The sequence below is a fragment of the Ranitomeya imitator genome, chromosome 2 (genome assembly GCF_032444005.1).
Source record: "Ranitomeya imitator isolate aRanImi1 chromosome 2, aRanImi1.pri, whole genome shotgun sequence".
NCBI classification, from domain to species: domain Eukaryota; kingdom Metazoa; phylum Chordata; class Amphibia; order Anura; family Dendrobatidae; genus Ranitomeya; species Ranitomeya imitator.
This window is the reverse complement of record NC_091283.1, coordinates 627293336-627437514: the sequence shown is the minus strand read 5'-3', so window position 1 is coordinate 627437514 and position 144179 is coordinate 627293336. Positions and strand designations below refer to the sequence as shown.

Below are 144179 nucleotides of genomic sequence, written 5' to 3'. Positions count from 1 at the left end.
TTGCTTCAGTTCCTGTAAAGCACCAAAGGGTTAATAAACTTCTTGAATGTAGTGTTGAACACCTTGAGGGGTGCAGTTTTTAGAATGGTGTCTCTTTTGGGTAATTTCTGTCATATAGGCCACTCAAAGACATTTCAAATGTGAGGTGGTCCCTAAAAAAAATGTTTTTGTACAAAATTGTTGTACTATAACTTCCTAACAAAAAAAAAATTGTTTTAAAAATTGTGATGGAAAGTAGACGTGTGGGAGATGTTACTTATTTAACCCCTTCATGCCATTGTGATTCTCCAGGTCATTATGAGTTCATAGACACCAAACATGTCTAGGTTAATTTTTATCTAAGTGGTAAAAAAAAAATATTTGTGCCATATTCCAATACCTGTAGCATCTCCATTTTTCGTGATCTGGGGTAGGGCGAGGGATATTTTTTTTTTTTTTTTTTTTTTTGCATGCCGAGCTGGTGTTTTTAATTACCGTATAAGCTGAGACCCCTAATTTTGCCACAAAAAAAACTGGGAAAACTTAATGACTTGAGTATAAGCCTAGGGTGGAAAATGCAGCAGCTACTGGTAAATGTCAAAAATAAAAATAGATACCAATAAAAGTAAAATTAATTGAGACATCAGTAGGTTAAGTGTTTTTGAATATTAATATTGAATCAGGAGCCCCATATAATGCTCCATGCAGTTCATCATGGCTCCATAAGATGCTCCATATTAAAATATGCCCCATATAATGCTGCGCAAATGCTGATTATGGCCCCATAAGATGCTCCATAGACACATTTACCTCATATAGTGCTCCACAAATGCTGATTATGGCCCCATAAGATGCTCCATAGGGTAATATGACTCATATGCTATTGCTGAGATTAAAAAAAAAAAAAAAATCACATACTCGCCTCTCGTCGCTTAGGCCCTCGGCACTTCCTATAGTCCACCGCTGGGCACCGCTCCATTTTCCTCTGCACTGACTTTCAGGCAGAGGGCGACGCGCACACTAATCGCTTCATCGTGCCCTCTGGCCTGAGCGTCACTGCAGAGGAAGACGGAGTGGCGCCCAGCGGTGGAACGCGGACAGGTGAATAGCGTACTGCCCCCGTCATACCGCTAAACACAGGAAGAAGCTGCTGGCGCTCGGTGAACCAGGGACCGCGCCAGGAGCACGTGAGTATGATTAGACAGCTGCCGCTACCCCTCCCCTGCTGACCCCTGGGAATGACTCGAGTATAAGCCGAGAGGGGCAATTTCAGCCTAAAAAAATGGGCTGAAATTCTCGGCTTATACTCAAGTATATACGGTATACCATTTTGGTGCAGATATGATCTTTTGATTGCCCATTATTGCATTTTAATGCAATGTCGCAGCGACCAAAAAAACCTAATTCTGGTGTTTAAAATTTTTTTCTTGCTACGCCTTTTAGCGATCAGGTTAATCCTTTTTTATTGACTAGATCGGACGATTCTGAACCCGGCGATAGCAAACGTATGATTTTTTTTTTTTTTTTTTTATTTTATTTTGAATGGGGCGAAGGTGATTTAAACTTTTTTTTTTTTTTTTTTCTTCATATTTTTTAAAACATTTTATTTATTTTTTTTCGCTATGCTTTAATAGCCTCCATGGGAGGCTAGAAGCTGGCACAACTCAATCGGCTTTGCTACATAGGAGCAATGCATAGATCGCTCCTATTTAGCTGAATTACTGCATTGCTATGAGCGCCGACCACAGGGTGGCGCTCATAGCACACCCCTAACTCCAACACACCCCTAACCCTAATCCCAACCATAACCCTAACCACACCCCTAACCCTGACACACCCCTAATCCCAACCGTAAATCTAGCCCTAACCCTAATGGGAAAATGGAAATAAATACATTTTTTTGTAATTTTTTTTCCCCCTAACTAAGGGGGTGATGAAGGGGGGTTTGATTTACTTTTATAGCGGGTTTTTTAGCGGATTTTTATAACTGGCAGCTGTCGCACACTAAACGACGCTTTTTATTGCAAAAAAAATTTTTTGCATTACCACATTTTGAGAGCTATAATTTTTCCATATTTGGGTCCACAGAGTCATGTGAGGTCTTGTGTTTTGCGGGACGAGTTGACATTTTTATTAGTAACATTTTCGGGCACGTAACATTTTTTTGATCGCTTTTTATTCCAATTTTTGTGAGGCAGTATGACCAAAAACCAGCTATTGATGAATTTCTTTTGGGGGAGGCGTTTATACCGTTCCGCGTTTGGTAAAATTGATAAATCATTTTTATTCTTCGGGTCAGTACGATTACAGCGATACCTCATTTATATCTTTTTTTTTTTATGTTTTCGTGCTTTTATACAATAAAAACTATTTTATATAAAAAATTATTATTGCATCGCTTTATTCTGAGGACTATAACTTTTTAATTTTTTCGCTGATGATGCTGTATGGCGGCTCGTTTTTTGCTGGACAAGATGAAGTTTTCAGCGGTACCATGGTTATTTATATCCGTCTTTTTGATCGCGTGCTATTCCACTTTTTGTTCGGCAGTATGATAATAAAGCGTTTATTGCCTGTTTTTTTTTTTTTTTTTTATTACGGTGTTCACTGAAGGGGTTAACTAGTGGGACAGTTTTATAGGTTGGGTCGTTACGGACGCGGCGATACTAAATATGTGCACTTTTATTGTTTTTTTTTTTTAAATTTAGATAAAGAAATGTATTTATGGGAATATATATATATATATATTTTTACTTTATAACATTGCCCCGGGGATGGGGAGAGGGGGGCGGGGCATCATGTTATAAGGTCAGATCTCTGATCTGACACTTTGCAGAGCACTGTGTCAGATCAGCGATCTGACATGCAGGGCTCATGGCTTACCAGCACCTGCTCTGAGCAGGTGCTTGGTAAGCCACCTCCCTGCAGGACCCGGATGCAGCCCCACGACCATTTTGGATCCGGGACCTGCAGGGAGAAGAAGGTAGGAGACCCTCGGATCAACGCGATCACATTGCGTTGCTCCGAGGGTCTCAGGGAAGCACGCAGGGAGCCCCCTCCCCGCACGATGCTTCCATATACCGCCGGAACACTGCGATCATGTTTGATCGCAGTGTGCTGGGGGTTAATATGCCGGGGGGTTAATAGTGCCGGATGTCAGCTGCAATAGACAGCTGACACCCGGCCGCGATCCCCCCGTGAGCGCGGCCGATCGCTATGACGTACTATCCCGTCCCTGGGAATTAAGTCCCAGGTCACCTTGAGGGGATAGTACGTCAAATGGGATTAAGGGGTTAATAAATGATTTAAAAGTCAATGTGTAAAATTTGTTTTGTTCAGTTATGTCTCTCTACTGTATACTGCCAAGATGAAGGTCAAAAGTTGGTATTTCTGCATACACTAAAGGGGTTTATTATGATTTCTCTACAGCGCATTGAACATGTTGAAAATAACGGAGCTGGTAGTCGCCCTCCTTTGGGTTAGGCGCTGCCTCTCAGACGCTGCCCTGGTGTTTGTTTCTGGCAGCAGTGGTAGCATCACGACTACAATGCACATCATTATTGCAGCTAATCACCGAGCCCAGTGGCTCATGCCGTCCATATTGACAGAAAGCCAAGGCACTCCAGAGTTCAAACAAAATTAAAGATGTATTGTGTGATGTATTCAGCCTGCTTCTGTCTGTGTTTCCTGTGTGACAGTGGTATGTGACTAGCCTGCCGATATTTTGCTGATGACATTACAATATTAACCCCTTTACCCCCAAGGGTGGTTTGCACGTTAACGACCGGGCCAATTTTTACAATTCTGACCAATGTCCCTTTATGAGGTTATAACTCTGGAACGCTTCAACGAATCCAGGTGATTCTAACATTTTCTCGTGACATATTGTACTTCATGATAGCGGTAACATTTCTTTGATATTACCTGCGTTTATTTGTGAAAAAAACGGAAATTTGGCGAAAATTTTGCAATTTTCAAAATACTTAATAAGTAACATTTCCCACATATCTACTTTACATCAGCACAATTTTGGAAACACATTTTTTTTTGTTAGGCAGTTATAAGGGTTAAAAGTTGACCAGCAATTTCTAATTTTTACAACACCAAATGAGATGTGGTCCTTAAAAAAAATGAAGTCATTTTGAGGGGTCTATATGATAGAAAATAACCAAGTGTGATACCATTCTAAAAACTGCATCCCTCAAGGTGCTCAAAACCACATTCAATAAGTTTATTAACCCTTCAGGTGTTTCACAGGAATTTTTGGAAAGTGTAAATAAAAGTAAACATTTACCGTAACTTTTTTCACAAAATATTTACTTCAGCTCCAATTTGTTTTATTTTACCAAGGGTAACAGGAGAAAATGGACCCCAAAAGTTGTTGTACAATTTGTCCTGAGTACGCGGATACCCCATATGTGGGGATAAACCACTGTTTAGGCGCATGGCAGAGCTCGGAAGCGAAGGAGCACCATTTGACTTTTCAATGCAAAATTGACTGGAATTGAGATGGGACGCCATGTTGCGTTTGGAGAGCCCCTGATGTGCCTAAACATTGAAACCCCCCACAAGTGACACCATTTTGGAAAGTAGACCCCTTAAAGAACTTATCTAGATGTGTGGTGAGCACTTTGACCCATTAAGTGATTCAAAGAAGATTATAATGCAGAGCTGTAAAAACAAAAAATCATATTTTTTCACAAAAAAAGCATTAAGCTACTTACTGGTAGTGGCATTTCTCGGAGGCCCATGACAGCACGACGAGAGAGGGGATCCGCCCATTAGGAACAGGAAACCTACAGATACAAAAGGGCGGTAACTCTCCCTTGCCTCAGTTGTATTTCAGAGTCTTGAGAGGACTACCGCGGTTAGTGGTACACAAAAATATACACTATATACAGATTATATACAAAATATCAGACATCTATTGGGACTGGTATCGTATTGTGAAATATATACATTTATAGGAAGTGCAACCCCCAGTGAATAGGGAGGGAACTAAGGGTGCTGTCATGGGCCGCCGAGAAATGCCGCTACCAGTAAGTAGCTTAATGCTTTACTCGGACTCCCATGACAGCACGACGAGAGAATTACAGAGATGTAAGCTTCCTTAGGGAGGGACTATGGCCTGTAGCACCCTTAACCCGAATGTGAGATCAGAGGAAGCCCCCAAATCCAACCTATAGTGCTTAAAGAAGGTGGACGGGGATGACCATGTGGCCGCCTTACATATCTGGTCGATTGATACTCCAGACTTTTCCGCCCAGGATGTAGCCATGGCCCTGGTGGAATGCGCCCTCAGATTCTGCGGAGCCGGACCTCCACCTGCAGTGTAAGCCAAAGAGATAGCATCCCTAATCCATTTTGCTAGTGTGTACTTTGATACCCTTAAGGCCCCTTCACATTAAGCGACGCTGCAGCGATACCGACAACGATTCGGATCGCTGCAGCGTCGCTGGAGAGCTGTCACACAGACCGCTCTCCAGCGACCAACGATGCCGGTAACCAGGGTAAACATCGGGTAACTAAGCGCAGGGCCGCGCTTAGTAACCCGATGTTTACCCTGGATACCATCCTAAAAGTAAAAAAAAAAAAACACTAGATACTTACCTACAGCCGTCTGTCCTCCAGCGCTGCGCTCTGCTTCTCTGCTCTCCTCCTGTACTGGCTGTGAGCCGGAAAGCAGAGCGGTGACGTCACCGCTCTGCTTTCCGGCTCACAGTGCAGGAGGAGAGCAGAGCACAGCGCTGGAGGACAGACGGCTGTAGGTAAGTATCTAGTGTTTGTTTTTTTTACTTTTAGCATGGTAACCAGGGTAAACATCGGGTTACTAAGCGCGCCCCTGCGCTTAGTTACCCGATGTTTACCCTGGTTACCAGTGAAGACATCGCTAGATCGGTGTCACACACGCCGATCCAGCGATGTCTCCAGGGAGTCCAGCGACGAAATAAAGTTCTGGACTTTGTTCAGCGACCAACGATCTCCCAGCAGGGGCCTGATCGTTGGTCGCTGTCACACAGAACGATTTCATTAACGATATCGTTGCTACGTCACAAATAGCAACGATATCGTTAACAATATCGTTATGTGTGAAGGTACCTTAAGTCCCTTTCTAGGGTTTTGGAAAGATAAGAACAACGCATCATCTTTCTTCCATGTGTCAGTAATAGAGATGTATTCTAGCAGGCATCTCCTAACATCTAATGTATGGAGTAGTTCTTCTTTAGGGTTGGAGGGATTGGGAAGGAAGGATGGTATAACTATCTCCTGTGTCCTGTGAAACCGTGATGACACTTTTGGTAAATAGGCTGGGTCCGGTCTGAGGATTACTCTGTCTGGTAGAAACTCTGTATAAGGGGATACCCTGGAGAGTGCTTGTATGTCCCCAACTCTACGGGCAGATGTAATTGCCACAAGAAAAGCTGTCTTAAGAGATAGGGCCTTAATTGAAGCTGATTGTAAAGGTTCAAACGGCTCTCTAGTCAATGCTGACAGTACTAGGTTGAGATCCCAAGGCATAGATCTATCTTTATGTATGGGTCTAGATCTAATAGATGCTTTAATGAACCTCGAGATCCAATAATTATTGGCGATGTTACATGAAAATAGAGCCCCTAGGGCCGAGACCTGTACCCTTAGAGTACTAGTAGATAGACCTAGCTCTAAGCCTTTTTGCAGAAATTCTAAGATTTGTTTTATAGGTAATCCCTCTTCTAAATTAAAATCAGAAGAGGCCAGAAATTTCCGCCAGGTTCTAGCGTAAATTGTTGTGGTTATCTGCTTTCTACTTTTCATAAGGGTCTCAATTAGACTCGGGGAGAACCCTTTGCTTTTTAGCAACGCCCTTTCAAAATCCATGCCGTTAAATGGAGATTCTTTACTTGAGGATGACTGATCGGACCCTGGTAGAGCAGATCTGGAATGTCCGGAAGTACCCAGGGGTCCTCCACTGACATGATCCTGAGCCTCAGTGAACCAGGCCCTTCTGGGCCAGAATGGGGCAATCAATATAACTCTGGCCCGATCTTCTCTTATCTTCCTGACTACTAGGGGTAACAGGCCTAGTGGAGGAAATGCATACGCCAGTTGAAAATCCCATTTGATCAGAAAAGCGTCTACCGTCAGAGGATTTTCCCTGGGATTTAGGGAACAAAATTTTGTTGTCTTCCGGTCTTCCGGTTGTCCCTGGTAGCAAATAAATCTACTTCTGGATGTCCCCATTTGTGGACGATCTGATCGAACACACAATTGTTTAGGGACCACTCCCCTTGTCTCAAGGTGTTGCGGCTTAGAAAGTCCGCTTTGATGTTTTCTTTTCCTCTTATGTGTAGAGCGGTTAGAGATAAGAAGTGATTTTCTGCTGTCTGGAACAGACGATCCGCCACTCTCATCAGTGACTCGGAATGAGTTCCACCCTGATGATTTATGTATGCGACTGCCACCTGGTTGTCCGATAGGATCTTGACATGATGACCCTGCAGATATATGAGGAATTTTTTCACTGAAAGCTCTACTGCCATTTACTCTTTCTGGTTGGAGGAGGCTGATGTTAGGGGAGGGGACCATAGACCCTGAACCATCATGTCATCCATGTGTGCTCCCCAACCCGAAGGGCTAGCATCCGTTGTTACAACACGTGTTACCTGTGACACCCAGGGAACTCCCGCTGATAAGTTTTCACTGTCTAGCCACCACCTAAGAGATGTGAGTGCTTTTGAACCTAAGGTAATCTGATTCTGCAGGGACCCCTGTAAGATTCATTAACCAGCACCTCGGATTGTAACGGTCTGGTGTGGAACTGGGCCCAACGGACGGCGGGAATGCAAGAGGTTAAAGAACCCAATAGTGACATAGCCTGTCTAAGGGTCATGGATGGCTTATCAATTGCCCTAGACACCTGTTGCTGGATATGTAACAACTTGTCGGGTGGAAGACAACACTGTTGGGATTCTGAGTTTAACAATAGTCCCAAAAATCTTTGTATTTTCTGGGGCTGTAAACGAGATTTTTCGTAATTTACGATCCACCCCAGATGCTCAAGTTTGGATGTGGCTGTCTCTAGCTGAGAACGGCAATGGTCTGCAGAGCTCCCTACTATAAGAAAGTCATCCAAGTAGGGAATAATTAGGATGTCAGACTCTCGTAAGTGTGCCATGACTTCGGCCACTAACTTTGTAAACACCCTAGGAGCTGCCGATAAGCCGAAGGGAAGAGCTCTGAACTGGAAATGGCGAATCTGGCCCCCCATTGACACAGCTACTCTCAGGAATCTCTGGAAGTGTTCATGTATTGGAACATGATAGTATGCATCTTTTAGATCTACAACTACCATGAAACAGTGATTAAACAACATTTTTATTGCTGAATTGATTGTTTCCATTTTAAATGATTAATTGACCAGGAACTCATTAAGGCATTTGAGATTAATGATCGTTCTAAAAGATCCGTCTGGTTTCTTAATCAGAAAAAGAGGAGAATAAAATCCCCTTCCTCTTTCTGATTCCGGAATTTCAATCAGCACGTTCTTGGAACATAAGTTGATAACCTCTGCTTCCAGGGCTGCTTGCTCAAGGGGGAGGAACGTAAAGGGGTTAATTTAAATTTTTCACGAGGCCAGTGATTGAAGTCCAGTTTTAGACCTTCAGTAATGATGCCTCTGACCCATTTACTGTTTGTAATGTCAAGCCAAGCTGAAGAGAATGCTGACAGTCTACCCCCCACAGGGATCGCTAGTCATTGGTCCGTTTTTTTCTGATCCTTTAAGGAACGGCGAAACATATATCCCGTACCTCTACCGCGTCTGTCTTCCCATCTGAAACTTTCTCTAGTGGGAGAGGACCCGCGTTTCTTCCCGCGACCAAATCTCCTTCGATTGAACGGCCGGCGGTAAGATGAATATAGATTGGGGAAGTTCTTTTTGTCATCCCCTGCTTTTTCCAACAACTCGTCCAGAGTTGGACCGAAGAGGTATTGTCCTTCACACGGAATGGCGCAGAGCTTGGTTCTAGACTGAATGTCACCTGACCAGCATTTCAGCCACAAGGCCTTCTGTAGGCATCCGTCCCCTTCAGGAACAGGAAACCAACTGAGGCAAGGGAGAGGTACCGCCCTTTTGTATCTGTAGGTTTCCTGTTCCTAATGGGCGGATCCCCTCTCTCGTCGTGCTGTCATGGGAGTCCGAGTAAATGATCTTTTCGCCCCCAATTTTTTAATTTTCCCAAGGGTAACAGAAGGAATTGGACCCCAAAAGTTGTACAATTTGTCTTGAGTACGCTGATACCCCATATGTGGGGGGGGGGGAACTACCGTTTGGGCACATGGGAGAGCTCGGAAGGGAAGGAGCGCCATTTGGAATGCAGACTTAGATGGAATGTTCTGCAGGCCTCACATTGCGTTTGCAGAGCCCCTAATGTACCTAAGCAGTAGAAACCCCCCACAAGTGACCCTATTTTGGAAATGACCCCCCAAGGAACTTATCTAGATGTGTTGTGAGAACTTTGAACCCCCAAGTGTTACACTACAGTTTATAATGCAGAGCCGTGAAAATAAAAAATCCTTCTTTTACCACAAAAATTATTTTTTAGTCCCCAATTTTGTATTTTTCCAAGGGTAACAGTTGAAATTGAACCCCAAAGGTTGTTGTCCAATTTGTCTTGAGTATGCTGTTACCCAATATGTGGGGGTAAACCACCGTTTGGGCGCATGGCAGAGCTCGGAAGGGAAGGAGCGCCATTTGGAACGCAGACTTAGATGTATTGGTCTGCAGGCGTCACGTTGCATTTGCAGAGCCCCTGATGTAACTAAACAGTAGGACCCCCCACAAGTGACCCCATATTGGAAACTAGACCCCCCAAGGAACTTATCTAGATGTGTTGTGAGAACTTTGAACCCCCAAGTGTTTCACTAGTTTAACGCAGAGCCGTGAAAATAAAAAATCATTTTTTCCACAAAAATTATTTTTTAGCCCCAGTTTTGTATTTTCCCAAGGGTAACAGGAAAAATTGGACCCCAAAAGTTGTTGTCCAATGTGTCCTGAGTATGCTGATACCCCATATGTTGGGGTAAACCCCTGTTTGGGCGCACGGGAGAGCTCGGAAAGGGAAGGAGCACTGTTTTACTTTTTCAACGCAGAAATGGCTGGAATTGAGATCGGACTCCATGTCGCGTTTGGAGAGCCCCTGATGTGCCTAAACAGTGGAAACCCCCCAATTATAACTGAAACCCTAATCCAAACACATCCCTAATCCCAATGGTAACCCTAACCACACCCCTAACCCTGACACACCCCTAATCCCAACCCTATTCCCAACCGTAAATGTAATCCTAACCCTAACTTTAGCCCCAACCCTAACCCTAACTTTAGCCTCAACCCTAACTTTAGCTCCAACCTTAACTGTAGCCCTAACCCTAGCCCCAACCCTAATGGGAAAATGGAAATAAATACATTTTTTAATGTTTCCCTAGCTAAGGGGGTGATGAAGGGCGGTTTAATTTACTATTTATAGCGGGTTTTCTAGCGGATTTTTATGATTGGTTGCCGTCAGACACTAAAAGACGCTTTTTATTGCAAAAAATATTTTTTCCGTTACCACATTTTGAGAGCTATAATTTTTCCATATTTTGGTCCACAGAGATATCTGAGGTCTTGTTTTTTGTGGGACGAGTTGGCGTTTTTATTGGTAACATTTTCGGGCACGTGACATTTTTTGATCGCTTTTTATTCCGATTTTTGTGAGGCAGAATGACCAATAACCAGCTATTCATGAATTTCTTTTGGGGGAGGCGTTTATACCGTTCCATGTTTGGTAAAATGGATAAAGCAGTTTTATTCTTCGGGTCAGTACGATTACAGCGATACCTCATTTATATCTTTTTTTATGTTTTGGCGCTTTTATACGATAAAAACTATTTTAGAGAAAAAATAATTATTTTTGCATCGCTTTATTCTGAGGACTATAACTTTTTTATATTTTTGCTGATGATGCTGGGTGGCGGCTCGTTTTTGCGGGCCAAGATGATGTTTTCAGCGGTACCATGGTTATTTATATCCGTCTTTTTGATCGCGTGTTATTCCACTTTTTGTTCGGCGGTATGATAATAAAGCGTTGTTTTTTGTTTGTTTGTTTGTTTTGTACCGTGTTCACTGAATTGGTTAACTAGTGGGATAGTTTTATAGGTCAGGTCGTTACGGACGTGGCGATACTAAATATGTGTACTTTTATTGTTTGTTTTTTTTATTTAAAGAAATGTATTTATGGGAGCAATATATTATTTATTTTTTTTAGGAATTTTTTTTTACACATCTGAATATTTTTTTTTTACACTATAACATTGCCCTGGGGGAAGCATCATGTTATAGTGTAAGATCGCTGATCTGACACTTTGCTGTGCACTGTGTCAGATCAGCGATCTGACGTGCACTCCTGGAGGCTTCCCGGCACCTGCTCTGAGCAGGAGCTGGTAAGCCACCTCCCTGCAGGACCCGGATGCAGCCCCGCGGCCATTTTGGATCCGGGGCCTGCAGGGAGAGGAAGGTAGGAGACCCTCGGAGCAACGCGATCACATCTTCCCTATACCGCCAGAACACTGCGATCATCTGTGATCGCAGTGTGCCGGGGGCGGTCCGTGACCGCTCCTGGCACATAGTGCTGGATGTCAGCTGCGATAGTCAGCTGACACCTGGCCGCGATGTGCCGCGCTCCCCCCGTGAGCGCGGCTGATCGCGCTGGACGTACTATTCCATCCTTGGGATGTAGGGCCTAACCCACATGGACGGAATAGTACGTCCAATGGTAGAAAGGGGTTAATTTTAGTTTGGAACCTGGAGTGCCTTGGTTTTCTATTTATGCACTACTGCTTTTTTACCTTTGAGCACCCAACTAATTTACCACAGTTTGGCTATCATATTATTATTCTACTATCCATATTGGTATAGCCGTTGAGCACAGTGATTGGCTGCAGAAATTTGTTATGACTGCTAAGGCACCTTCACATGGGTAGCGTATGAACCAAGGAGACAAATACCTGAACCTGACAGAACCCTGTTCAGACTAGGAAAAGCGCTTCTCTAACCCTGGTCTGTCTCTGCCTGATAGCAGAGGTTGGCAACCTAAGATAACGCAGTGGTCTCTCCACTCGACGGTGGCTTAGGCTACTTTCACACTGGCGTTTTTTTTAATACGTCGCAATGCGTCGTTTAGGGGAAAAAACGCATCCTGCAAGGTTGTTTGCAGGATGCGTTTTTGCCCCATAGAGTAACATTACAGACGCATTGCGACGTATTAACACACGTTGCAACTGTCATGCGACGGTTGTGCCGTGTTGTGGCGGACCGCCGGGAGCAAAAAACGTTAAATGTAACGTTTTTTGCTGTTGACGGACCGCTTTTTCCGACCGCGCATGTGCGGCCGGAACTCCGCCCGCACCTCACAATGGGGCAGCGGATGCGCCGGAGAAATGCATCCGCTGCACCCGTTGTGTGGCGCATCAAACGCTAGCGTCGGAATGTCGGCCCGACGCAATGCGACGGGCCGAATCCGACGCTAGTGTGAAAGTAGCCTTACCCTGAATGTCCTTAGCAGCTCCTAGTATCGCTAGTGTAGCAATTCCCTAAAGAATAAAGGAATCACACACAAATCAACTGCTACCAATGTAAATTACAGCAAAGTGAATGAGTCAGACAAAGACTATCACCAGCAAGGGAAAGTATATAAAGCTGCACCTGAAAGATGATCGGGCAGACAATCAGAGTAAATAAAAAAACACCTGTTACCCAAAACCAACTGCAAAAAGGATAACAGAACTAAAACACCCAAAGAAAAGGTGTATCTGCTGTGGCTCAATGGAAAGAGATGCCAACCACAGAACGCAGGATGAATCGCTTGACAAATGACACGGTTATGTGCACTGTAGTCATGATATCCCTCCTGCTGCCACTAAATAAACACCAGGGTAGCGGAGAAGAAGCATCGATGGAACTGAGGACTATGATTGCTGGCTCAGTTTATTATTTTTAATAAGTTCAATGCTATGGAGAGAAACAATACTATCATGAAAAGCACCTTTATAGTTTTCTACTTACAGGTAGATTTTCAAGGAACGCAGCAAAACAAGTAAATAGTATACATGTACAGTACTTGTTTTATTTTTATTACAACCTATCAGATTTATGGGTTCGAAAACCTCTGCTGGTCCTACTGGAAATAATCTTTGCATTAAAAAAAGCATCTTGAGTGCTCTTAAAGCGAACCGGTCAGCAGGATTTTGCTAAGTAAACTACAAGCATTGTCAGGTTGGCAGTGTTAAACTGAATAAAATGATACCTGGGGTGAAGAAATCCATGTTCTGGTTCTTGTGTAATCAGTGTTAGTTTTCAGTTGACAGGTTCACTTTAAATAACATCTTGACATACCAGCTGTAAAATTGAACTCAAATCACCAGTAAAATGTGAGAAGTGTTAAACGGAACTATCATACAAATGGTGCATTACAATTTATTTTATGGTTTTATGATGTTGTAAGACAAGATTCTATATTGCACAAACAACATCAGGTGGAATATTACAACTGAAATGTATATATCTTATTTGCTTCTAGACCCATTTTAGTCTCTATAATTACACAGTGACCCATAGCAGCGGCGGACACTGACAGCCTGGGACCCCTGTGCAAGAAATGAGCCTGGGCCCCCATCCTTTTATAAAGATATATAGTCTCCTTTATTCTGTATATTGCTGTCTCTTATTACACAGTGTAGCAAAAAACTCAGCACTCAAACTTCTTCTATATACATAATTGTCTAAGGGGTACTTCCGTCTGTCCTTCTGTCACGGTTATTCGTTCCCTGATTGGTCTCGGCAGCTGCCTGTCATGGCTGCCGCGACCAATCAGCGACGGGCACAGTCCGATTAGTCCCTCCCCTGCTCCCCTGCACTCATTGCCCGGCGCCCGCTCCGTAATCCCCTCCACTCACCGCTCACACGGGGTTAATGGCAGCGGTAACGGCCCACGGTGTAACGCACTCCGTTACTGCTGCTATTAACCCTGTGTGTCCCCAACTATTTACTATTGATGCTGCTTATGCAGCATCAATAGTAAAAATAGGTCATGTTAAAAATAATTAAAAAAAACAAAAAACCTGCTATACTCACCCTCCGCTGCCTTTCTCGCTCCTCGCCACGCTCCCGGGACCGCTCCATTGCAAGCCGCAGCTTCCGGTCCCGTCCCAGGGCTGGTGTTCGACAAGGACCTGCCGTGACATCACGGTCATGTGACCGCGACGTCATCATAAGTCCTGCTCACACCAGCCCTGGGACTGCAAGCTGCCGCTTGCAATGGAGCGATCCCAGGAGTGTGGTGACGAGCGGGAAAGGCGGCGGATGGTAAGTATGGCAGGACTTCAACGGGCTATAGGTGAGTATATGTTTAATTTTTTTTTTTAAGTCTCTATACTACGTGGCTCTATGCTGGGCAATATACTATGTGGCTGGGCAATATACTACGTGACTGGGCAATATACTCCGTCGCTGGGCAATATACTACGTGGCTGGGCAATATACTACGTGGCTGGGCAATATACCGTACTACGTGGCTCTGTTATATACTATGTGGCTGGGCAATATACTACGTGGCTGGGCAATATACTACGTGGCTGGGCAATATACTACGTGGCTGGGCAATATACTATGTGACTGGGCAATATACTACGTGGCTGGGCAATATACTACGTGGCTGGGCAATATACTACGTGACTGAGCAATATACTACGTGACTGGGCAATATACTACGTGACTGGGCAATATACTACGTGGCTGGACAATATACTCCGTGACTGGGCAATATACTACATGGGCTGTGCAATATACTACATCACTGGGCAATATACTACGTGACTGGGCAATATAATATGTCACTAGGCAATATACTACGTGGCCGGGCAATATACGTGGCTGGCCAATATACTACGTGGCTGGGTAATATACTACGTGGCTGGGTAATATACTACGTGGCTGGGCAATATACTACGTGGACATGCATATTCTAGAATACCCGATGCGTTAGAATCAGGCCACCATCTAATAGCTTTATAAGTGGTTTGATTGTATCCACACTTAGTAGCAAAAAAACATTTCGGTCCTATTAGCCAGACCTTCATCAGTCACTATGGTACAAAAAATAAATAATAAAGAATAAATAGTCAAGGCAGTGGATATCATGTCAAAATAAACAATAACAAAACCAAAGTATATACAATGCGAGACCGAGGTCAGATATGATGGCCTAAAGTCATTTAGATAGCTGAATATAATAAACACTAGATGGTGGCCCGATTCTAACGCATCGGGTATTCTAGAATGTGCATTTAGTTTATGAAGATTTTAGAATAATACATTGAATACACAGGGTTCGGCAAATTAGCGAAGCATGGTTCAAATGCCGCGCCAATTCGCGGCCGGACTGCGCCTGTCACTGATTGTTCGCGGCCGGCCACGTAGTATATAGCACAGCCCACAGAGTATATAGCACAGCCCACAGAGTATGTAGCACAGCTACGTAGTATATAACACAGCCCACAGAGTATATAGCACAGCCATGTAGTATATAGCACAGCCCACGGAGTGTATAACAGCCCACATAGTATATAGCACAGCCACGTTGTATATTGCACAGGCCACGTAGTATAGAACACACCCCACATAGTATATTGCACAGCCACGTAGTATATTGCACAGCACACGCAGTATATTGCACAGCCCTCGTAGTATATTGCACAGCCCTCGTAGTATATTGCACAGCCCACGTAGTATATTGCACACCCCACGCAGTATATTGCACAGCCCACGCAGTATATTGCACAGCCCACGTAGTATATTGCACAGTCCACGTAGTATATTGCACAACCACGTAGTATATTGCACAGCCCACGTAGTATATTGCAATGTGGGCATCATATCCCTGTTAAAAAAAAAGAATTAAAATAAAAAATGATTATACACTCACCTTCTGTTGGCCCCCGGATCCAGGCGAAGCGTTTACCGATGCTCCTCGCGCACTCCGGTCCCAAGAGTGCATTGCGGTCTCGCGAGATGATGACGTAGCGGTCTCGTGAGACCACTACGTCATCATCTCGCGAGATCGCCATGCATGGAGTGGTCACCGGAGCGTCGCGAGGAGCGGTAAAGGCCTGTTCTGGATCCGAGGGGCCGACGGACGGTGAGTATATAACTATTTTTTATTTTTTTATTATTTTTAACATTAGATCTTTTTACTATTGATGCTGCATAGGCAGGATCAATAGTAAAAAGTTGGTCACACAGGGTTAATAGCAGCGTTAATCGAGTGCGTTACACCGCGGCATAACGCGGTCCGTTAACGCTGCCATTAACCCTGTGTGAGCGCTGACTGGAGGGGAGTATGGAGCGGGCACTGACTGCGGGGAGTAAGGAGCGGCCATTTTGCCGCCGGACTGTGCCCGTCGCTGATTGGTCATGGCTGTTTTGCCGCGACCAATCAGCGACTTTGTCTGTAACAGAAATCCCGACAGAAAGCCGGAAGTGACCCTTAGACAATTATATAGTAGGTTCTAGGTCAGGGAATATAACAGGAGGACTAGTAACCAGGAGAACATTTATACGGTGGGGCGCGCTCTCTCTCTCTCTCACTACCGACGATAGTCCGTGGCCACCCATTTTTGAAATTATGTATACTTACGATTAGGATATCTGCCGGATTCGGCTACACTCCTGAGACACGGACTGCGTCCAGTCCACCTTCTGATACGGTATGTTACAGCATGGCCAGGTGCACTCCTCTTCTTGCACCAGAGCAGCGCTATTTAGTATCACAACTCATTTTTTTTTTCTCAGACTTTACTGAGAACCCACAATCCTGTGGGTCCATCTGTTTTTATTCACAACTTACTGCTGGTACGTTTATTGCATCGTATTAAGGTTACTTTCTTTCCCTATGTCTAAATGTTCTCCCGGTTACTAGTCCTCCTGTTATATTCCCTGACCTAGAATCTACTATATAATTGTCTAAGGGTCACTTCCGTCTGTCTGTCTTTCTGTCTGTCTGTCACGGATATTCATTGGTCGCGGCCTCTGTCTGTCATGGAAATGCAATCGCTGATTGGTCTCGCCAGCTGCCTGACATGGCTGCCGCGACCAATCAGCGACGGCCACACTCCGATTAGTCCCTCCCTACTCCCTTGCAGTCAGTGCCCGGCGCCCGCTCCATATTCCCCGCAGTCAGCGCCCGCTCCATACTCCCCTCCAGTCACCGCTCACACAGGGTTAATGCCAGCGGTAACGGACCGCGTTATGCCGCGGGTAACTCATTCCGTTACCACCGCTATTAACCCTGTGTGACCAAGTTATTACTATTGATGCTGCCTATGCAGCATCAATAGTAAAAAGATCTAATGTTAAAAATAATAAAAAAAACCTGCTATTCTCACCTTCCGTAGTCTGACGATGCGCTCGCGCCTGCCGCCAGCTTCCGCTTCCCAGAGATGCATTGCGAAATTACCCAGAAGACTTAGCGGTCTCGCAAGACCGCTAAATGATCTGGGTAATTTCGCAATGCATCGTGGGAACGAAAGATGGCGGCAGCCGCGCGCGCATCGCCAAAGGTTCGATGGATCTACGCTGGATCCCGCTGGCGGGTGAGTATATAACTTTTTTATTTTAATTATTTTCTTTAACAGGGATATGGTGCCCACACTGCTAAATACTACGTGGGCTGTGTTAGATACCGCGTGACTGCTATATACTACCTGGCCAGTGTTAGATACTATGTGGGCTGTGTTCTATACTGCGTGGGCTGCGTTATATACTACATGGCTGCTATATACTACGTGGGCAGTGTTATATACTATGTGGCTGTGTTCTATACTGCGTGCTATATACTACGTGGCCACTGTTAGATACTATGTGGGCTGTGCTATATATTACGGGGCCAGTGTTACATACTACGTGGGCTGTGTTATATACTACGTGACTGCTATATACTGTGTGGGCTGTGTTATATACTACGTGGGCTGTGTTATTTACTGCGTGGCCTATATTAATGCATCGGGTATTCTACAATATGTATGTATATAGCAGCCACATGGTATATACCACAGGCCTATATACAGTGTCTACAAGTAGTATTCAACCCCCTGCAGATTTAGCAGGTTTACACATTTGGAATTAACTTGGCATTGTGACATTTGGACTGTAGATCAGCCTGGAAGTGTGAAATGCACTGCAGCAAAAAAAGAATGTTATTTCTTTGTTTATTTATTTTTTAAATTGTGAAAAGTCTTTTCAGAGGGTCATTTATTATTCAACCCCTCAACCCACCAGAATTCTGTTTGGTTCCCCTAAAGTATTAAGAAGTAGTTCAGGCACAAAGAACAATGAGCTTCACATGTTTGGATTAATTATCTCCTTTTCCAGCCTTTTCTGACTATTTAAGACCCTCCCCAAACTTGTGAACAGCACTCATACATGGTCAACATGGGAAAGACAAAGGAACATTCCAAGGCCATCAGAGACAAGATCGTGGAGGGTCACAAGGCTGGCAAGGGGTACAAAACCCTTTCCAAGGAGTTGGGCCTACCTGTCTCCACTGTTGGGAGCATCATCCGGAAGTGGAAGGCTTATGGAACTACTGTTAGCCTTCCACGGCCTGGACAGCCTTTGAAAGTTTCCTCCCGTGCCAAGGCCAGGCTTGTCCGAAGAGTCAAGGCTAACCCAAGGACAACAAGGAAGGAGCTCTGGGAAGATCTCATGGCAGTGGGGACATTGGTTTCAGTCAATACCATAAGTAACGTACTCCACCGCAATGGTCTCCGTTCCAGACGAGTCCGTAAGGTACCTTTACTTTCAAAGCGTCATGTCAAGGCTCGTCTACAGTTTGCTCATGATCACTTGGAGGACTCTGAGACTGACTGGTTCAAGGTTCTCTGGTCTGATGAGACCAAGATCGAGATCTTTGGTGCCAACCACACACGTGACGTTTGGAGACTGGATGGCACTGCATACGACCCCAAGAATGCCATCCCTACAGTCAAGCATGGTGGTGGCAGCATCATGCTGTGGGGCTGTTTCTCAGCCAAGGGGCCTGGCCATCTGGTCTGCATCCATGGGAAGATGGATAGCACGGCCTACCTGGAGATTTTGGCCAAGAATCTCCGCTCCTCCATCAAGGATCTTAAGATGGGTCGTCATTTCATCTTCCAACAAGACAACGACCCAAAGCACACAGCCAAGAAAACCAAGGCCTGGTTCAAGAGGTAAAAAATCAAGGTGTTGCAGTGGCCTAGTCAGTCTCCTGACCTTAACCCAATTGAAAACTTGTGGAAGGAGCTCAAGATTAAAGTCCACATGAGACACCCAAAGAACCTAGATAACTTGGAGAAGATCTGCATGGAGGAGTGGGCCAAGATAACTCCAGAGACCTGTGCCGGCCTGATCAGGTCTTATAAAAGACGATTATTAGCTGTAATTGCAAACAAAGGTTATTCCACAAAATATTAAACCTAGGGGTTGAATAATAATTGACCCACACTTTTATGTTTAAAATTTATAAAAATTTAACTGAGCAACAAAACTTTTTGGTTTGTAAGATTTATGCATCTGTTAATAAATCCTGCTCTTGTTTGAAGTTTGAAGGCTCTAACTTATTTGCATCTTATTAAACCTGCTAAATCTGCAGGGGGTTGAATACTACTTGTAGGCATTGTACTACGTGGCCTGTGCTATATACTATGTGACTGCTATATACATAAATACATATTCTAGAATACCCGATGCGTTAGAATCGGCCACCATCTAGTGTTTATTATATTCAGCTATGTAAATGATTTTAGGCCATTATATCTGACCTCGGTCTCGCATTGTATATACTTTGGTTTTGTTATTATTTATTTTGACATGATATCCACTGCCTTGACTATGTATGCTTTATTATTTATTTTTTGTACCATAGTGTCTGATGAAGGTCCGGCTAATAGGACCGAAACGTTTTTTTGCTACTAAGCGTGGATACAATTAAAGCACTTATAAAACTAAGTTTGAGTGCTGAGTTTTTTGCTACACTTCATGGTATTGGAACCTACTCTGGCACCTTATATATGGCTGTGCACGCGCTTATCTTTCTAATCTTATTACACAGTGTCCCCTCTTGTCATGTACAGCACCGTCCCTCACATATCGGATTATATAGAGCCCTGTTCTGTATTACATGCCGTCCTCTCTTGCTAGATGTATAATGCAATGACGGCTGATGAAGCATGGGAAAGCTTCTTTTCTAATGGAGGAGCTGATGAACTGGTCGTCTGGTCACCGACTGCTCCATCAGCAGTCATTTTATATCTAACAAGATAGGGGACTATGTAATAAGAGAGGGTGCTGTGAATAACAAAAATAACACGAATACACTATGTAAGAGACAGCACTGTACATAACTGCAGAGGAAGCTACAGTGGGTACGAAAAGTATTCAGCCCCCTTTAAATTTTTCACTCTTTGTTTCATTGCATTTGGTAAATTAAAAAAAGTTATTTTTTTCACATTAATGTACACTCTACACCCCATCTTGACTGAAAAGAAAAACACATGTAGAAATTTTTGCAAATTTAATAAAAAAATTGAAATATCACATGGTCATAAGTATTCAGACCCTTTGCTCAGACACTCATATTTAAGTCACATGCTGTCCATTTCCTTGTGATCTTTCTTGAGATGGTTCTACTCCTTCATTGGAGTCCAGCTGTGTTTAATTAAACTGATAGGACTTGATTTGGAAAAGCACACACCTGTCTATATAAAGGTACCTTCACACTAAACGACGCTGCAGCGATATAGACAACGATCCGACTGAAACACGATCGCTGGAGCGTCGCTGTTTAGGTCGCTGTAGAGATGTCAAACAAACCAACTTTCGAGCGATGCAGGAGCGATACCATGACGTAACAGCGACTCACATATCGTTCTCGCTGGTTGTTAGCACCATGTCAAACAGCAGTGGTGTAACGATGTGATGGAGAGCAAACCTAGCCAGATGGGTGTGTTTCCCCACTGGGAGACACCCAGGATGTGACGTCCCGGCGTCGCGGAATATAAACCACGATGCTACAGCGATTGATTTCATATTGCTCCAGAGCAGCGTCCACGTTCTACTGCCTTTCCAGCGTCCTGTCCGGAACGATCCTCCGCCAGCTACGATCCTCTTCACCCGTGAACGTTGTCCGGAATGCCGTACTCTATACTGCCGGTGTCTTCATTGGTTCTTTTCTTCTTACCAATGGTATGTATAGTTGTATGTATAGTTGTATGTATGTTTGTATAGTATACTTATAGTATACTTATGGCTATTCAGCAATGCTTATCTACGTACATGGTATAATTATGTATACCCCATCTCCGGCAGCCATCTTGTGCATCTGGCAAGCGGACGCACAAGATGGAGGCACTTTAAGATGCTGTTTGCAAACTCTTTTGCACTGTCTGACATTTTTGGCACACACTATATGGATAGGTAAACCAACTCTTTTCTGTCTGCCTAGGCCTGGCTGGCCCTGGCCTGCTCTGCTAGTAAATAAAAACAGCACACAAGCACACGAATTAACGGTAACAATATTATTTTGTATTGTTTTTGAAAAACTTAACTTTTTTTTTTTTTGTGGGTGTGGGGCGGGGGGGGTTTAGATAACAATAATAACAAAATTAGAAAAGAAACAAACAAAAATATTACATCCTCTAATGTCCTGTATGCAGTTATAAAATTGCAATATATGACAGTTAACTTACGGGACGGTACGGGCTGTGGGCTGCCGCTGGTGGCCGCAGTTGTGGCTGTGGCCGCAGTTGTGGCTAACGCCGCAGTCCGATGGCGGTGGCGGTGGCGTCTCTCTACACCCCAAAAAAAAACACAAAAAGAAATGCAAGATTTAGACACCAAAACTACAGAGCTCTATACAAAAAATAAAAAAAATGGCGCCATTTACAGCAAAAGTTAGGAGCCAATGGAAATTTGCATGCATTTGTAATGTATACAATATTTCAGTTCCCCTCTAATGTCCTGTATGCTGTTATAAAATTGCAATATATGACAGTTAACTTACGGGACGGTACGGGCTGTGGGCTGCCGCTGGTGGCCGCAGTTGTGGCTGTGGCCGCAGTTGTGGCTAACGCCGCAGTCCGATGGCGGTGGCGGTGGCGTCTCTCTACACCCCAAAAAAAAACACAAAAAGAAATGCAAGATTTAGACACCAAAACTACAGAGCTCTATACAAAAAATAAAAAAAATGGCGCCATTTACAGCAAAAGTTAGGAGCCAATGGAAATTTGCATGCATTTGTAATGTATACAATATTTCAGTTCCCCTCTAATGTCCTGTATGCTGTTATAAAATTGCAATATATGACAGTTAACTTACGGGACGGTACGGGCTGTGGGCTGCCGCTGGTGGCCGCAGTTGTGGCTGTGGCCGCAGTTGTGGCTAACGCTGCAGTCCGATGGCGGTGGCGGTGGCGTCTCTCTACACCCCAAAAAAAAACACAAAAAGAAATGCAAGATTTAGACAACAAAACTACAGAGCTCTATACAAAAAAATAAAAAAATGGCGCCATTTACAGCAAAAGTTAGGAGCCAATGGAAATTTGCATGCATTTGTAATGTATACGATATTTCAGTTCCCCTCTAATGTCCTGTATGCTGTTATAAAATTGCAATTTATGACCGTTAACTTACGGGACGGTCCGGGCTGTGGGCTGCCGCTGGTGGCCGCAGTTGTGTCTGCCGCCGCAGTCCGATGCCGGTGGCGGTGGCGTCTCTCTACACCAAAAAAAAAAAGAAACACAATTTTTAGACACCAAAACTACATGGCTACAGACCCGAAAAAAAAACCTAGGCCATTGGCGGCAAGGAGTTTAATTCAATATTGCCTCGCCAAATGTAGGTACATATATAGAAGATAGGAAGCGCCGCACGGCAGCTTGCGGCTCCTGATTCCCCCCTCCTTGGCAGGGCAGGGCGCGCAGGGTTGCCAACCTCCTCGTAAAGATTTCTGGACAATGTACATAACAATAGCGGACATCCATAAAAATTAAATATTTGGGGGGGAGGAGATTCTGGAACCCATGACGTGAGCACTCAATCACGGACAACGCATTTTGCGCAGTCAAAACGGTCATGAGAACAAAGTGGCATGTCCAGGACAAGTTGGCAACCACGAGTGTTATGGCTGGCAATCAGGCAACACAGCGTGCAGTAATCAGCGCACATACAGAGATCTGGCAATAACCAAAAACAATAGGACGAGCTCTGAGACGTGGAATCTCTGTAGACTGCAGTACCTGATCTATCCTCACACAACTATAAAGCAGCAGTGGATTGCGCCTAACAACTACCTATGCAACTCGGCACTGCCTGAGGAGCTGACTAGCCTGAAGATAGAAATACAAGCCTGACTTACCTCAGAGAAATACCCCAAAGGAATAGGCAGCCCCCCACATATAATGACTGTTAGCAAGATGAAAAGACAAACGTAGGAATGAAATAGATTCAGCAAAGTGAGGCCCGATATTCTAGACAGAGCGAGGATAGCAAAGAGAACTATGCAGTCTACAAAAAACCCTAAAACGAAAACCACGCAAAGGGGCAAAAAGACCCACCGTGCCGAACTAACAGCACGGCGGTGCACCCCTCTGCTTCTCAGAGCTTCCAGCAAAAGACAATAGCAAGCTGGACAGAAAAAAAACAGAAAACAAACTAGAAGCACTTATCTAGCAGAGCAGCAGGCCCAAGGAAAGATGCAGTAGCTCAGATCCAACACTGGAACATTGACAAGGAGCAAGGAAGACAGACTCAGGTGGAGCTAAATAGCAAGGCAGCCAACGAGCTCACCAAAACACCTGAGGGAGGAAGCCCAGAGACTGCAATACCACTTGTGACCACAGAAGTGAACTCAGCCACAGAATTCACAACAGTACCCCCCCCTTGAGGAGGGGTCACCGAACCCTCACCAGAACCCCCAGGCCGACCAGGATGAGCCACATGAAAGGCACGAACAAGATCTGGGGCATGGACATCAGAGGCAAAAACCCAGGAATTATCTTCCTGAGCATAACCCTTCCATTTGACCAGATACTGGAGTTTCCGTCTAGAGACACGAGAATCCAAAATCTTCTCCACAATATACTCCAATTCCCCCTCCACCAAAACAGGGGCAGGAGGCTCCACAGATGGAACCATAGGTGCCACGTATCTCCTCAACAACGACCTATGGAATACATTATGTATGGAAAAGGAGTCTGGGAGGGTCAGACGAAAAGACACCGGATTGAGAATCTCAGAAATCCTATACGGACCAATAAAACGAGGTTTAAATTTAGGAGAGGAAACCTTCATAGGAATATGACGAGAAGATAACCAAACCAAATCCCCAACACGAAGTCGGGGTCCCACACGGCGTCTGCGATTAGCGAAAAGCTGAGCCTTCTCCTGGGACAAGGTCAAATTGTCCACTACCTGAGTCCAGATCTGCTGCAACCTGTCCACCACATAATCCACACCAGGACAGTCCGAAGACTCAACCTGTCCTGAAGAGAAACGAGGATGGAACCCAGAATTGCAGAAAAATGGAGAGACCAAGGTAGCCGAGCTGGCCCGATTATTAAGGGCGAACTCAGCCAACGGCAAAAATGACACCCAATCATCCTGGTCAGCGGAAACAAAACATCTCAGATATGTTTCCAAGGTCTGATTGGTTCGTTCGGTCTGGCCATTAGTCTGAGGATGGAAGGCCGAGGAAAAAGATAGGTCAATGCCCATCCTACCACAAAAGGCTCGCCAGAACCTCGAGACAAACTGGGAACCTCTGTCAGAAACAATATTCTCAGGAATGCCATGTAAACGAACCACATGCTGGAAGAACAAAGGCACCAAATCAGAGGAGGAAGGCAATTTAACCAAGGGCACCAGATGGACCATTTTAGAAAAGCGATCACAGACCACCCAAATGACCGACATTTTTTGAGAAACGGGAAGGTCAGAAATGAAATCCATCGAAATATGTGTCCAAGGCCTCTTCGGGACCGGCAAGGGCAAAAGCAACCCACTGGCACGTGAACAGCAGGGCTTAGCCCTAGCACAAATTCCACAGGACTGCACAAAAGCACGCACATCCCGTGACAGAGATGGCCACCAGAAGGATCTAGCAACCAACTCCCTGGTACCAAAGATTCCTGGATGACCGGCCAGCACCGAACAATGAAGTTCAGAGATAACTTTACTAGTCCACCTATCAGGGACGAACAGTTTCTCGGCCGGACAACTATCAGGTTTATTAGCCTGAAATTTCTGCAACACTCTCCGCAAATCAGGGGAGATGGCAGACACAATGACTCCTTCCTTGAGGATACTCGCCGGCTCAGATAACCCCGGAGAGTCGGGCACAAAACTCCTAGACAGAGCATCCGCCTTCACATTTTTAGAGCCCGGAAGGTATGAAATCACAAAATCAAAACGAGCAAAAAATAACGACCAACGGGCCTGTCTAGGATTCAAGCGCTTGGCAGACTCAAGATAAGTAAGGTTCTTATGATCAGTCAAAACCACCACGCGATGCTTAGCACCCTCAAGCCAATGACGCCACTCCTCGAATGCCCACTTCATGGCCAGCAACTCTCGGTTGCCCACATCATAATTACGCTCAGCAGCAGAAAATTTCCTGGAAAAGAAAGCACATGGTTTGAACACTGAGCAACCAGAACCTCTCTGTGACAAAACCGACCCTGCACCAATCTCAGAAGCATCAACCTCGACCTGGAACGGAAGAGAAACATCAGGTTGACACAACACAGGGGCACAGCAAAAACGACGCTTCAACTCCTGAAAAGCTTCCACGGCAGCAGAAGACCAATTAACCAAATCGGCACCCTTCTTGGTCAAATCGGTCAATGGTCTGGCAATGCTAGAAAAATTACAGATGAAGCGACGATAAAAATTAGCAAAGCCCAGGAATTTCTGCAGACTTTTTAGAGATGTCGGCTGAGTCCAATCCTGGATGGCCTGAACCTTAACCGGATCCATCTCGATAGTAGAAGGGGAAAAGATGAACCCCAAAAATGAAACTTTCTGCACACCGAAGAGACACTTTGATCCCTTCACGAACAAGGAATTAGCACGCAGTACCTGGAAAACCATTCTGACTTGCTTCACATGAGACTCCCAATCATCTGAGAAGATCAAAATGTCATCCAAGTAAACAATCAAGAATTTATCCAGATACTCACGGAAAATGTCATGCATAAAAGACTGAAAAACAGATGGAGCATTGGCAAGTCCGAACGGCATCACCAGATACTCAAAATGACCCTCGGGCGTATTAAATGCCGTTTTCCATTCATCTCCCTGCCTGATTCTCACCAGATTATACGCACCACGAAGATCAATCTTAGTAAACCAACTAGCCCCCTTAATCCGAGCAAACAAGTCAGAAATCAATGGCAAGGGATACTGAAACTTAACAGTGATCTTATTAAGAAGGCGGTAATCAATACACGGTCTTAGCGAACCATCCTTCTTGGCTACAAAAAAGAACCCTGCTCCCAATGGTGACGACGATGGGCGAATATGTCCCTTCTCCAGGGACTCCTTCACATAACTGCGCATAGCGGTGTGTTCAGGTACGGACAAATTAAATAAACGACCCTTAGGGAATTTACTACCAGGAATCAAATCGATAGCACAATCACAATTCCTATGCGGAGGTAGGGCATCAGACTTGGACTCTTCAAATACATCCTGAAAGTCCGACAAGAACTCTGGGATGTCAGAAGGAATGGATGACGAAATAGACAAAAATGGAACATCACCATGTACTCCCTGACAACCCCAGCTGGTTACCGACATAGAGTTCCAATCCAATACTGGATTATGGGTTTGTAGCCATGGCAACCCCAACACGACCACATCATGCAAATTATGCAGTACCAGAAAGCGAATAACTTCCTGATGTGCAGGAGCCATGCACATGGTCAGCTGGGCCCAGTACTGAGGCTTATTCTTGGCCAAAGGTGTAGCATCAATTCCTCTCAACGGAATAGGACACCGCAAAGGCTCCAAGAAAAATCCACAATGTTTAGCATAATCCAAATCCATCAGATTCAGGGCAGCGCCTGAATCCACAAACGCCATGACAGAATACGATGACAAAGAGCACATTAAGGTAATGGACAAAAGGAATTTGGACTGTACAGTACCAATAACGGCAGAGCTATCGAACCGCCTAGTGCGTTTAGGACAATTAGAAATAGCATGAGTAGAATCACCACAATAGAAACACAGTCTGTTCAGACGTCTGTGTTCTTGCCGTTCTACTTTAGTCATAGTCCTGTCGCACTGCATAGGCTCAGGTTTACTCTCAGGCAGTACCGCCAGATGGTGCACAGATTTACGCTCGCGCAAGCGACGACCGATCTGAATGGCCAAGGACATAGACTCATTCAAACCAGCAGGCATAGGAAATCCCACCATTACATCCTTAAGAGCTTCAGAGAGACCCTTTCTGAACAAAGCCGCTAGTGCAGATTCATTCCACAGAGTGAGTACTGACCATTTCCTAAATTTCTGACAATATACTTCTACATCATCCTGACCCTGGCATAAAGCCAGCAGATTTTTCTCAGCCTGATCGACTGAATTAGGCTCATCGTAAAGCAATCCGAGCGCCAGGAAAAATGCATCAACATTACTCAATGCAGAATCTCCTGGTGCAAGAGAAAACGCCCAGTCCTGTGGGTCGCCGCGCAAAAAAGAAATAATAATCAAAACCTGTTGAATAGGATTACCAGAAGAATGAGGTTTCAAGGCCAAAAATAGCTTACAATTATTTCTGAAGCTCAGGAACTTAGTTCTGTCACCAAAAAACAAATCAGGAATCGGAATTCTTGGTTCTAGCATCGATTTCTGATCAATAGTATCTTGAATCTTTTGTACATTTACAACGAGATTATTCATTGAGGAGCACAGAGCCTGAATATCCATGTCCACAGCTGTGTCCTGAAGCACTCTAATGTCTAGGGGAAAAAAAAGACTGAAGACAGAGCTAAGAAAAAAAAATGATGTCAGGATTTCTTTTTTCCCTCTATTGGGAATCATTGGTGTGGCTCCTTGTACTGTTATGGCTGGCAATCAGGCAACACAGCGTGCAGTAATCAGCGCACATACAGAGATCTGGCAATAACCAAAAACAATAGGACGAGCTCTGAGACGTGGAATCTCTGTAGACTGCAGTACCTGATCTATCCTCACACAACTATAAGCAGCAGTGGATTGCTCCTAACAACTACCTATGCAACTCGGCACTGCCTGAGGAGCTGACTAGCCTGAAGATAGAAATACAAGCCTGACTTACCTCAGAGAAATACCCCAAAGGAATAGGCAGCCCCCCACATATAATGACTGTTAGCAAGATGAAAAGACAAACGTAGGAATGAAATAGATTCAGCAAAGTGAGGCCCGATATTCTAGACAGAGCGAGGATAGCAAAGAGAACTATGCAGTCTACAAAAAACCCTAAAACGAAAACCACGCAAAGGGGCAAAAAGACCCACCGTGCCGAACTAACAGCACGGCGGTGCACCCCTCTGCTTCTCAGAGCTTCCAGCAAAAGACAATAGCAAGCTGGACAGAAAAAAAACAGAAAACAAACTAGAAGCACTTATCTAGCAGAGCAGCAGGCCCAAGGAAAGATGCAGTAGCTCAGATCCAACACTGGAACATTGACAAGGAGCAAGGAAGACAGACTCAGGTGGAGCTAAATAGCAAGGCAGCCAACGAGCTCACCAAAACACCTGAGGGAGGAAGCCCAGAGACTGCAATACCACTTGTGACCACAGAAGTGAACTCAGCCACAGAATTCACAACACACGAGCACGAGTCTCCCAATTCCCCCCCTCCCAGTACCGTGCGTCACCCAAATACCCCATACTGGTACTTGCCTCGCCTTGTCTCCGCCAGCAACTGTGCCAGAAGAAGTGGCTGCTTGTAGCGGAGATCGGCCCACTTCTTCCGCAGCTGCAGCGCGCTGCGGTGGATACCAAATCTCCGCTCCATCAAACTGGCAATGCGGCGCAGGACCTCATTCTTATGGAGATTGGGGTGGGCAGGGCGACTCTCCCGACCCTCGTAATCAAGGGCATCCATTTGAGCCACAAAAAAATGGACCTCAGTCTGTCCCAGCGGAGCAGATCGCTGTCTCGCCGCCATTTTAGAAATTGAGACGCACGGCAACGCCTAACCACGCCCAGAGGACGTCCTTGACTCTGCATTGCTGCCGCGCGATCCGCATCGCTATAGCGTCTCCGTTTATGCACAGCGTCGCTGTTGTGACGCCGGCTCCAGAACTCTCTATTTGGCGTTCCTATTATTAAGCTGCAGCGTTCATCGTACTGGTTTGTTTTTCAGCGTCTTGTACAGTAATTTTTGGGTATTCATTGAGTATGGTTGTTGTGTTAACATAATGTAACTTATGTGTAGAAAATGTGAACGTAGCCATAAAATAGTATAAAAAGAAATAAACATGTGTGAACGTTACGTAACAGTATTGGATGTCTTGTGTCAGTTTAGCTAATCATATGTACTAATTAATTTGTTTTGTTTTTTTTTTGCTTTTTCAGGTTGCCATGTCTAGTTCAGATGTTCCTGTGCTTGTAGCGGCTGCGTTGTTGGTAGAAGCTCACAACCAGCTTGAGGCTCAAGCGCGAATGAATCGTGCTAAGCGTCAGCGCCGCATGTGGACCAAACAGTGGCTGCAAAAGAGGAATCAATTGTCCCATATGGGCCTTATAAGGGAACTCAAGGAGAACAACCCGCAAGACTTCAGGAACTACCTTCGAATGTCGGAGGATTCCTTTAGAGTGCTACTTGCAGCTGTGGATCCTTATATCAGGCGGCAAAATACAAAAATGCGAGCTGCTGTTCCTGTGGATGAGAGGCTGGCTGTCACGCTGCGGTTCCTGGCGACTGGCAGGTCTATTCAAGACTTGCATTACTGCGCAGCTATTTCCCGATCCCTGCTCACCGTCATCATCCCAGAGACATGTAAAGCAATTGTCTCTGCTTTACACCGCAGTTACATGCCTTTCCCGGAGACCACGGATGATTGGAAACAGATTTCCCAGGGATTTCACCAGCAATGGCAGTTCCCTAATTGTGGTGGGGCCTTGGATGGGAAACATGTTCGCATAACCCAACCACCACACTCCGGATCTTTTTTTTTCAATTACAAGGGTTATTTCAGCGTAATTCTCATGGCCCTCGTTAATGCGAACTACGAATTTATAAGTGTTTCTGTTGGGATCAATGGTAGAGTATCTGATGGCGGAGTTTTGGAGCACACCGATTTTGGTGACCGCTTGAAAGAACAGAAACTGGCCTTGCCGCCCAACAGCGACACTACTGAAAACCTGAACTTTGTGTTTGTCGGAGATGAGGCGTTCCCACTGCATCCCAACCTTCTGAAGCCATTCTCCCAGAAAACTCTGACACCGGAGCGGCGCATTTTTAATTACCGACTTTCCAGAGCTCGCCGCGTTGTGGAGAATGCTTTTGGAATTATGGCAAACCGATTTCGGGTTATCCACACTGCACTAAATATGAAACTAACGTCTATTGACTCTGTGGTGCTTGCCTGTTGCGTCCTGCACAACTTTCTCCGCCGCCGTGATGGCACTGCATACAGCCCTCCACAGTATGTTGACTCTGTTGACCCTGCAAACGGAGATATAACCCAGGGAGAATGGCGTCTAGATGAGCACAGGGTTTCTGACTTGGAAAGTCTGGGATCCGGAAGGAACTCTGATGATGCGATGATCTGCAGGGAGAAGTATTGTAACTTTTTCAATGGGCCAGGGGCTGTCCCATGGCAGCATCTTCAGCAGTAACATAACTGTTGTCATTACTTGTCATAACTTTTATCATGTATTATGCAATACATTATTTGGGGTACATGTGCAGTGTACCATTTTGTTGAAGACCCATTAAAGTCATTTTATTTTTCAATGTCTACATGAAGATATATCTATCTATTCACAGTACTCAACTTCTGTATCAAACATAGGAATAAATATATCTATCGAAACAACATACTCTAGTTCTGTATCAGACATATGAATCTTGGGAGTCCGCAGTATCGTCACACTCCCTAAGTGTCTCACCCCTGCCATTCCATGTGTATCCGTCTCCCCATCACACTCCCTAAGTGTCTCACCCCTGCCACTCCATGTGTATCCCTCTCCCCATCACACTCCCTAAGTGTCTCACCCCTGCCATTCCATGTGTATCCCTCTCCCCATCACACTCCCTAAGTGTCTCACCCCTGCCATTCCATGTGTATCCCTCTCCCCATCACACTCCCTAAGTGTCTCACCCCTGCCATTCCATGTGTATCCCTCTCCCCATCACACTCCCTATGTGTCTCACCCCTGCCATTCCATGTGTATCCCTCTCCCCATCACACTCCCTAAGTGTCTCACCCCTGCCATTCCATGTGTATCCCTCTCCCCATCACACTCCCTAAGTGTCTCACCCCTGCCATTCCATGTGTATCCCTCTCCCCATCACACTCCCTAAGTGTCTCACCCCTGCTATTCCATGTGTATCCCTCTCCCCATCACACTCCCTAAGTGTCTCACCCCTGCCATTCCATGTGTATCCCTCTCCCCATCACACTCCCTATGTGTCTCACCCCTGCCATTCCATGTGTATCCCTCTCCCCATCACACTCCCTATGTGTCACACCCCTGCTATATACAGTGGGGCAAAAAAGTATTTAGTCAGTCAGCAATAGTGCAAGTTCCACCACTTAAAAAGATGAAAGGCGTCTGTAATTTACATCATAGGTAGACCTCAACTATGGGAGACAAACTGAGAAAAAAAAATCCAGAAAATCACATTGTCTGTTTTTTTAACAATTTATTTGCATATTATGGTGGAAAATAAGTATTTGGTCAGAAACAAAATTTCATCTCAATACTTAGTAATATATCCTTTGTTGGCAATGACAGAGGTCAAACGTTTTCTGTAAGTCTTCACAAGGCTGCCACACACTGTTGTTGGTATGTTGGCCCATTCCTCCATGCAGATCTCCTCTAGAGCAGTGATGTTTTTGGCTTTTCGTTTGACAACACGGACTTTCAACTCCCTCCAAAGGTTTTCTATAGGGTTGAGATCTGGAGACTGGCTAGGCCACTCCAGGACCTTGAAATGCTTCTTACGAAGCCACTCCTTCGTTGCCCTGGTGGTGTGCTTTGGATCATTGTCATGTTGAAAGACCCAGCCACGTTTCATCTTCAATGCCCTTGCTGATGGAAGGAGGTTTGCACTCAAAATCTCACGATACATGGCCCCATTCATTCTTTCATGTACCCGGATCAGTCGTCCTTGCCCCTGTGCAGAGAAACAGCCCCAAAGCATGATGTTTCCACCACCATGCTTTACAGTAGGTATGGTGTTTGATGGATGCAACTCAGTATTCTTTTTCCTCCAAACACGACAAGTTGTGTTTCTACCAAACAGTTCCAGTTTGGTTTCATCAGACCATAGGACATTCTCCCAAAACGCCTCTGGATCATCCAAATGCTCTCTAGCAAACTTCAGACGGGCCCGGACATGTACTGGCTTAAGCAGTGGGACACGTCTGGCACTGCAGGATCTGAGTCCATGGTGGCGTAGTGTGTTACTTATGGTAGGCCTTGTTACATTGGTCCCAGCTCTCTGCAGTTCATTCACTAGGTCCCCCCGCGTGGTTCTGGGATTTTTGCTCACCGTTCTTGTGATCATTCTGACCCCATGGGGTGGGATTTTGCGTGGAGCCCCAGATCGAGGGAGATTATCAGTGGTCTTGTATGTCTTCCATTTTCTAATTATTGCTCCCACTGTTGATTTCTTCACTCCAAGCTGGTTGGCTATTGCAGATTCAGTCTTCCCAGCCTGGTGCAGGGCTACAATTTTGTTTCTGGTGTCCTTTGACAGCTCTTTGGTCTTCACCATAGTGGAGTTTGGAGTCAGACTGTTTGAGGGTGTGCACAGGTGTCTTTTTATACTGATAACAAGTTTAAACAGGTGCCATTACTACAGGTAATGAGTGGAGGAAAGAGTAGACTCTTAAAGAAGAAGTTACAGGTCTGTGAGAGCCAGAAATCTTGATTGTTTGTTTCTGACCAAATACTTATTTTCCACCATAATATGCAAATAAATTGTTAAAAAAACAGACAATGTGATTTTCTGGATTTTTTTTCCTCAGTTTTTCTCCCATAGTTGATGTCTACCTATGATGTAAATTACAGACGCCTCTCATCTTTTTAAGTGGTAGAACTTGCACTATTGCTGACTGACTAAATACTTTTTTGCCCCACTGTATATATATATATATATATATATATATTCAATCATACATGTGACACAGTAAACAATAAATCAAAATATAATTTTTCATGTAAAGCTTGTAAAGTTTATTAACATCTTACAACCGTAACTTGTGAAAAATGTGGCTCACTAACCAAAAGGTTAAAAAAAAAAAAAAAGGGGGAAGGCATAAAGTACTTATGAAACGGAAGTCTATTGCTTTCTGTCCAAGAACACTACAGCTGCTGATAGTAGTTGTCCATCTCGTTGTACGGCTGTGTGGCCGTAGAAGGTCCTTGTAAATAGTCACCAAAAGAAGGGGGTGGAGGTGGTGTACGGAACCGCAAATGAGGTGGGGCCGGTCTGCGGACAGGAGTGCTGTGCATGGGCTCCTGCTGGGGCCCCCAATAAAGCTGGCCACTGGGCTGATGGTCGCCGATGGTCATCATTGAAGTGTCACTCAGTCTGCCAGCGGCTGCCGCGTTCAACACCTCAAGTATCAATCTCTCCGCGTTGCTTCACTGGGTAATGTCAAGACTGTTTAACCGTTCCCCTACGAAGGTTGGAAATCCGGAGAGCCGGGTTGTGGCATGCTGGATCATTATCTTATCTGTAGATAAAAAAGTAAATGGGGCGGCACGGCCTTCAAAACAAGGACACAAAGCCAAGTGATGTATTAACACTTCAGTGCTTCATGGGTTAACCAACGCTGCCACATCACACACTTCGGGTGCTCCTCGAAGAAAACAGATCCAACTGCATAGTCCACGTAAAAGAAGAAAACGAGGGCACTCACCAGTCTTCTTATTGTGCAAAGATCACTTTATTAATCCAACATATAAAAGTCCAAGGTCGGGCAACGACGGAGCCGAAGCTCAAGTGAGCAGGGGGGAGCGGAGACGACGGCCGTTTCGCGCTGTGCTTGCGCTTCTACGGGTCAGCACAAAGTAATCTTGCCTTGCGCAGGCGTGTACTATGGAGGACAGAGAATGAACTTCAATCCAATATTGCAGCCAGCATGCAGCCAGCAGGTAAGGAAAGGGTGAATCAAACACCCGAAAACCCCGCCCCTATGGCTGAAGATTGTTCCCTCCAAATTCAGGTGACAGAGTCCCTTTAAGGACATCATTGTTATTAATCAAGTTGTGGCCAAAAAAGTTTTGAGACTGATGCAAATTTTGTTTACTGCCTAGTTTTTATAATGGCAGTTTGCATTAACTCTAGATTGTTATGAAGAGTGCTCAAATGAATTGCAAAAAAAAAAAAAAATGCAGTTATTCCTTGCCATGAAAATTAGCTTAATTATGTAAACCCAATTTTCACTCATTTTCAGTTCTGCCACAAAAATGACCTACTTACCTCATTTCAGTGATCTCATTAGCTCAGGAGAAAGTGATATTGAGGACAAGGCAGCTGATACCACTCCGTCAAACGGACTGAACTATAAGAAGAGAATGATTGTTTTAAAGAGGGATTGTGCTTGAGATCATTGTCTTCTTCTGATTATTACACTATGTAACACAATTTTTGTTCCTGGCTTCCAAGTGTAATATTTCAACTGCTTATATTTAAAGACTATGTCAAAATGACTACATTCAGCACAAACTTTGATTATATGACCACAGGCCAGAAAAATTTCGTATTTATTGTGTCAAAAAAATAAAATTATTATATTTTCGTTCATGCAGTCTGATAAAAAAAACACTTGCATAGTAAATAGATAAAGACAGTCAAAAATCACTCAAAAAGGTTCAGAAATTAGTAGTTTTTCTAGATTTGCGAGTGTACTGCAAATCACTTTCTCGAAGAAGCCCCCAAATGTAGTCCGCCATCATGTTTTCGTTATGCTATCCTTGGTAACGATGTTCAAAGTCCAATATATCTTTATGAAAGCGTTCGCCCTGCTCCTCTGAATAAGCTCCCATGTTCTCCTTGAACTTGTTAAGATGAGCATCAAGGATAGGACTTTGAGAGACATTCTGCATCCCATTATGGCGTAATTCTTTATGAGAGTCTGAACCAACTGCACCTAGTGTTCAGCCTTATGATTACCCAGGAAGCCATGAACCACTGCAGCGAAACTGTTCCAAGCCGCTTTCTCCGTCCTGTTCAGCAGCTTGGTGAACTTGTGATATTCTTTGATCTTCTTGATCTGCGATCCGACGAAGATACCACACTTGACCTTTGCCTCGGAAAGCTTTGGAAAGAGATCTTGGAGGTACTTAAAACTGCTTTCTTCTTGTCAAGAGCCATGACAAATTGCTTGATGTGATCTAACTTGATGTGCAGTGGTGGCATCAGCACCTTCAGAGGTTCTATCAGCGGCTCCGACTTGATGTTGCTCTTCCCTACAGAGAACTCGGTCCGCTGTGGCCAGTCCTTTCTGTGATAGTGTGCCTTAGTGTCACGGCTGTCCTGTTGTGAAGCAGCATGACTTTGAGGCTCTTGGATGAACTGTCTATGAATAGGCTCCATTCACTCGGGTTATAGGTGATACCTATAGCCTCAAAAAGACCGGCCACATTGTTGCAGAAGCACAACCCATCTTCCCAACTGAAGAAGTTGGAAAATGTTTAGTGACGCTTTTTCTGATCTGTGACTTGCACACTTTCATTCAACAAGTTCCACTGGTTGAACCTGCATATTAGAAGCTCAGCATTGGACTTGGTAAGACGACGGTCTTTGATCAGATCATTGACGTCTTTCTGGTTAGGAAAGTATGGCCTTCTCTCCTCAACCGCATCTGTGAAAACGTAATCTTGATCTCCAATATCTTCCTCGCTGTCTGATTTGCAGCTTTTTCCTGAAGATGGCTGATCCCTCTTCAGGGAGTTGGAATAGGCATCTAGGGGCAGTGTGGTACTGGGGCAATGGAAGAAGGAATGTCTGGATAAATGATATGAGGTGCATTCTTGCCTGTGCAACGTTTGGCAGGATCCACCATGCAGAAGTAGCACTTGCTTGAGTGGTCGGTCGGTTGCTGCCAAATTTGCGGGATAGCAAACTTCATGGCTCTTTTTTGTCCCCTGTACCCAGTAGCGTAGCTACCAGGAGCTCAGAGGGGGCCCACCTGGAGCTACGCTACTGGCTATATTAGCCTGCTGTGCACACCAATATAGTTGAGCTCTGCGGTAGAGCAGGGACAGAATCTCCCTGCACTGCTGCGGTCTGTTCTGTAGAGGAGCATGTGCGGGGGACGCTGGGTGCCGGCACTGTACCTGCTCCCTCCAGCAGAGCATACTGCAGATACACACACATTGCCAGCTGTGTGGTGTCTGCTGAAGAGACTTCAGGACGCTGCTGCTGCTTCCCTCCCTGAGCCCTGCAAACTGGAGCAGGACAGGAGATAGGACGACGTAGGAGCTCAGGCTGCAGGGGACTGGAGGTGACTGCACTGTGCAGTGAGGAGGAGGCAGGACACTGTTCCCCTCCTGACAAGTCCCTGAGGTTTCTTGCATCTGTTTTGCTCTGTCTCTCTCAGTCTCACTCTCTGTCTCGCTCTGTCTCTCTCACTCTCGGTCCCGCTCTCTGTCTCGCTCTCTGTCACTCTGTCTCGCTCTCTCTCAGTCTGTCACTCTGTCTCGCTCTCTCTCAGTCTCTCTCTGAGTCTCTGTCTCTCAGGGTCAGTCTCTCTCTGTCTCTGTCAGCCTCTGTCTCTGTCAGTCTCTGTCTCGCTTGCTCTCTGTCTCGCTCTCTCTCTGTGTCTCGCTCACTCTCTGTCTCGTTCTCTCAGTCTCTCTCTGAATCAGTCTCTCTCAGGGTCAGTCTCTCTCTGTGTCTCCCTGTCAGTCTCTGCCTCTCGCAGTCTCTCTGTCTCAGTCTTTGTCTCGCTCTCTCTCTGTTTGTCTCTCTGTCAGTCTCTGTCTCTCAGTCTCTGTCAGTCTCTCTCTGTCACTCTCTGGCAGTTTCTCTCTGGCTCAGTCTTTGTCTCACTCTGTTTGTCTCTGTCTTAGTATCGCTCTCTGTCTCGCTCTCTCTGTCTCGCTCTCAGTCTGTCAGTCTCTCTATCTGTCTCTGTCTCTTTGTCTGTCTCTCTGTCAAGGTCTCTCTCAGTCAAGGTCTCGCTCTGTCTCTCTCAGTCTCGCTCTCTGTGTCTTTCTCTCTGTCTCAGTCTCTCTCTGAGTCTCCGTCTCTGTGTTAGTCTCTCTCTGTCTCTGTCACTGTCAGTCTCTCTCTGTCTCTGTCACTCTCTGGCAGTCTCTCTCGGTCTCTGTCTCACTCTCTCTCAGTTTGTCTCAGTCTCGCTCTCTGTCTTGCTCTCTCTGTCTCTATCAGTTTCTGTGTCAGTCTCTTTCTCGCTCTCTCTGTCTCGCTCTGTCTCTGTCAGTCTCTCTCTGTCTCTGTTAGTCTCTCTCTCTCTGTCTCAGTCTCTCTGTCTATCTGTCTGTGTTTCTCGACGCAGGTGACTTTCCTTCATAGGATGCTGCCCTTCCCGTGGTTGTTCCTTCCCGGGGAAAGGCCTGGCTATTCACTGCTTGCGTCGAGAAACACGTGATGGTGTCTCCGCAGCTTCTTTACATGCATCTGCATATTTCCCATAAGGGATGGGGGCAGTGTTCTGGAATCACTGCGTTGAGAAACACGTGATGGTGTCTCCGCGGTGTTGGATGTTTTGGTCTCCCCGAGGCCAATCATCTGTGCCTTTATAGCCTTTTTACTAGGCACTGCTCCTAATAGCCAGATTCCTACTCCACACGGATGAGGAGCAAAAACCCCGAAACAGCTGTCTGTGGATGGATACCATGCTTGGCATAGGTGGCTTTCCTTCATAGGATGCTGCCCTTCCCGTGGTTGTTCCTTCCCGGGGAAAGGCCTGGCTATTCACTGCTTGCGTCGAGAAACACGTGATGGTGTCTCCGCAGCTTCTTTACATGCATCTGCATATTTCCCATAAGGGATGGGGGCAGTGTTCTGGAATCACTGCGTTGAGAAACACGTGATGGTGTCTCCGCGGTGTTGGATGTTTTGGTCTCCCCGAGGCCAATCATCTGTGCCTTTATAGCCTTTTTACTAGGCACTGCTCCTAATAGCCAGATTCCTACTCCACACTGATGAGGGGCAAAAACCCCGAAACAGCTGTCTGTGGATGGATACCATGCTTGGCATAGGTGGCTTTCCTTCATAGGATGCTGCCCTTCCCGTGGTTGTTCCTTCCCGGGGAAAGGCCTGGCTATTCACTGCTTGCGTCGAGAAACACGTGATGGTGTCTCCGCAGTTTCTTTACATGCATCTGCATATTTCCCATAAGGGATGGGGGCAGTGTTCTGGAATCACTGCGTTGAGAAACACGTGATGGTGTCTCCGCGGTGTTGGATGTTTTGGTCTCCCCGAGGCCAATCATCTGTGCCTTTATAGCCTTTTTACTAGGCACTGCTCCTAATAGCCAGATTCCTACTCCACACTGATGAAGGGCAAAAACCCCGAAACAGCTGTCTGTGGATGGATACCATGCTTGGCATAGGTGGCTTTCCTTCATAGGATGCTGCCCTTCCTGTGGTTGTTCCTTCCCGGGGAAAGGCCTGGCTATTCACTGCTTGCGTCGAGAAACACGTGATGGTGTCTCCGCAGCTTCTTTACATGCATCTATAAACATTTAAAATCATGAAATTTTACACATTACTTAATACATATTTTACTATAATGTATTGACATATGTGAAAATGTTGTCGATTGCAACTCCTTAAACTGTACTAGATCTAAATCATTGAAATTCTACAAAATAAAGCACTGCCATCTAAATGAGCAGCAATTGTTTACCTTAACTTCAAGAGTTTTCTTGCAATATTCACATGTGAAATGAGGTGCCAAGGACCTGTCTTAAAGGGACACTGTCACCTGAATTTGGAGGGAACAATCTTCAGCCATGGAGGCGGGGTTTTTGGGTGTTTGATTCACCCTTTCCTTACCCACTGGCTGCATGCTGGCTGCAATATTGGATTGAAGTTCATTCTCTGTCCTCCGTAGTACATGCCTGCACAAGGCAATCTTGCCTTGCGCAGGCGTGTACTATGGAGGACAGGGAATGAAATTCAATCCAATATTGCAGCCAGCATGCAGCCAGCGGGTAAGGAAAGGGTGAATCAAACACCCAAAAACCCCGCCTCCATGGCTGAAGATTGTTCCCTCCAAATTCAGGTGACGGTGTCCCTTTAATCCCCGACAGGCATGCCAAAATATGCCTTGTAGGCCTCGCACATCTTACGAATGCTTTCACGGAATACTTTCTAGCTCCTGTCTTTATAAATTGTCCACACACGTACCAAAATGAATCTGCTGAGTGCAAACAACCTTTTGATGCCATCTAAAACAAATAATTGCTCTTTAACTATGATTCGTTATTTTCTTACTCAGCAATAACATGAACTGAAATGTTGGTTCGAGTCACCTGTGCTTTTATACTTGTATGCCTACAATTGAACAGTCCAAGAACGTTCTAGAATGTTTCTAAAAACTTCTAGATAATTCTGGAAAATTGTAGAAATTTCTGCACAATTCTAGCAGTTCAACAATATTCTAGGAGAGTACTCAGTATTAAATACAAATCGAGAATTTTCCCGTAAACAGACAAATTTCAAAATTTCATTGTCCTGCATCACAGAAGCAAAGTTTTTGTGGAACAACAACTATTTTCTATTTGTTTTAGGCATAACGGATTAGGAAAACACACTTTTGACCCTGGAACAAAAAATTACAAAAATATTGTTACATAGTGTTATTATTATTATTTATTTATATAGCACCATTGATTCCATGGTGCTGTACATGAGGAGGGGTTACATACAAATAACAGATATCACTTACAGTAAGTAAACTAACAATTACAGACTGATACAGAGGGGCGAGGACCCTGCGTTGCGAGCTTACATTCTACAGGATGGTGGGGAAGGAGACAATAGGTTGAGGGATGCAGGAGCTTCGGTGTTGGTGATGCGGTAGCTCCGGTAGTGGTGAAGAGGCAGCTGGGTCAGTGCAGGCTGTGTTATCTCTAATGATAAAATGGTTATCTCTAATGAAACATGTGCAGTCATCACTGTTTGATTAAAAGGGCTTTACAGTCAAGGACATGGCTGTTTGTAAAAGCAACCATTTATTAGATCATTATAGTCGGAAATGAAAGTTCAGTTGCTGTGAAGAAGGCTTCAGAGCACCTAATAAACTCCAGCAGGTGCCAGGACCGTCTTCCAAAAAGGATTCAGCTATGGGATTTATTCAACACCAGTGCAGATCTTGCTTAGGAATGACAGCAGGCAGGTGTCTGTACATCCGAGACGAAAGTTTTTAAAGGCTGGACTGGTGTCAAGAAGAGCAGCAAAGAAGTTACTTCTCTCCAAGAGAAACATCAAAGATAGACTGACATTCTGGAGGAAGTACAAGTACTGGACTGCAGTGGGAGGTGGGGGGGGGGAGTTATTTTCTCTGATGAAGCCTGCTTCATACTGTTTGAGGCATCTGGAATAATGATTGGAGAAAATAAGGTGAGAACTATTAAGCATCCTGAGACCACTCATATTTGGGGGTTGCTTTTCATCTAAGGATGTGGGCTCACAATTTTACCTAAGAACACTGCAATGACTTAAGTATTGGATCTAAACATCCTACAATAACAACTTCTCAGACTGATTCAGGAGTGATTTGGTGATGAAAAAAGTTTTTTTTCCAGTATGATGGAGCACCATGTCACAAGGCAAAAGTGATACGTAGGTATCATGGTGAAGAAAATATTGAAGTATTGGATCCTTTGTCAAGAAACTCTTCAGATCTCAATCTCATTGAGAACATGTGGTCAACCCTCAAAAAAAATGGGTGGACTGACAAAAAGACAGAAATTGTGATAATTTTCAAGGGATGACTAGACAAGATTGGGTTGCCGTCGTTGAAGATTTGGTCCTGAAGCTGAAATACAGCATGCCAGTCTTTGCATAAACTTGATGTATTTCTTAAAAAAAAGGCTAAAACATATAATTGTAGTTCACAAACCATAGACACATCTGAATAAAATATCTAAAAACACTGAAGCAGCAAACTTTGTGAAAACCGAATTTTGTGTCAGTCCCCAAATTTTTTTCCACAACAGTACATTTGGTTACTCTAATAACAGTATCCTACAGCCTCAGACCTCTATCCCAAGAACCTCTTACTGCAAATTGTCCATTAGACGGGGCTGAAAATATCACTGACAAGGTGTAAGTGACCAAGCAGAGCTTGCCATGGTGCAACATAGCTGGGTGCTCGCCAGTATAATTCCAGGAAGAGCCGAGGATCATGCTTACAATTTGAGGGAAGGCTGCAATTGGGCAATGAAACAAATGTGAACTTTAAAGGGGCTGTCTATGGGTAAATATCAACATCATGGCAGTCTTATAACCAGAAGAGCTGAGGTTCAAGACCAGTAATTATGGGGTGGCATTTTGGTTAATGCAAGCAGAGTGATCCTTGAACAGGATGCACAATCAGTACAGCCCCTGTCTGGACATCAGACATAGAATGAAGATGTAAATACGGATATAAATTCACCACAAATAGTTTTAAAAAGAAAAATGCATCATGAACACCCACAGAGCAAAAAAAAAGGATCTCCCAACAAGATCTATAAGGCCATGTTCACACGATCCTTTTTTTCATGCGGAATTGCCGCGATTTTCCCGCTGCGGGTCCGCAGCTGTTTTCCATGCAGGGTACATTACATTGTACCCTATGGAAAACAGGAACTTCTGTGCCCACAATGCGGAAAATAAAAAAAAAAGCCGCGCTGAATAGCTGCGGGAAAAAAGAAGTACCATGTCACTTCTTTTTTCGGAGCCGCAGCGGTTCTGCACCCATTGACCTCCATTGTGAGGTCAAACCCGCAGTAAAACCCGCAGATGAAAAAAATATCTGCGGGTTTTACTGCGGTTTGTGGTGCAGAACCGCTGCAGCAGGAAGTGCGGGGAAGCGGGCGGAAGTGCGTGGGCGGAGTATGGCTGCCCCCCCGTGCTCCGATCCCACCCCCCCGTGCTCCAATCCCACCGCCCCGTGCTCCAATGCCCCCCCCAGTGCTCCGATGCCCCCCCGTGCCCTAATCTCCCCCCTTATACTTACCCGGCATCCCGGTGTCCGTCCGGCCATCTTCTCCCTGGGCGCCGCCATCTTGCAAAATGGCGGGCGCATGCGCAGTGCGCCCGCCGAATCTGCAGGCCAGCAGATTCGCTCCAAAGTGCATTTTGATCACTGAGATATAATCTATCTCAGTGACCAAAATAAAAAAAAAATAGTAAATGACCCCCCCCCCCCTTTGTCACCCCCATAGGTAGGGACAATAAAAAAAAATTAAGAATTTTTTTTTTTCCCACTAAGGTTAGAATAGGGTTAGGGGTAGGGTTAGGGGTAGGGTTAGGGGTAGGGTTAGGGTTAGGGTTAGGGGTAGGGGTAGGGTTAGGGTTAGGGTTAGGGGTAGGGTTAGGGTATTTTCAGCCATTTTAACCCTAAAAAACTTCCTAGAAAACACACAGACTCTGCATAGAAAACTGCATAAAAAAAAGGATCAAAAAAAGGATCAAAAAACGCATCAAAAAAGGACAAAAAAAGGAAAGGACCTGCGTTTTCTGCCAAGAGCTGCAGTTTTTTAAAAAACAGTCCTGAAAAAAAAAAAAGGATGGAAATCAGGAACGTGTGAACATACCCTAAAAGGGATTTCTACTATAAATGTGTTGGTAGAAAAATGGGAAAATGACATCCGAGCTGAGCATGCCATACACATCAAAATAATGTTGGCAAAACTTTCCAGAGCCAGCAGGATTGATGATCCATCTTTTGGGGAGATAATCTGCTACTAGAAGTGTCTGGCAGTCAATCACACCCCTCTCCTCTACCGATTCAGACATATGCACGCTGAGTTGTGTACATGAGGAGCCTGGAGGAATAATTGTTGAGTGAACAAGTGATTGACGGACAACTATACTAACTGTGTGGCTGGCTATGAACTCAAAAGTATATTTTTATAAGGCCAGTCTCACACGTCCAGATAATTCCGGTACTGGAGTTATCCGTGTCCATGTGCTCACGTAGGCCATCCGTGTGGGATCCGTGTTATGTCTGTGAGTACGTTTTTAGGGTCCGTGTGCTGTCTGTTTGCTGTACCCGTGTCCGTGTATTGCAACAATTTTTACAATTTTAACCCTATGACAGGAAAAACGCACACGGACAGCACACGGACAGCGTCTGTGTGCGGTACGTGTTTACACAGACCCATTGACTTTAATGGGTCCGTGTGATCCGTGCGCTCCCACGAACACGGACATGTCTACGTGTTTTGCAAACGGACACACGGTCCGTGAAAACACGCTGACATGTGCAGAGACACAATTATTTTGATGTGTCTACGTGAGTCAGTGTCTCCAGTACGTGAGGAAACTGTCATCACACGTACCGGAGCCACTGACGTGTGAAACCGGCCTAAGCCAGATCCACAGCTAAGGATCACTGTTACACAGCTACAGACTTTTATATGAGGCTTTACATCATTAGCAACTAATCTGGCACAGATAACACATCTCTCCAGCTCAAGGACAAGCTGGGACTAAAGATAAATCAGAGAAAGGGTAAAAAGTTTCTTCAGTATGGAAATCAAGTTTTTACTCTAATTAAGTCTAAAAAAACATAATCATCAGGTTCTTATAATCATAGGTTCTTAGTTTCTTCTGCAAAGTCATAGACATGTAGTCCACATATAATCGGGCACTGTCATTCTACGTTCAAGCTCAACAGGTTGAAATAGTTTCAACAGTGGGTTTAGTTGATCGTGAAATCACTTGTGACTTATTTTGTAAGGTTTGTCCTTCTATTTCAAGTCATACGCATTAAGGTCTTCTAATTCTTTTCATACTCTGTCTTGCAATTTCAACCATGTACCATTTGTCAGCGGAGAGATTTCTTTCTTGGCACTAGGGGAGCCATTTTTCTCCAGGATTAAAGTTTGCCTTCGCACTTTTTTTGTGATGTGTATCATTTCAGACCTGGCTAGACGGATTGACCTAGCTTTGTTGACCCCTATTTAGAGAGGCACCTTCTAACTTCCTACTTGGTGGGTGGACAGATAACTGATCATGTCTACCTTGCTCTCACTGATTACTGTGGTAGCACTCTCCCCACCCCAAACTTGCTGCCAATTTTTGTATTTCGCCTGTGACCCTGGGAAGCTCTGAGTAGCAGCTGCTCTCATGATCAGTTGACCCGGTAAGATGAGCCTCTCTTGAACTGCAGTGGGCGTCTGCACTGGTCGTTTGCCTTACAGTGCGATGAGATGAGAGTCCCTTAAATAGATGGGAAGGCAGAGCTATAAAAAGGGGTTTTTGTGTGCCGCTGCTCTATGTGTGGAATTGGTAATCAGTATTCGGATCTGTGTTGCAGAGTTACAATCCCTAAAGGTGGCTTGGGAATTTACCACAATTTGTGGGAAAGGAGAGAAACCGGATTCTGCTTAAGTGAAAATAACTTAGTTGACAGCGCTGGCGCTAAGTTCACCTTCCGCAGCCCCCGATCACGGCATCCTCAAGATGAAGTACTACTCTTCCCATAGGCCTTCACGCAGTCTGAGGTCGACACGGACTGTGCGTTTTCCAAATGATGTGCTTTTTCTGGATCATATCCGACAGGGTGACCTGGAGCAAGTGGGGAGATTTATAAGAGCTCGAAAGGTGACGATGGACACAATCTACTTAACAGGTGAGGGCATCATGTCTCATCCCGCTTTGAGGAATAGATCTCATTTCAAGTGAAATATGAGTTTATGATTAAGTAAGGAAGTGATGTAATGGTAACCATAAGTAAAAATAGCCAGAAATGTTATGCACCATGGCTCCCCGACTCCTGGGACTTGTCCCGTCTTGGGCATATTTGCCAGGGACGCTCCACTACTGACATCGGAGCCGTATGTGACAGTTGTTTATCTGCTGTTGTTGTAGCATTGCCACAAGAAAACATTCACGCGGAATTCAAAGTGTGAGCAATTTCAACAATCTGGGTGTAGTAGATATATACGTCCTTCTGTAATGGAGGCAGAATAATGCAAGGCTTTGCATTTGTAGAGAGGAATTCACACCGCTTTGGATGTGTTATTTACTCCTAGAACCATTTACCTCCAGAATATAGGTACTGATCGGTATAGCTTCATGTGTGCACCCTCCCTTCTATTCAATGGTGGTATACGACATCTGATAAAGGTCTTGTTTCACTTGGCTCATTCTTTAATTGCATTTTTTAGGCATTACTTACATAGCACTAAATGTTTGGGGAACAAGGAAGAAAGAGAGCACTTATCTTAATTTTCTCCCCTGACTTGAGCCAAATTAACAACAACTGAAAATTGGCAATACATTTTAGGCTATAGTCAAAGGTTAATTAATAAACTGACCTTAGTTATGGAGAGGACTGATGGTGGCATTAAAGTTCTGCTTCTTAAAGCTGGTTTCACAAGTCCGAGAAACACGGCCCCATGCTCTGATTGCAATACCCGGTCTGACTGCCTGATCTCCAAAACCTGAGCTAACCGTGTAAGGGCTCGTGCAGACGACCATATTTTCAGTTTGAGTGTGATCCGACAAAACATTGGATTGCACCCGGACCATTGATAGTCTTTGGGAATGTTAGATAGACCGTCCAAGGAAAGAATTGCAGCATGGCCAAATTGGATCTAATTAGTGGATTTCACTTGGCCATGCAAGTCAATGAGTCCATGGAAAACATTGGACTGCACTTGGATGACATCTGACCGCAGTCCGATTTCTGTGCACTGACAGAATGGAGGAGATGGAGACATTGTTTTGTCAATCTTTTCTTCATCAGAGACAATCAGATAACACTACGATCACACTCTGATCAGAGTGTGATTTGTGTAATCGGAACGATTCTCTCAGATGGGACAATATACAGTTATGTGACTGTAGCCTTATAGGCATATATCAGGTAGTTAGTAGTGATGAGCAAACGTGCTAAGGTATTATCTGAGCATGCCCAGGTGCTAATCGACTGACTTCGGCGTGCTCAAAAAATATGTTCGAGTCTCTGCGACTGCATGTCTCGCGGCTGTTTGACAGGCTCAACATATGCAGGGATTGCCTAACAAATAGGCAATCCCTGCATGTGTTGCATCAAATCAGGAGACCCCCGCAGTTAAGCCGTACTGCCTGTGCTTCATGGACATGTAAATATGGCTGAAGGAAAATTAAAAAAAAGTTTGTGTAATTTCGCTTCTCTTCACAATGACTTTTTTTCCTGCTCCGATTGGACAGGAAAAATACGCAGCATGCTACAATTGCATGCCAAATTCAGAACTCACGCATCCATATAAGTTGGGTGTATATGAAACATCGCATTTCACTCAGATATCACCTGATTGCAGTGCGATTCCCACCTACACCGGCAGCAGAGGAGATGGAGAAATTACTTTCTCTGCCTCCTCCGCAGCTGTGCTCCGATCTTGTCATGCGAGAGGATTGGAGCACTGACACTCGGCTCGCACTCGCAGCAGAGCAGGAGCCGAGGGTCATTAGGATATATCGCATCGGATGTGATACGCTAGTGTGACCCCGGCCTGAGGGTGTGCTCACATTGAGATGTTGATAAAGTTTTTGGAGTAGAAACTCCAAGTTTTTGCAGTTTTTTTAAGACAATTTATGTAAAAAAAAACTACTCAAAAACCTCAATGAGAACATACCTTAGGCCGGCGTCACACTAAACGTATGAAATATCGACCCAAGTCTCCATGCCGAGAGTCGCACGAGTGTTCTCCGTGTGGTCATCCGTGTGTAATGCGTTTGCAATGCTATGATGCGATTTTCTCTCAGCCATTTATCCATTTGACATCCGTATGACATGCGTATGGCTTTATATTTATCATTGATTTTCCCCATTAAATTAAATGGGCTCAATAGTCGGAAATTAATCAAAACCTAATTAAGAAGCCCATATATTGGCTTTACAAGAAGGATTAACAAGAAGTTCCCTCCTCCAATTTTTCAAATCAAGTCCCTGCTGGTGTCCTGTTTTTGCTGGTTTGTGACAAAAATGTGTGAGAGCCTAACTGAGCGGGTTCTTCTACATTGGGTCTTGTCTCAACGTTTTCGGAGCCTTACCCAGTGATTGTGGATCCTTGGAGGGGTGTTTCTGGCTTTTTTAGTGGTTTCCAGGACAATCTGCATGCCAAGCTTCCTGTTTTTGCCCGATGCAATTTCCTGCCTTCAGGAAAATGTGTGCTTGTTTGTCGCACGCTACATGGATGGTCCGCATGGCGTTCACGTTTTTCTTGGAACCATTGACTTGCATTGGCGAGTCTCGGGCGATATACGTGTACAATTGCAACCTGCTGTGATTTCACACGCACATCGAATACGCCGGAGAAAAAAATACGGTGATGTGAGCTGCCCCATAGATTAACACTGGTCCGAGTGTTATGCGATGTTTTCTCGCATAGCACGCGCCCGTATTCTACGGTAGTGCGACGCCAGCCTTTGGAGAACAATACAGTGGAGCTACAGTTTCAATGTCTTGAATTTTTCTTTGAATCTTTGTGCAAACCTCCCCTGCAACCTTTAGAAGACAAAAAGCAAAAAAAAGGCATCCTGAAAGAACTCTTGACTATATAAATATGAAGGATACAGAATCTATGGTGACACATGAAGTCTTTCCATTTTGGGTTTATTCACACAGAATATTTTGACAAGATTTTTTTCTACCAGAAAATCTCACTTTGAAATCTGAAGTTTTTGTGTATGAGGTGCTTTTTTCTTGATTTATTCAGTAGTCCAATTTGGAGCTTTTTTCAGACAGAAACAACTAAAAAATGTACATGTTGCTTTTGTTTTTCAAAAAAAGTGGAAAGAACAGCACCACATGCAGTATAGGGAGCTTATTCACAAAGTATTCGAAGCATGTGCTCCAAAAACCTCATCAAAACTGTCTGTGTGAAGATACCGTGAGGTTCTTGCACATGGCTGAGAGAGCTACAGGAAATGTTTGTGCTTGTATCATGATCCAATTGCTCTCTGGCCCATAAGGGCTCGCTCACACTGGCGTATATTCTCTCTTATGAGAGAATAGGGTCGATTACGCTGACACTTGGCTCAAACTCGCTCAGAGGTTGATCTGAGTCTCATCTGAGTGTGATCCGATTCTCTCACATGAGAGAATCACAGCACAGGTGCCAAGAAGACGGAGAACTTAATTTGTCCATCTTCTCCATTGGCTCTTTGCACGTTCATAGGACTGTACTCGAATGAGATCAGAGTGCAGTTCGATATTTCACACACTCCCATAGACTTGTATGGATGCACGTGATCCGAATATCGGAGCCACACACAGCATGAGAAAATGATCACAGATCTGCACTGCCCCGTAGTATAACATTGGTCCGAGTGCTATGCGATAAATCATCTCATAGCACTCGGCCATGTTAAACGACATTGTGAGCGTAGCCTTAAGGTACCGTCACACTCAGCAAGAAGAAAGAAAACAACAACAATCTGTGACGTTGCAGCGTCCTGGATAGCGATCTCGTTGTGTTTGACACGCAGCAGCGATCTGGATCCCGCTGTGCAATTGCTGGTCGGAGCTAGAAGCCCAGAACTTTATTTCGTCGCTAGGTCGGCGTGTATCGTCATGTTTGACAGCAAAAGCAACGACGCCAGCTACGAGCATAGGGCCCCTAGATGTGTGTCGGATCGGTACACTCCGGCTGTTTGACATGGAGCTAACAACCAGCGAGAACGAGCAGTGAGTCGCCGTTACGTCACTGGATCGCTCCTGCATCCTTCTGGAGTTGCTGTGTTTGACGTCTCTACAAGCGACCTAAACAGCGACGCTCCAGCGATCTAGTTTAGGTCGGCTTGTTGTCTATATCGCTGCAGCTTCGCTGAGTGTGACGGTACCTTTAGGTTATGTTCACACGTTGTATTTTTGCTGCCTTTATTTCCACAGGCAAAACCTGCATTTTTGGCAGTAAAGACGCTGCTTACAAAAAAAATAGGTTTTGCTAAATTTTGGCTGCGTATTTGTTGTCCCTTGTACATGCTGATAAAGTTTAGTTCCACCCCCCACCCCCAAAAAAAGCATGATGCAACTTTCTAGGTTTTTACACCAAACACGTAGCAAAAACTGAAAACTGCGTTTTTTTGTTTCATTTTTGCACTTACCCATAGTTTCTTATGTGTGAAAAAATTTAGCAAATATGCATAAAAAAGCACTGAAAGAAGTGACACGCTCCAGTTTGTAAAAGTGCAGCAGTTTTCCAAATCAGTTAGGAAAAGAAAAACAATGTGTGTGCATGAGATTTCTGAAATCTCATAGGCTTTGCTGGTACCGTAAAATGCAGCTTAAAAATTGCATTAAAAAGAAAAACAGCAAAAAAACCACTGCAAAAATGCAACATGTGAACACAGCCTTAGACTTATTTATGGTGGGGTAGTGACATCACATATGTATACCGCCTCATTTTGACATAACTCTCTGCGCAATACAGCGGAGAGTCATTACATTCACAACATTGGTGGATAATGTTAAATATGAGAATATTTTAGTGTATATACTGTAATATTATATATCAAATTGTATGTTTTATAGAAATAAAAGCTGTTGAACGTTTGCAGCTGACACTTGTTCTCAACTCGCAGGCATGGGTGCTCTGCATGAAGCAGTCCTCTCTGGGAATCTAGAGTGTGTGAAGCTACTAGTGAAATACGGTGCTGACATAGAACAGAGGGATGAAAATGGCTGGACTCCATTGCACATGGCATGTAGTGATGCACATCCGCACATTGCCAGGTAAGGGAACTTTAAGGCACTTCAGAATTATAACCTACGGCGCAGTCAGATGGCCGTATAACATGGACAATGATCACTTCACAATGCTTGGACTGGCCAGCAGCTCTCCTGACCCAAGCGTGACAGCTGCATAGAAATACATGAAGCTGTCATGCTCGGGTCAGGATAGCCACTGTGATGCGATTGTCGTCCATGTTATACGTCTGTCTGACTGCGCCCATAATCTCATTAAAGCAGGGGCGGCCATACCATTGATGCAGCCTTGGCAGCTGCACGGGGGCCCCAAGAGGCAATGGGGCCCACTTCCACAGCAGGTGGAGTTGTGCATCATGAGATACAGTATTGAACGTCAAAGAGCCCATATATTGTTCTTCAATAGGGGTCCTCTCCTGTGTGTTTTCCCTCCCTGCTACAAGCTAGGTCTATTTTTTGCAGGTCCAGGAAAAAAAACAAGTGTAGGGGATATGCTTGTCCCAGAATTGTCCTCCTCAGTTACCAAAATCTCTCCTGCTTGTAAAGAGAGGCAGCTAGAATAAGGACAGTATTCCCTTAAAATACTGTACAAGCAAATGTTTGCTAAGGTAGATCTGTGCATTAAAATTAGTGTAGAGAGGGTACGTACAAAGAATGAAATTGTGTACTTTTAAAATATTTAAGGAGTTGTCTCAGTAACATAAATTGACAGAGGATTTTAAATGATATAGTATACTACTTGTTTCTTAGGTTACCAGCCACCTTTGTAGGTTGCTAGTGTCCTAGGCAATGACTGCAGCCCTTACAAGCTCTTTACCATGCTGAGAAGAAGCTGTCCAAATTGCTGTATCCAATACAGCTTCAATCCAACTCAGATGCTTCCAGTTACATCTGCCAATCTTCAGGAGTACACCACCCCTTGGCAAGCACGAAACTGAGAGGCAGGGGAGTGGTGTGCTTCTGAAGTTTGATCTTCAAAAAAACCATTGATGTTGACCTTGATGTATACATTTGTGCATAAAAGTGTTTTCCCCCTTCCTGATTTCCTATTCATTTGCATGTTTCTCACACGTAAATGCTTCAGACCACCAAATAAATTTCTATAATAGACAAAGATAACACAAGTAAAGACAAAATGCCCTTTTAAATGAAGGTGATTAGTATTAAGAGAAAAAGAAATCCAAACTTACAGGCCCCTGTGTAAAAAAAAAAAAGTGATTGTCCCTCCTCCCCTTAAAACCTAAATTAAGTGGTTTATCACATATATGGGAAGCTGAGTTCAAATTCCCAAGCCACACCCAGGCCAGAATACTGCCATACCTGTTCTCAATCAAGAAATCGCTTAAATAGGACCTGCCTGAAAAAGCTATACATCATGCTGCGATCCAAAGAAATTCTGGAGCAAATGAGAAACAAAATAATTGAGAGCTATCAGTCTGGTAGAGGTTATAAAGCCATTTGTAAAGCTTTGGGACTCCAGTGAACCACAGAGAGAGCTATTGTCCACAAATGGCAAAGACATGGAACAGTGGTGAACCTTCCCAGGAGTGACCGGCCAACCAAAATACCTGAAGATGGCAGCAACAACTTATCCAAGAGGTCACCCCACATCAACATCCAAAGAACTGTAGGTCTCACTTTACTCAGTTAAGGTCAATGACTCCACCATAAGAAAGAGAGTGTGCAAAAATGGCCTGCACGGCAGAGTTACGAGAACCCCCCTCACAGCTGAGCAACAAAAACATAAAGGTTTTGCCAGAAAACATCTTGATGATCCCCAGACTTTTGGGAGAATACACTGTGGACTTATGAGACAAAAGTTTAACCTTTTGGATGGTGTATGTCCCATTACATCTGGCGTAGAAGTAACACAGCACTTCAGAAAATTAACATTATAACAGTAAAATATGTTGATGGTGATGTGATGGTCTGTGGCTGTTTTGCTGCTTCAAGACCTGGAAAACTTGCTGTTGTAAATGGAAACATGAATTCTGCTGTCTATCAAAAAATCCTGAAAGAGAATGTGTGGGCATCTATTCATGACCACAAGCTGAAGCGTACTTGGGTTATGCAGCAGGACAATGATCCAAAACACACCAGCAAGTCCACCTCTGAATGGCTTAAAAAAACAAAATTAAGACTTTGGAGTGGCCTAGTCAAAGTCCTGACCTTAATCTGATTAAAATGCTGTGGCATGACCTTAAAAGAGTGGTTCATGTTCGGAAACCCTCCAATGTTGCAGAATTACAACAATTCTTACAAAGATGAGTGGGCTAAAATTCCTCCAGAGCGTTGTAAAAGACTCATTGCCAGTCATTGCAAACACTTGATTGCAGTTGTTGCTGCTAAGGGTGGCCCAACCAGTTATTAGGTTTAGGGAGCAATCACTTTTTCACACAGGGCCCTGTAGGTTTAGATTCCTTGTATTCCTTTTTCCCTTAATATTAAAGACCTTCATTTAAAAACTGCATTTTGTTTTTACTTGTGTTTTCTTTGTCTAAGATTTAAACTTGTTTGGTGATCTGAAACATTTAAGTGTGACAAACATGCAAAAGAATAGGAAATCGGGAAAGGGGAAAACACTTTTTCACACAACTGTAAATGGGTGGATACAGAGTTATGGCTTTAATAGCAGAACAAGAATATGTTCTTTAGTGTATGTTCACCTTTGAACACCATTTTACAGGTGGTCATAAATAGACATAGTGATATACACAGCAGATCAACAGTAATTACATTATTTTTCTTCTCCTGCACTAGTCCGAAGTTACTGCCTAAATTATAGCACAATATACAGTGGGTACCGAAAGTATTCAGACCCCTTTAAAATTTTTACTCTTTGTTTCATTGAAGCCATTTGGTAAATTCAAAAAAGTTATTTTTTCCACATTAATGTACACTCTGCACCCCATCTTGACTGAAAAACTGAACTGAAATATCACATGGTCATAAGTATTCAGACCCTTTGCTCAGACACTCATATTTAAGTCACATGCTGTCCATTTCCTTGTGATCCTCCTTGAGATGGTTCTACTCCTTCATTGGAGTCAAGCTGTATTTAATAAAACTGATAGGACTTGATTTGGAAAGGCACACACCTGTCTATATAAGACCTCACAGCTCACAGTGCATGTCAGACCAAATGAGAATTCATGAGATCAAAGGAACTGGCCAAGGAGCTCAGAGACAGAATTGCGGCAAGGCACACATCTGGCCAAGGTTATAAAAGAATTTCTACAGTACTCAAGGTTCCTAAGAGCACAGTGGCCTCCATAATCCTTAAATGGAAGACCTTTGGGACCACCAGAAGTCTTCCTTGACCTGGCCATCCAGCCAAACTGAGCATTTGTGGGATAAGAGCTTTGGTGAGAGAGGTAAAGAAGAACCCCAAGATCACTGTGGCTGAGGTCCAGAGATGCAGTGGGGAGATGGGAAAAAGCTCCACAAAATCAACTATCACTGCAGCCCTCCACCAGTATGGCCTTTATGGCAGAGTGGCACGACGGAAGCCTCTCCTCAGTACAAGATATATGAAAGCCCACAGAGTTTGCTAAAATACACAGGAAGGACTCACAGACTATGAGAAATAAGATTCTCTGGTCTGATGAGACGAAGATAGACCTTTTTGGTGATAATTCTAAGCGATATGTGTGGAGAAAACCAGGCACTGCTCATCACCTGCCCAATACAATTCCAACACTGAAACATGGTGGTGGCAGCATCATGCTATGGGGTGTTTTTCAGCTGCAGGGACAGGACGACTGGTTGCCATTGAAGGAAACATGAATGTGGCCAAGTACAGAGATATCCTGGATGAAAACCTCTTTCAGAGTGCTCTGGACCTCAGACTTGGCTGAAGGTTCACCTTCCAACAAGAGAATGACCCTAAGTACGCAACTAAAATAACAACGGAGTGGCTTCAGAACAACTCTGTGACCATTCTTGACTGGCCCAGCCAGAGCCCTGACCTAAACCCAATTGAGCCTCTCTGGAGAGACCTGAAAATGGCTGTCCAGTGCTGTAATGTCTGTATACTCTCTTTTGCGTCCTCCCTTGGCCAGTAGCTGTGGTATGATCAGACCATGTTCCTACACAGCCATTACACTGAGGCACATTTATGAGATTATCTCAGCACAGGGACACTTCTTTTAAACACATCCAATTGTGGAATTTATTTTTATTCCAAGATCTGTTGATTAAAATGTACTTTTGTTCGTGGCATAACCCATCTAAGGACCGAGCGTTGGCACACCCTGCTCTGACTTCCACCAGCTCCACCTACTTTGACAGAGCTGCCAGAGCTTGGTATGAAAACAACAAAAGTTGCGCAAATGCCTTGCAACTGCTCAAAGTGTTTTTTCGACAATTTTTTGGATGATGCTTAGTGTAAACATGTATAAGGCTAGGTTCACATTGCGTTAGTGGGTGTCCCCTAACGGACTCCGTTACATGGCGCAATTGTTGCAATTAACGCTATGTAACGGATCCGTTAGTGTACCCCTTGACTGCAATGTGCTAACGGATCCCTAACACATCGCAAACGTATGCCATTTTTGGCATGCGTCTGCGATGTGCCGTTAGTTTCGGACGGACCTCGAACGCTGCTTGCAGCGTTCAGGGTCCGTTCCTCGCTAGCGCAGATCGGGCATCTGCGCTAGCGGGATTGCCGAACGCAATCCCTTTTTGGACATTGCGTTAGCGCAATCCGTTAGCGTATCCGCTAAACGGATTGCACTAACGCAATGTGAACCTAGCCTTACCTGGTCATTCATTTATTTGAATGGGCCCTATAGAGCTCCCTATTTTTCCTGCAGTTTTTATTGTCAGGTTTGTCAGCTGCCACACTTGCATAATTTAGGATCTCATGTAGAGAATGGATTGTCTAAAAGGGTTTATTACGCTAGTTTTTAAGCGATAAGGTAACTTACTGATTGCTATAGGTCCAAGTACAGCATTCAGCTTTCTCTAGAAGTCACATAGGAAATGAATAGAACCAAGGTGCGGATGCTTGACCTCTATTCATGAAGGGCTCTACAGAGCCAGTTTCTTGGAATTGGTGGGGTTCCTAGTGGTCGCACCCTCAATGGTCAATAAGCTATCTAGAGAAATGCTTTGTATCAGTTGACTTGATGTTCAGAGAACCCCCACTGTATCCACAGTAATTGGGCTAGAGACATTATTTATATTCTGGCCATGGTGGACGACAGGGCTGAGAGGTGTTTAAATACTATTTACTGTGTAGTATGATACATGTCTACATCACTGTCTCTGAATGCTAGTCTTGATGAATCGAGTTCAGGTTTTATGGGACCGTTTTTTTTTTACACAATAGCAAAATCAAGTTCATAGGGTCCATTTACATGCACTGATCAGAGGTACTCAGTGACTGGCGATTGGTAAGCTTTTACAGATCAGCTGTCGTTTAATAGCCTGTTTACACAATAGAACAGTGTAAACGATGCGCATTAAGCTAGCTATAGATCATTCAGTGAGCATAGGCTGCCATTGTTATTGGCAGTGCGAGTCCTGTTTACACCCACAGAACAAAGATGATGTCACAACACAGTTGTCACGTGACCTGGGACCAGGGGCTCCTTCCCTGACCTCACCACTAGGGGGCACCCTATTCCACAGGATACTTCTGAAGGTGAAGATGCTGGGGCCTCCACTCTTGCCTTATCTCCAGAATTAGCCGTCTGTTCTCTTCCCCGCTCCCAGGGAAGAGGAGCACTAATGTGCACCGCAGTACACCAACCTGACAAACAAGGCTACACAAACAATGGTTAATAGAAAACTCCACCAGAGGAATGCATCGGGGAGTGGTGGATGGGGAATAAGCAAAAGTAGAGAAGGGTATTACCACATTTACAAACCATGCAACAATCACAAATACCTCCTCCAACACTCCTTCTCATATGAACACCTCATTGTTCTGAAGCCATGCAGCAAATGCTAGCTCTGACATACAGTGGGGCAAAAAAGTATTTAGTCAGTCAGCAATAGTGCAAGTTCCACCACTTAAAAAGATGAGAGGCGTCTGTAATTTACATCATAGGTAGACCTCAACTATGGGAGACAAACTGAGAAAAAAAAATCCAGAAAATCACATTGTCTGTTTTTTTAACATTTTATTTGCATATTATGGTGGAAAATAAGTATTTGGTCAGAAACAAAATTTCATCTCAATACTTTGTAATATATCCTTTGTTGGCAATGACAGAGGTCAAACGTTTTCTGTAAGTCTTCACAAGGTTGCCACACACTGTTGTTGGTATGTTGGCCCATTCCTCCATGCAGATCTCCTCTAGAGCAGTGATGTTTTTGGCTTTTCGCTTGGTAACACGGACTTTCAACTCCCTCCAAAGGTTTTCTATAGGGTTGAGATCTGGAGACTGGCTAGGCCACTCCAGGACCTTGAAATGCTTCTTACGAAGCCACTCCTTCGTTGCCCTGGCAGTGTGCTTTGGATCATTGTCATGCTGAAAGACCCAGCCACGTTTCATCTTCAATGCCCTTGCTGATGGAAGGAGGTTTGCACTCAAAATCTCACGACACATGGCCCCATTCATTATTTCATGTACCCGGATCAGTCATCCTGGCCCCTTTGCAGAGAAACAGCCAAAAAGCATGATGTTTCCACCACCACGCTTTACAGTAGGTATGGTGTTTGATGGATGCAACTCAGTATTCTTTTTCCTCCAAACACGACAAGTTGTGTTTCTACCAAACAGTTCCAGTTTGGTTTCCTCAGACCATAGGACATTCTCCCAAAACTCCTCTGGATCATCCAAATGCTCTCTAGCAAACTTCAGACGGGCCCGGACATGTACTGGCTTAAGCAGTGGGACACGTCTGGCACTGCAGGATCTGAGTCCATGGTGGCGTAGTGTGTTACTTATGGTAGGCCTTGTTACATTGGTCCCAGCTCTCTGCAGTTCATTCACTAGGTCCCCCCGCGTGGTTCTGGGATTTTTGCTCACCGTTCTTGTGATCATTCTGACCCCACGGGGTGGGATTTTGCGTGGAGCCCCAGATCGAGGGAGATTATCAGTGGTCTTGTATGTCTTCCATTTTCTAATTATTGCTCCCACTGTTGATTTCTTCACTCCAAGCTGGTTGGCTATTGCAGATTCAGTCTTCCCAGTCTGGTGCAGGGCTACAATTTTGTTTCTGGTGTCCTTTGACAGCTCTTTGGTCTTCACCATAGTGGAGTTTGGAGTCAGACTGTTTGAGGGTGTGCACAGGTGTCTTTTTATACTGATAACAAGTTTAAACAGGTGCCATTACTACAGGTAATGAGTGGAGGAAAGAGGAGACTCTTAAAGAAGAAGTTACAGGTCTGTGAGAGCCAGAAATCTTAATTGTTTGTTTCTGACCAAATACTTATTTTCCACCATAATATGCAAATAAAATGTTAAAAAAACAGACAATGTGATTTTCTGGATTTTTTTTTTCTCAGTTTGTCTCCCATAGTTGAGGTCTACCTATGATGTAAATTACAGACGCCTCTCATCTTTTTAAGTGGTGGAACTTGCACTATTGCTGACTGACTAAATACTTTTTTGCCCCACTGTATATTTGTATCGGAGCCCAGCTTATAAAGGGTAAGGGAGTGGCTAACTGGGCTCAGCTGCAAGCTCAGAGTTTTCCAACATGGCCAATTAACCCCTATTCTGCCAAAAGGAATAAACACCATTAAAATGAAGGAGAAGTGCTTCTTCTCAGCGAGGGAGTAGGAGCATTCAGATGCTGCAGTCTTCTGGCTCCACACTGTCGCTGTAACCCCTTGACAGATGATGTGCAAAAGATCATTTCACCCTATGAACCAGCGTTTTGTTTGTTCATCAGGTAATAGTATGTTTACACTGAAAGACTTTTGTGAAAAGGGTGTTGTTGGTGAACAATAATCTCTCAGTATAAATGCACCCTTACCCTTTGAACTATCATCTAGAATCAATCACAGTCATTACATCCATCTCAGTCACATCTCAGTGTCACGATATTGTATGAAATATAATATGATTTTGATGCTTTGCCCTTCAGACTCATGCTGCAGGCTAACCTCCCCCCTCCTTTGTGTGTTTCTGAATGTATGTGTAGAAGAGGTTTTTATTGCCCTGGCCATAAATTCCAAGCTCTGAGCAACTTACTTGCCCCTCCCATCTGTACTAGCTAGGACTGGTATAGAAGTTCTTTTGAAACATGAGGCTCTTTGTCTGAATCTTGTAAGATTCTGGGCCAATGATTTGGGCTAGGAAAATAATGAGTACATATTGCTAAAGTCCATCGGCGCATCTATACAGCACTGTAAGCGCTAACCTCTAATTCCACCAGGTAAATAAGTACAGATTTCTCTGGAACGGAGTGTCCCTACTAGCCCGAATTTAGTATCTATAGAGAGCAAATCTTAATACAAGACGAATGCTGGGTGTGTTATGATTCTGACATGTTCTGTAGCGGAGATACAGGCATTAGACAAACTTGTGTGAAATTTACTAAGGCTGAAGAGGTAGGAGGGTCTAAAGAAACCAGCCCTGTTAGTGATATCACAAGGCTGTGGTTATTTAAGTGACCCCACTTTGCCCAGCCTTCAGAGTCAGCAGAGTTTTACTTAAGGAGCTGTTTCTATCCAAATCTCCTGATGCACTGGGACATTTGGGGAGCTCCGCCCACCAGCATGGTTTTGCCTGAAATGAACTGAGAACATGTAAGTGTTGATTTTCTCATTTAATCCCTTTATTTTATAATTACCTTGTACATATTTCAATTGTCTCTTTTGTAACATCTTTATATGCCTTTTTATAAACACTGTCTTAAAATCTTTTATGGAGTATAATATTTAATATACTAGATTCGTTCTTCTGCTCTAAAATGTACCCTAAGTCTTCTGAAGGGAATTACGCTACTGTTTTGGGTTAGCTTCGGACCCGTTTAATAGGAGCTGGTGGCAGCATATCGTGTGCGGGGCCTTTGGGTGTCGTCGTAGCGACTGCAGCGTGGATAATTATTGTTCCTGCCTGAGCGGGAGTAGTTAAATCGCCTCGCTGCAGCGTGCCCAATAGCCAGTACATAACAGGCAGCCTTTCTGGCGACTAATTACCCTAGGTGCAGTACCTAGTCTGACCTGAGGGTAAGGGGCGCTAGAGAGCTGCAAGTTCAAGCAGAACTGTAAAGCAGGATATACATAAATACCTGCAGTTCGTGGTATATTGAAGAGCAGTGGGATACCTAAAATAAGCCCCTGCTGTAAACTAAGAGGTCAATAGCCTTGTGTGGGTTTTTCCATCACATTGTAGCAGTGGAGGGATAACTAAGATAAGCCCCCTGCACATGTGATAGCCGTCTGTTGGCCTAAAGTCACCCTGATCCGTGACGTGGGGGTGACGGTCACGGTGTGAATCGTGACATATTGGTGGCAGCGGTGTGGATTCGTGACATATTGGTGGCAAGGCGGTGGGATCTTAGAGTATTAGTGATTTGGTTTGAGCAATCATTCCTCTCACAAAAAACTTGCAAAGTTCTTGCGAGGACTCTGTGCAAATAAGTTTGGAGAACGAACTCACTGTTTATTAGTCCTGAGACAATTGTGTGTACTGGTAATTATCCCTTCCCTTTCTCTTCGTTTTTCTATCCTATCTTTCATTTGGCAACCATGGCTGCAATGGGAGAAGAGTGGTATAAGCAACTTAAGAAAGACACTCGTATTGCCCTGTGCGGGGTGTGGCAGATCGACACCACGAACAAAAACAAAGGCCAACTGGTCGCGGCTCTGGTGCAACGGGAAACCGGCCAGAGCCCAGTAGGTGCAGAACCCGGACCAGCAGAGGGGGTGCTGCAGTAGAGGTCCAACCACTGAATGCCAGCCCTACTAGCAATCAGGGTGAATTGGACCCCCACCTGCTGGCAGCCTTGGAAGAATTCCCCACTGACGACCGTGATGGACGTCGGCAGCTGATTCAGCAATACCGGCAGGAGGCCCAGGCCCAGCGAGGCGAGCGAGAGGCCCGAGCCGAGCGGGAGGCCCAGGCCCACCGAGCTGAGCGCCAAGCCCAGCGAGAATATGAACTGGAGATGCTCCGGCAGGGGGTGATGCCCTCCTCCGCCCGGAGCCGTGAGCCCAGCAGCGCTCAGATACCGAAGCCCCGGCCCGATCACTTTCCTGTTATGGAAAAGGACGGGGACTTGGACACTTTTCTGCGGGCCTTTGAGAAAGCCTGCAGACAGTACCAGCTGCCTACAGATGAATGGGCACGATACCTGACACCAGGGCTGAGAGGCAAAGCTCTCGAGGCGTTTGCTGCCCTCTCTCAAGAACAAGATGGTGACTATGAGGCCATCAAGCAGGCCCTGGTAGCAAAGTACCAGCTTACACCTGAGGTTTACCGTAGAAAGTTCCGGAACCTCCAACGTGGCCACCACGACAGTTACAGTGATGTGGCACATGGACTGGTGACCCACTTTGAGCAGTGGACCAAAGGACTGTCAGTGCCCACCTTTGCACAGCTGCGAGACCTGATGATCAAAGACCAGTTCTTACATCTTAGCCCAGCTGAGGTGCGACAGTTCGTGATGGACAGAGAACCCAAAGACGTGACGAAAGCAGCGCAAATTGCCGATGCCTATGAGTCCAACCGTAGATTGGAAGTGCGGTAGCCCGTCACCACCAGCTGGAGAGGGGGTAAGCCTGCAACCAATACCAGTACCCCTGCCAGCCAACACACCAGAGGTCCTGTCCCCGTGGCCAACAGCACCAGACCTACCACCGAACCTCACCAGTGTTTCTTTTGCAAGCGGACTGGTCATATCAGTCCCCACTGTCCAGACAGGCCGAAGAACCCCCCATCCAAGGCCCCAGTGCCTAATGCAGCAGTTCTTTTGGTGGGTGGTGTGGTTGGGAGGGTGTGTGACAACGTACAGCACGTCACCGTGGGAGGCCATGTTGCTACAGGCCTCAAGGACACCGGGGCTGAACGAACCCTCATCCGACCCAAACTGGTGGCCCCTGAAGAAATCATTCCGGGGAAAACCCTAACTGTCACTGAGATTGGGGGCATCAGCTGTCCCTTACCAATGGCCTGGGTTTATATTGATTGGGGTGCCGGGAGCTGGGTGAAGGAAGTGGGGTTGTCTGAAAATTTGCCCACTGATGTTTTGTTGGGGACTGATTTGGTGAGGATGGTTGCATACTACGTCCCTGACACCCCTCCCCAATCTGCTAATAGGGGTAACGTTCACCCTGAGGATGATGATGATGAAGATGATGATGATGATGGGAAATCGCATGTGTTACCTGACCATGCTTTATCTTGTAATGATGCATCTAATAACCATTTTTTCCCTAGGATTGATGGTGAAAATGTTGTATCTGTGCCAACTGAACCTGATAATGTTTTGTCTGCAAAGGTTAATGTGTCCATAGGTACAGGCGTGCTCAGCCACGTCGCTCTGCGGAGTGAGACGGCTGAGGAACCCCTAGCAGCGGCAAGTGTCGGTGCTACAGGAAATGGGGAGAGGCATGGGAACCATGAGGAAGGTGATGCCATGAAATTGACCAGTGCCACCGAGGAAGGTAACTGGCCCATAAGTAGCACTGCCCCTGGAGTGTTGGGGGTGGATGGGGAAGTAGTACCCATAGCAGCGTCGGCTGATGTGTCTGTAGAAATCCCCGGGGAGACAGCCTACGTAGCTGCTGTCACCTGCAGTCAGAGTGCCCGGAACGCAGATAACTGTCTGCCTTCCGGACCCTCCTCAGTCATCATTGCGACTGAACCAGAGGTGGACCCAGAGCAGGTCCAAGAGGGTTCCCGTGGGGAAGGGACTCTGACATCGCTTCTGGCTTCCCCCTAGCCAGGAGTTTCAGGCCACTCTGCGCGCAGATGCGAGCCTAGAGAGTTTGAGACAACTCGCCGAGATGCCCACCTCATGGACTGAGAAGGAGAGGGTGTTCTGGGAACGAGGAAGGTTGTACCGGGAGACAGTACCCGGAGAATCACAAAAGGAGTGGTTGAGGGAAAGACAGCTGGTAGTCCTGCAGCAATTCCGGGGTGAGCTGTTACGGATTGCCCATGAGATCTGTTATGGCCGGCAATCAGACAACACAGCGTGCAGTAATCAGCGCACATACAGAGATCTGGCAATAACCAAAAACAATAGGACGAGCTCTGAGACGTGGAATCTCTGTAGACTGCAGTACCTGATCTATCCTCACACAACTATAAGCAGCAGTGGATTGCGCCTATCACTACCTATGCAACTCGGCACTGCCTGAGGAGCTGACTAGCCTGAAGATAGAAATACAAGCCTGACTTACCTCAGAGAAATACCCCAAAGGAATAGGCAGCCCCCCACATATAATGACTGTTAGCAAGATGAAAAGACAAACGTAGGAATGAAATAGATTCAGCAAAGTGAGGCCCGATATTCTAGACAGAGCGAGGATAGCAAAGAGAACTATGCAGTCTACAAAAAACCCTAAAACGAAAACCACGCAAAGGGGCAAAAAGACCCACCGTGCCGAACTAACAGCACGGCGGTGCACCCCTTTGCTTCTCAGAGCTTCCAGCAAAAGTTAATAGCAAGCTGGACAGAAAAAACAGAAAACAAACTAGAAGCACTTATCTAGCAGAGCAGCAGGCCCAAGGAAAGATGCAGTAGCTCAGATCCAACACTGGAACATTGACAAGGAGCAAGGAAGACAGACTCAGGTGGAGCTAAATAGCAAGGCAGCCAACAAGCTCACCAAAACACCTGAGGGAGGAAGCCCAGAGACTGCAATACCACTTGTGACCACAGAAGTGAACTCAGCCACAGAATTCACAACAGTACCCCCCCCTTGAGGAGGGGTCACCGAACCCTCACCAGAACCCCCAGGCCGACCAGGATGAGCCACATGAAAGGCACGAACAAGATCTGGAGCATGGACATCAGAGGCAAAAACCCAGGAATTATCTTCCTGAGCATAACCCTTCCATTTGACCAGATACTGGAGTTTCCGTCTAGAGACACGAGAATCCAAAATCTTCTCCACAATATACTCCAATTCCCCCTCCACCAAAACAGGGGCAGGAGGCTCCACAGATGGAACCATAGGTGCCACGTATCTCCTCAACAACGACCTATGGAATACATTATGTATGGAAAAGGAGTCTGGGAGGGTCAGACGAAAAGACACCGGATTGAGAATCTCAGAAATCCTATACGGACCAATAAAACGAGGTTTAAATTTAGGAGAGGAAACCTTCATAGGAATATGACGAGAAGATAACCAAACCAGATCCCCAACACGAAGTCGGGGTCCCACACGGCGTCTGCGATTAGCGAAAAGCTGAGCCTTCTCCTGGGACAAGGTCAAATTGTCCACTACCTGAGTCCAGATCTGCTGCAACCTGTCCACCACAGAATCCACACCAGGACAGTCCGAAGACTCAACCTGTCCTGAAGAGAAACGAGGATGGAACCCAGAATTGCAGAAAAATGGAGAGACCAAGGTAGCCGAGCTGGCCCGATTATTAAGGGCGAACTCAGCCAACGGCAAAAATGACACCCAATCATCCTGGTCAGCGGAAACAAAACATCTCAGATATGTTTCCAAGGTCTGATTGGTTCGTTCGGTCTGGCCATTAGTCTGAGGATGGAAGGCCGAGGAGAAAGATAGGTCAATGCCCATCCTACCACAAAAGGCTCGCCAGAACCTCGAGACAAACTGGGAACCTCTGTCAGAAACAATATTCTCAGGAATGCCATGTAAACGAACCACATGCTGGAAGAACAAAGGCACCAAATCTGAGGAGGAAGGCAATTTAACCAAGGGCACCAGATGGACCATTTTAGAAAAGCGATCAGACCACCCAAATGACCGACATTTTTTGAGAAACGGGAAGGTCAGAAATGAAATCCATCGAAATATGTGTCCAAGGCCTCTTCGGGACCGGCAAGGGCAAAAGCAACCCACTGGCACGTGAACAGCAGGGCTTAGCCCTAGCACAAATTCCACAGGACTGCACAAAAGCACGCACATCCCGCGACAGAGATGGCCACCAGAAGGATCTAGCAACCAACTCCCTGGTACCAAAGATTCCTGGATGACCGGCCAGCACCGAACAATGAAGTTCAGAGATAACTTTACTAGTCCACCTATCAGGGACGAACAGTTTCTCGGCCGGACAACGATCAGGTTTATTAGCCTGAAATTTCTGCAACACTCCGCAAATCAGGGGAGATGGCAGACACAATGACTCCTTCCTTGAGGATACTCGCCGGCTCAGATAACCCCGGAGAGTCGGGCACAAAACTCCTAGACAGAGCATCCGCCTTCACATTTTTAGAGCCCGGAAGGTATGAAATCACAAAATCAAAACGAGCAAAAAATAACGACCAACGGGCCTGTCTAGGATTCAAGCGCTTGGCAGACTCAAGATAAGTAAGGTTCTTATGATCAGTCAATACCACCACGCGATGCTTAGCACCCTCAAGCCAATGACGCCACTCCTCGAATGCCCACTTCATGGCCAGCAACTCTCGGTTGCCCACATCATAATTACGCTCAGCAGCAGAAAATTTCCTGGAAAAGAAAGCACATGGTTTGAACACTGAGCAACCAGAACCTCTCTGTGACAAAACCGCCCCTGCACCAATCTCAGAAGCATCAACCTCGACCTGGAACGGAAGAGAAACATCAGGTTGACACAACACAGGGGCACAGCAAAAACGACGCTTCAACTCCTGAAAAGCTTCCACGGCAGCAGAAGACCAATTAACCAAATCAGCACCCTTCTTGGTCAAATCGGTCAATGGTCTGGCAATGCTAGAAAAATTACAGATGAAGCGATGATAAAAATTAGCAAAGCCCAGGAATTTCTGCAGACTTTTTAGAGATGTCGGCTGAGTCCAATCCTGGATGGCCTGAACCTTAACCGGATCCATCTCGATAGTAGAAGGGGAAAAGATGAACCCCAAAAATGAAACTTTCTGCACACCGAAGAGACACTTTGATCCCTTCACGAACAAGGAATTAGCACGCAGTACCTGGAAAACCATTCTGACTTGCTTCACATGAGACTCCCAATCATCTGAGAAGATCAAAATGTCATCCAAGTAAACAATCAAGAATTTATCCAGATACTCACGGAAAATGTCATGCATAAAAGACTGAAAAACAGATGGAGCATTGGCAAGTCCGAACGGCATCACCAGATACTCAAAATGACCCTCGGGCGTATTAAATGCCGTTTTCCATTCATCTCCCTGCCTGATTCTCACCAGATTATACGCACCACGAAGATCAATCTTAGTAAACCAACTAGCCCCCTTAATCCGAGCAAACAAGTCAGAAATCAATGGCAAGGGATACTGAAACTTAACAGTGATCTTATTAAGAAGGCGGTAATCAATACACGGTCTTAGCGAACCATCCTTCTTGGCTACAAAAAAGAACCCTGCTCCCAATGGTGACGACGATGGGCGAATATGTCCCTTCTCCAGGGACTCCTTCACATAACTGCGCATAGCGGTGTGTTCAGGTACGGACAAATTAAATAAACGACCCTTAGGGAATTTACTACCAGGAATCAAATCGATAGCACAATCACAATTCCTATGCGGAGGTAGGGCATCAGACTTGGACTCTTCAAATACATCCTGAAAGTCCGACAAGAACTCTGGGATGTCAGAAGGAATGGATGACGAAATAGACAAAAATGGAACATCACCATGTACTCCCTGACAACCCCAGCTGGTTACCGACATAGAGTTCCAATCCAATACTGGATTATGGGTTTGTAGCCATGGCAACCCCAACACGACCACATCATGCAAATTATGCAGTACCAGAAAGCGAATAACTTCCTGATGTGCAGGAGCCATGCACATGGTCAGCTGGGCCCAGTACTGAGGCTTATTCTTGGCCAAAGGTGTAGCATCAATTCCTCTCAACGGAATAGGACACCGCAAAGGCTCCAAGAAAAATCCACAACGTTTAGCATAATCCAAATCCATCAGATTCAGGGCAGCGCCTGAATCCACAAACGCCATGACAGAATACGATGACAAAGAGCACATTAAGGTAATGGACAAAAGGAATTTGGACTGTACAGTACCAATAACGGCAGAGCTATCGAACCGCCTAGTGCGTTTAGGACAATTAGAAATAGCATGAGTAGAATCACCACAATAGAAACACAGTCTGTTCAGACGTCTGTGTTCTTGCCGTTCTACTTTAGTCATAGTCCTGTCGCACTGCATAGGCTCAGGTTTACTCTCAGACAATACCGCCAGATGGTGCACAGATTTACGCTCGCGCAAGCGACGACCGATCTGAATGGCCAAGGACATAGACTCATTCAAACCAGCAGGCATAGGAAATCCCACCATTACATCCTTAAGAGCTTCAGAGAGACCCTTTCTGAACAAAGCCGCTAGTGCAGATTCATTCCACAGAGTGAGTACTGACCACTTCCTAAATTTCTGACAATATACTTCTACATCATCCTGACCCTGGCATAAAGCCAGCAGATTTTTCTCAGCCTGATCCACTGAATTAGGCTCATCGTAAAGCAATCCCAGCGCCTGGAAAAATGCATCAACATTACTCAATGCAGAATCTCCTGGTGCAAGAGAAAACGCCCAGTCCTGTGGGTCGCCGCGCAAAAAAGAAATAATAATCAAAACCTGTTGAATAGGATTACCAGAAGAATGAGGTTTCAAGGCCAAAAATAGCTTACAATTATTTCTGAAGCTCAGGAACTTAGTTCTGTCACCAAAAAACAAATCAGGAATCGGAATTCTTGGTTCTAGCATCGATTTCTGATCAATAGTATCTTGAATCTTTTGTACATTTACAACGAGATTATCCATTGAGGAGCACAGAGCCTGAATATCCATGTCCACAGCTGTGTCCTGAAGCACTCTAATGTCTAGGGGAAAAAAAAGACTGAAGACAGAGCTAAGAAAAAAAAATGATGTCAGGATTTCTTTTTTCCCTCTATTGGGAATCATTGGTGTCGCTCCTTGTACTGTTATGGCCGGCAATCAGACAACACAGCGTGCAGTAATCAGCGCACATACAGAGATCTGGCAATAACCAAAAACAATAGGACGAGCTCTGAGACGTGGAATCTCTGTAGACTGCAGTACCTGATCTATCCTCACACAACTATAAGCAGCAGTGGATTGCGCCTATCACTACCTATGCAACTCGGCACTGCCTGAGGAGCTGACTAGCCTGAAGATAGAAATACAAGCCTGACTTACCTCAGAGAAATACCCCAAAGGAATAGGCAGCCCCCCACATATAATGACTGTTAGCAAGATGAAAAGACAAACGTAGGAATGAAATAGATTCAGCAAAGTGAGGCCCGATATTCTAGACAGAGCGAGGATAGCAAAGAGAACTATGCAGTCTACAAAAAACCCTAAAACGAAAACCACGCAAAGGGGCAAAAAGACCCACCGTGCCGAACTAACAGCACGGCGGTGCACCCCTTTGCTTCTCAGAGCTTCCAGCAAAAGTTAATAGCAAGCTGGACAGAAAAAACAGAAAACAAACTAGAAGCACTTATCTAGCAGAGCAGCAGGCCCAAGGAAAGATGCAGTAGCTCAGATCCAACACTGGAACATTGACAAGGAGCAAGGAAGACAGACTCAGGTGGAGCTAAATAGCAAGGCAGCCAACGAGCTCACCAAAACACCTGAGGGAGGAAGCCCAGAGACTGCAATACCACTTGTGACCACAGAAGTGAACTCAGCCACAGAATTCACAACAGAGATCCCGCTAGCTGGACACTTGGGGATCAGCAAAACTAAGGCCCGGCTGTCTCAACACTTCTATTGGCCTAAGATGGGGACAGATGTGTCAAACTACTGCCACTCCTGTATCACCTATCAAAGAGTGGGGAAGGCGGCGCCTGCTCTTAAGGCTCCCCTGATCCCTTTGCCAGTGATAGAGGAGCCTTTCCAGAGGATCGCGGTGGACATTGTGGGCCCACTGGCCGTCTCTAGCAGCTCTGGAAAGCAATACATCCTTACTGTAGTAGACTACGCTACCCGGTACCCAGAGGCAGCAGCTCTGTTTTCAACTAGGGCAGATAAGGTGGCGGATGCCCTGTTGGCTATCTTTTCACGTGTAGGATTTCCCAGGGAGATGCTTACTGATCAAGGGACCCAATTCATGTCTCACCTAATGGAGGCTCTCTGTAAGAGAATGCAGGTGAAGCACCTGGTATCGAGTGCGTATCACCCACAGACGAATGGCTTGTGTGAACGCTTCAATGGTACCCTCAAACAGATGCTACGCATGCTGGTTGAGATCCAAAGGCACGACTGGGAGTGGTACCTCCCACACCTGCTATTCGCTTACCGAGGGGTTCCGCAGGCCTTGACGGGGTTCTCCCCTTCGAGCTTCTGTATGGCAGGCGAGTCCAGGGACCCCTTGGATTGGTCAGAGAATCCTGGGAAGAGGAGCCAAAGCCTTCCGAAGTGTCCATAGTGGAGTATGTCATGCGCTTCTGCGACAAGATGCAGACCTTGACGCAGTTGGTGCATGACAACATGACGCAGGCTCAGGCTGACCAGAAGCGCTGGTATGACCAGAACGCCCAGGAGCGGACCTACCACGTGGGTCAAAAGGTGTGGGTGCTGGTCTCCGTGCCAACGGATAAGCTTCAGGCAGCCTGGGAGGGCCCGTACGTCGTCCACCAACAGCTCAACCCGGTCACTTACGTGGTCACACTTGACCATGCTCGGGGAAGGCGAAAGGCCTTTCACGTCAACATGATGAAGGCTCATCACAAACGTGAACCTTTCGTCCTACCAGTCTGCAGCTTGCCCAAAGACGGGGAGGAAGACACCCTCCTGGACATGCTGGCCCAAGCAAAGGCCGGTGGGTCCATTGAGGACGTGGAGGTAAGCGCCTCACTAACCGAACCCCAGCGGTCGCAGTTGTGGACCAAGCTGGAACCCTTCCGGGCCGTTTTCTCCAACCGACCTGGAAGGACTGAGTTAGCAGTCCACGAGGTGGACACCGGGAATCATGCCCCACTACAGCTAACACCCTATCGAATCTCCGACCAGGTGCAGCAGGTTATGCGCCAGGAGATCGATGAGACAGCTGGGAGTGATTCGACGGTCAAAGAGTGCGTGGGCCTCACCTGTAGTTCTCGTGCCAAAGAAGGACCGGACCACCCGGTTCTGCGTGGACTACAGGGGGCTCAACGCCATCACAGCCTCTGATGCGCACCCAATGCCGTGCATCGAAGAGCTGCTTGAGAGGTTAGCTGGCGCAAAATATCTGACAATAATGGATCTGAGTCGAGGCGCAGGAGAAGTCCACCTTTATCACACCCTTTGGACTGTACGAGTCCACAGTCATGCCCTTCAGCATGAAGACTGCCCCTGCCACTTTCCAGCAGATGGTCAACCTCTTGCTTCAGGGACTGGAGAAGTACGCAATGGCGTACTTGGATGACATTGCCATCTTCAGTTCCTCCTGGAAGGAACACCTGCAGCATCTCGAGGAGGTGCTCAGGCAAATTCACCGAGCAGGACTGACTATCAAGCTGGGAAAGTGCCAGATGGGCATGAGTGAGGTCCACTACCTGGGGCACCGGGTAGGCGGAGGCACCCTAAAGCCAGAGCCTGAGAAAGTGGGAACTGGCCCACTCCCGGGACCAAGAAACAGGTGATGTCCTTCCTGGGCACTGCAGGGTACTATAGGCGCTTTGTACGGCACTATAGTAGCTTGGCAAAACCCTTGACAGACCTCACCAGGAGGAAGCTACCCCACATCATCAACTGGACCGACGGCTGTGAGGGGGCCTTCCAGGCGTTGAAAACAGCACTGTGCAACGCCCCTGTGTTGAAAGCAGTTGACAGCAGTCGACCGTTCTTGGTACAGACTGACGCCAGCGAGTTTGGCCTCGGTGCTGTACTCAGCCAGGTTGACTCAGAGGACCAAGAGCACCCCGTGTTGTACCTGAGCCAGAAACTTTTGCCGAGGGAAGTGGCCTACTCCACCATCGAGAAGGAGTGCCTGGCCATAGTCTGGGCCCTGCAACGCTTGCAGCCCTACTTGTATGGTCGCACCTTCACCGTGGTGACTGACCACAATCCTCTGTGCTGGCTAAACGCCATGTGTGGAACCAACGGCAGGTTGCTCTGCTGGAGCCTTGCCCTTCAGCAGTTTGACTTCACCATTGAGCGCAAAACGGGCAGGTATCATGGAAATGCAGATGGACTGTCCCGCCAGGGTGAACCCACTGAGGTGCGCATGGAGGCATACCAAGGGGTTCTGCCTCCGCAGCGCAGACCAAAAGGGGGAGGTGTCACGATATTGTATGAAATATAATATGATTTTGATGCTTTGCCCTTCAGACCCATGCTGCGGGCTAAACCCCCCCTCCTTTGTGTGTTTCTGAATGTATGTGTAGAAGAGGTTTTTATTGCCCTGGCCATAAATTCCAAGCTCTGAGCAACTTACTCGCCCCTCCCATCTGTACTAGCTAGGACTGGTATAGAAGTTATTTGAAACATGAGGCTCTTTGTCTGAATCTTGTAAGATTCTGGGCCAACGATTTGGGCTAGGAAAATGAGTACATATTGCTAAACTCCATCGGCACATCTATACAGCACTGTAAGCGCGAGCCTCTAATTCCACCAGGTAAATAAGTACAGATTTCTCTGGAACGGAGTGTCCCTACTAGCCCGAATTTAGTATCTATAGAGAGCAAATCTTAATACAAGATGAATGCTGAGTGTGTTATGATTCTGACATGTTCTGTAGCAGAGATACAGGCATTAGACAAACTTGTGTGAAATTTACTAAGGCTGAAGAGGTAGGAGGGTCTAAAGAAACTAGCCCTGTTAGTGATGTCACAAGGCTGTGGTTATTTAAGTGACCCCACTTTGCCCAGCCTTCAGAGTCAGCAGAGTTTTACTTAAGGAGCTGTTTCTATCCAAACCTCCTGATGCACTGGGACATTTTGGGGCTCCGCCCACCAGCATGGTGTTGCCTGAAATGAACTGAGAACATGTAAGTGTTGATTTTCTTATTTAATCCCTTTATTTTATAATTACCTTGTACATATTTCAATTGTCTCTTTTGTAACATCTTTATATGCCTTTTTATAAACACTGCCTTCAAATCTTTTATGGAGTATAATATTTAATATACTAGATTCGTTGTTCTGCTCTAAAACATACCCTAAGTCTTCTGAAGGGAATTACGCTACTGTTTTGGGTTAGCTTCGGACCCGTTTAATCGGAGCTGGTGGCAGCATATCGTGTGCGGGGCCTTTGGGTGTTGTTGTAGCGACTGCGGCGTGGATAATTACTGTTCCTGCCTGAGCGGGAGTAGTTAAATTGCCTCGCTGCAGCATGCCCAATAGCCAGTACATAGCAGGCAGCCTTTCTGGCGACTAATTACCCTAGGTGCAGTACCTAGTCTGACCTGAGGGTAAGGGGGCGCTAGAGAGCTGCAAGTTCAAGCAGAACTGTAAAGCGGGATATACATAAATACCTGCATTTCTTGGTATATTGAAGAGCAGTGGGATACCTAAAATAAGCCCCTGCTGTAAACTAAGAGGTCAATAGCCTTGTGTGGGTTTTTCCATCACATTGTAGCAGTGGAGGGATATCTAAGATAAGCCCCCCTGCACATGTGATAGCCGTCTGTTGGCCTAAAGTCACCCTGATCCATGACGTGGGGGTGACGGTCACGGTGTGAATCGTGACAAATTGGTGGCCGCGGTGTGGATTCGTGACACTCAGTGACATAAATAACTGACCGAGCCATTCCTAGCTTAGTGTACATAAATACAGAGCAAATGTTAGTATGTGCTGAGCCATGGGAACTGATGTCACAGATATATGTGTCACAAAGCCACATGGATGCCATATGAGAATGATGACATGCAGGGGCGCAACTATAACAGGAGCAGGAGCGTAACTATAATAGGAGTAGGGGTGTAACTATAGTAGAAGCAGGGGCGTAACTACAGTAGGAGCAGGGGCGTAACTATAGTAGGAGCAGAGGCGTAACTATAGTAGAAGCAGGGGTGTAACTATAGTAGAAGCAGGGGCGTAACTATAGTAGGGGCAGGGTTGTAACTATAGTAGAAGCAGGGGCGTAACTATAATAGGGGCAGGGGCATAACTATAGTAGAAGCAGGTGCGTAACTATAGTAGGAGCAGGGGCGTAACTATAGTAGTAACAGGGGCGTAACTATAGTAGGCACAGGGGCATAACTACAGTAGTAGCAGGGGCGTAACTATAGTAGGGGCAGGGGCGTAACTATAGTAGGCGCAGGGGCGTAACTATAGTAGAAGCAGGGGCGTAACTATAGTAGGGGCAGAGGCATAACTACAGTAGAAGCAGGGGCGTAACTATAGTAGGAGCAGGGGCGTAACTATAGTAGTAACAGGGGCGTAACTATAGTAGGCACAGGAGCATAACTACAGTAGTAGCAGGGGCGCAACTATAGTAGGGGCAGGGGCGTAACTATAGTAGGCGCAGGGGCGTAACTATAGTAGAAGCAGGGGCGTAACTATAGTAGGAGCAGGGGCGTAACTATAGTAGAAGTAGGGGCGTAATTATAGTAGGATCAGGGGCGTAACTATAGTAGGAGCAGGGATGTAGCTATAGTAGGAGCAGGGGCGTAACTATAGTAGGAGCAGTGGCGTAACTATAGTAGAGGTAGGGGCGTAACTATAGTAGGGGCAGGGGCGTAACTATAGTTGGCGCAGGGGCGTAACTATAGAAGAAGCAGGGTTGTAACTATAGTAGGAGCAGCGGCGTAACTATAGTAGGAGCGGGGTGTAACTATAGTAGAAGCAGGGGTGTAACTATAGTAGAAGCAGGGGCATAACTATAGTACGCGCAGGGGCGTAAGTATAATAGGAGCAGGGGCGTAACTATAGTAGGGGCAGGGGCATAACTATAGTAGGCGCAGGGGCGTAACTATAGAAGAAGCAGGGTTGTAACTATAGTAGGAGCAGCGGCGTAACTATAGTAGGAGCGGGGTGTAACTATAGTAGAAGCAGGGGTGTAACTATAGTAGAAGCAGGGGCGTAACTATAGTACGCGCAGGGGTGTAACTATAGTAGAAGCAGGGGTGTAACTATAGTACGCGCAGGGGCGTAAGTATAATAGGAGCAGGGGCGTAACTATAGTACGCGCAGGGGTGTAACTATAGTAGAAGCAGGGGCGTAACTATAGTACGCGCAGGGGCGTAAGTATAATAGGAGCAGGGGCGTAACTATAGTAGAAGCAGGGGCGTAACTATAGAAGGAGCAGGGATGTAACTATAGTAGGAGCAGGGGCGTAACTATAGTAGGAGCAGGGGCGTAACTATACTAGAGGCAGGGGCATAACTATAGTAGGGGTATTGGCGTAACTATAGTAGGCGCAGGGGCGTAACTATAGAAGAAGCAGGGGCGTAACTATAGTAGGAACAGCGGCGTAACTATAGTAGGAGCAGGGGCGTAACTATAGTAGAAGCAGGGGTGTAACTATAGTAGGAGCAGGGGCGTAACTATAGTAGGAGCAGGGGCATAACGAGCAGGGGAATAATTATAGTAGGGGCAGGGACGTAACTGTAGTAAGAGCAGTGACGTAACTATGGTAGGAGTATGGGTGTAACTATAGTAAAAGCAGGGGAGTAATGAGCAGGAGCATAATTATAGTAGGGGCAGGGGTTGCAGTCGTACCCAAGCCCTGGAGCCTAATGGGGCCCAAAAGGTCCCTTTGGCCCATATGAAGAAACTTAATATTAAAGGCCTGTAATAGTTGGAGACTTTGTTGTATTTTGCATTGGGGCCCACAAACTTACTGATAACCCATTGCTGAATGTGGTGAGTGGGAGGCAACAATGACAACATCAGATATAGTGTTATGTATCTTTCCTTTCATTTGTATTAAAAATAAATATATTGGTCTTGCAATGACAAATTAATGTGGAAATAAGGGACTAAGAAGGCCTGAGTAATCTGAGACAAACTGGTTACTAAGCACACATTGCCAAACCACATTATGGTTGCTAGGCAGCATGTTCCTAGTAACCAATTGGTCAAACACCTCAGCTTTTCTGCATAAAGCTGAATTTGCATTTTATGGGGAGTAGACAAGAATGCAGCATGGAAATAGTCTAAATACAGAGGCACTGATTCATCAACACCGACGTTGTTCACACCAGTAGGGTATGGTGGAGTCAGACACTATTGATTAATTAAGGAGCGTATAAAAAGTGCTGTGTGCCTCGCCAGAAAACTTACTCCAGTCAATGGCTGGAGAAAGATCTCTGATGTAAGCTATGTCACAACTCATGAGCTGTGGTGTAAATTGGTTGCAACTTTTACAGTGTTTTACGTCAAGATTTCTAGCAGAAATACTTTGATGAAACCGGGCCAATGTTTCCAATCTCAGTCATGGAAATATTTCAAGCAATGGTATGGTATAATTTAATATGACAAATGTATTTGGGGGGGATTAATTAGAAACCCGTGCAATGCTGGAATGACATCTTCACATGCTACAAGAGGAAAGATCATGTGCTGGGCTTGTTCTGTCCTCTCCACTGCCTCACATGATAGTCTTCTGCTAAGACCAGTCAAGTCATTTCAAGAATAGGCTGTGCATACCTTTCTGCCTCTTAACCCTGCTGTTCTGTTGGTCAAAAATGACCGACTTTGAACTTCAATATTCTTTAAAATATTCAAGATGCGGCTCTGAAACCCGTGGCCGACCGACCCATCCTCATTTAAGTCAATCAACCACAAGTTTCAGAACCGCATCTTGAACACCCCAAAAAATACCAAAGTTCAAAATAGGTCTCCCCAGACCGAACAGAACAGCAGGGTTAATGCCTGTTGGTATTACCTCCCCCCTTCTCCGATTCCTTCTCCAAGTAAATGAGGTTAATAGCTCTAGTTGTATAGTGCCATCTTGTGGGCCATGTGCATTTTATCACTTATTCCTGTCTACCACTAGGTGCAGACAGCTCATTTGAAGATATATTTGGAGTAAATTGATTATGCTACAATTAAGCCAAAGATGCAAAAAAAATACAATACCTCCCAATTTTCAGGAACTGTAAGGAATGGCAGGTATATGCGAGGAGCTATGAATGCTGCATGGTGGCAGCAGGGCCGGCTCCAGGTTTTCATGGGCCCTGGGCGAAAGAGTCCCAGTGGGCCCCTTTAATACATACCACAATTCATAATGCACTGATACTCCATAGAAATAAAGGTATAGTACAATGCCAAAGATTTCACATACTTCTTACATTACATGAGTGATATCTATTGCACATTCTACATTAGCTCAGAAACCGGACAGTATAGTCCTCTATACAGTATAATGGCCCCATATAGTGCTTGATACAGTACAATTGGCACCACATAGTCCTCTATACAGAATAATGAGCCCCATATATTGCTCCAAAAAGAATAATGAGCCTCATATAATGCTCCATACAGTATAACGGGCACCACAGAGTGCTCCATACGGAATTGACCCCATATAATTCTCCATACAGTATACGATGGGCCTCATCTATTGCTCCATATATAATGGGCCTCACAAAATGCTCCATACAGTATATGATCGGCCCCATACAGTATACTGAGTCCCATATATTGCTGCATACAGAATGGGCCCCATATGATGCTCCATACAGAATGGGCCCATATAATACTCCTTACAGAATGGGTCCCATATAATGCTCCAAAAATAATTGGCCCCATAAGATGCCCCATATATAATTGGCCATATAAAATGCTCCATATATAATTAGTCCCATAAGATGCTTCATATATTATTGGCCCCATATACTGCTCCATGTGTAATTGGCCCCATATACTGCTCCATATTGAATTGGCCCCATAAGATGCTCCATATTAAATTAGCCCCATATAATGCTCCCTATATTATTGGCCCCATAAGATGCTCCCTATATTATTGGCCCCATAAGATACTCCATATAGAATTAGCCCCATAAAATGCTCCATATATGGGCCCCTTCTGATGGTCCCCATATATTGCTACAAATATTTAAAAAAAAATAAAAATGAAATACTCACCTCTCGTTGCTTGATGCTGCTCTGCTCTGGACTCCTCACCGTCGGCGTCTTCCTGCTCTCTGTGCTGCGACTGCTCAGGCAGAGGGCGCGCACTGGTGACGTCATCGCGCCCTCTGATCTGAACGTCACAGTCAGAGGATGGAAGACGCTGCAGCGCCGGAACCGGGAGAGGTAAGTATTGCAAGTGCCGGGGCCCGGAGCAGGCGGGAGGTCCACTCGCGGGGGCCGGCACTATAGCACGCCAGTGTCCCCGACGTCGAGTGGGCCCCCTGCTTGCTCAGGGCCCCGGCACTTGCCCAGGTGCGCCGGGTGCTGACGCTGGCCCTGGGTGGCAGACTAGTTTCACCCTATACTACACCCTAACTACAGTCACAGTACCTCTATAAAAGTGTCACACTGGCCAACAATAGTCTTTTTAAAAACTCAGTTTACAAGATTGTGTTTTTTGGAATGCAGTATAGTTTTCTGAATTGTCATGTCTCTTTCCTCATGTGCAGGTATTGCAGGACCTTAGGTATCCATGGATATGACCCAGAGGAGCAGCTAGGGTTTTGTTTGGGGGGCGGAGGGGGGCCAAGCTTCTGAGTGGGCCCCTAACCAGGTAACCTTGATTACAACTCGGTGACGCACCCTAATAGAGGAGGAGAACCTCAGCAGATGACCGTGATGTTACTGAAGATAATCTCTATACAAAGACCAACATGGATATTACCGCCATATGGTCAGTGGTAGATACCAGTCCTACAGAACATATAACAGATCACTGCACAGTTACAGATAATGACTTACCGCTGATGACCTTTCTGATGGAATCGTTCATTTTTCCCGTCTTTTCCATCTGGCTCAGACCGACATGACAACTTCTTCCACCGAGGACTCATCTGCAGAGAATACAACAAAGACGCATTTCACTTCTCATATTCCAGCCCCATCACCATCTATTCCCAACCTGCACAAACTCCTCATCCTGCTGATACCCCAATACTGAGCCACTGCTGCCCTATGTGTCCCTATTACTACACCTGATACCCCAATACTGAGCCACTGCACCCGTATGTGTTCCTATTACTGCCCCTGATACCCCAATACTGAGCCGCTGCTGCCGTATGTGTCCCTATTACTGCACCTGCTGTGTGGCTCTCTGTGTCCTCTAAATTCTAAAGCACCCCTCTATAATATAGTAATCCCAGGTGCAAGTGCCCTAGAAAACAGTGCCCATATTTTGCCCCCTAGAAAGTAATATTGCCCTGTGTGCCCCTTTGATAGTCACAGTAACCTGAGTTCCCCTATAACAATAAGTGCCCACTTTACATTTAATAATGTCCCGAGTCTCCCCCGTACAGCTCCCCTATACACAGCATGATGCTCTCTTATACACAGTATAATGCCCCTCACTGTATACTACCACCCACACAGTATACTGACTCCTTAGTAGCCCCCAAACCGTTTGATAGCTCCAACACTGTATAATGACCCCCACACTGTAATCTCCATACTGTATGATGGCCCCCTAGATAGCCTCCATATACAGTAGCATAATGCACCAAATAGTCCACAATATAGAATAATGCACTCTCCATAGGCAGACTCTATAGCATACGGCAGCCCCATATAGGCAGACTCTGTAATAAGGCAGCACCCCCATAGGCAGACCCTGTAATAAGGCAGCCCCCATAGTCAGACCCTGTAATAAGGCAGCCCCCATAGGCAGACCCTGTAATAAGGCAGCAGCGCCCATAGTCAGACCCTGTAATAAGGCAGCCCCCATAGTCAGAACCTGTAGTAAGGCAGCACCCCCATAGTCAGACCCTGTAATAAGGCAGCCCCCATAGTCAGACCCTGTAATAAGGCAGCACCCCCATAGTCAGACCCTGTAATAAGGCAGCACCCCTATAGGCAGACCCTGTAATAAGGCAGCCCCCCTATAATCAGACCCTGTAATAAGGCAGCTCCTATAGTAAGACCCTATAATAAGGCAGCCCCCCATAGGCAAACCCTGTAATAAGGTGGCAGATCCCCATAGGCAGACCCTGTAATAAGGCAGCAGTTCCCCATAGGCAGACCTTGTAATAAGGCAGAAGCACTCATAAAAGGGGCCCCATAGCGGCCGGGCGGCAGAGCAGGAAGATCGATTCTCCCTGCTCTGCCGCAGAATGTAACTGTATGTAACCCTAATCAAAGGGTAGATGATAACTTCTGGCTTGAGTGTAGTCCGAGCACTGGGACTCCACGGATTGGCAGAATGGGGCATTTTTATCCTCATTAGAATGGAGTGGCTAGTGCCCATGCTTGACTGTCGCTCCATTCATTCTCTAATAAAGCCATGGACAGTGCTCCAATAATGCTATAATAGAGAATGATTGGAGTGACGGCTGTGCATGTATTCTAAGAAGGATAAAAATGCCTTGTCTGGCGATCAGTGGGTATCCCAGGGGTTGGACCCCCATCAACCAAGAGTTTAAAACTTCTTTCAACTGGAATATACCCTTTAACCCCTTCCCGACCTTTGACGCATACGCTGCGTCATGAAAGTCGGTGCCATTCCGACCCATGACGCAGCATATGCGTCATGGAAAGATCGCGTCCCTGCAGATCGGGTGAAAGGGTTAACTCCCATTTCACCCGATCTGCAGGGACAGGGGGAGTGGTAGTTTAGCCCAGGGGGGGTGGCTTCACCCCCTCGTGGCTACGATCGCTCTGATTGGCTGTTGAAAGTGAAACTGCCAATCAGAGCGATTTGTAATATTTCACCTAAAAAAATGGTGAAATATTACAATCCAGCCATGGCCGATGCTGCAATATCATCGGCCATGGCTGGACACACTAATGTGCACCCACCCCACCCCTCCGATCGCCCCCCCAGCCCCCGATCTGTGGTCCGCTCCCCTCGGTCCTGTGCTCCGCTCCCCCGTCCTCCTGCCCGCTCCCCCCGTGCTCCAATCACACCCCCCGTGCTCCAATCAAACCCCCCCCGCACTCCGATCCCCCCCCCGCACAGCGATTCCCCCCCCCCCGTGCTCCGATCCACCCGCCCGCACAGCGATCCCCCACTCCGTGCTCCAATCCACCCCCCCGTGTTCCGATCCACCCCCCCGTGTTCCGATCCACCCCCCCGTGCTCCGACGCCCCCCCCCCCCGTGCCTTGATCTCCCCCCCCCCCCTTATACTTACCTGGCCTCCGTCTTCTTTCCTGGGCGCCGCCATCTTCCAAAATGGCGGGCGCATGTGCAGTGCGCCCGCCGAATCTGCCGGCCGGCAGATTCGTTCCAGAGTGAATTTTGATCACTGAGATATAACCTATCTCAGTGATCAAAATAAAAAAAAAAAAGTAAATGACCCCCCCCCCTTTGTCACCCCCATAGGTAGGGACAATAAAAAAAATAATTTTTTTTTTCCACTAAGGTTGGGGTAAGAACTAGGGTTAGGGGTAGGGTTAGGGTTAGGGGTAGGGTTAGGGTTTCGGTATGTGCACACGTATTCTGGTCCTCTGCGGATTTTTCCGCTGCGGATTTGATAAATCCGCAGTGCTAAACCGCTGCGGATTTATGGCGGATTTACCATGTTTTTTCTGCGCATTTCAATGCGGTTTTACAACAGCGATTTTCTATTTGAGCAGTTGTAAAAACCGCTGCGGAATCCGCAGAAAGAAGTGACATGCTGCGGAATGTAAACCGCTGCGTTTCCGTGCAGTTTTTCTGCAGCATGTGTACAGCGATTTTTGTTTTCCATAGGTTTGCATTGAACTGTAAACTCATGGGAAACTGCTGCGGATCCGCAGCGTTTTCCGCAGCGTGTGCACATACCTTTAGAATTAGGCTATGTGCACACGGTGCGGATTGGCCGCTGCGGATCCGCAGCAGTGTTCCATCAGGTTTACAGTACCATGTAAACATATGGAAAGCCAAATCCGCTGTGCCCATGGTGCAGAAAATACCGCACGGAAACGCTGCGTTGTATTTTCCGCAGCATGTCAATTCTTTGTGCGGATTCCGCAGCGTTTTACACCTGTTCCTCAATAGGAATCCGCAGGTGAAATCCGGACAAAAAACACTGGAAATCCGCTGTAAATCCGCAGGTAAAACGCAGTGCCTTTTACCCGCGGATTTTTCAAAAATGGTGCTGAAAAATCTCACACGAATCCGCAACGTGGGCATTTTGCCTTAGGGTTAGGGTTGGAATTAGGGTTGTGGTTAGGGTTAGGGGTGTGTTGGGGTTAGGGTTGTGATTAGGGTTACGGCTACAGTTGGGATAAGGGTTAGGGGTGTGTTGGAGTTAGAATTGAGGGGTTTCCACTGTTTAGGCACATCAGGGGGTCTCCAAACGCAACATGGCGCCACCATTGATTCCAGCCAATCTTGTATTCAAAAAGTCAAATGGTGCTCCCTCACTTCCGAGCCCCGACGTGCACCCAAACAGTGGTTTACCCCCACATATAGGGTACCAGCATACTCAGGACAAACTGCGCAACAATTACTGGGGTCCAATTTCTCCTGTTACCCTTGTGAAAATAAAGAAATGCTTGCTAAAACATCATTTTTGAGGAAAGAAAAATGATTTTTTATTTTCACGGCTCTGCGTTGTAAACGTCTGTGAAGCACTTGGGGGTTCAAAGTGCTCACCACATATCTAGATAAGTTCCTTGGGGGGTCTAGTTTCTAAAATGGGGTCACTTGTGGGGGATTTCTACTGTTTAGGCACACCAGGGGCTCTGCAAACGCAATGTGACGCCCGCAGACCATTCCATCAAAGTCTGCATTTCAAAAGTCACTACTTCCCTTCTGAGCCCCGACGTGTGCCCAAACAGTGGTTTACCCCCACACATGGGGTATCAGCGTACTCAGGACAAACTGGACAACAACTTTTGGGGTCCAATTTCTCCTGTAACCCTTGGGAAAATAAAAAATTCTGGGCTAAATAATTATTTTTGAGGAAAGAAAACGTATTTATTATTTTCACGGCTCTGCATTATAAACTTCTATGAAGCACTTGGGGGTTCAAAGTGCTCACCACACATCTAGATAAGTTCCTTTCGGGGTCTAGTTTCCAAAATGGGGTCACTTGTGGGGGGTTTCTACTGTTAAGCCACATCAGGGGCTCTGCAAACGCAACGTGACGCCCACAGAGCATTCCATCAAAGTCTGCATTTCAAAATGTCACTACTTCACTTCCGAGCCCCGGCATGTGCCCAAACAGTGGTTTACCCCCACATATGAGGTATCGGCGTACTCGGGAGAAATTGCCCAACAAATTTTATGATCCATTTTATCCTACTGCCCATGTGAAAATGAAAAAATTGAGGCGAAAAGAATTTTTTTGTGAAAAAAAAGTACTTTTTCATTTTTACAGATCAATTTGTGAAGCACCTGAGGGTTTAAAGTGCTCACTAGGCATCTAAATAAGTTCCTTGGGGGGTCTAGTTTCCAAAATGGGGTCACTTGTGGGGGAGCGCCAATGTTTAGGCACACAGGAGCTCTCCAAACGCGACATGGTGTCCGCTAACGATGGAAATAATTTTTCATTCAAAAAGTCAAATGGCGCTCCTTCCCTTCCGAGCCTTACCATGTGCCCAAACAGTGGTTTACCTCCACATATGAGGTATCGGCGTACTCAGGAGAAATTGCCCAACACATTTTAGGATCCATTTTATCCTGTTGCCCATGTGAAAATGAAAAAATTGAGGCTAAAAGAATTTTTTTGTGAAAAAAAAGTACTTTTTCATTTTTACGGATCAATTTGTGAAGCACCTGGGGGTTCAAAGTGCTCACTATGCATCTAGATAAGTTCCTTGGGGCGTCTAGTTTCCAAAATGGGGTCACTTGTGGGGGAGCTCCAATTTTTAGGCACACGGGGGCTCTCCAAACGTGACATGGTGTCTGCTAAAGAGTGGAGCCAATTTTTGATTCAAAAAGTCAAATGGCGCTCCTTCCCTTCCAAGCCCTGCCGTGCACCCAAACAGTAGTTTACCCCCACATATGAGGTATCAGCGTACTAAGGACAAATTGGACAACAACTTTCGTGGTTCAGTTTCTCCTTTTACCATTGGGAAAATAAAAAAATTGTTGCTAAAAGATAATTTTTGTGACTAAAAAGTTAAATGTTCATTTTTTCCTTCCATGTTGCTTCTGCTGCTGTGAAGCACCTGAAGGGTTAATAAACTTCTTGAATGTGGTTTTGAGTACCTTGAGGGGTGCAGTTTTTAGAATGGTGTCACTTTTGGGTATTTTCAGCCATATAGACCCCTCAAACTGACTTCAAATGTGAGGTGGTCCCTAAAAAAAATGGTTTTGTAAATTTCGTTGTAAAAATGACAAATCGCTGGTCAAATTTTATCCCTTATAACTTCCTAACAAAAAAAAATTTTGTTTCCAAAATTGTGCTGATGTAAAGTAAACATGTGGGAAATGTTATTTATTAACTATTTTGTGTCACATAACTCTCTGGTTTAACAGAATAAAAATTCAAAATGTGAAAATTGCGAAATTTTCAAAATTTTCGCCAAATTTCCGTTTTTATCACAAATAACCGCAGAATTTATTGACCTAAATTTACCACTAACATGAAGCCCAATATGTCACGAAAAAACAATCTCAGAACCGCTAGGATCCGTTGAAGCGTTCCTGAGTTATTACCTCATAAAGGGACACTGGTCAGAATTGCAAAAAACGGCAAGGTCTTTAAGGTCAAAATAGGCTGGGTCATGAAGGGGTTAAAGGGTTTTTTCCAAGCTTATATAAAACACCTTATATATGCCTAAATGCTTAACAGATGATGCCAAAATAGATCATCCGACATTATTTTCATTATCTTGCACTGCTTTGTAGAATATTGTTGTTTTGAGGTTTAGTTATCATTTTTATTTTACTCACTTATATATCGCCATTAATTCCACAGCGCTTTACAGACATCATCATCATTGTCTCAATTGAGGTTCACAATCTAAGTTCCTTATCAGTATGTCTTTGGCGTGCGGGAGGAAACATACAGGATATACAGTTGCTTGTATGCCCCGTAACGATTTGCACAGTAGTGCTGTATTTACCCCTTATCTGCTCTACTATTCTCTTGCACACTAAGGGTATGTGCACACATTGCGGATTGGCCTGCGGAATATTCCGCACAGAATCTGCATCTCTTGGCAGAAAACGCAGGCCAAAATGCTTGCGGATTTAATGCGGAATTGATGCAGATTACTTGCGGATTTCTTGTGGATTGTCATGTGTTTTTTGATGTGCGGATTTGCCTTACTCAATGCATAGTCAATGGGTGCAGAAACGCTGCATTTCCGCACAAAGAATTGACATGCTGCGGAAAAAAAACGCAGCGAATCCACGTGGATTTTTCCGCAGCATGTGCACAGCAATTCTCAAATTCCCATTGACTATCATTGTTACTGTACTACACTGCGGATTTGATGCAATTCCGCGTGTCCAAAAAAGCTGCACAAACGCATCAAAATCCGCAACGTGTGCACACGGCCGAAGTGGAGATACTCATATGTTCAATGCATGGGACATCACCAGGAGCAGGGTGATAAGGCTGTATGGGAGACTGGCTTACAGGGGCATTCCAGCTACAGACAGTACTTTAGTGAGTAAAAATTCAATCCCATAGTAACAATTGGCACTGCTACTAGTCACTTTAAAATCATCCAAGGACTGCTTTGCATACAATTGTAATGCCAATATTCAGCTGCATAAACATCTGAACAGTGGTGCTCAACAATTAGTAACAGAACAGTCCATCCAAAAATAAAAAGGGCACTCACCCACGGCGTTAAAAAACTTTTGTTCAAAACAGGTCAGTTATATCATGCAGAATGGCAGGCTGTGGCCGTTTCATGTACAGTGGGAGAAATAAGTATTGAACAAGTCACCAATCTTCTAAGCATATTTATTGACATGAAATCCTTAAGGTTCCGTGAGCTCCTTCTATGATCTCTGAGCTTTCGGTCTATAAATTTTCTATTGGATTCAGTTCAGGTGATTGGCTGGGCCTTTCTAACAGCTTTATTTTCTTTCACTGAAATCAATCATTTTCCATCTCTTAAACCAAATGAGAGTTTCCTTGGCTGTGTGTTTGGAATCATTGTCTTGCTGCAATGTCCACCTTCATTTCATCTTGATTATCCTCGTAGAAGGAAGCAGATTTTTATCAAGAATGTTTTGGTATATTTGTTAATTCATCCTTCATTCAATCATATGAAGCTTGCCAGTGCCTTACGCTGAAAAACAGCCCCACATGATGATCTTTCCACCTCAAACTTCACTGTTGATATGATGTTTTGGGGTGATATGCAGTGCCTTTTGGCCTCCAAACATGGCATATATTATGGCATCCCAAGAGTTCATTTTTGGTCTCATCTCACCAGACTATATTCTCCCAGTATTTCACTGGTTTGTCTAAATGTTGTTGAGCTAATTGTAAACGCTAGTGAACTTTCTTTTTGTTCAGCAATGGAGTCTTGCGTGGTAAGCGTGCATACAGGCCTTGGAGGTTAAGGGCATTACTTACAGTTTTCTTTGAAACAATTATACCTGCTGTTTCCAGCTCTTTCTGTAGCTCTCAACAGGTGGTCATTGACTCTTGCGATGAGCACCTAGCTTTAGCCAGTTTATTGTGAAATTATATTATTTCCACTTCGGATTATTGTCCCAACAGTGCCCAGTAGCACCTTCAGTGGTTTAGAAATTATTGTATAACCAATGCCATCAATATATTTTGCAACAATAAGGTTACAAAGGTCTTCAGACACTCACTGGTTTTACCCATCATGAGGTGTTTCTTGTGTGGCACCTTGGTAATGCATTACTTTTTTATACATTACTATCTTCTGGTACCTTCCCCTCGGCCTACAAACATGCCACCATCACACCCATCCTCAAAAAAACTAACCTTGACCCAACTGCTATGCCCTGTTACCACCCCATATCACTGCTCCCGTTTGCTTCAAAACTCCTTGAGCAGCATGTCCATGCTCAACTTTCCTCCCACCTCTCATCTAACTTTCTCCTTGACAACCTCCAATCTGGCTTCTGCCCCCACCACTCCACCGAAACTGCCCTGACAAAAATTACTAATGACTTACTCACAGCCAAAGCTAACAGACAGTTCTCCATCCTCCTCCTTCTTGACCTGTCCTCTGCTTTCGACACAGTCGACCACTGCCTACTGCTACAGATTCTTTCTTCCCTTGGCATCAAAGACCTTGCCCTGTCCTGGATTGCCTCATACCTTTCCGACCGCACATTTAGCGTTTCCCACTCCCACACCACCTCCTCATCCCGCCCTCTCTCTGTTGGAGTTCCTCAGGGCTGTGTCCTAGGGCCCCTACTTTTTTCCATCTATACTCTTGGCCTAGGACAACTCATAAAGTACCATGGCTTCCAGTACCACCTGTATGCGGACGACACTCAGATCTACCTCTCTGGCTCAGATGTCACCTCTCTGCTGTCCAGAATCCCGAAGTGTCTGTCAGCCATATCCTCCTTCTTCACCTCTCGCTTCCTAAAACTCAATGTAGACAAAACCGAACTCATCATCTTTCCCCATCTCACGTATCCCCCCTACCTGACCTATCTATTATGCTAAACGGCATCACGCTCTCTCCCGCACCTGAAATCCGCTGCCTCGGGGTAACTCTCGACTCTGCCCTGTCCTTCAAACCGCACGTCCAAACTCTTGCCACCTCCTGTCACCTCCAACTCAAAAATATTGCCTCAATCCGTTCCTTCCTCAGCCCACAATCTATCAAAACTCTTGTGCATGCCCTCATCATCTCCCACCTCAAATACTGCAACACCCTCCTATGTGGCCTCCCCGCTAACTCTCTTGCACCACTCCAGTCTGTCCTCAACTCTGCTGCCCGGCTAATCCACCTCTCCCCTCGCTACTCCCCTGCTTCTCCCCTCTGCAAATCCCTCCACTGGCTCCCCATTCCCCAACGAATCCAGTTCAAACTACTAACACTGATCTACAAAGCCATCCACAACCTGTCCCCTCCCTATATATCTGAACTAATCTCCCAATATCTTCCCTCACGTAATCTCCGATCCTCCCAAGACCTCCTACTCTCCTCCACACTTATTCGTTCCTCACACAACCGCCTCCAAGATTTCTCCCGAATATCCCCCATCCTCTGGAATTCCATGCCTCAACACGTCCGACTATCCACCACCCTCGGCTCCTTCAGACGGAACGTGAAAACCCATCTCTTCAAGAAAGCCTACAGCCTGCAATAACCATTCTGCTGCCTCACCATCGCCAGAGCCACCGCCTCGCCATCGCCAGAGCCGCCGCCTCGCCCCTACCTTCTGTCTCTTCCCCACTATCCCATAGAATGTAAGTCCGCAAGGACAGGGTCCTCTCCCCTCTGTACCAGTCTGTCACTGTAAACCTGCTTACTGTAATCAATATTTATAACCCTGTATGTAACCCCTTTCTCATGTACAGCACCATGGAATTAATGGTGCTATATAAATAAATAATAATAATAATATAGGCCATCAGTTGAACCTGCTGAAATTATTTTTCACTAAGTGGTAGGATTGCTTTTTAATTACTGATAGATTTTAGCTGGTGTCATTCTTTTCCATGGCTTTTTGCACTTCTTTCTTCATGTGTTCAATTCTTTTCCCTCTGTCATAATTACACATAACTTAATTTATGGACATCTATGGTTTGATTTCTTTTCCTGTGTGGATTGGATGGGTTGTCACCGACATTTGGTAAGAATTTTATGTCAATAGCCCCTTTAGACACAGATGATTGGCCTCGGGGAGACCAAAACATCCAACACCGCGGAGACACCATCACGTGTTTCTCAACGCAGTGATTCCAGAACACTGCCCCCATCCCTTATGGGAAATATGCAGATGCATGTAAAGAAGCTGCGGAGACACCATCACGTGTTTCTCGACGCAAGCAGTGAATTGCCAGGCCTTTCCCCGGGAAGGAACAACCACGGGAAGGGCAGCATCCTATGAAGGAAAGCCACCTATGCCAAGCATGGTATCCATCCACAGACAGCTGTTTCGGGGTTTTTGCCCCTCATCAGTGTGGAGTAGGAATCTGGCTATTAGGAGCAGTGCCTAGTAAAAAGGCTATAAAGGCACAGATGATTGGCCTCGGGGAGACGAAAACATCCAACACCGCGGAGACACCATCACGTGTTTCTCACTGCTTGCGTCGAGAAACACGTGATGGTGTCTCCGCAGCTTCTTTACATGCATCTGCATATTTCCCATAAGGGATGGGGGCAGTGTTCTGGAATCACTGCGTTGAGAAACACGTGATGGTGTCTCCGCAGTGTTGGATGTTTTGGTCTCCCCGAGGCCAATCATCTGTGCCTTTATAGCCTTTTTACTAGGCACTGCTCCTAATAGCCAGATTCCTACTCCACACTGATGAGGGGCAAAAACCCCGAAACAGCTGTCTGTGGATGGATACCATGCTTGGCATAGGTGGCTTTCCTTCATAGGATGCTGCCCTTCCCGTGGTTGTTCCTTCCCGGGGAAAGTCCTGGCTATTCACTGCTTGCGTCGAGAAACACGTGATGGTGTCTCCGCAGCTTCTTTACATGCATCTGCATATTTCCCATAAGGGATGGGGGCAGTGTTCTGGAATCACTGCGTTGAGAAACACGTGATGGTGTCTCCGCGGTGTTGGATGTTTTGGTCTCCCCGAGGCCAATCATCTGTGCCTTTATAGCCTTTTTACTAGGCACTGCTCCTAATAGCCAGATGCCTACTCCACACTGATGAGGGGCAAAAACCCCGAAACAGCTGTCTGTGGATGGATACCATGCTTGGCATAGGTGGCTTTCCTTCATAGGATGCTGCCCTTCCCGTGGTTGTTCCTTCCCAGGGAAAGGCCTGGCTATTCACTGCTTGCGTCGAGAAACACGTGATGGTGTCTCCGCAGCTTCTTTACATGCAATAGCCCCTTTAGAAATATATTTACTTAGAAAATTGATGATATATTTCATACTTATTTCACTTGCTGTCTATGTATAGTTCAAATTTACAATGAAGTGTTAAGTCACTTATCCTACTATAGAAAGCAAGCCTTTTATTTACCACCTATGCTTTATCACATACAGTACAGACCAAAAGTTTGGACACACTTTCTCATTTAAAGATTTTTTCTGTATTTTCATGACTATAAAAATTGTAAATTCACACTGAAGGCATCAAAACTATCAATTAACACATGTGGAATTATATACTTAGCAAAAAAGTGTGAAACAACTGAAATTATGTCTTATATTCTAGGTTCTTCAAAGTAGCCATCTTTTGCTTTGATGACTGCTTTGCACACTCTTGGCATTCTCTTGATGAGCTTTAAGAGGTAGTCATCGGAAATGGTTTTCACTTCACAGGTGTGCCCTGTCAGGTGTAATAAGTGGGATTTCTTGCCTTATAAATGGGGATGGGACCATCAGTTGTGTTGAGCAGAAGTCTGGTGGATACACAGCTGATAGTCCTACTGAATAGACTGTTAGCTGCTTTTTTCTTGCCATAATACAAATTCTAAGTAAAGAAAAACGAATGGCCATCATTACTTTAAGAAATGAAGGTCAGTGAGTCCGAAAAATTGGGAAAACTTTGAAAGTGTCCCCAAGTGCAGTTGCAAAAACCATCAAGCGCTACAAAGAAACTGGCTCACATGAGGACGCCCCAGGAAAGGAAGACCAAGAGTCACCTCTGCTTCTGAGGATAAGTTTATCCGAGTAACCAGCCTCAGAAATCGCAGGTTAACAGCAGCTCAGCTTAGAGACCAGGTCAATGTACACGGAGTTCTAGCAGCATACACATCTCTACAACAGCTGTTAAGAGGAGACTTTGTGCAGCAGGCCTTCATGGTAAAATAGCTGCTAGGAAACCACTGCTAAGGACAGGCAACAAGCAGAAGAGACTTGTTTGGGCTAAAGAACACAAGGAATGGACATTAGACCAGTGGAAATCTATGCTTTTGTCTGATGACCAACCACCGTGTCTTTGTGCGATGCAGAAAAGGTGAACGGATGGACTCTACATGCCTGGTTCCCCCCGTGAAGCATGGAGGAGGAGGTCTGATGGTGTGGGGGTGCTTTGCTGGTGACACTCTTGGGGATTTATTCAAAATTGAAGGCATACTGAACCAGCATGGCTACCACAGCATCTTCCAGCGACATGCTATCCCATCTGGTTTGCGTTTAGTTGGACCATCATTTATTTTTCAACAAGACAATGACCCCAAACACACCTCCAGGCTGTGTAAGGGCTATTTGACCAAGAAGGAGAGTGATAGGGTGCTACGCCAGATGACCTGGCCTCCACAGTAACCAGACCTGAACCAAATCGAGATGGTTTGGGGTGAGCTGGACCACAGAGTGAAGGCAAAAGGGCCAACAAGTGCTAAGCATCTCTGGGCACTCCTTCAAGATTGTTGGAAGACCATTTCCGGTGACTACCTCTTGAAGCTCATCAAGAGAATGCCAAGAGTGTGCAAAGAAGTCATCAAAGCAAAAGGTGGCTACTTTGAAGAACCTAGAATTTAAGACATATTTTCAGTTGTTTCACACTTTTTTGTTAAGTATATAATTCCATATGTGTTAATTCATAGTTTTGATGCCTTCAGTGTGAATTTACAATTTTCATAGTCATGAAAATGCAGAAAAATGTTTAAATGAGAAGGTGTGTCCAAACTTTTGGTCTGTACTGTACCTGTATGCACTGACATCATGAAAGGATGCAATTGGATGTACCACAGGGGTAAATAGCAGTTTTCACTCTGGTAGACTTGGCACATCCATGTAGCACATCATCTGCCATGTATCTACATGAAGGCAAAATGGGTAGCTAAACATTGCTGCCACTAGTGGAATTACTTGATCACTGGGACAGCTTGATTCTGAGAAAGGATTGTCTATTTGCAATAATCCCTTTAATGTGCAACTGCATCTACAATTATTGTACATTATGGCTTATATAGAAATGATAGGCAGATACATTTATAGCTTTATAGTCCATCCAAGCCTCAATGCCCTTTATTTGCCCTCAGTTCGGTAGCAAATCTGCCTTGAGCTGAGTAATTTGAGATTCTAGGGATATGCATGAAAACCCCATTAACAGACTATGTTTGTAACGCAATGTATCCCTAGTGACATGACAGTCAGGCATGAGCCAGCTGATCAGCTTGGTTGTACTGCCGGTTGTGCTGGCAGCAAAGAATAGGACAAAGAACTTGGCAGCATTGGTGCTAAGTCATTTAACCCAGACTGCTGTATTAGGACACCTTCATAAGACTCTATTTTGGGCCCTGGTTAATTTTGCTGAAATTATGATCAGGTTCCATAATAAGAAAAATAGTAATTCTCACATTTTTGGCAAGAAAAAGTATATTAAAGAAATAAATCATGTAAGTGTACGCTAACCGGTGAAGAAGCTCTCTAAATGATCTTGGTGGTTTCTTGATTTGTATGACTTTCTCCCCCACTAATAAAGGACACTAACCAATTACTGCCACATCTCTGCACACCTGTGCATTACAGATGGGTGCTAACTGTCTATCCATAAATAACATGTCTCCACCAAAATCTTTGTCTCCACATAGGTATCTACTATCGCTTGGAGCTGAAAAAGAAGTTGTGAACAGTGAAGGAGAGAAGCCATGTGAACTGATAGACTCTGACTGCGAAGAGCTTGTCCAGCTATTCTCGAAAAAGGGGGGTAATTGACTTTTGACCTGTATCCTAGCCCCGGCAGGGTGGGCATTTTTAACCTTTGCTGATCCTTTGAGGTGGGAGAATGCAGACTGTTGAGATTCCCTCCTAAGCTCTCACCTTCTCAATCTATGTCATGCCTAAGGAGTTTCAAGTCCAGCTATAGTCACACAAATACTGGACAGCATGGTGACAGAGCAACATTAATCTTTACTGCCACGTGGAAACCTGTTTGGATTCCCTGTGGGTGCCGGTGGCCATCTGCAGACATTTTGCTGGTACGGAAGAGGCTCTCCTTGGAGGTGCTAGGAAGGAGACAGATCACTGTCCTATTCATGTACAGGGCTGCGTTTGATTGTGCACTCTGTACTAAAGTGTCTTGAAATGTATATACATTTATATATAACCATGTGTTTAAGTTATATGTGACTTCAGATTAAAACAACAGGTTCAGATTTGTATAGAATATCTGCAGAAAACTAAGGTGGCCATAGAAACCATACAAATGTGATGGAGCAACCAAAAAACACCTTCATGCCTAATTCTGCGGTACTGGTCACACATGGGTTAATACACCCATTAACCATTCTATATCCTCTCATATGTAAACCCTATATATCCCTTAAAATAAGTGACCAAACACACATGGCAACCGTAGCAAATCTCCAGATCTGAACACCCACCAATCAGTCTAAAACATGCAGTAATATTAATAATGACTATTTAAAAGAACTCCACTGAAACCACAGAACCTAAATTACTCATCTGTCCGGGATTTCCAAATAAGTTGCCGTTACAACAGAAATGGGAAAATGCCCTACACTTTCGCTATGCCAGCTTGTACAGTACAGTTCTTTTTATGCTACGAGGGCTTGCTGTCAATGAGATTATCGGTCTGAAGGACTACAGTTCCCATGATCCCTCTCATCTCTTATCACCTTTGTCACTACAGCTACCTGTGTATCCCTCAGCTACAATTTGTAACCTTGTGTTCTAATTCCTCCATGACTTCTCTGCTAGTCCCCTACTCATTGAATGATGCCCAGCATGTGAAACAAGATCCATCCAGAGATAAGGCAAAAGGAAGGGGCAACTGGGAGCATTGGAGATATGAAGCATGTGATGTCCTGTACTTTAGATAACACAAGCAAATATCCTAAACCGCCGTCAATGTCTTTGTTTTAATGTAGTGTGGTAGTTAATGTAATATTGCTCATGCTTGAGGCAGTTAAGGCTTTATACTTCATATTCCTGGTGCTTTAGGGGTTTAAAATAATTAAAGGGTAAATTGTATTACTTGGCATGGATTAGGACAGTGAAGGACTCATGTGTACATATAATTTATTTTTATTTAAATACATTTTAAAATATGTAAGCATCAATTGCATACATTTTTTTTTAATAAAATATCTTTACATTAAATTCTCTGCTACATATCACACTGACATAATTCAATGATAAGTCCGTCTGCCTGTGGCCACAACCAGTGGGAGATCAGTGCATACAAATTCATACACAATCTATATCAGTGTTCCCCACATCCGGTCCTCAAGAGCCACCAACAGGTCATGTTTTCAGGATCTCCTTAGTTTTGCACAGGTGATAATTGCATCACCTGCACAGGCAATAATTCCATCACCTGTGCAATACTAAGGAAATCCTGAAAACATGACCTGTTGGTGGCTCTTGAGGACCGGAGTTGGGGAACACTGATCTATATAAATAGGCATCTAAGGATCTGCCATCAGTGAGGACTGCAGGTAGTAGGGATCTAATCACTATGGCGGTGTGGTTCCCTCTCCCAAACAGGGGAGTGGTGGGTTTACAGGTAAATACATACCCCAAACTCTGAAGTATTTCATGCTGATATCACATGTTCGGCAGTTTGCTTTTCGAATTAGGTTAATGCATTATTCCACTTGAAGTCCTGGAGAAGTTGATCTCAATGTCAACGTGAAGCTGAACTAACTCATCTAATGGTGTGTGCGTTATTACTACTGTAAAAGTATTTTGTAAAGTGACCATTTCTAACATTTTATTTTATAGCCATTTGTAACAAAAGACCCAAAACCTGAAAAAAATATTCTGTTTGGTTACAAATATATCATTTTTATTTTAATAAATCTGCTTACATGTTCACCCTGCTGAATCCAGAACAGACTGCATTGTGACAATATGTATACTGGTGTCTTCATACATTGTCTGTGTAGGAAAAACAATTAAAAAAAAGATGGTAAGAGAATGTAATAGCCATTTCTTTTGCTGGATAAATATAATTTTTATTTCTATAGCCCTAACATATTCCACAGCACTTTACATTACAGAGGGGACTTGTACAGACAATAAAGACATCACAGGGTAACACATAATTTTACAGATACCGAGAGAAGTGAGGGCCCTGCCTGCAAGCTTATGCCCTATGAGGTCCATCACTAGAGATATGTCAGTGTCTGATGCATCCAGTGATGAAGTGACAAATACATTGCTCAAAAAATAAAGGGAACACTTAAACAACAGAATATATCTCCAAGTAAATCAAACTTCTGTGAAATCAAACTGTCCACTTAGGTATCAACACTGTTTGACAATCAATTTCACATGCTGTTGTGCAAATGGAATAGACAACAGATGGAAATTATTGGCAATTATCAAGACACACTCGATAAAGGAGAGGTTCTGCAGGTGGGGACCACAGACCACATCTCGGTACCAATTCTTTTTGGCTGGTGTTTTGGTCACTTTTGAATGTTGGTTGTGCTTTCACACTCATGGTAGCATGAAAAGGACTCTACAACTCACACAAGTGGCTCAGGTAGTGCAGCTCATCCAGGATGGCACATCAATGCGAGCTGTGGCAAGGTTTGCGGTTTCTGTCAGCGTAGTGTCCAGAAGCTGGAGGTGCTACAAGGAGACAGTCCAATACACCAGCAGAAGTGGAGGGGCCATAGGAGGGCAACAACCCAGCAGCCGAGCCACTACCTCAGCCTTTGTGCAAGGAGGAACAGGAGGAGCACTACCAGAGCCCTGCAAAATGACCTCCAGTAGGCCACAAATGTGCATGTGTCTACACAAACGGTTATAAACTGACTCCATGAGGATGGTCCGAGTACCCGACGTCCACAGATGGGGGTTGTGCTCACAGCCCAACATTGTGCAGGACACTTGGCATTTGCCACAGAACACCGGGATTGGCTAATTCGCCACTGGCGCCCTGTGCTCTTCACAGATGAAAGCAGGTTCACACTGAGCACATGTGACAGACGTGACAGAGTCTGGAGACGTCGTGGAGAGCGATTTGCTGCCTGCAACATCCTTCAGTATGACCGGTTTGGCAGTGGGTCAGTAATGGTGTGGCGTGGCATTTCTTTGGAGGGCCACACAGCCCTCCATATGCTCACCAGAGGTAGCCTGATTGACATTAGGTACCGAGATGAGATCCTCAGACCCCTTGTGAGACCATATGCTGGTGCGGTTGGCTCTGGGTTCCTCCTAATGCAGGACAATGCCAGACCTCATGTGGCTGGAGTGTGTCAGCAGTTCCTGCAAGATGAAGGCATTGAAGCTATGGATTGGCCTGCCCGTTCCCCAGACCTGAATCCGATTGAACACATCTTGCACATCATGTCTCGCACCATCCAGGAGTTGGCGGATACTTTAGTCCAGGTCTGGGAGGAGATCCCTCAGGAGACCATCAGCCGCCTCATCAGGAGCATGCCCAGGCGTTGTAGGGAGGTCATACAGGCACGTGGCGGCAACACACACACATCCGAACATCATTTCCTTGCCGTGAGGCATTTCCACTGAAGTTGGGTCAGCCTGTAATTTGATTTTCCACTTTGATTTTGAGCATCATTCCAAATCCAGACCTCCATGGGATATTCATTTTGATTTACATTGATCATTTTTATGTTTTATTGTTCTGAACACATTCCACTATGTAATGAATAAAGATTTGCAAGTGAAATATTTCATTCAGTGATATCTAGTATGTGGGATTTTAGTGTTCCCTTTATTTTTTTGAGCAGTGTATATACAAAAACAATAGCGAGTATGATAAGGGTCTTATTCAGGAAATGTCAAATTACAAATATGTGTAGACTAATGAGCCCTATTAACAATCCCTATGCTGTATCCTGCCTGACAGTGGAGGTTGGCACTCTTAGTTTCTATGATATGGCGCCCCCACTCGTCAGCGGCTCACCCTGTTGGCCCTATTATACCCCTAATATACAATGTAAAATCGAATTGCCCCAAAACCCACCCTGAGAACATATAGGACAGATATATAGCCGAAAAAGCTTAGAGAGATTAGGCCAAAGTTCCACTAAAGGGAACTGGTTACCATCTCATCACGAACACCATTGTGTAAGGTGTGTTTGGCAAGATAAATAGAGATATTGTAAAGGAACCAAAAGTCACCTATACCATCCTATCCATCTATTATAGAATTGTTAGTTGTATATCGTATATTAACCATTGGAATATTACACACAGATGGGGAATATCCGATATACAAAGCAACAGGTGGCAGTGTTTTCACATTAAGTAAAGGGGGAAATGAGTTCATAGCAAAAATAACATAAATTCCAAAAATAAATGCCAAACATCACAATAATAAATATACTGCTTAATATATTAGAATCTTTAAATAAATAAAATCAGGGTAGGCAGTTATATATTCATATTACTGGAGTCCACCAGCTCAGTAGCAGGAGTTCCCATCTCCATAATAAATCCTATTTAGGCAAAAACTCATAGTGAAGGTCATATGCGGCAGCGCCCTATATCAATACCCGATGCGTTTTTCTCCAGGATTTTTAGGGGTTCATCAGGGGATCAAAAAGGCCACATTCAGATCTTCTAGATTGTCTCTTCCCATGCAACCATAGGATAAGATGTGAAGCACAGCTATTGCAGCATATGTGTGGGGTCCAACTCTTGTCCTGATCTTCAATTCTGCAGGAAAAAATACAGGTTGTAGGCTTTACTTATCATGGTAGTTAAGTTTCACCTTTGCAACGCAAAAGTGACTTCTCTGCATATGTAGCAAAAACTATCTGCAAGAACAAGGCACATCTGAAAAACATATAGAAACGTGTCATCTGAGCTGAGTTGGCGTTTTTTGATTGGTCATCTTAAGATGATAGAATACTGAAGGTATTGAGCCAAGATCTAAATCTGCACCTGCACTGCCTCTGGTGGCCATTTTCCTGAAACTAACTGCTGGAAAATCAATGGGCAGAGCGAGGACTCCGCTCCTGCCTCACCACTAACATCTTGTTGAAAGTGGGTAACAAACTATAGCGTTCACTTTTTGGCATTGACTCTTGCAAAGGTGAAAAAATTGATGCCAAAGCAAAATTTTAGAGGTAAAATTTAAAGGGAACCTGTCAGCAGGATTGTGCACAGTAACCTACACACAGTGTCAGGTCGGAGCCGTTATACTGATTACAATGATACCTTGATTAATGAAATCTGTCTTGTGGTTATTTAATTTTTATTTTCAGTTAATGAGATTCTCGTGTTCCGGGACAGGCTGTGGGGGAAGGGGAGGTTTAATGTGTTGCTGTGCTTACAGTGACCTGCCACATATTTTACATACTGAATATTATATGTATTTGAAAAAAAAATATATAAAAAAATCACATTGAGCAGGCAGGTGCCTGTGCTGCAGCATGATCGCATATATAATATGCATTTGACTATTTTATTTGCTGATATAAATTTATTCAGAAAAAAAAATTATGTCTCAAAATGGTGGCGGCCGCATCTGCACAGTACCATCTATCAGAGATCCGATAGATGCTACTGCATAAGCTCCACATTTTAATCAGTGTAACGGCACCAACCTGACACGGTCTGTAGGTTACTGAGCACAATCCTGCACAAAACTGATACTGAACTTTTAATCCCTTTAACATCCTATCAAAATAAAATTACATTTAACCCCTTCCCGACCTGTGACACAGCATATGCGTCATGAAAGTCAGTGCCAATCCGACCTGTGACGCATATACTACATCACAGAATGATCGCATTCCTGCAGATCGGGTGAAAGGGTTAACTCAACTTTTTTCTATAAAAAATGTAAAAACTGGTGGCGCAAAGTGTCACCGTTATAAATAATCCAGCAGCACTACCAACAGACTTCCACTTCTAAGTCTGTAAAAAGTAAATGCAAAACACATAAATATGTATATATACGTGGGTAATATATACCGGTAAGCGCTAGGAGAATAACGGAGGATGGTGAAAAAGAAATAAATAAAATAGTCACACAGTAAAAGAAACCTTGCTCAGAAAAATGTCCTGATCTCAATCTTCTAGATAGACAAATGACCGCTGGCAGAATGACAGTATATTCACCTGGCAAGGGCAATAACACTTCGGAACACTCGGAAGTAGTTCCTACCTGTATCGTAGGATGAGGAATCTTGAGCGCTCTTGTTGCGCGATGAGTCCTTCAGCGGGCACAGAAAGTCTGGACAAGTGGCTGCCCCGGCCGGCGGCAAGCCACAAAACAGCTGGTCTCCGGGAGGAGACGGAGATCCTGCAGAGCCGATGCCGCGTGTGTCAGCGGCGGTACGTGCCGGCAGTGCGCAGGACCTGGGTGACGTGGCAAGTCACGTGACCGTAACCCCCGGTGATCGAGCAAGTGAGTACGGAGTGCGAATGGGGCCAAACAACCGACGCGTTTCGGAGACGCCTGTCTCCTTCCTCAGGGTTGGTCCCTGCCCCGTACTCATGGTTCTATATATAGCTACTGATCTTGTCCACTGGTTCATTGAAAATCGAAAAGTTCAGCACTCATATTAAGTCCTCTTGGTGCAATAGTATCCAGCATGAAAATCCATTTGGTCTCTGCACGAGACATTGCTTTAATAAAGTCGCCACCTCTCCAATGGTGGCGTACCACTGCAATGCCCGTTACTTTTTAACTCAAATTTCACCCGACCTGCAGAGACAGGGGGAGTGGCTTTGTCCCCACGTGGCTACGATCGCTCTGATTGGCTGTTGAAAGTGAAACAGACAATCAGAGCAATTTGTAATATTTCACCTATGAAACTTGGTGAAATATTACAATCAAGCCATGGCCGATGGAGACTCCGATCTGCCCCCGCCACCGACGGCAATCTGCCGCTGCCATCAGCCTTCCTCCCCTCTGTCCTGTCCTAGGCTGCCCTCCTCTCCCCTCCCGCTGTCCGATCCCACCCCCACCCCCATACTTACCAAGTCCCGGTGTCCCTCCGTCTTCTTCTCTGGCTATGGGCGCAGCCATCTTCCAAAATGGCAGGCGCATGTGCAGAGCGCCCGCCGAATATGCCGGCCAGCAGATTCATTCCAGGTACATTTTGATCACTGTGATAGGTTCTATCACAGTGATCAAATAAAAAAAAATAGTAAATCCCCCCCCACCATAGGTAGGGAACAAAATAAAATAAAGAAAATATATTTATATTTATTTTTCCACTAGGGTTAGGGTTAGAATTAGGGTTAGAATTAGGCTATGTGCATACGGTGCAGATTTGGCTGCGGATCCGCAGCGGATTGGCTGCTGCGGATTTGTAGCAGTTTTCCATCACGTTTACAGTACCATGTAAACCTATGGAAAAACAAATCCGCTGTGCCCGTGGTGCGGGAAATACCACTTGGTATTTTCCGCAGCATGTCAATTCTTTGTGTGGATTTCGCAGGGTTTTACACCTGTTCCTGTATAGGAATCCGCAGGTGAAATCCGCACAAAAAACACTGGAAATCCACGGTAAAAAGCAGTGCGTCTTACCTGTGGATTTTTCAGAAACGGTGCGGAAAAATCTGCACACAAATCCACAACGTGGGCACATAGCCTTAGGGTTGGAATTAGAGTTAGAGTTGGAATTAGGGTTAAAATTAGGGTTAGGGGTGTGTTGGGGTTAGGGTTAGGCTTGTGGTTAGGGTTATGGTTGGGATTAGGGGTGTGTTGGGGTTAGGGTTGTGATTAGGGTTAGGGGTGTGTTGGGGTTAGGGTTGTGGTTAGGGGTGTGTTGGGGTTAGGGATACCAGCATACTCAGGACAAACTGGACAACAACTTTTGGTGAAAATAAAAAATTGGGGGCTAAAACATTTTTGAGGAAAGAAAAATGATTTTTTATTTTCACAGCTCTGTTATAAATTTCTGTGAAGAACTTGGGGGTTCAAAGTGCTCACCACATATCTAGATAAGTTCCTTGGGGGTCTAGTTTCGAAAATGGGGTCACTTGTTTTTTTTTACAGTTTAGGCACATCAGGGGCTCTGCAAACACAACGTGACGCCTGCAGACCATTCCATCAAAGTCTGCATTTCAAAACAAATGTCACTACTTCCCTTCCGAGCTCGGCCTTGCGCCCAAACAGTGGTTTACCCCCATATATGGGGTATCAGCGTACTCAGGACAAACTGGACAACAACTTTTGGGGTCCAATTTCTCCTGTTACCCTTGTGAAAATAAAAAATTGCGGACTAAAAAAATCAGAGGAAAGAAAAATGATTTTTTATTTTCACGGCTCTGCATTATAAACTTCTGTGAAGCACTTGGGGGTTCAAAGTGCTCACCACACATCTAGTTAAGTTCCTTGGGGGGTCTAGTTTCCAAAATGGGGGAGCTCCAATGTTTAGTCACACAGGGGCTCTCCAAATGCGACATGGTGTCCGCTAACGATTGGAGCTAATTTTTCATTAAAAAAGTCAAATGGCGCTCCTTTCCTTCCAAGCCCTGCCGTGCGCCCAGACAGTGGTTTACCCCCACATGTGAGGTATTGGTGTACTCAGGAGAAATTGCCCAACAAACTTTAGGATCCATTCTATTCTGTTGCCCATGAGAAAATGAAAAAATTGAGGCTAAAAGAACTTTGTGAAAAAAAAGTACTTTTTCATTTTTACGGATCAATTTATTAAGCACCTGGGGGTTTAAAGTGCTCGCAATTCATCTAGATAAGTTACTTGGGGGGGGTCTAGTTTACAAAATGGGGTCACTTGTGGGGGAGCTCCAATGTTTAGGCACACAGGGGCTCTCCAAACGCAACATGGTGTCCGCTAAAGTTTGGAGTAAATTTTTCATTGAAAGTCAAATGGAGCTCCCTCCCTTCCGAGCCCTGTCGTGCTCCCAAACAGTGGTTTCCCCCCACATATGGGGTATCGCCGTAAATTTGGACAACTTTCGGGGTCCAGTTTCTCCTTGGGAAAATAAAAAAGTTGTTGCTAAAAGATTTTTGGGACTAAAAAGTTAAATGTTCATTTTTTCCCTTCCATGTTGCTTCTGCTGCTGTGAAGTACCTGAAGGGTTAATAAACTTCTTGAATGTGGTTTTGTGCACCTTGAGGGGTGCAGTTTTTAGAATGGTGTCACTTTTGAGTATTTTCAGCCATATAGACCCCTCAAACTGACTTCAAATGTGAGGTGGGCCCTAAAAAAAAAATGGTTTTGTAAACTTTGTTGTAAAAATGAGAAGTCGCTGGTCAAATTTTAACCCTTATAACTTCCTAGCAAAAAAAAAAATTTGTTTCCAAAATTGTGCTGATGTAAAGCAGACATGTGGGTAATGTTATTTATTAACTATTTTGTGTCACATAACTCTCTTGGTTTAACAGAATAAAAATTCAAAACTTGAGAATTGCAAAATTTTGGCCACATTTCCGTTTTTTTCACAAAAAAACGCAAAAAAATTATAGGCCTAAATTTACCACTAACATGAAGCCCAATATGTCACGAAAAAAACAGTCTCAGAATCCGTTGAAGCGTTCCTGAGTTATTACCTCATAAAGGGACACTGGTCAGAATGACAAGAAACGGCCCGGTCATTAAGGTCAAAATAGGCTGGGTCATGAAGGGGTTAAAGAAGTTGTACACTACTAGATCAGCTTATATACTCACCTTCTGTCGTGGCGCTGATCCCACAGTGTAGGCACTCGCTCTCTGGGGATCTCGCACGGTGTTGGGACACTGGCACCCAATCAGCGCCCCGGGGAGAGGAAGTGGCGACACTGCGGGATCAGCGCCCCGGGGAGAGAGAGTAAAAACTTTATATTATCAGGGACAAATATTTTGATCAAGAAGTTGTTCTAGTAGTGGACAACCCCTTTAAGGATACAAAGAATGAAAGTTGCACCTTTTTTACTTCAACATTTTCACCAACATAGCAACTTGTGCCCACTGCAAAGGCGTGCCACGTATGCCACTAGCGTCCCTCACAGCTGCACCAGGCCTGCTGCCAGTTAGTCACATAATAGCAGGGTAGCAGCAGCACTGCCAAGGTCGCCACCCGCCCTAACCAAGCAGCAGGGACACTAGAGAAGCCGCCACAGCACCGGCGTGCAACAAGTGACGTCACTACGTCGACTCTCAGGACACGCGCGCGCCACCTTTTGCCACTTCCGTTGGAGGCGCGTCTGCCGTGACGTCACTTCCGCTCCGGGGCTGCCAGCTGGGAACCGGAGAAACAACAACAACAGCAGTAGTGGTAAGACGCCGGAAGTAGCAGTTGGGAACCGGAAGACGGTTTCTTCACCGTGAGGCGGAGATATAAACTCTAGTCTGAGGGGAGAGTCTGTAGCCCGGTGGGTGGGTGCTGAGGCCCTGGCGCGCTGGGACTACAAATCTCAGCAGGGTGCTCATCCTCCCTGCGCCAAGCCGGGCGTGATTTCATGTCTCGGCCATGGCTGATCTGTAGCATGCTGGGCTTCCCGGGTCTGCTGTGTCCTGGCTGAGCTGACACATTGTAACAAAGCACTGTTGTTGGTGCAGGACTCTGCCAGGATGGGGATAATGCTCTACTGCATGTGCAGAAGGCCTGATCAGGGGATTCATGGTGACAGATTCCCTTTAAATAGCCCCCAGCAAGGTCAGACCACTGAAAGTTTAGGAAATCATTTCTCCGGGTCAATGCCTTACCCCCTGGCACCGTACACATTGGCCACATAGGGATTGGGGGTTCCACAGTCACACTACGTGGGCCTCCTGCATTGGGAGTCCTGGACAGCTAGCATGTATGGCCAACCTTAGGCGTTCCAGGCGTCCATTGTGGCCATACACGACTGTGTACCAGGGCCTGATACAAAGCATGGGGCATTTATGGCATATCAATAGGGCGAGGGTGCGGTTTTCTCATTCGTGCCACAAAATTGCAGCGGAGATACCGAATCTGGTAGCAGGTGGTCTCGCTGCGGGGTGATGGGGTCCCCTGATGTGTTGTTAGAAATCGAAATTAAACCAGATGGCACATTGATCCAGTACGACCACAGTTTACAGAAAATCTGTTGCATATTACAGAACCAACATTGTGGATGAGAGTTTAAGAAAACTCATCATGTTGCTGTAAAAAAGATATATGCAGTGGAATTCGACCTGCATTCTGAGTCTGGTACCTGCAAAAAAGTCCCAAACCAAATCCACATAGCTTCATGTGAATATGACACTATTGTGCAACTCCGTAACATGTTACCCCTATTGGTAACTCGAGTGAGGGGTGATTACCCACTCCAGCGAGACTGGTGGCAGCCCCTGGTGTTCCACATTTTGGGAGGGGGCTTCTTCACGGTGTCCTATTACTGAATTTCCCTGTATATGCAGTTGCACTACATAGCAGTGTTATTGCCTGCAGCTTCTAGACTAGCTTTCCTTACTTTATAATGGATATAATGGTCAGAATATTGATACCAGCATCTATACTGTGTAATTTACAGAGCTATTACAAGTTCCACATAAATACACACCTCAACATTGAAGTTGCAACACGAAGACGGAAAAGTCGTGAATTTATGACATTAGCAGGATGGGTAGACATGGTAATGATGGAAAAATGGAAACAAAATTCTCCAAATATCTGGATTGATTCCGTATGGAGTAGAAGCGCCACTTGCAGAAATCCCCGCACTTACACACCTTGGCTGCTATCAATGAGTTTATTAATGGTTGTCTTGGAATTTTGACCAAAACATCGCAAGATTTATACACTATAAACTGGACAAAATGATTATAGAATTTCTATATTACCTATTTTAGAATGTCAGATTCTTCTCTACATACATGCAAGTCATCAAGATCCACTGCTGCCAGCTCACTTTGGGATTGGCGACCAATGACATCTCAGATTTGTTCAATGGGTGACCAATTCAGAGACACTACAGGCCCCGTAAAATGTTAGCTAGCACAAGCTGCGTGTGGCCAAGTGTTATGTTGAAAAAATGGCTCCTAGGACTCTTTCACATTGCCTCGTGAATTCCTCTTCATGCTGTTGCCCACGTAGACTCCTCCAGACCAATCTTTGCTTATTATTGCATCCAAAACAAAAGCGGGACTGAATGCAGAAGAGTGTAGACCTCCATTTTGGAATCCATCACAGTCGTGCTCTGAAGTATGATTGCCTTGGAGCTGGATGTCTGGCTCGTAGCCCAGAGATAGGCAAACACCTTTTGATGGTTTGGATAGACTTTGGCATCTTAGGCTAGGCTTGGGTGTGACATCCATTTTAGCTTTCAGTGTAGAATGGGTCACCGTTCGCCATTCTTCGAATCTGACATGGACAACACCATGAAGAGGCTTTTACGTGTTAACGCCATACAGGTTCTACTCCCAGGACTATGATGTTGGGCGGCATAATGTACAATAGCCAGAGTCTTCGTTACAGTGTTACATTTATGTGATAGTGGAACCAGCGGTCCTGCCATTTCTCAAAAATACCCCAGGAGCCATTTTTCAACACAACGCTGGGTTCCATGTTGCTCTTGCTACTCTGCATGGCCTAAACGTGCTACCATGACCTGTAGCATCTCCAGACTCGTCGCCCATGTACGCAGCTTTTACTGACCGTGGGAACAATCACTGACCATGGGAAGATACCCTGATCATTCTGTTTTTTTTTTTCTCAGATCTGAAGTCTTCTGCCCAGGAAGTGCTCATCACTTTCCAGACAAAACCACTGACTGCTCAGCAATGACCAGGTGAAAATATGTGCAAGATAATCCCGACAAATGCATTTGTTCCTAGTTATCCCCTCTGTGAGATCTGCTGTATGAGAGAAGACAGAGGGACTTGCGTGGAGCAGGCTGAGAAGCTAGGTCTGCTCCATACACGGCGGATGCCGGCTGTGTTATACAAAAGCCGCCATCGGTGCAAACTTCTTTAAGGCTATGTGCCTAAGTTGCGGATTTTGCTGCGGGTCCGCAGCAGCTTTCCATGCGTTTACAGTACAATGTAAACCTATGGAAACCGCAATCCGCAGTGCCCATGCTGCAGAAAAAAACGTAGCGTTTATTCCGCAGCATGTTAATTCTTTGTGCGGATTCCACTGCGGTTTACACCTGTTTCATAATAGGAATCCGCATAAAAACTGCGGTAAATCCGCAGGTAAAACGCAGTGCCTTTTACCTGTGGATTTCTAAAATTCGCTGCAGCTTTCCATGCGTTTACAGTACAATGTAAACCTATGGAAACCGCAATCCGCAGTGCCCATGCTGCAGAAAAAAACGTAGCGTTTATTCCGCAGCATGTTAATTCTTTGTGCGGATTCCACTGCGGTTTACACCTGTTTCATAATAGGAATCCGCACAAAATCCGCATAAAAACTGCGGTAAATCCGCAGGTAAAACGCAGTGCCTTTTACCTGCGAATTTCTAAAATTCGCTGCAGCTTTCCATGCGTTTACAGTACCATGTAAACCTATGGAAACCGCAATCCGCAGTGCCCATGCTGCAGAAAAAAACGTAGCGTTTATTCCGCAGCATGTTAATTCTTTGTGCGGATTCCACTGCGGTTTACACCTGTTTCATAATAGGAATCCGCACAAAATCCGCATAAAAACTGCGGTAAATCAACAGGTAAAACGCAGTGCCTTTTACCTGCGGATTTCTAAAATTCGCTGCGGAAAAAATCTGCAGAGCTCCTTTCTACGTGTGCACATACCCTCAGAGGACTAGAAACAAAAAAATGAAAAATATTGAAAAAAAATCCCATTTGGTAAAAAACAAACAAAAATAAAACGTATTTAGTGTCTTTGCATCTGATCTGATAAAAAACGTCCATGGTTTTGGTCTGAGTCCTGTCCAACAACACATCTCGTCACACTCTTTTGAGGCCATGTACATGTGCCATTTTTTTTTCCTCGGACCGATAATCCAACAATTGGATCACACTCGGCAATTCACGTCTATGGGCCCGTCAGAAAAATCGGATCGCACTCAGATGACATCCAAGTGCGGTTCGGTTTTTATGGACTGAAGAATGGAAAAACATGTTCTTTTTCTATTTTCCACATCGGAGAAAAATGGACCATACTCTCATCGGATTGTAATTAGCATAATCGGACCGTTGTTCCGGGATGCGGAGTATACGGTCGTGTGACCCTAGCCTGATAAGCATCAATTACGTTTTCTGCTCTCTAATATGACATCGATAAAAATTATTTATTTCCTCTTTTTCCAGTACACTTTATGATAAATGAAATGGGGCCACTAAATATTACAACTTGTCCAACATAAGGAGTAATTACAATTGTTTGCCATTGGGGGAGGAAGGCAGGGTCTGTTTTCAGTATAGACACAGCGCCACACTTACCCATGGGCTGTGTGTGGTATTGCAGTTTGACCTCATAAAAATAAAATTGGCAGTTATAAATGAAGATTTGTAGTCATATTCATATAAACTTTTTTCTTTTTATTAGCTCCCCAGTGTCTCGTGTAGTGTATAACGGGAAGCGGCCTACGAGCAGCACACGCTCTCCGAGCAGCAGCGAGATCTTCACTCCAGCTCATGAGGAGAACGTGCGTTTTATATACGAAGGTACGAAATCTGAGGCTATTAGAAAGTTCTCTTCTGTAAAGCTAGCCGTAATCATTAGATAAATATTCTCCCGTCCTGTCTTTTACCTTATCTGTGTTGTAGCAGAGGTGATCGTTATGGAGTCAAGGATTGAGGATGGCAGATTTCAACATGGTCAATGCTTTATTGTCTGTTTAGATCAGCTCTCAATTCTAGTTTAAAGGGAATTTGTCAGTAAAATCAACCCCCCCACCCCGCAATATGTATATATGGACTTGCAGGTCTTTGAAAGTTGAATCCATCAGCACCTTTAAATCTTTTATTTGTTGCTGCATTCTTGAGAAATCAGCTTTTTAATCCATATGCAAATGATGTTTTAAGTACTCTGGGCGTGACAGAGCACTTTCCGAGCCTCTGTCTCCCCAGGTCATTTCCCCACCCAACACCAGCCTACTTGGTTTGATTGATGTCTCACTGTCTGATTTACTTGCCTGGTGCCCGACAACACAGACAGTGAGCCATCAATCAAGTTAAAGAGGCTGATGCTCGGCAGGGAGAACAACCTAATGAGGCATAGGCTCAGGATGTGTTCTGTCATGCTGAAAGCACTTACAGGGGTATTCCCATCCTTAAGATCTTATCCCAATATGTATTAGGTATAATAATGTTAGCAAATACCTCCAATTAGAAATGTAGTATAGTTCTTTTGATTCGCTGTGTCTCTTACCCCATGTGCAGGACATTGAGGTATCCATGGCTATGATCACTCATATAGTGACAGTTAGCTGTTCGTGGTCGTAACCATGGATACTTAAGCTACTGCAATGCCTTCACATGGATTAAGCAACATAGTGAATTAGAAGAACTATACCATATTTCTAATTGGAGGTATTTGGTAACAGTATTATTAGTACACCTATTACATATTGGGATATGATCTTGGAGATGGGAATACCTCCTTAATGCCTCATTTACACATGGATTAAAATCCTGATTTCTCAAGAATGCAGTAAAAGATAACATATATAAAGGCATTGGTGGATTTAGCTTTTAGAGAACTGCATGCCCACATATGTTTGGGGGGTGGGGGTTGATCTTACTGACAGATTCCTTTTAATGTTCTTTTTATCTTAATTTTATTTAAAGGGAGGCAGCTAGGAAAAAATGACTTGAAACACAGCACGGGCACTTGGTGCACCCTTGCAGTGGCCAAACAGTTTAGTTTCGCACAAGTTTCCATCTTTCTCTGGCTTATGTGAAGCCAGGCTATCAGCCAACGAAGAGAGGAGCAGAGATAGAGGGAAAACAAGTAGGTAGTAAGGTGTGCTGAGCTGCTTGGTCATGCTAAGTGGGTACTGATCTCATGTGCTTGGTTTGAGCAGTCATTTTGTGCATGCAGACCCCATGTAAAAGATGTTTTCCCAGTAAGAACAGAAACAGCTGAGAGCCTCTTGTCTTTGTCTCTTGGTCCTTTAGGTTTTGAGTGGAGCAACACTGCACATGTTTGGCCTTCGCATCATTTTAATCCCTTTTCGCTTCTATTATGTTGGGGGGACTTGGGACCCCCATCTTGATGATTATGGTAGACCCATCAGTCCTGTTGATGGGTAACAAATATTCTTAGTGGGTAACCTCTTTCACTTGTAGTGCATTGTAGAGTGTGATGAGACGGATAATGCTCCATTAGTTTATAACTTAGTACTGTATCTTTGTCTCCTTTGTGTTCTACAATCTTAGCGTGGCAGTGTGTGGAGCGGGACTTAAGAAACCAACTGTCTGGTGTGGACCGCGGACTTGTGGAAGAATATGTGGAGAAGCAGCCAAGCAACAACTTGAAATGTGAGTAGTGTCAGTGTAAAATGAAGGAACGATTTGTGAGATTATTTCAGTCCAGTATCAGAAGGACCTTAATAGTTACTGGCCTATCAACTAGAGCGAGAAAAACCTCAGATCCCGGCATTTTTTACTCTCAAGAGAGACGAGGCATGTCTGTTTACCAAGTGATGCTCATAAGACAGCCTGTGTCATAATGTATTAATATGTAAAGTAACCTGTCATATCCCCAGTCGCTATTAACCCTCAGATATGGGGTTAATTTGCAGGTTTATAGCGTTTGAAAGCTGTATGTTCGCCGCATTGAAAACCCGGCTGCAGGGAAGAAATGACCTTGTTCCTCCTGGCAGCCTCTGGCTTTCTGTAACAAAGGCACTTTCAGTATGACTTCAGTTGTAACTACACCCTGACACTAACAGACAGCCGACTCAGCATTGCATCTGTACAGAGCCAGCTGTCCGCCAGTGCAGGGATGTGGTTATGGCTGCCGTTCACGATGTACTGAACGATGATTGTAGCTGCCCCGTCCACGCCACTATGACTATATTTTTTCTATATTACCTTTCCTTGTAATCCTGCCTGTCATAAGATGAGTACTGAAAAGTGATCTCTACAGAACAGAAAATATCAGCCTAATACGAGATGTAATGGCCATTGTGAAAATTGTAAGATTGTAACCTTCACTTATGAATACAAGCACCCAAAATGACAAATAGTGCAAATGTGTTTTGCTATATCTGCATCCTGGAAATGGCTTGAGCTAAAACGTTGAATATTAACCCCTTCATGACCTTGGGATTTTTCGTTTTTCCATGTTCGTTTTTCACTCCCCCCCCTACCTTCCCAGAGCCATAACTTTTTTATTTTTTCCGTCAATTTGGCCATGTGAGGGCTTATTTTTTGCAGGACGAGTTGTACTTTTGAACAACATCATTGGTTTTAGCATGTCATGTACTAGAAAACACTTGTTTTTTGTTTGGCTTTTTTGCTAGGTTCACTAAATGCTAAAACTGACCTGACATTATGATTCTCCAGGTCAGTACGAGTTCATAGACACCAAACATGTCTAGGTTATTTTTTACCTAAGTGGTGAAAAAAAATTCCAAACTTTGCTAAAAAAAAAAAAGGCGCCATTTTCCGATATTCGTAGCGTCTCCATTTTACATGATCTGCGTGCCGAGATGACGTTCTTAATGATAGCATTTTGGTGCAGATATGTTCTTTTGATTGCCCGTTATTGCATTTTAATGCAATGTCGCGGCGACCAAAAGAACGTAATTCTGGCGTTTCGAATTTTTTTCTCGCTACGCCGTTTAGCGATCAGGTTAATGCTTTTTTTTAATTGATAGATCGGGCGATTTGGAACGCGGCGATACCAAATATGTGTAGATTTGATTTTTTTTTATTGATTTATTTTGATTGGGGCGAAAGGGGGGTGATTTAAACTTTTATATTTTTTTTATTTTTTCACATTTTTTTTAACTTTTTTTTTTCACTTTTGCCATGCTTCAATAGCCTCCATGGGAGGCTAGAAGCAGGCACAGCACGATCGGCTCTGCTACATAGCAGCGATCTGCTGTTCGCTGCTATGTAGCAGAAAATCAGGTGTGCTGTGAGCACTGACCACAGGGTGGCGCTCACAGCTGCCGGGGATCAGTAACCATAGAGGTCTCTAGGACCTCTATGGTTACAAGGTACAAGCATCGCCGACCTCCGATCATGTGACGCGGTAGTTAAATGCCGCTGTCTGCGTTTGACAGCGGCATTTAACTAGTTAATAGGTGCGAGCAGATCGCGATTCTGCCCGCACCTATTACGGGCACATGTCAGCTGTTCAAAACAGCTGACATGTCCCGGCTTTGATGTGGGCTCACCGCCGGAGCCCGCATCAAAGCAGGGGATCTGACCTCGGACGCACTATCCCGTCCGAGGTCAGAAAGGGGTTAAGTAGAGGTACCGTAATAAATGCACACTTTATCTACTTTTCTGAGACCCTAGTTTTGTTGTTTTTTTATAATTTTTTCCATGGTAGAAATTATATAAAAGACACAATTCACAATAAGATATAAGTATCCATAAACAATGGATTAAGGACAGTTGAAATATGGACAATTAAGGACTATTGAAATGTGGAAAGGGAAAAAAGTGTGGCATAAAATGAATAAATAGGCCTTGTCATGAAAGGATTCAAGGGGTTGTGTTTTCACTGGAATGTCTTAAGCCCAGCAGAGTAGATAAAGACTGGGGGTCTACCCTCCAGCTACATAGATCAGCTACATTGCTCCTAGTAATTGCATTGTGAGCTCTGCTGTAACTTTTGGGCCTTGAAGTAGCTGGGTCCCACTTGAGGATTGTCCCGTTCTCTTGTGGACCAGTCCATCCCTGGCTTTTAAGACCCCCCCCTAACAATCTCAGCTTATGTAAAATGTATGATTCCTACAGAAAACATGGAATGGACAAAAAACATATAAGAATAATGGCAATAAAGTTACAAAATCAGAAGTGTAGACTCAAGTGAAGAGTAAATATGCTTAAAACACATCTTAGGCTATGTGCACACAATGCGGATTGTATGCGTTTTTGCCGCATTTTTTTGCCGCAAAAACGCATGCACAACACAGCCCTTTGAATTCAATGGGATTTCGCAATGCTGTGTTAATGCTGCGTATTTTTCCGCAGCGGAATCGCATCGTGCAAAAATACGCAGGATGCTCATTCTTTGTGCGGAATCGCAGCAATTCCGTACACATAGGATTGCATTGAAACGCTCATTTTACGCATGTGGCTATGCCCACCATGCGTAAAGTGAGCGCTTCATGTGCGATGGTACCCGGGTCTGGAGGAAAGGAGACTCTCCTCCAGACCCTAGGTACAATATCCCTGTAAAAAAATGAATTAAAATAAAAAATAGGGATATGCTTACCTTCTAATGGCCCTCGGAGTCCTCCCAGCTCTCAGCTGTGCACGCGGCGGCTTCCGTTCTCAGGGATGCATTGCGCGAAGGACCTGGGATGAAGTCGCGGTCATGCAGCACGAATAGTAAAAAGTTGGTCACACTTGTCAAGCACTATGTTTGACAAGTGTGACCAACCTGTCAATCAGTTTTCCAAGCGATGCTTCATATCGCTTGGAAAACGCAAGCATTCTGCAAGCTAAAAACGCTTGTGTTTTGCGGTAAAATGCATGCGAATTCCGCATGCGTTTTACCCGCGGCAGGGAGTTGCGGACATTTCCGCAGCATTTCTGCAACGTGGGCACATAGCCTTATAAGGCGGGGCAGCACGAAGTAGAATGTATATTTCATGAACTAACACTGATATTGTCAATAGATTGTATCATGAGGAATACTAAAACATACAACAAGCTGTCAGTAAACAAGTTCCTATGGCCTACCATTGCTCCTTGTGTCTGACCATGTATCTGCAACCCCCGATGCACGTTTTGCTTAGGCTTCCTTGGGTCGTTGTATGTAAAATGTATTGTAGAGGTTGTTTAGTCTTTTATTGCCCACTGGGCGGCAATAAAGACAGGTGATCTTTCTCAGGGTCTGTATGTGTCTGAACAGGAGTCTGTATGTGTCTGAACAGGAGTCTGTATGTGTCTGCACAGTAGTCTGCATGTGTCTGAACAGGATGTGAAGACTATAGTAGAAGGCATCCTGGACAAAATGCATCACAAGTCAGCAAATGCTATAAGTGCAAGAAAATAGAATCAAAACGAGCCATGTAAGGTATAGGACCTTTTCAAGAGAATTTCATAATTTTTCTTGTTAATTATATTTTGCTTTTTTGTCTTTTCAGCTTTTAAGCCTGTTGATCTCAATGACCTGAAAAGAAGAAGCACACAAGACCCGAAAAAGTCATAATTTTATTATTCCCCAGCAACCGATTGATCCTTCCACTGGCAAACTTTGGACTCAACTTTCCTTCTCTTCCATTGCCCATTGATGACCTAAAAGGACAATTTGGGAACTGTATTGTGAGGACTCAGCAGAGTTGTCCTGCTCTTAATCCCCTTAAACTCCCTAGCCCTTTCCTATTCCCATGTGTGTGTTACCCATAACCCCTCCAAGCATCTGATACCCACATTCTCGTGGATCGTTGCAAACCCTTTTAATTGCTGAACTGAATTTGCAGGTGGTATGTATTAATGCTGTTTTGCATTGTGCTATTCCTGGGTTTCTCCTCACCCCTGCACCAAGCTCTGCAAGATCGTCAGGCTATTAAATGGCTTATAACATGGTGTCCGACTTTTGTCTGCATTATCATCCACTCTATAAGAAATATAGCCTTCTGCTAAATAACCAGTCACTCCATACACTTATGATCGGTGGTGTAGTACAATTGAGACTTTAAAGAGGACCATAAGGTGAAAAAGAGAAAGGCTTTTTATTTATTACGAGCGCTTTGCTTTTTCGTTTGGTGAAATGATCTTTTCAGCTTCTTGGCAGCACACGTAAACGTGCTGCTGAGAGCAATGACAGCTTATGCACAGAGAATGAGCTATTACTAATCGTTCTGTGCACATCGTACCTGCACAGACTATTAAATTACGTAGAGCCACAAATTGCATAGTGTAAGGTTAAACCCAGCCTAATCATAGTTAGAAATGGTCTCCTTTTATTGATGAATTAATCCCCGCTCTTTTGGCCTTTGAGTTCCACTGTTTTCTGGGGGGGGGATTGGGGTCTTGCAACATGGTAACATTTTATAAATCTTGCATCCCATTAATTGGAGGTTTCTGAGTTCCGGGCAAGATTTTTCAAAGAGGATGTTAAATAATGAGAACACATACTGTCCAGTTACATTCTCCTGCAGTAACTATTATTATGATTTATTTATATAGCACCATTAATTCCATGGTGCTGTACATGAGAAGGGGTTACATCAGAATACACATCACTTACAGTAAACAAGACTAACAATGACAGACTGATACAGAGAGAAGAGGACCCTGCCCTTGCGGGCTTACATTCTACAGGATTATGGGGAAGGAGACAGTAGGTCGAGGGTTGCAGTAGCTCCGATAGTGTTGAGGTGGCCGTGTGGTCATTACAGGCTGTAAGCTTCTTTGAAGAGGTGGGTTTTCAGGTTTCTTTTGAAGGATCCAAATGTGGTGGATAACCGGACATGTTGGGGCACAGAATTCCAGAGGATGGGGGATATTCGAGAGAAGTCTTGGAGGCGATTGGGTGAGGAGCGAATAAGCGTGGAGGAGAGAAGGAGGTTTTGGGAGGATCGGAGATTACGCGAGGGAAGATGCTGAGAGATTAGTTTGGAAATATACATACGGAGGAGAAAGGTTATGGATGGCTTTGTAGGTCAGTGTTAGTAGTTTAAACTGGGTACCTGGGAAATTGGGAGCCAGTGAAGGTATTTGCAAAGAGGGGAAGCAGGAGTGTAGCGAAGAGAGAACTTAATTAGTCGGGCAGCAGAGTTAAGGACAGACTGGAGGGGTGCGAGAGTGTTAGAAGGTAGGCCACAGAGGAGGATGTTGCAGTAGTCGAGGCGGGAGATGATTAGGGCATGCACGAGCATTTTGGTAGAGTGAGGGTTGAGGAAAGGACGGATTCTGGAAATATTTTTGAGCTGTAGGCGACAGGAGGTGGCGAGAGCTTGGATGTGCGTTTTGAAGGACAAGGCAGAGTCAAGAGTTACTCCGAGGTAGCGGATTTTGGGGACGGGAAAGTTTGATTTAATTTATTTTGATAGATCAGTTAAGGAAGATATACGAGATGGAGGAAAGATAGTTAGTTCAGATTTGTCCACATTGAACTTTAGGAAGCGAGAGGAGAAGAAGGAGGAAATGGCTGATAGACACTCTGGGATTCTGGAGAGCAGAGAGGTGACATCTGGGTCAGAGAGGTAGATCTGAGTGTCATCAGCATATAGATGGTACTGGAAGCCATAGGACCTTATGAATTGTCTCAGGCCGAGTGTATAAATTGAGAAGAGTAAGGGCCCTAGGACAGAGCCTTGAGGGACACCAACAGAGAGGGGGCGAGATGAAGAGGTAGTATGGGAGTAGGAAACACTAAATGTGCGGCTGGTAAGGTATGAGGAGATCCAAGATAGGGCAAGGTTTTTGACACCAAAGGAAGAGAGAATCTGTAGTAGGAGGCAGTGGTCAACTGTGTCTAAGGCAGAGGACAGGTCTAGAAGGAGGAGTAGAAAGAATGTCTGTTAGCTTTGGCTGTAAGTAAGTCGTTCGTAAGTTTGGTCAGGGCAGTCTCAGTGGAATGGTGGGGACGGAAGCCAGATTGTAGGTTGTCGAAGAGAGAGTTAGATGCAAAGTGAGAGGAAAGTTCAGCATGGACGTCCTTGCTCAAGGAGTTTGGAAGCAAATGGGAGCAAAGATATGGGGCGATAGCTGTACATAGCTCTTGGGTCAAGAGATGGCTTTTTGAGGATAGGTGTGATTGTGGCATGTTTGAAAGCAGAAGGGAAGGTAGCAGAAGTTAGTGATAGGTTGAAGAGATGGGTTAGGGATGGGATTAGTGTGGTGGTGAGGTTGGGAAGGAGGTGGGATGGGGTCAAGTGCACAAGTGGTGAGGTGTGATTTGGAGAGAAGATGAGCAAGCTCCCGTTCAGTGATTTTGGAGAGTGATGTTATGGGGTTAGGGCATTGGTCTGGTATACAAAGGGGTTGTGGTGGTTTGACAACAAAGACTTGCCTTGTTTGGTCTATCTTAATTTTGAAGTGTGTGGCAAAGTCCTCGGCAACGATTAGGGAACTCGGAGGGGGCAGTGGTGGGCGGAGGAGGGAGTTAAAAGTGTTGAACAACTGTTTGGGGTTGTGAGATAAAGAAGATACAAGGGATGTAAAATAGGCCTGTTTAGCAGAGGTGAGAGCTGATTTGAATGTGAGTGTTGCTTGTTTGAGTGCAGTGAAATCATCTTGTGAATGCGTTTTATTCCAACGCCGTTCTGCAATTCTGGATACTTGTCAAAGCTTTTTAGTGATGTTATTGTGCCAGGGTTGTCTATTGATTTGTCGCACTCTGCTATGCATGACAGGGTCAATAGCTGATGCAAGAGTGGCATTGTAGAAAGCAGTGGCAGTGTCTTGTGTTGTGGAGTGAGGATATGGATGCTAGTGGTAGGAAAGAGTCCGAGAGTGTGTGGGTGTCTAGGTGTGCAAGGTTTCTGCATGGGTGCGCATGTTGCTGGTCATGGGTGCGCATGTTGCTGGTCATGGGTGATAGGTGAGGAGGACAGGGATGAGAAAGTGAGTAGATGGTGGTCAGATAGAGGGAGAGGGGAGGTGGTTAAGTTAGATAGGGAGCAGAGACTGGTGAAGACCAGGTCTAATATGTGTCCGTCTGTGTGGGTGGCTGAGGAGGACCACTGAGTAAGTCCAAACGATTAAGTAAGGGACTGGAGTTTGGAGGCTGCTGACTGGTGGGTGGCTGGTGTAACTCCATATGCAAATTGCCTCTTTTGAGAAAAAGAGGACTTAAACTCTATAGCGCCACCTGTTGGAAGTAGCGATCCTACAAGTCACAACCCTTTAACGAGTCGTGTAATATTACTTAGGATAAAAGCCAAATCAGTATCTCAATTCGCAGACACGGTGTTTCGGGCTGTTGGCCCTCGTCAGTGCGAAGCATGAGAACTGATTTGGCTAGATGAGAGGCTCTGGACTGGGGTCTAAGGCGTAACGTTTCTCCTTATGGAGAGTGACATACTAGCTGGCTTGTCAAGGTAAGGAGGCTTATTCGTGTGGTGTAACTCCACACTTTTTCCGCAACCAAATACTGTTTTTCTCCTATTTGTTTCCGAGCAGAATTTCAGTGTAGACATAATTATACTGAATACTGAGAGTCGCTGTTTTATGCCATGCACAGAACGGCGTGTTAGTTAAAAATCAGTGCCCTGAATAATACAAAGGTTTATCTAATGCTGTGTGCGCATATCAAAGCTGTAGCTCATGATAATACTGACGTCGATCGCGTGTGGAATGTGCTAATCTGTGCCCAGAAGATTACTTTCCGTCTATGCAAATTTGGCGTCATTTTCCTGGCACAACTGAGAAGTATTGGCAGCACTTCTCTAGTTCCCATTCTTACTCCTGGACATCGAAATGTTGTCAAGAAAAGTAGTGAAGATAGAACAGTTTCTCAACTTTCCTGAATTACTGGTTTAGATTAGCTTTTCAAGACAGGGTGAGATTTGTATGGAGTAAAAAAATATATTAAAACTACAAAAGGGTGTTGTCTGTATCTCAGAAAGTTCCTTATGTTCTATATTTCCATATCCTGTTCTTAAAAGGGTTGTCCAAGCTTTAGATGAAGGTCTGTGTGACTGCAGACTTTTGAATCTTGACAGTGTGTAGTGTGCATGCTGTCAGGATTCTCCGGAGTGGCAGGTGTGTGTGGTCTGTCAGTTGAATACGTCTCATATTTCAGCTAGAATGCCTGGCCTCTCTAAATACACCACTATTGAGAGGATGAGCAAGGCTAATCAGCACATGCATATCGCATCACCATTACTTATCTTTAACAATGGGCACGCAGGACATATGGATGTGTCGTTTTGATGCGCCCGCCGACCGCACAGGAACACAACTTGTTGCGCCCCTGTGCGGTCAGGGGGCGCGCCCAAATGACGCATCCGCATACATCCGCATGTCCTAAGTACCCAATGTTAAAGATAAGTACGCAGGAAGCATACAAAAGTAGGTGGACCTAAACGGAAGAAGTGTGGAAGTGGGCGGAGCTTCAGGGAGGAAGTACGCAGCCGTCTGCAAAGCCCCCTGTACGCAGCCTTACTTCAAAATGACAGCACCATGTTTTTTAAACCTTTTTTTTTTTGTCTAGTTTCGGAAAATCCCTGTTCCCTTGGCTGTAGTTTTTTTTCTTTAAAAACAAAGAAAACCTGCTCTTTACTCACCCTCACCAGGTCTAGAGCGCAGTCTCTGCCACTGCTCCTGATGTTTGTCATTGTCTGCAGCGCTTATGTCAGGTTGATTGCGCTGCAGTCAGCAACTGAATTTGGCGGCTCAGCCCAAGTAGATGCCATTATCCACTCAAAACTGCTGAGCTCACTGATCAGCTGCAGCGCTGTCATTGTTACGTTACTTCTGCCAAATACAGATATTGGGCGGAGACTCAGTGATGGACCCCAGGAAGGTGAGTAATATGACGTATCTTTTTAAAATAAACTGCAGCCAGGAGAGGAGGGTTTCCGAACCTGCAAAATCCCTTTTAGTTTTGTAAGTTGTGAAGTGAGGCCTCTATGGACCAGACTTGTTTTTTTAGCACATCATACAGATGTGATCAGACTTAGGGCAGTCCCACACATCCAGATAATTCCGGTACCGGAAAAAAATCGGCACCGGAATTATCCGTGTCCGTGTGCCCCTGCGTTCATGTGGCACATCAGTGTGGCACAGGTGCGGCACACGTGTGCCGCCTGTGTGCCCACTGGGTACCACACGGAGCGTGCAGGAGACAGTGCTAAAGTTTAGCGCTGTCCCCTGTATCGTGCTGAAACCGCGATTCATATCTTCTGTGCAGCAGCATTTGCTGCAGAGAAGATATGAATAATCCTTTTTTTTTTTAAGTTTGTCGTGTATAAAATAAAGGTCCATGTCCCCACCCCCCTCCCACCCCCTGTGCGCCCCCCCCCGCTGTTCTGAAAATACTCACCCAGCTCCCTCGTTGGCTGTCGCTGCTTCCTCTCCTGGCCGCACCTTCTACTGTATGAGCGGTCACGTGGGGCCGCTCATTTACAGTAATGAATATGCGGCTCCACCCCTATGGGAGGTAGAGCCGCATATTCATGACTGTAATCGGCTGCCCCATGTGACCGCATACAGTAGAAGGTGCGGCCAGGACAGGAAGCAGCGACAGCCAATGAGGGAGCTGGGTGAGTATTTTCAGAAGAGCGGGGGTGGGAGGGGGTTGGGGACATGGACCTTTATTTTATACACGATAAACTTAAAAAAAAAAAGGATTATTCATATCTTCTTTACAGCAAACGCTGCTGCACAGAAGATATGAATTGCGGCTTCAGCACCATGTGGGGGGGACAGCGCTTACTGGAGCGCTGTCTCCTGGACGGCACACGGACTGCACACGGACAATGTCCGTGTGCGGTACGTGTTTTACACGGACCCATTGACTTTAATGGGTCCATGTAATACGTGCGCTCCCACGAACACTGACATGTCTCCGTGTTTGGCACACGGAGACACGGTCCGCAAAAAATCTATGACATCTGCACAGATGCATTGATTTTAATGCGTCTACGTGTGTCAGTGGCTCCAGTACGTGAGGAAACTGTCACCTCACGTACCGGAGCCACTGACGTGTGAAACCGGCCTTACACGGGGTATTTGGAGATCAAGTCAACATATTCCTCAAACCATTACTGAAAAAATGTTGCAGCGTGGCAGAACGCTCTATCCTGCTGAAAGAGGCCACTGCCATTAGTGAAAATTGTTGCCAAGAACGACTTTTCTTCGTCTGCAGTGTTTATGTAGGTTGTACATGTCAAAGTAACATCCACATGAATGGACGCAAGATTTGCCTCTGTTGACTTGCCTTCTTCTTATCCTGCATCCTGGTGGCATCTCTTCCACAAGTAAGTGGCCACCTGCTTAAGAAAAACGTAGTAAATCAGACCAGGTCATCTCTCTCTATTGTTCAGTTTTTTTGTTTTTTTTTATAGCAAGCATCGGCATGGGTATTGACCCTCGTGTTTTTATGGAGCCTCATACACCGCAAGCCGCGATGCACTGTTTGATTTAATACAACTCTATCATAGCCTGCAAGACATTTGTGCTACTGAAGGTCTTCTGTGGGATTGGACCAGATTATCTAGCCTTCACTCCCTACAATATTGCAGTCATGGCGCCCATCCAGGTCGTTACTTTTCCCGATCCTTAAAAAAAGGGTATTCTCAAATTTGAACACTATCCCTCATCCCTGGGTTGGTGGATAGCATCCTGTTTTCTGGGAATATCACTGCTGGGAGTCCCACTGATCCTGAGAACAAAAGCATGTGAGTGGTCGATCATGTGTATTTTGCTCCATTCACTCTTATGGGAGTGCCGAAGACCAGCCGAACGCTTCACTCCGCTATCTCCGGCAGTCATATTATGAATGAGTGGGGAGCGGCGGTGCGCATGATCGATCACCTCTCGATTCAGAGCCCCGGTCCTCGGGATCAGGGAGAGTCTCAGCTATCAGATCCCAAACAATCGAGATGTTCTTTATCCCATGGATCGGGATCGGGAATCGCTTTAAAACCCCTTCAAATAGAATCTATCACCATGAAATACAGTCCAACCCGCATGCATCATGTCATCCCAAGGGAGAGATGAGTAAATTGATAGTATGGTGAGAAAAGATTCAGAATTAGGCTGAGGTCACCTGAGCATATAAATGATCGGCCCCATTCTCATCCAGGAACATAGAGCGATTTTTTCCTCACTTGTCTTCCGTGTATGATCTGTTTTCTAACTCAGCAGCTATTAATCCTTTCCAGAACAATTTACAGTTTCCCATCTTACAGAATGTGCCGTCTGAAGTTTGAAAATTGCAAAATTTTCGCAATTTACTCAAAATTTCCAATTTTTTTTACAATTAAATGTAAGTCACAACAAAGAAATTTAATCACTATCATGAAGTACAATATGTCAGAAAAAAACAGTGTTAGAAATAGCGAAATCCATTGAAGCGTTCCAGAGTTATGACCTCATAAAGTGACAGTGGTCAGAATTGCAAAAATTGGCGCGGTCAGGAAGATGAAAACAGGCTCCGGGGCGAAGGGTTTATGGCTTCTATAGCCTCCATGCCTGTGTTATTAAATTGTCCACAAGATGGCCCTAAATGATAATGAAAACATGAAGAAGTCCTGATTTTTGTTCATTTGCAAGTTCATATAAATAAACATTTTTGCAGAATATTGACCCCTTGTTGCTTTGAAACTACCTCTGAGGACTGGCATTTTCACTCTTGCCTTAGAAAAATTTTTATGGAGAAGGTCTCTGGAGTTAAGGCAATAGGTTATTTAGTGGTTAATGTTAAAGATCAGAAGAAAGAACGGCATGCAATGGTATTGTCTGAGTGACGCTTCCCTGATGGCTCACAGGACTGCAGGGATTAGGAAATTGTTTGCACATTAAAACTACTTGATTTCTAAACTATGGATATATATACGGACAGAAGGCTGGTCTCTCACTGAGATAACTCCTATGTTTCATTGGCTTATGATAAGGATAAAAATGTCATGGAAGAATGGGGGTGGGTCAACATACCTCTTTTCAATTGCGCAGGAAAATGTAGTAAGCTGCTCTTACCTGTACACAGGGCCACCACAAAAATATACTATAGAATTCACTTTTATTTTAAAGAGAACCTGTCAGCAGATTTTGCCGATATAAGATGCCGCCACTACCTTTCAGGGCTTATCTACAGCATTCTATAATGCTGTAGATAAGCCCCCGGTTCGACCTGCAAGTGAAGAAAAACAAGTTATATCAGAGGCGTAGCTAGAGCTTTTGCCGCCCGGGGCTGTTCCCGAGCTTGGCGCCCCCCCCCCCCCCCCCCCCAGCAGGAATAAGACCTCAGATGGAGAAGTTAAATTGTTTCGCCGGTGAATGTTACCATCACATGATCGGGACTGCAAAAAAAAAACAAGTTCTGCTTACCTGACCGTGCTCCTGCTCTTTCCACGCAGCTGAAACGTGCACTCGCCGGCGACTGACAATGATGTCAGACGCCGGCGACATGCACACTGGGACTGACGTCAGCTGCCAGCCTCAGATTGGCTGGCGGCTGTTAACTATAATAGCGTTAAACAGCTGCAGCGCCGGCCCAGTGACCCACCCCCAGGGCTGGCTCCAGGTTTTTGAGGGAACCGGGCAAAAGAGTCTCAGTGGGCCCCCCCCCTTTAACACATACCACGATTCATGATGCACAGATACGGCAGAGAAATCTAGGTATAGTACAATGCCAGATTTCACTTCTAACATGAGTGACAGCTATTGCAAATTCTACAGTGTATATATACAGGACAGGAGGAGTGGTACTGTGCAGTGTATATATACAGGACAGGAGGAGTGGTACTGTGCAGTGTATATATACAGGAGGAGTGGTACTGTGCAGTGTATATATAGAGGAGGAGTGGTACTGTGCAGTGTATATATACAGGAGGAGTGGTACTGTGCAGTGTATATATACAGGGCAGTGGTACTGTGCAGTGTATATATACAGGAGAGAGGTACTGTGCAGTGTATATATACAGGAGGAGTGGTACTGTGCAGTGTATATATACAGGAGGAGTGGTACTGTGCAGTGTATATATAGAGGAGGAGTGGTACTGTGCAGTGTATATATACAGGAGGAGTGGTACTGTGCAGTGTATATATACAGGGCAGTGGTACTGTGCAGTGTATATATACAGGAGAGAGGTACTGTGCAGTGTAAATATACAGGGCAGTGGTACTGTGCAGTGTATATATACAGGAGGAGTGGTACTGTGCAGTGTATATATACAGGGCAGTGGTACTGTGCAGTGTATATATACAGGAGGAGTGGTACTGTGCAGTGTATATATACAGGGCAGTGGTACTGTGCAGTGTATATATACAGGAGAGAGGTACTGTGCAGTGTAAATATACAGGGCAGTGGTACTGTGCAGTGTATATATACAGGAGGAGTGGTACTGTGCAGTGTATATATACAGGGCAGTGGTACTGTGCAGTGTATATATACAGGAGGAGTGGTACTGTGCAGTGTATATATACAGGGCAGTGGTACTGTGCAGTGTATATATACAGGAGAGAGGTACTGTGCAGTGTAAATATACAGGGCAGTGGTACTGTGCAGTGTATATATACAGGAGGAGTGGTACTGTGCAGTGTATATATACAGGGCAGTGGTACTGTGCAGTGTATATATACAGGAGGAGTGGTACTGTGCAGTGTATATATACAGGAGGAGTGGTACTGTGCAGTGTATATATACAGGGCAGTGGTACTGTGCAGTGTATATATACAGGAGAGAGGTACTGTGCAGTGTAAATATACAGGGCAGTGGTACTGTGCAGTGTATATATACAGGAGGAGTGGTACTGTGCAGTGTATATATACAGGGCAGTGGTACTGTGCAGTGTATATATACAGGAGGAGTGGTACTGTGCAGTGTATATATACAGGAGGAGTGGTACTGTGCAGTGTATATATACAGGGCAGTGGTACTGTGCAGTGTATATATACAGGAGTAGTGGTACTGTGCAGTGTATATATACAGGGCAGTGGTACTGTGCAGTGTATATATACAGGAGGAGAGGTACTGTGCAGTGTATATATACAGGGCAGTGGTTCTGTGCAGTGTATATATAGAGGAGGAGTGGTACTGTGCAGTGTATATATACAGGAGAGAGGTACTGTGCAGTGTATATATACAGGAGTAGTGGTACTGTGCAGTGTATATATACAGGAGGAGTGGTACTGTGCAGTGTATATATACAGGAGAGAGGTACTGTGCAGTGTATATATACAGGGCAGTGGTACTGTGCAGTGTATATATACAGGAGGAGTGGTACTGTGCAGTGTATATATACAGGGCAGTGGTACTGTGCAGTGTATATATACAGGAGGAGTGGTACTGTGCAGTGTATATATACAGGAGGAGTGGTACTGTGCAGTGTATATATACAGGGCAGTGGTACTGTGCAGTGTATATATACAGGAGTAGTGGTACTGTGCAGTGTATATATACAGGGCAGTGGTACTGTGCAGTGTATATATACAGGAGGAGAGGTACTGTGCAGTGTATATATACAGGGCAGTGGTTCTGTGCAGTGTATATATACAGGAGAAGTGGTACTGTGCAGTGTATATATACAGGACAGTGGTACTGTGCAGTGTATATATACAGGAGGAGTGGTACTGTGCAGTGTATATATACAGGGCAGTGGTACTGTGCAGTGTATATATACAGGACAGTGGTACTGTGCAGTGTATATATACAGGAGGAGTGGTACTGTGCAGTGTATATATACAGGGCAGTGGTACTGTGCAGTGTATATATACAGGAGGAGTGGTACTGTGCAGTGTATATATATACAGGGCAGTGGTACTGTGCAGTGTATATATACAGGAGGAGTGGTACTGTGCAGTGTATATATACAGGAGGAGTGGTACTGTGCAGTGTATATATACAGGGCAGTGGTACTGTGCAGTGTATATATACAGGAGTAGTGGTACTGTGCAGTGTATATATACAGGGCAGTGGTACTGTGCAGTGTATATATACAGGAGGAGAGGTACTGTGCAGTGTATATATACAGGGCAGTGGTTCTGTGCAGTGTATATATACAGGAGAAGTGGTACTGTGCAGTGTATATATACAGGACAGTGGTACTGTGCAGTGTATATATACAGGAGGAGTGGTACTGTGCAGTGTATATATACAGGAGGAGTGGTACTGTGCAGTGTATATATACAGGGCAGTGGTACTGTGCAGTGTATATATACAGGAGTAGTGGTACTGTGCAGTGTATATATACAGGGCAGTGGTACTGTGCAGTGTATATATACAGGAGGAGAGGTACTGTGCAGTGTATATATACAGGAGGAGTGGTACTGTGCAGTGTATGTATACAGGGCAGTGGTACTGTGCAGTGTATATATATAGGAGGAGAGGTACTGTGCAGTGTATATATACAGGACAGTGGTACTGTGCAGTGTATATATACAGGAGAAGTGGTACTGTGCAGTGTATATATACAGGAGGAGTGGTACTGTGCAGTGTATATATACAGGAGGAGAGGTACTGTGCAGTGTATATATACAGGGCAGTGGTACTGTGCAGTGTATATATACAGGACAGTGGTACTGTGCAGTGTATATATACAGGAGGAGAGGTACTGTGCAGTGTATATATACAGGAGGAGTGGTACTGTGCAGTGTATATATACAGGAGGAGTGGTACTGTACAGTGTATATATACAGGACAGGAGGAGTGGTACTGTGCAGTGTATATATACAGGAGGAGTGGTACTGTGCAGTGTATATATAGAGGAGGAGTGGTACTGTGCAGTGTATATATACAGGGCAGTGGTACTGTGCAGTGTATATATACAGGAGAGAGGTACTGTGCAGTGTAAATATACAGGGCAGTGGTACTGTGCAGTGTATATATACAGGAGGAGTGGTACTGTGCAGTGTATATATACAGGGCAGTGGTACTGTGCAGTGTATATATACAGGAGGAGTGGTACTGTGCAGTGTATATATACAGGGCAGTGGTACTGTGCAGTGTATATATACAGGAGAGAGGTACTGTGCAGTGTAAATATACAGGGCAGTGGTACTGTGCAGTGTATATATACAGGAGGAGTGGTACTGTGCAGTGTATATATACAGGGCAGTGGTACTGTGCAGTGTATATATACAGGAGGAGTGGTACTGTGCAGTGTATATATACAGGAGGAGTGGTACTGTGCAGTGTATATATACAGGGCAGTGGTACTGTGCAGTGTATATATACAGGAGTAGTGGTACTGTGCAGTGTAAATATACAGGGCAGTGGTACTGTGCAGTGTATATATACAGGAGGAGAGGTACTGTGCAGTGTATATATACAGGGCAGTGGTTCTGTGCAGTGTATATATACAGGAGAAGTGGTACTGTGCAGTGTATATATACAGGACAGTGGTACTGTGCAGTGTATATATACAGGATGAGTGGTACTGTGCAGTGTATATATACAGGAGGAGTGGTACTGTGCAGTGTATATATACAGGGCAGTGGTACTGTGCAGTGTATATATACAGGAGTAGTGGTACTGTGCAGTGTATATATACAGGGCAGTGGTACTGTGCAGTGTATATATACAGGAGGAGAGGTACTGTGCAGTGTATATATACAGGGCAGTGGTTCTGTGCAGTGTATATATACAGGAGAAGTGGTACTGTGCAGTGTATATATACAGGACAGTGGTACTGTGCAGTGTATATATACAGGAGGAGTGGTACTGTGCAGTGTATATATACAGGAGGAGTGGTACTGTGCAGTGTATATATACAGGGCAGTGGTACTGTGCAGTGTATATATACAGGGCAGTGGTACTGTGCAGTGTATATATACAGGAGGAGGTACTGTGCAGTGTATATATACAGGAGGAGTGGTACTGTGCAGTGTATGTATACAGGGCAGTGGTACTGTGCAGTGTATATATATAGGAGGAGAGGTACTGTGCAGTGTATATATACAGGACAGTGGTACTGTGCAGTGTATATATACAGGAGAAGTACTGTGCAGTGTATATATACAGGAGGAGTGGTACTGTGCAGTGTATATATACAGGAGGAGAGGTACTGTGCAGTGTATATATACAGGACAGGAGGAGTGGTACTGTGCAGTGTATATATACAGGAGGAGTGGTACTGTGCAGTGTATATATAGAGGAGGAGTGGTACTGTGCAGTGTATATATACAGGAGAGAGGTACTGTGCAGTGTATATATACAGGAGTAGTGGTACTGTGCAGTGTATATATACAGGAGGAGTGGTACTGTGCAGTGTATATATACAGGAGAGAGGTACTGTGCAGTGTATATATACAGGGCAGTGGTACTGTGCAGTGTATATATACAGGAGGAGTGGTACTGTGCAGTGTATATATACAGGGCAGTGGTACTGTGCAGTGTATATATACAGGAGGAGAGGTACTGTGCAGTGTATATATACAGGGCAGTGGTACTGTGCAGTGTATATATACAGGGCAGTGGTACTGTGCAGTGTATATATACAGGAGGAGAGGTACTGTGCAGTGTATATATACAGGGCAGTGGTACTGTGCAGTGTATATATACAGGGCAGTGGTACTGTGCAGTGTATATATACAGGAGGAGAGGTACTGTGCAGTGTATATATACAGGGCAGTGGTACTGTGCAGTGTATATATACAGGAGAAGTGGTACTGTGCAGTGTATATATACAGGAGGAGAGGTACTGTGCAGTGTATATATACAGGGCAGTGGTACTGTGCAGTGTATATATACAGGAGGAGTGGTACTGTGCAGTGTATATATAGAGGGGCAGTGGTACTGTGCAGTGTATATATACAGGGCAGTGGTACTGTGCAGTGTATATATACAGGAGGAGTGGTACTGTGCAGTGTATATATACAGGGCAGTGGTACTGTGCAGTGTATATATACAGGAGGAGAGGTACTGTGCAGTGTATATATACAGGAGGAGTGGTACTGTGCAGTGTATATATACAGGGCAGTGGTACTGTGCAGTGTATATATATAGGAGGAGAGGTACTGTGCAGTGTATATATACAGGACAGTGGTACTGTGCAGTGTATATATACAGGAGAAGTGGTACTGTGCAGTGCATATATACAGGAGGAGTGGTACTGTGCAGTGTATATATACAGGAGGAGAGGTACTGTGCAGTGTATATATACAGGGCAGTGGTACTGTGCAGTGTATATATACAGGGCAGTGGTACTGTGCAGTGTATATATACAGGAGAAGTGGTACTGTGCAGTGTATATATACAGGAGGAGAGGTACTGTGCAGTGTATATATACAGGAGGAGTGGTACTGTGCAGTGTATATATACAGGGCAGTGGTACTGTGCAGTGTATATATACAGGAGGAGAGGTACTGTGCAGTGTATATATACAGGGCAGTGGTACTGTGCAGTGTATATATACAGGAGAAGTGGTACTGTGCAGTGTATATATACAGGAGGAGAGGTACTGTGCAGTGTATATATACAGGGCAGTGGTACTGTGCAGTGTAAATATACAGGGCAGTGGTACTGTGCAGTGTATATATATAGGAGGAGCGGTACTGTGCAGTGTATATATACAGGAGGAGTGGTACTGTGCAGTGTATGTATACAGGGCAGTGGTACTGTGCAGTGTATATATATAGGAGGAGAGGTACTGTGCAGTGTATATATACAGGACAGTGGTACTGTGCAGTGTATATATACAGGAGAAGTGGTACTGTGCAGTGTATATATACAGGAGGAGTGGTACTGTGCAGTGTATATATACAGGAGGAGAGGTACTGTGCAGTGTATATATACAGGGCAGTGGTACTGTGCAGTGTATATATACAGGACAGTGGTACTGTGCAGTGTATATATACAGGAGGAGAGGTACTGTGCAGTGTATATATACAGGAGGAGTGGTACTGTGCAGTGTATATATACAGGAGGAGTGGTACTGTGCAGTGTATATATACAGGAGGAGTGGTACTGTACAGTGTATATATACAGGAGGAGAGGTACTGTGCAGTGTATATATACAGGGCAGTGGTACTGTGCAGTGTATATATACAGGAGAAGTGGTACTGTGCAGTGTATATATACAGGAGGAGAGGTACTGTGCAGTGTATATATACAGGGCAGTGGTACTGTGCAGTGTATATATACAGGGCAGTGGTACTGTGCAGTGTATATATACAGGAGGAGAGGTACTGTGCAGTGTATATATACAGGGCAGTGGTACTGTGCAGTGTATATATACAGGGCAGTGGTACTGTGCAGTGTATATATACAGGAGGAGAGGTACTGTGCAGTGTATATATACAGGGCAGTGGTACTGTGCAGTGTATATATACAGGGCAGTGGTACTGTGCAGTGTATATATACAGGAGGAGAGGTACTGTGCAGTGTATATATACAGGGCAGTGGTACTGTGCAGTGTATATATACAGGAGAAGTGGTACTGTGCAGTGTATATATACAGGAGGAGAGGTACTGTGCAGTGTATATATACAGGGCAGTGGTACTGTGCAGTGTATATATACAGGAGGAGTGGTACTGTGCAGTGCATATATACAGGGCAGTGGTACTGTGCAGTGTATATATACAGGAGAAGTGGTACTGTGCAGTGTATATATACAGGGCAGTGGTACTGTGCAGTGTATAGATACAGGGCAGTGGTACTGTGCAGTGTATATATACAGGAGGAGTGGTACTGTGCAGTGTATATATACAGGGCAGTGGTACTGTGCAGTGTATATATACAGGGCAGTGGTACTGTGCAGTGTATATATACAGGAGGAGAGGTACTGTGCAGTGTATATATACAGGGCAGTGGTACTGTGCAGTGTATATATACAGGGCAGTGGTACTGTGCAGTGTATATATACAGGAGGAGAGGTACTGTGCAGTGTATATATACAGGGCAGTGGTACTGTGCAGTGTATATATACAGGAGAAGTGGTACTGTGCAGTGTATATATACAGGAGGAGAGGTACTGTGCAGTGTATATATACAGGGCAGTGGTACTGTGCAGTGTATATATACAGGAGGAGTGGTACTGTGCAGTGCATATATACAGGGCAGTGGTACTGTGCAGTGTATATATACAGGAGAAGTGGTACTGTGCAGTGTATATATACAGGGCAGTGGTACTGTGCAGTGTATAGATACAGGGCAGTGGTACTGTGCAGTGTATATATACAGGAGGAGTGGTACTGTGCAGTGTATATATACAGGGCAGTGGTACTGTGCAGTGTATATATACAGGGCAGTGGTACTGTGCAGTGTATATATACAGGAGGAGTGGTACTGTGCAGTGTATATATACAGGGCAGTGGTACTGTGCAGTGTATATATACAGGAGGAGTGGTACTGCGCAGTGTATATATACAGGGCAGTGGTACTGTGCAGTGTATATATACAGGGCAGTGGTACTGTGCAGTGTATATATACAGGGCAGTGGTACTGTGCAGTGTATATATACAGGAGAAGTGGTACTGTGCAGTGTATATATACAGGAGGAGAGGTACTGTGCAGTGTATATATACAGGAGGAGTGGTACTGTGCAGTGTATATATACAGGGCAGTGGTACTGTGCAGTGTATATATACAGGAGGAGAGGTACTGTGCAGTGTATATATACAGGGCAGTGGTACTGTGCAGTGTATATATACAGGAGGAGAGGTACTGTGCAGTGTATATATACAGGGCAGTGGTACTGTGCAGTGTAAATATACAGGGCAGTGGTACTGTGCAGTGTATATATACAGGAGGAGAGGTACTGTGCAGTGTATATATACAGGAGGAGAGGTACTGTGCAGTGTATATATACAGGAGGAGTGGTACTGTGCAGTGTATATATACAGGAGGAGAGGTACTGTGCAGTGTATATATACAGGGCAGTGGTACTGTGCAGTGTAAATATACAGGGCAGTGGTACTGTGCAGTGTATATATACAGGAGGAGAGGTACTGTGCAGTGTATATATACAGGAGAAGTGGTACTGTGCAGTGTATATATACAGGAGGAGTGGTACTGTGCAGTGTATATATACAGGAGGAGAGGTACTGTGCAGTGTATATATACAGGGCAGTGGTACTGTGCAGTGTATATATACAGGGCAGTGGTACTGTGCAGTGTATATATACAGGAGAAGTGGTACTGTGCAGTGTATATATACAGGAGGAGAGGTACTGTGCAGTGTATATATACAGGAGGAGTGGTACTGTGCAGTGTATATATACAGGGCAGTGGTACTGTGCAGTGTATATATACAGGAGGAGAGGTACTGTGCAGTGTATATATACAGGAGGAGTGGTACTGTGCAGTGTATATATACAGGGCAGTGGTACTGTGCAGTGTAAATATACAGGGCAGTGGTACTGTGCAGTGTATATATACAGGAGGAGAGGTACTGTGCAGTGTATATATACAGGAGAAGTGGTACTGTGCAGTGCATATATACAGGAGGAGTGGTACTGTGCAGTGTATATATACAGGAGGAGAGGTACTGTGCAGTGTATATATACAGGGCAGTGGTACTGTGCAGTGTATATATACAGGGCAGTGGTACTGTGCAGTGTATATATACAGGAGAAGTGGTACTGTGCAGTGTATATATACAGGAGGAGAGGTACTGTGCAGTGTATATATACAGGAGGAGTGGTACTGTGCAGTGTATATATACAGGGCAGTGGTACTGTGCAGTGTATATATACAGGAGGAGAGGTACTGTGCAGTGTATATATACAGGGCAGTGGTACTGTGCAGTGTATATATACAGGAAAAGTGGTACTGTGCAGTGTATATATACAGGAGGAGAGGTACTGTGCAGTGTATATATACAGGGCAGTGGTACTGTGCAGTGTAAATATACAGGGCAGTGGTACTGTGCAGTGTATATATACAGGAGGAGAGGTACTGTGCAGTGTATATATACAGGAGGAGAGGTACTGTGCAGTGTATATATACAGGAGGAGTGGTACTGTGCAGTGTATATATACAGGAGGAGAGGTACTGTGCAGTGTATATATACAGGGCAGTGGTACTGTGCAGTGTAAATATACAGGGCAGTGGTACTGTGCAGTGTATATATACAGGAGGAGAGGTACTGTGCAGTGTATATATACAGGAGAAGTGGTACTGTGCAGTGTATATATACAGGAGGAGTGGTACTGTGCAGTGTATATATACAGGAGGAGAGGTACTGTGCAGTGTATATATACAGGGCAGTGGTACTGTGCAGTGTATATATACAGGGCAGTGGTACTGTGCAGTGTATATATACAGGAGAAGTGGTACTGTGCAGTGTATATATACAGGAGGAGAGGTACTGTGCAGTGTATATATACAGGAGGAGTGGTACTGTGCAGTGTATATATACAGGGCAGTGGTACTGTGCAGTGTATATATACAGGAGGAGAGGTACTGTGCAGTGTATATATACAGGGCAGTGGTACTGTGCAGTGTATATATACAGGAGAAGTGGTACTGTGCAGTGTATATATACAGGAGGAGAGGTACTGTGCAGTGTATATATACAGGGCAGTGGTACTGTGCAGTGTAAATATACAGGGCAGTGGTACTGTGCAGTGTATATATACAGGAGAAGTGGTACTGTGCAGTGTATACAGTGGGGCAAAAAAGTATTTAGTCAGTCAGCAATAGTGCAAGTTCCACCACTTAAAAAGATGAGAGGCGTCTGTAATTTACATCATAGGTAGACCTCAACTATGGGAGACAAACTGAGAAAAAAAAATCCAGAAAATCACATTGTCTGTATTTTTATCATTTTGTTTGCATATTATGGTGGAAAATAAGTATTTGGTCAGAAACAAACAATCAAGATTTCTGGCTCTCGCAGACCTGTAACTTCTTCTTTAAGAGTCTCCTCTTTCCTCCACTCATTACCTGTAGTAATGGCACCTGTTTAAACTTGTTATCAGTATAAAAAGACACCTGTGCACACCCTCAAACAGTCTGACTCCAAACTCCACTATGGTGAAGACCAAAGAGCTGTCAAAGGACACCAGAAACAAAATTATAGGACTGCACCAGGCTGGGAAGACTGAATCTGCAATAGCCAACCAGCTTGGAGTGAAGAAATCAACAGTGGGAGCAATAATTAGAAAATGGAAGACATACAAGACCACTGATAATCTCCCTCGATCTGGGGCTCCACTCAAAATCCCACCCCGTGGGGTCAGAATGATCACAAGAACGGTGAGCAAAAATCCCAGAACCACGCGGGGGGACCTAGTGAATGAACTGCAGAGAGATGGGACCAATGTAACAAGGCCTACCATAAGTAACACACTACGCCACCATGGACTCAGATCCTGCAGTGCCAGACGTGTCCCACTGCTTAAGCCAGTACATGTCCGGGCCCGTCTGAAGTTTGCTAGAGAGCATTTGGATGATCCAGAGGAGTTATGGGAGAATGTCCTATGGTCTGATGAAACCAAACTGGAACTGTTTGGTAGAAACACAACTTCTCGTGTTTGAAGGAAAAAGAATACTGAGTTGCATCCATCAAACACCATACCTACTGTAAAGCATGGTGGTGGAAACATCATGCTTTGGGGCTGTTTCTCTGCAAAGGGGCCAGGACGACTTATCCGGGTACATGAAAGAATGAATGGGGCCATGTATCGTGAGATTTTGAGTGCAAACCTCCTTCCATCAGCAAGGGCATTGAAGATGAAACGTGGCTGGGTCTTTCAACATGACAATGATCCAAAGCACACCGCCAGGGCAACGAAGGAGTGGCTTCATAAGAAGCATTTCAAGGTCCTGGAGTGGCCTAGCCAGTCTCCAGATCTCAACCCTATAGAAAACCTTTGGAGGGAGTTGAAAGTCCGTGTTGCCAAGCGAAAAGCCAAAAACATCACTGCTCTAGAGGAGATCTGCATGGAGGAATGGGCCAATATACTAACAACAGTGTGTGGCAACCTTGTGAAGACTAACAGAAAACGTTTGACCTCTGTCATTGCCAACAAAGGATATATTACAAAGTATTGAGATGAAATTTTGTTTCTGACCGAATACTTATTTTCCACCATAATATGCAAATAAAATGATAAAAATACAGACAATGTGATTTTCTGGATTTTTTTTTCTCAGTTTGTCTCCCATAGTTGAGGTCTACCTATGATGTAAATTACAGACGCCTCTCATCTTTTTAAGTTGTGGAACTTGCACTATTGCTGACTGACTAAATACTTTTTTGCCCCACTGTATATACAGGAGGAGAGGTACTGTGCAGTGTATATATACAGGAGGAGTGGTACTGTGCAGTGTATATATACAGGGCAGTGGTACTGTGCAGTGTATATATACAGGAGGAGAGGTACTGTGCAGTGTATATATACAGGGCAGTGGTACTGTGCAGTGTATATATACAGGAGAAGTGGTACTGTGCAGTGTATATATACAGGAGGAGAGGTACTGTGCAGTGTATATATACAGGGCAGTGGTACTGTGCAGTGTATATATACAGGAGGAGTGGTACTGTGCAGTGTATATATACAGGAGGAGTGGTACTGTGCAGTGTATATATACAGGAGGAGAGGTACTGTGCAAGGTATATATACAGGGGAGTGGTCCTGTGCAGTGTATATATACAGGAGGAGTGGTACTGTGCAGTGCATATATACAGGGCAGTGGTACTGTGCAGTGTATATATACAGGAGGAGAGGTACTGTGCAGTGTATATATACAGGGCAGTGGTACTGTGCAGTGTATATATACAGGAGAAGTGGTACTGTGCAGTGTATATATACAGGAGGAGTGGTACTGTGCAGTGTATATATACAGGGCAGTGGTACTGTGCAGTGTATATATACAGGAGGAGAGGTACTGTGCAGTATATATACAGGGCAGTGGTACTGTGCAGTGTATATATACAGGAGAAGTGGTACTGTGCAGTGTATATATACAGGAGGAGAGGTACTGTGCAGTGTATATATACAGGGCAGTGGTACTGTGCAGTGTATATATACAGGAGGAGTGGTACTGTGCAGTGTATATATACAGGAGAAGTGGTACTGTGCAGTGTATATATACAGGAGGAGAGGTACTGTGCAGTGTATATATACAGGGGAGTGGTCTTGTGCAGTGTATATATACAGGAGGAGTGGTACTGTGCAGTGTATATATACAGGGCAGTGGTACTGTGCAGTGTATATATACAGGGGCAGTGGTACAGTGTAGTGTATATATACAGGGGAGTGATGGTACTGTGCAGTGCATATATTTCAACAGCCGCCCAGCCCAGGCCCCCAGCACCTGTCCTGTATATATATTATATATACTGTCATGCAGGCTGTACAGATACAGTATATACACATACAGGACAGGTGATGGGGGCCTGGGCGGCTGCTGAAGTATATATATATCAGCTGTGGCCGCCCCAGCTCACCCAGACTGTCAGAATACAAAGATACATCGCACTCACTCAGGGCGGCAAGGAAGGAGCTCCTCCGGAATCTGCCTGTCCTAATAAGTGTTCACTTCACAGCAGCCAGGGAGGGGCGGGCGGAGGAGCAGAGCAGGAGAACTCTCCGCCCACAAACAAAGTCACGCTGCGTTCTTAACCCCGATGTGCCTGCACTGCCTGGCCCTGCACTGAATGAAAAGATGCTTGTGCCAGCAGGGCTAGATGCCCGCCCCCCGCATTGTGCCGCCCGGGGCGGCCCGCCCCCCCCCCCCCCGCACCCCCTTCCTACGCCACTGAGTTATATTATACTCACCTGGGGGATCGGTCCTCTGCGGTCCGGTCTGATGGGTGTCGCAGGTCCGGCCCTCCTGCTTCATCACTCCCCAACATCGGCGCTCCTTTGCAGGCATACTTATCTGCCCTGTTGAGGACAGGGCAAAGTACTGCAGTGCGCAGGCGCCGGGCAAGGTCCAGCACCTGCGCAATTGTTGAAATTGAATTGAATCCAGTCTTCCCTCTATCCATGAAATGTTCCCTGTGCCATTGGCTGTAAAACAACATCAAAGCATGATTGATCCACCCCATTGGCTTAATGGTTGGCGAGATGTTCTTTTTCGGAAATTCTGTGGCCATTTTCCTTCACACATACCATTGATCATTGTAGCCAAAGAGTTCTATTTTAACCTCATTGGTCCACAGGACTTGTTTCCAAAATGCATCAGGCTTGTTTAGATGTTATTTTGCATACTTCTGATGCTGAATTGTATGGGGAGGATGCAGCAGAGGTTTTCTTCTGATGGCTCTTCCATGAAGGCCATATTTGTGCAGGTGTCTCTGAACACTAGAACGATGTACCACAGCTCCAAAGTCTGCTATATATTTTTCTGAAGGTCTTTTGAAGTCAAGCAGCAGTTCTAATTTGCTTTTCTAGCACTCCTATGAGCAGCTTTCACTTACATTTTGCTTGGTTTTCCAGACCGTAGCTTGAACTCCATTGTTCATGTTAACTGCCATTTCTTAATTACATTTTGAACTGAGGAAAGGACAACTTGAAAATGCTTTGCTATCTTCTTATCGCCTTCTTTTGCTTGATGGGACACCACCATTTTCATTTTCAGAGTGCTAGGCAGCTGCTTAGAAGAACCCATTCCTGCTATTTTTTGGCACAAGGTTCTTGTGAGGAAGATGGGTTCTTATAAAGCTGGGAACCTAAAAAAAATCCAGAAAATCACATTGTATGATTTTTACATAATTATTTTGCATGTTATTGCATAAAATAAGTATTTGATAAAATACAAAACAGAACTTAATATTTGGTACAGAAGCCTTTGTTTGCAATTACAGGGGTCAGACGTTTCCTGTAGGTCTTGACCACATTTGCACACACTGCAGAAGGGATTTTAGCCCACTCCTACATACAGATCTTCTCCAGAGCTTTCAGGTTTTGGGACTTTTCTATTGGTGTCAGGTCTGGAGACTGGCTAGGCCACTCCATGATCTTGAAATGTTTCTTAGGAGCCACTCCTTAGTTGCCATGGCTGTATGTTTTGAGTCTTTATCATGCTGGAAGTGAGTGGAGTTAATACTAAAAAGTTTTATTTTGGTCTCATCTGACCACATGACCTTCTCCCATGCCTCCTCTGGATCACCCAGATAGTCATTGGCAAACTTCAAATGGGAATGGACATGTTCTGGCATAAGCAAGGGGATCTTACGTGCCCTGCAGGATTTTAATCCATGATGTGGTAGTGTGTTACTAACTGTAATATTTCACACTGTGGTCCCAGCTCTCTTCAGGTCAATGACCAACCAGGTCTCCCCATGTAGTTCTGGGCTTATTCATGACCTTTCTCAGAATCATCCTTACCTCACGAGGCGAGATCTTGCACGGAGCCCAGAACAAGGAAGATTGATTTTCTGAAAATTAAATAAATCTCACCAACCTGCTTGCCTATTGTCCTGTAGGTCATCCCAGCCTTGTGCAGGTCTACAATTTTGTTCCTGGTGTCCTTAGACAGTTCCTTTGTCTTGGTCATGGTGGAGAGGTAGGAGTGTGATTGATTGTGTAGACAGGTCTTTTATACAGGTAACAAGTTCAAAACAGGTGCAATTAATACAGGTAATGAGTGCAGAGTAGGAGGGCTACTTAAAGAAAAACTAACAGGTCAGAATTCTTGCTGGTTGATAGGTGATCAAATACTTATTTTATGCAGTAAAATGCAACTTAACTACCGTATATACTCGAGTATAAGCCGAGATTTTCAGCCCATATTTTTGGGCTGAAAGTCCCCCTCTCAGCTTATACTCGAGTCATATACCCGGGGGTCGGCAGGTGAGGGAGAACGGGGGCTGTGTAGTTATACTTACCTGCTGCGGCGCGGTCCCTGCAGTCCCTGGCTTCCCCAGCGCTGCAGATTCTCCCTGTACTGAGCGGTCACATGGCACCGCTCATTACAGAAATGAATAGGCGGGGGGAGCGCAGCGCTGCGCTATATTTACCTGCTCCTCGCTCCGGTGCGGCTCCGTCTGTAGCGTCCTCTAGCAATGACGCTCAGGTTAGAGGGCGCTGTGACGTAGTCAATGCGCGCCCTCTGCTGAGCGTCAGTGCTGGAGACGGAGCCGCACGAGGAGCAGGTAAATATTGAAAGCGCTGCCATCCTGAGCAAGAGAGGTGAGTATGTGATGTTTTTTTTTTTATTGCAGCACCAGTAGCAGCATTCTATATGGCACAGCATTATATATGGAGCATCTATGGGGCCATAAAGAACGGTGCAGAACATTATATATGGCACAGCTTTATATGGCACATCTATGGGGCCATAAAGAACAGTGACGAGCATTCTATATGGCACAACTTTATATAAGGAGCATCTATGGGGCCATAAAGAACGGTGCAGAGCATTATACAGTGGGGCAAAAAAGTATTTAGTCACTCAGCAATAGTGCAAGTTCCACCACTTAAAAAGATGAGAGGCATCTGTAATTTACATCATAGGTAGACCTCAACTATGGGAGACAAACTGAGAAAAAAAAATCCAGAAAATCACATTGTCTGTTTTTTTTATCATTTTTTTTGCATATTATGGTGGAAAATAAGTATTTGGTCAGAAACAAACAATCAAGATTTCTGTCTCTCACAGACCTGTAACTTCTTCTTTAAGAGTCTCCTCTTTCCTCCACTCATTACCTGTAGTAATGGCACCTGTTTAAACTTGTTATCAGTATTAAAAGACACCTGTGCACACCCTCAAACAGTCTGACTCCAAACTCCACTATGGTGAAGACCAAAGAGCTGTCAAAGGACACCAGAAACAAAATTGTAGCCCTGCACCAGGCTGGGAAGACTGAATCTGCAATAGCCAACCAGCTTGGAGTGAAGAAATCAACAGTGGGAGCAATAATTAGAAAATGGAAGACATACAAGACCACTGATAATCTCCCTCCATCTGGGGCTCCACGCAAAATCCCACCCCGTGGGGTCAGAATGATCACAAGAACGGTGAGCAAAAATCCCAGAACCACGCGGGGGGACCTAGTGAATGAACTGCAGAGAGCTGGGACCAATGTAACAAGGCCTACCATAAGTAACACACTACGCCACCATGGACTCAGATCCTGCAGTGCCAGACGTGTCCCACTGCTTAAGCCAGTACATGTCCGGGCCCATCTGAAGTTTGCTAGAGAGCATTTGGATGATCCAGAGGAGTTTTGGGAGAATGTCCTATGGTCTGATGAAACCAAACTGGAACTGCTTGGTAGAAACACAACTTGTCTTGTTTGGAGGAAAAAGAATACTGAGTTGCATCCATCAAACACCATACCTACTGTAAAGCATGGTGGTGGAAACATCATGCTTTGGGGTTGTTTCTCTGCAAAGGGGCCAGGACGACTGATCCGGGTACATGAAAGAATGAATGGGGCCATGTATCGTGAGATTTTGAGTGCAAACCTCCTTCCATCAGCAAGGGCATTGAAATGAAACGTGGCTGGGTCTTTCAACATGACAATGATCCAAAGCACACCGCCAGGGCAACGAAGGAGTGGCTTCGTAAGAAGCATTTCAAGGTCCTGGAGTGGCCTAGCCAGTCTCCAGATCTCAACCCTTTAGAAAACCTTTGGAGGGAGTTGAAAGTCCGTGTTGCCAAGAGAAAAGCCAAAAACATCACTGCTCTAGAGGAGATCTGCATGGAGGAATGGGCCAACATACCAACAACAGTGTGTGGCAACCTTGTGAAGACTTACAGAAAACGTTTGACCTCTGTCATTGCCAACAAAGGATATATATTACAAAGTATTGAGATGAAATGTTGTTTCTGACCAAATACTTATTTTCCACCATAATATGCAAATAAAATGTTAAAAAAACAGACAATGTGATTTTCTGGATTTTTTTTTCTCAGTTTGTCTCCCATAGTTGAGGTCTACCTATGATGTAAATTACAGAAGCCTCTCATCTTTTTAAGTGGTGGAACTTGCACTATTGCTGACTGACTAAATACTTTTTTGCCCCACTGTATATGGCACAGCTTTATATGGCACATCTATGGGGCCATAAAGAACGGTGCAGAGCATTATATATGGCACAGCATTATATAAGGAGCATCTATGGGGCCATAAAGAACGGTGCAGAGCAATATATATGGGGCACAGCTTTATAAGGAGCATCTATGGGGCCATAATCAACGGTGCAGAGCAATATATATATGGCACAGCTTTCTATGGAGCATCTATGGGGCCATAATGAACGGTGCAGAGCATTATATGTGGCACAGCTTTATATGGAGCATCTATGGGGCCATAATGAACGGTATAGAGCATTCTATATAGCACAGTTGTATATGGAGCATCTATGGGGCCATAATGAACGGTATGGAGCATCTATTTTTATTTTTGAAATTCACTGGTAGCTGCTGCATTTTCCACCCTAGGCTTATACTCGAGTCAATAAGTTTTCCCAGTTTTTTGTGGCAAAATTAGGGGGGTCGGCTTATACTCGGGTCGGCTTATACTCGAGTATATACGGTATTTAAAAATCATACAATGTGATTTTATGGATTTTTTTTAAAGATTCTGTCTCCCTCAGTTGAAGTGTCCCTACAATAAAAATTACAGATTTCCCCATTTTTTGTAGGTGGGAAAACTTGCAAAATCAACAGTGTATCACATACTTATTTTCCCTACTGCGTATATATATATATATATATATATATATATATATATATATATATATATATATATACAGTTAGGGCCAGAAATATTTGGACAGTGACACAATTTTCGCGAGTTGGGCTCTGCATGCCACCACATTGGATTTGAAATGAAACCTCTACAACAGAATTCAAGTGCAGATTGTAACGTTTAATTTGAAGGGTTGAACAAAAATATCTGATAGAAAATGTAGGAATTGTACACATTTCTTTACAAACACTCCACATTTTAGGAGGTCAAAAGTAATTGGACAAATAAACATAACCCAAACAAAATATTTTTATTTTCAATATTTTGTTGCAAATCCTTTGGAGGCAATCACTGCCTTAAGTCTGGAACCCATGGACATCACCAAACGCTGGGTTTCCTCCTTCTTAATGCTTTGCCAGGCCTTTACAGCCGCAGCCTTCATGTCTTGCTTGTTTGTGGGTCTTTCCGTCTTAAGTCTGGATTTGAGCAAGTGAAATGCATGCTCAATTGGGTTTAGATCTGGAGATTGACTTGGCCATTGCAGAATGTTCCACTTTTTGGCACTCATGAACTCCTGGGTAGCTTTGGCTGTATGCTTGGGGTCATTGTCCATCTGTACTATGAAGCGCCGTCCAATCAACTTTGCAGCATTTGGCTGAATCTGGGCTGAAAGTATATCCCGGTACACTTCAGAATTCATCCGGCTACTCTTGTCTGCTCTTATGTCATCAATAAACACAAGTGACCCAGTGCCATTGAAAGCCATGCATGCCCATGCCATCACGTTGCCTCCACCATGTTTTACAGAGGATGTGGTGTGCCTTGGATCATGTGCCGTTCCCTTTCTTCTCCAAACTTTTTTCTTCCCATCATTCTGGTACAGGTTGATCTTTGTCTCATCTGTCCATAGAATACTTTTCCAGAACTGAGCTGGCTTCTTGAGGTGTTTTTCTGCAAATTTAACTCTGGCCTGTCTATTTTTGGTATTGATGAATGGTTTGCATCTAGATGTGAACCCTTTGTATTTACTGTCATGGAGTCTTCTCTTTACTGTTGACTTAGAGACAGATACACCTACTTCACTGAGAGTGTTCTGGACTTCAGTTGATGTTGTGAACGGGTTCTTCTTCACCAAATTAAGTATGCGGCGATCATCCACCACTGTTGTCATCCATGGACGCCCAGGCCTTTTTGAGTTCCCAAGCTCACCAGTCAATTCCTTTTTTCTCAGAATGTACCCAACTGTTGATTTTGCTACTCCAAGCATGTCTGCTATCTCTCTGATGGATTTTTTCTTTTTTTTCAGCCTCAGGATGTTCTGCTTCACCTCAATTGAGAGTTCCTTTGACCGCATGTTGTCTGCTCACAGCAACAGCTTCCAAATGCAAAACCACACACCTGGAATCCACCCCTGACCTTTTAACTACTTCATTGATTACAGGTTAACGAGGGAGACGCCTTCAGAGTTAATTGCAGCCCTTAGAGTCCATTGTCCAATTACTTTTGGTCCCTTGAAAAAGAGGACGCTATGCATTACAGAGCTATGATTCCTAAACCCTTTCTCCGATTTGGATGTGGAAACTATCATATTGCAGCTGGGAGTGTGCACTTTCAGCCCATATTATATATATAATTGTATTTCTGAACATGTTTTTGTAAACAGCTAAAATAACAAAACTTGTGTCACTGTCCAAATATTTCTGGCCCTAACTGTATATATATATATATATATATATACACTGTATATATATATGTATATTTATTCTTTGTATATTCTACTCCTGATTTAGGATTGTTGGGGGCTTCACATGGCCATTTTAAAACTTGGGTCAATCAGAATAGCAATCAGATGAATGACTCAGTAAGATAGTCCACATAGTAAACAGGTGCAGGAGCTGCCTGCTACTGACATGCACTAGCCCAGTCTGGAAAGTGGACATGTAGCACATATTGGTCTGTCTATAGAAATAGAGGCCCCCCGGAAGAAGCAGGTAGCGAAAGGCGCGTCGGGTAGAAGGGACGCCTGAGCTTACCTCCTGTGGCAGTTTCATTATACAGGTAAAAACTAATCATATGTCTCCGTAATAGCTGTATACCTGGCTGATTATATAGCATTACTGATGTAAGCAGTGACTTGTTGGATGTTCTATTCAACCTCTTGTTGCTCAAGCTATGAAAGGTTATTTTATGACAATCATCTTTCATTTCATGATTAGTATTGCTTGTATACTTGTTGCATTTATATATGTCCTTCTTGGAGTGTATTAATTAATATATAGTGGACTTGTTATTTTAAGGGGGTCACTGTTCCATTATTTATTGATCAGATTTTTACCTTTATCCCTTATTTTTCCACTTGGTGTCCCTATACGACATTTCTGTTTTTTTGTTTTTATTTTATGGCTTTTAAGTAGATCAAATAAAATTATTAATTTAATTGCTTTGCTGGATCTCTTCGTATACCTGCATTTATTTATATGTGGGAAGTGTTGTTCTATATTGATTGAAGTGCCACCACTATTTAGGACATTGTTTTGAATTCATTCTGTCTATAGAAATTTATGTAGATTAATCCAATATACAAGAAAGCAGACATGATGTCTCTGCAAATTTCTATGGTGTTCTATTCAGTTCCGGACACCAGAGCGGCAACCATGATGTACTTCAATTAGAAGAAAAGAGAAGAGGTTCTCATAAAGCCTATCTGTCAATTATTTTGAGACATTTTACTACTTTGTTCATTACTTTGTTATTAGTATCCTTCAGATAGGTCACCAATAAGATATTGGTGGGGGACCCAAATTCTGCACTTCTTACTCAACTGAATGTGATCTGAGCTTCAATTCTTAGCAATGGCCACTAAAGAGTGTTCAGGACTGTGCTGTTCAGCTTCGTACACTGGTTACATCCATCGGTCGTCAAAGTTGAGCAGTGGCGGTTTCGGGTGTTGGACCCCGATTGATCTGATATTGATGACCTAACCTAACGACCTTGCGACGCCCACCAGGGCAGTGGCGTACTCGGAACCGGGTACGACAGTTCTTTGGGAAGTCACGGGGCTGTGAAACGACTCCGTGGCCCTGGGCATGCAATAAAAATGCAAGGGGAAAAAGTTATATGGGATTGATTTGTGACGCCACCCACGGTGTTTGGCTAGGGATGGCTGACGCTGCGGTTCAGGTCCACTGGGGCCAATGGTGACGCAGCAAAGATAGTACAGCTCCCCACACGTAGAGAGGGGCCCCAGGGCAGATATAAGGTAAATTTGATGATGGTAACTATTGTAATACAGGGCAGGTGACGCAGTAAATAATTCTGAGTACACAGTGGGGTGCAGTCTTCACACTTTACTCACAGTCTTTAGGTTACAATCACCAGACTGGGTCAGAGGTCCAGCCATTTCTCGGGTAATTTGGATGCACTTTTCAGGGACCCCCTTCTTGTGTACCTTCCCAGGTCGTCTCTCTGCGCTGGCTCACACCCTCTTGCCCTGCGCCTTACACACAGTGTCCCAAGCCAGCAGCCTCTGGTCCTGTCAGGTGACGACCTCCTGGTCCCCTTGACCCTTTGTGGCTGCCTTTTCAGCGATTGTGTGTAGATTTGACTGTCGCACATACAGATACTCCAGCCTCTAGTTCGCTAGCTGAGTCCTAGTCTCTCCACTAGTCTGGGGCCGGTCCCCACTGCGACCTGGTCCCTCCATCTAACTACGGTCGTCGTGGATTCGGGTGCCATGGGTGGATTCTACACTTCCCTGGCCCCTAGGACCCCTTCTCTCTCGAGCTCCTCTCCAACTCCCTCTGTTACTCCTTTCAACTTCCTCACACTCTTCAGACTAACTCCGCCTCACTCCCGTTTCCATGACAACTTCACTCCGAACTGTCACTCTACCTTTTCCTACTTCCTCCACCCACACCCTCTACCTAGTTCCCTCTCCAGCCTAAGATGGGGCCCTCCTTAAATAGGGTCTACCCAGATCCCCTGGCCTGGAGTGGTGTGGTGTTGCATGCTAGTGTGCGAGTACCGAGTAGTGCACCCTCCTTACCTGAGAGTCGACTACTATACCTCTGGCTGAGGTGCAGTACCTCTGTGGTGACTGGACCATCAGGGGCGCCACAACCTAACCTCATCATGAATGGAAAATGCCATCAATGGAAAGAAGGACTATAGTGTTGCTTTTGCTAATGAGTAGTTAATAGACAAAATAATGTCACTTACATATATGGTAGCTCCCACTGTAATACCAGCTATTTTGGAGGTCATTTTATAAATGTGTAGTACCACGGTCGGACATACCATTGGTGCAACCAGGAGACGGAAAAGTAAGGGGGCCCATTTCTACCTTCAAAGAGGACCCATATACGATTTTTTGCACAGTCTGTGTCCACACCTGTGTAATACATCTTATGAGCAGATTATAAGATCAGCCCCGAAGGGTTAGGCTTTATGTACCCCATCTTGTCCAATGTCCTTTTGGCAACACTGCCATTTATCAATTTAGGGCCTAGAAAAATAGTGATCAGCTAATATGTCTGGGGAAACAGTTCATTAATTGTTACTTCCCCGCAGTGTCACCACGTGAAAAATTAAGTATTACAGTGTTCATCAAGATGAATATGACAGATCATCCAGAGGCAGAGCTGCTCTCTAAATGGGGAACACCCTCCATTAATTACTCAATAGGGTATTTGCAATGAGTTTTGAAGCCACAGAACATCAATGTTATAGGACATGACACTGTTTTCTTGTCCTATTCTTAAAAATGGTGATTGACCATATTTCTACTTATTCCCAATTAAGTGCAAATCTGTTATTGTGATAAACTCGAAGAACTGCATTTGAGCAGGAGGGAGAGGCTTGGCCATTGTTAGACACTGAACACAGTATTGGATGACCTAGGAAATGTTGCTTCGAAGAAAGAAATCAATGTTTAGCTCTCCTCTTCCTGTGTTCTTTGTGCGACGGCGGGTATTATGTATCATGTGCTGTGTATTATTATATGCCGCTGTGCGTGTGCTCTGCTGGTGAGAGCAGGCGGCTCTTGTGTCTAATGACCATAACTCAATGTGCCTCCAGGGGCTGATTACTTTACATTTATTTACCACAAACACAATCAGGAGATGGGAGAAGGGCCCATGATGATTTCTTTATCGTCGTCTAATGCATTTTAATCAGGATTTGCAGCGGTAACTAGAATCTATCCCATCGAGTGCTGCCCCCTCTTCTGCCTTAGGCTTCCAGTCTGGACTTAGGAATGGGCTGAGAAAGGCGGATATAAAGCTTTGCCCATTTAAAGTTGAGCTTGATCAGATGAATGATATGGTCATTAGTAAACAGGAACCTAGTCATTACCAGGACGGAGAAAGAGCGATCATTTGAAGGAATGAGTCTCATGTGACACCTGTAATCATGGAAGGACTGGGGATTGTCGTAAAGACTCTTCAATTTTGCTGTTATTCTCGAGTGTTCACTACTCCTAGATTTTGTCCATTAAATTGCCAAAAATGGCCGAAGGGCCTGCACTCATCACCTATAACGTAACAGTTATGCTGGACTTAAATTAATTTGCTATTAAGTCAATAATGTGGATAAATTTATTTTTTTAGTCCAGAAGTGGTAGACTTAAAAGATCATAGCACCCTCATTCACAAAAGTACCATCATGTCTATCAAAGCATCATGTTGCTATATGTGGTTCAGATGCCCAATAACTTCATATGGCATTAATAAATTACCGTACACTGGATATAAAAAGTCTACACACTTTTGTGAAAGTAACAAATTTTTCATTTAACCAAAATCATA

General features: G+C 44.8%; 3 protein-coding genes across 3 annotated transcripts; all 3 read left to right on the top strand.

Moving 5' to 3' along the window:
- The first annotated feature begins 44679 nt into the window (after positions 1-44679).
- Positions 44680-93121, top strand: PPP1R27 (protein phosphatase 1 regulatory subunit 27). Its single transcript, XM_069752532.1, has 3 exons — positions 44680-45078; positions 50019-50169; positions 90802-93121. Exons 1-3 carry the CDS (start codon positions 44910-44912, stop codon positions 90923-90925), a joined length of 444 nt encoding a protein of 147 aa, XP_069608633.1. The 5' UTR covers positions 44680-44909; the 3' UTR covers positions 90926-93121.
- LOC138667899 (uncharacterized) lies at positions 59795-60795 on the top strand. The gene is made up of 2 exons (XM_069755972.1): positions 59795-59945; positions 60050-60795. The coding sequence occupies exons 1-2, from the start codon at positions 59795-59797 to the stop codon at positions 60793-60795; spliced, it is 897 nt and encodes a 298-aa protein (XP_069612073.1).
- Positions 93122-101269: 8148 nt separating the features above from the next.
- On the top strand, positions 101270-111756 carry MCRIP1 (MAPK regulated corepressor interacting protein 1). Its single transcript, XM_069752531.1, has 5 exons — positions 101270-101386; positions 103794-103865; positions 105584-105702; positions 107419-107520; positions 111315-111756. Exons 2-5 carry the CDS (start codon positions 103858-103860, stop codon positions 111377-111379), a joined length of 294 nt encoding a protein of 97 aa, XP_069608632.1. The 5' UTR covers positions 101270-101386; positions 103794-103857; the 3' UTR covers positions 111380-111756.
- The last annotated feature ends 32423 nt before the right edge of the window (positions 111757-144179 follow it).

Excerpts from the sequence above, each read along its gene's own strand:
- LOC138667899 (XM_069755972.1), top strand. The coding sequence starts at position 59,795 with ATGGCTGCAATGGGAGAAGAGTGGTATAAGCAACTTAAGAAAGACACT. Across the intron at positions 59,946-60,049 it reads AACCGGCCAGAGCCCAGTAG|CCTTGGAAGAATTCCCCACT; the intron begins GTGCAGAACCCG and ends ACCTGCTGGCAG.
- PPP1R27 (XM_069752532.1), top strand. The coding sequence starts at position 44,910 with ATGAAGTACTACTCTTCCCATAGGCCTTCACGCAGTCTGAGGTCGACA. Across the intron at positions 45,079-50,018 it reads GGACACAATCTACTTAACAG|GCATGGGTGCTCTGCATGAA; the intron begins GTGAGGGCATCA and ends CTCAACTCGCAG. Across the intron at positions 50,170-90,801 it reads GCACATCCGCACATTGCCAG|GTATCTACTATCGCTTGGAG; the intron begins GTAAGGGAACTT and ends GTCTCCACATAG.
- MCRIP1 (XM_069752531.1), top strand. Across the intron at positions 105,703-107,418 it reads CGTGCGTTTTATATACGAAG|CGTGGCAGTGTGTGGAGCGG; the intron begins GTACGAAATCTG and ends CTACAATCTTAG. Across the intron at positions 107,521-111,314 it reads GCCAAGCAACAACTTGAAAT|CTTTTAAGCCTGTTGATCTC; the intron begins GTGAGTAGTGTC and ends TTGTCTTTTCAG.